This window comes from Macrobrachium nipponense, chromosome 8 (assembly GCF_015104395.2).
Source record: "Macrobrachium nipponense isolate FS-2020 chromosome 8, ASM1510439v2, whole genome shotgun sequence".
NCBI classification, from domain to species: Eukaryota; Metazoa; Arthropoda; class Malacostraca; order Decapoda; family Palaemonidae; genus Macrobrachium; species Macrobrachium nipponense.
The window spans coordinates 116,296,292-116,423,791 of record NC_087203.1 but is presented as its reverse complement, the minus strand read 5'-3'; the positions used below and the strand labels follow the sequence as shown (position 1 = coordinate 116,423,791).

Here is a 127,500-nt window from a genome sequence, read left to right as displayed (position 1 = left end):
GGTAGTACTCCGGTGTTCAGTTTGAAATTAGCAATTTTAGTCGCCCCGTCTGGGTAAAATCTGTCCTGTGATAGAGATTATGGAGCTTTTGTTGGTCACATTACTGCAAATGCTGACGCGGATTTCATTGATAATTATCCCGCTATATGACGGACAGATACGTAGAGCAAAGCTTTGCTCATTGTTTAATCAATTACTATCGCTTTGTTTCAAAGAGTCTTCTAGTGATATTTATCTATATCTCAGTGAAAGACGCAACAGGAAAAAATCTTCAGTGTGCTTTGTCAGATTCGAAAACAGTTTCGCTAATCAAGATAATCGTCACTTGAATGTCCATTATTGTTTATATGGGGGAGTTTCATTAGAAAAATTAAGAGGGCCAAACTCATACTTCCTGTATTAAGAAAAGTGGTATCAATATTTATCTCTCTTTTTATCTACCTATGGAAATACTTTCCCCGTTTGATTGTTTCCTGAACTGACCTTGATCTTTCAATAACTGGCAACGAATCTAGTCAGGGATAATTTACATGAAATAATTTTTGCTGTTCTATGAATACATATTAGCTCAGTTTTCTCTCGTGAGCCTTAAGTGCAGGTTTATCAAAATATTTGCAGTTACAAGTAAACCACTCCCCTAAAAAGAAAAAAAAACTGGGCAAATTATAATCAAATACATAAATATGAACTCATGATAAACATGACGAGCAGTCATTTTTGTACTTATATATCATATTCATCAACGCACACACACACACACACACACACACACAACACACACACAGTGCAGAAGAATCTGTAATGACATTTTAATCAACATAAATGTGACAGGGAATGGCTACGTTTTTTCTGAAAGTTGTTTTTTCTTGATTTTCCAGCTCGTACTCTCAGCTTTTCTGGCTGCCAGCCACGCAGCCCCCCAGTTTGTGTTCGTCCTGCCCCAGGGCTTCCAGCAGCTAGGGCAGGAGGGCGCAGCAGCGCCCGAAATCAAGCCTTTGAACTTTGACTTCTCGTCCGCTACCGCTGCCGCAGAGGCAGCGCCGGCCCAAGAGGCAGAAGTGGCTGCTGATGCTGCTGCTGCTGCTGAGCTGGACGCTGAAGCTGCTGGAGTCGTAGACCCCGCCGCGGCTGCAGAAGCTGAAGTCGCCCTCGAGATTCCCGTCGACCACGCCAGCCCAGTCGTAGAAGCTACCCCTGCCGAGGAAACCGCTCCTGCTGCTGAGGAGGTACCCGCTGAAGGCGCCCCCGCCGTGGAAGTAGCCATCGTCGAGGAGGTCATTCCATACGAGAACGAAATCATAGCCGAAGCAATCGTCGAGTTGGTCGAACCTGTCGTTGCAAAGGACGCCCCAGTCGAAGAACAACCTGCCGTGGCCGCCACGGGCAAATCGTTAGTAGCAGCTGAGGAGGTTCCCGTCCCTGTCAAAGTCAGTCCCTCTCCAGCTGTCAATCAGGTGGACCCACTGGCCATCGTGGATCCCAGGTACCGCCAGTTCATCTACCAGAACGACGCGCCCGACGTCGTCGCCGCCAAAATCGAGCTGTTCCGCATCCACGCTGACAGGATTCCAGTCAGCCCAGCAGCAGCCGTTACTGCGTAAACCACCTTTTTCGTTTGTTTTTCCCTTGCAGTCAATCGATCTTGGCAGTCATCAGATAGGCTAATTATATTCTGTACATAACGATTCATATTGCGAGGATTATAGAATTATTTTCATTAATATATTTGGACCTTCAGGCGTTGATCTTAATCGGTTAATCTCGTTTCTCATATTAGCAACAATATCAGTTCTCAGTCACAGGAACGTTAAGTTACTCTAGTCCCGGAGAATGGAATGGCGACGGCTTTAGATATGGTCTAGGATGAAGCTGCAGTACAAAGTGGAAGTCGTAATGTTTATTAATAATACGAGTGTGTGTGTGCTGTTTTCTCTTAAGATGTCCATTTACTGCACATCTTTTCCCTACGTCTCTCATCTTCCTCTGTCATCTCCACCGAACTCTCCTCTTCTGCCGAAGTGAGGGAGCCGTTTCAACGCTCAATCCCCTCCTACTACTGCAATCTAGTCTCCTCTTCTTCTGCTGTTTCCGTCAAAGTGAGGGAGCAGTTTCAGAAGCCAATCCAGTCTATTACTACTACTAGCCTTCTAGTCTTTTTCTCACTCTGCCCTCTTCTCAGTAGATACTACTGCCATAAAAACGAAAAAACCTTCTAGAGCTTCTCCTTTTTCAGAAAGGGGATGGCTGGAAATAACTATTAAATGTAATAACAGGTCATGAAAAACCCACGAGAATTAATGACGTCGCGCTGTCATCTATAGGTGCTCTTGCTCAATTTTTTTTCCTTCTAAATTTGTACTCTTCATTATCATTATTATTATATTATTACTATTATTAATATACTGCCTTTATATTTTCAGCTAAAAATCAAAACAGTCTGTAAAGCGATAAAATACATTTTTTCTTCATTCTTTTATTTCTTCGTAATTTTTTTTTTTGCTTTCAAAGTTACTATTTCACTATGTCCTTAATTCGACGGCTTATGAAATAAAGTTTTAAAAGATATTTGGTTGAATGTGTCCTCCCTAAATGCTACACTAAATAGATCATTTATCATGGGCATTGGAAAAAGATCCTATGAGTAAAAAATATAATTAACATTACAATAATTAATATTATTATTATAAAGTTGTCGTTGCCTTCAGGAACAAAAACAATCAGGCAGACAAATAATACACGTTGCATGAACTTTTCCCTTTTGTAGGTTGTGACGACAAGGACAGTATTTTGTTGGATGCCATTTCAAAATGTCAGCATTTTCTTCCTTTTACCCTCAGCTTTTTCTTTGGAACTAGTAGACGAATATATAATAATATATAATATAAAATATAATATAAATAATATATATAATATATATAGAATATAAAACAATATATATATAATATTATATATATATATATATATATATATATATATATATATATATGCATATATATATATATATAATATATATATATATATATATGTATATATCCTATAACATATGTATATAATACTATATATATAAATATATATATATATATTAGATATTATATATATAATAATCCTATTATATAAGTATATACATACTAAATACGATGTCATGTATAATTAAATATACATATATATAATATATATATATAATATATATATATATATATATATAATATATATGTGTGTGTGTGTGTGTGTGTGTGTCAAAGTCCTTGGTATCTACAGCATTTCAACTTTCCTCCGTGGTTGTAAGTTTTGTATATACTACACATACACACACACATTATGTATGTATGTATATATATATATATTTGTACACAATTTGTTCACATACACAAGCATGACTTCTTATACTCACAATACTAAGCCACAAATCATACTATAATGGGCGTAATGTCTGTCTGTCTGTCATTCAATCACGGCCAAACGGCTGGTCAGATGGGCATGAAACTTGGCAGGGTTATGGTGGGGACCCCTAAGTTGGTTTGTAATGGGGTTTCATCTCACCTACCACCCACCTTTGTATGGGGTGGGGGTTGAGAAGGGATTCCCTGAAACGGAGCTGTTTCTGGCCGTAAAACGAGGCTTGTTATTCCCGTAGACTTGGTTACTTTACAAATTTTCATACATAATTTCTGTACAACTTCCCCAGAGAAAGTCGCGAATATTTCAGCTCGGACACAATAGAAGATGAAAATTATCATCAATATCCGCAAGATTTTTTGAATAACTTAAATCCATCGGGACTGCCAGTGCACAAAATAATGTTGAAGAAGTACTGCCCGGTAATGTTGCTTCGGAATTTCGATCCTGCCAATGGACATTGCAACGGAACGAGATACACTGTTATGGAGCTAAACTCCCACGTCATCAAAGCAAACGTCTGTTCATCCCCCGGATTCCTCTGATGCCTTCGGACAATCAGTTTCCGCTCCATTTACGGCTCAGGCAGTTTCCCATCAACCTGGCCTTCTCATTCACTGCAAACAAGTGGCAGGGCCAGACTTTGGATCGTGTTGGTGTGTTTCTGCCGTCACCCATGTTCATGCATGGCCAACTGTATGTAGCGATGAGCAGAGCAACTGACTGCCAACCTGAAATTAAGTTGTGGACAAACTGATAATATTGTGTACAAAGAGGTTCTGTAGTAGGTATGTATAAAAATCGCCCTTATTTTATTATTGCTGAACAAATAGTACATATACATTTTTCACTTTTGCACCCGTATTTTATCACCCCTACGATGGGTAAGTTTGCTAGTATCACTAATACGGAATTCACTATACCTTCGTAATAACTTACATCCACGGGGAATATAGTGTGTGTGTGTGTGTGTATAATATATAATATAATATATATATATATATATATATATATATTATATATATATATATATATATAGATATATATATATATATATGATATATATATATATATATATATATAGATAACTTGATAACGAAGTATATAAAACGTGATGCTATGTATAAATAAAGGTTTTTGCCACAAAGGAAAAAATGAAAAAGCGTTTTCACTTTTTTTCCTTGTGGCAAAAACCTTTATTATATAATAATTATAAATATATATTTATCTATATATATATATAATTATATATAACTACCTAAATATAATATATGCTATGGATATGATATAATATAATATAATATAATATAATATATATATAATATAATATATATATATAATATAATATATATAATGTAATATTGTTTCTGAGATCTAGCTCCTATAAGAAAACCTTGGAGCACCACGCGCGGTCCGGAAGTGAAACAAGCTGCAAGGCATATAATTTCTGCACTATCAAAATCATGGGTTCTGATTAAAGCTATACCGTTACGCAAACAGACAGAGACGAACCTTAGAGACATGAATACTTATCACTTTGTTCACATATTAATCACCACACGTGAATAGAAAACATAGAAACGGACATAAGCAATAATCACAAAGGAACACACATTCACGCTGGTCACCTCCTCATGATTCCTTAGCAGAGACTGGAAAAAACAAAAAATCGCTCTATAAGACCAAAACCTGAGACAAATTGTTTTAAGGAAACATCAAGATTGAAACTTTCCTCTTAAAGATATTAAAACAAGAGTATAAAGATCCCCGTGTTACAGTCAACAAAGTACTCTACAAAAGGGAACACCTAGAGATCGTATCAGAGCAACGAGCTTGGTAAACTAAAGAAAAATGTACTCATTTCTTTTATTCCAGTGCTATGCTGAGACAAGGGAAAATGGGTACAACTTTGATTTAAAAGTGACAACTACAGCCCTAACTTATCAGAATGACCTAATAGGTCCCAGCACTTGGCCTTTGGCTTAAAATTTAAAATTTACATTCCACACTCAAGTTTCCACTATCCTATACAATCAGTTAAGCAATGGCTGCTACATTTATGTAATTTACAGTCAGTGGCTAAATAATGCTATTTTCTTGATTAAAATCGTAGAGCGAAGCAACTATCGGGCAGCAATGGCTCCGCCACACATTGCCTTACTCCCCAAAAACTCTCTTTTATTACAAGGCTGGCACAAGAGGTACAGTCTCATGCATTAATGTATCCTGATCACCACAAAAGCAGACTACTATACCTCCACCCATACAGCCTCTTCCAAGCATCGGTCTCATAAACCCTCTTTCCACATGTGAACATAGCTATACTTCTTGCCCTAGTACTTCTCAAACTTAAGTTTATGGTTCAGTGACGAAAAGATAAAAATCTGCAGTATGTTTCACTCTCTGATTTATTATGTTGTAAGTTAGGTTATGATACTGGGGTTGGGGGGAGGATATAAAGCAGAGCTAATACCCCCTGTCAGGTAGGACTCAGTGGCCTATGTCAGGTTAGGTTAATATGCTAGTCTAACCAGGTCTTCCACTTGTAAGTTAGCCAAAGGTTAGTTTGTGTAAACTAACTTTTACCCTTGACTTGCACAACCATTAAAAATTTTATAGTATTAGACCTATATACGTCTAGTATATAGTCAGACCTATATACATCTATAGGCCTATGAATTTTATAGATATCATAGCTCACGAGGCTACGCAGGAGTGTGTTATGCTAACCTTCATTCAGTTATGCCTACTAGCCCATAGGTAGACCTAACAAGAGCTTCCACGATTTAGCTAGACAAAATTAGCTATACGATAGGATTCGAAGTATCAAGTCATGGCAATTATATATATCAGACTTACCTGGATACATTCAAGTTGACAACTGGTGATTGGTCACTGACTCACTGGAAGAAAGGCAAAATGCAAACAAATTGTCGAAATTTAAATCACAACACTTTCGAACAACCCACAATGGGAGAATAAAAAACACGCAACCTGTTGCCATGGTAACAGGTTATGGCCCACAGCTATCGTGATTCTTACTATTTTGTGATGTCTTATATCGCTTCGTTGCGTCTTCGTAAAAACTCGTTTGCCGTTCTTTTCACCTTCAAATCTAATTCTATAAATGCATGATAATTTCGTATTTTACACATAACGCGCACACAATTGAAAAGTAGCTCGCATTCAGCTCGACAGTTCTTTTTCCCGTATGACTAACTTCAATCCGTTGTTTTTTTCTTTTTTTGCCTTTCTCCATATGAATCTTTACCCATTTTGATTAGTACATATAAATAATACTTTAAAACCCAATGAGTTTATTTGTATTTACATTCATCTTTTAATCAAATCATTAGTGCCTTTGCATATGCACAGGAAAGGTAGGTACGTACATCATCATGGGTACACTTGTATTTTTCAGCACGTAATCATATGTTCTGTAAAACTTTCAAAGTCACCATTAAATTGCAGGACACCTTCCTTTGGTAACATAACCTGTCTTAAGAGATTCAGTTGATAATGACTTCAAAGCCTTTTCAACTTTATCAGTGCCAGTTATTGATCACATCATAGCAGGTATCTCATAAGATGGTTTATCTTTCATGCAGGTACTTGCTGGATAATATACTGGAATTGATGACTTAATAGAAAAACAGGTTACGGTTTATTTCTCTTTAAAATGTGGCTGCTTCTCCTGTTGGTATATCGATATATTCTGGTACAGGTGTCCTTTTCTTTTCTGTGTACAGGCGGTCCCCAGGTTACGACGGGTCCGGCTTACAATGTTCCGAGGTTACGACGCTTTTTCTTAAATATTCATTGAAAAATCTGCCCTGGGTTATGACGCTTGTTCCGAGGTTACGACGTTGACGCTCCGAGTTAACGACGCTTTTAAAAAACGCATACTATGATAAGAATCCTTTATAGTTTAGCACAGTATATTAATAAAAATAGGTTTTTGGTTAGATTATAAAAAAAAATTTTGAGGTTATGATGATTTTCGACACTTTTTTGTCGTATTTTTAAAATTTTTTTTGTGACGCCTCATATTGCGGGAACTAGTTTCAAGCGAATGAATACACTAGCTTGGGATGCGCAGTTTATAACAGTCCAAAAGCGCAAATAATGAAAAAATCATTGCTTGTTTCCAGTATACATAATTACAAAACTAAGTTTCTGGTTAAATTACAACGCAAATTCCAAGGTTACGACGGTATTTTATGCCTTTTAACGCTACGCAGAACTAGTTTCTGAGCGGAGGGCGCATAAATTAATTTATGCTATTAAACTGTATGGTGACCATAGTCAAGGATAAGGAACGCATTCTCAAACAGTATACATATCCTTTAATACAAAACAGCAAAACATCATTGAAACATTATTTCACTTAAAGAATCCATTTATACTCGACTTAGACTTGGATATAAAAACCATAGTTTCTCTCTCTCTCTCTTGTATTTTCCGACGAAAATAATCACTAATTAGTGTATTTTGATGTTTTAATTTTTCATGACTAAATACATTTTTATAATACAAAATGATTACTAATTTTCAAATATTAATTTTTGATTAATACTGTAATTAGTAAGTTTAATAAGTTGACATGATATCTCATAATAAAAATGATAATTCTCTCTCTCTCTCTCTCTCTCTACTACAAAGATTATTTTTTTTGTTTTTTTGTATGATAAATAAATATTTACTATTTTCATAATTAATATTAATTTATACAGCAATAATATCAATTCATTAAAGAAAATACCATAGTGAATTAGTAAGATTTTAGCTTATATTTAAAAAAAAAAAAATTATGGAAGAATGGAAGGAATCCCAATCTTCTTCCAGTAACCTTTTCCTCGAGATCCAGGTACTAAAACTGTCAGATATATCTAGTTCTGTGACAGCCAGGAGGGGGAAGAGATGCAGTGTTTGCAATAACGTGTTCATGAAATTTCCCCCCCCTCCCCCCCCCTCTCTCATTTACTGAGACCTCGAGATTTTTTTATGTACTTGTACTATTTGTTTTAATACTTTCAAATAATAATAATAATAATAGTAACTGTAATTACAAAATTCATATGTGATAGTATTTTAAAGAAATATACATACGTACTAATCTATCCATGTCACTTTTAATTAAGGTTAACTCTCTCTCTCTTTTTTTGCCACAACAAGATAATAATGTGTCATAGTGGTAACTCCCTCCTCTCTTTCGCTGGAAGCATTATAAGTATTTTTTGAGAGAACAGAGAGAGAAACACACACTCTCTCTCTCTCTCTCTTTTTTTACAGAGATGAAAGAATTTTTATGGTACTAGTATGTAAAATGTTTTTATTCGATAATTTCAGTTTATTTAATATAATAATAATAATAATAATAATAATAATAATAATAATAATAATAATAATAATAATAATAATAATAATAATAATATCAAAATTCATAATGGTCGTATTTTTAAAGAGATGAAAATGACCTTTCCATTTCACTTGTAAGGATAATTCCTCTTTCTTACCGAGATGAGAGAATTTTTATGGTAGATGCACGTGTTTATTATATTTTCAAATAATAATAATAATAATAATAGAAGTAGTAATAATACGATAACTAATTTCAAAAGAAAATTCTTCCCTTCATCTTCTCTGTATCAATTTCCCATACCTCATAACTCCAGTGACACTCGGAGCTTAACAATGCCATACAATGGTCAACGAATTTAATGGTTTTATGTACTCTCTCTCTCTCTCTCTCACCTCTCTTTGTATTTTAATGAAAAATATACAATAAATTTTGTGAATACACAGTGTTGCACATGAAAAAAGTAAATTTAGTGATAATTTTAGAGATACGGCCCTAAGAAAAAGTGCAAATTAGTGAAATTTCCCTGTGGACATGTTTTCAAGAACGTCGTTCCGGTTTACAACGATTTTTCGGGTTACGACGCGTCTTAAGAACGGAACCCCAGTCCGTAACCCGGGGACTGCCTGTATAGTTACAGTAATGGTTTAATGTTCATTCTTTATCTTTCGGAGTTCCATTTTCCAATACTGTATTTTCAATTTCTGTACTTTTTCCTTTTTCATCATCTGTGGTCAGAAGTTCCTAAAATAGGTTGGGTTTATAACATTCAGTTTCCTGACACCTACATGCGCTGTTTTATTATTTGCATTGTTTGGTTTTCATGTGTGATCTGAGATTTGTTTAGTATGGCATGACCTTTTGCCTAGTTTTTACGTTGCATGGAACCAGTGGTTATTCCGCAACAAACCGGGACCGGACGGCTTTACGTGACTTCCGAACCACGTCGAGAGTGAACTTCTATCACCAGAAATACACATCACATTCCTCAATGGAATGGCCGAGAATCGAACGTTCTGTATAACAGAACCTTAATCAAGTGGTATAAACAGAACCTTAATCAAATAGTATATATTAGTTAAAAGCAGTATTCTTCCACAACTGAAAGAGCCTGTATAAATTATCTGATGCCAGGGACATTAAGGCACTAAGGGACTTGAAGATACTGATAAACTAAGTAGCCACAGCTGCAACAATCATGACCAATCAGGAATAAATACAGTAATCCTGTCAAGAGATTTTTTACCATCACTAAAACTAGTTATCTTTAATAAACTGCAGGCTTTGTTGAATAGTGAATCTGATAAATCAACTTAACTTATTACACCCACCGTTCAATTGTAGTATTCTTCATTTCAGAGTGCCTCATTGAATTTTACTGTCTTCAATTTAGTCACACTCATTTAATCCATTAGGAAATGACGAATAAACCACAACATCCAATCTCACAAAGAATGACAACATTTCAGTTAACATATTTTTGTTTGATGTGATTGTACATTTTCATTATGTAATGAATATTAAGACTTTGATACTAATCTATTAGGGAAATTGTCAGAATGAACATTTTCAGTTTACTTGCCAGAATCTTGAACATAGTTTATCCATCATAAAATGATATTGTCATGTTACAATAAAGTTTTATACTTACTTACCTGACAGATATATACTTAGCTATAGACTCCGTCGTCTCCGACAGAATTTCAAATTTCGCGGCACACGCTACAGGTAGTCAGGTGATCTACCGCCCTGCCCTGGGTGGCAGGACTAGGAACCATCCCGTTTTCTAATCAGAATTCTTCTCTTCCACCTGTCTCCTGCGGGGAGGCTGGGTGGGCCATTAATCGTATATATCTGTCAGGTAAGTATGTATAAAACTTTATTGTAACATGACAATATCATTTTTATACATTCAACTTCCCTGCCAGATATATACTTAGCTGATTAGCACCCATTGGTGGTGGGTAAGAGACAGCTAACTACTGAAATAGACAGGTAAACAACATATGTTGTAGGTATTTATAAACCTTGGTTCCTACCTTATTAGGCTGAAGACTTCGCGGCTACTGCCTTGGAGTCTGCTTAGCCTCAAGAGCCTCAGCGAGATAAAGAAATCTATGGCTAAGAAGTTCTTGTGGGTCTGCCAATGGGGTCTTATCCACTTACTCGGCAGAGCCTAAAGGCCTTTGTCATTGGGTGCTATTCCACTAACATGACAATACACCTTGTTCAAGGAGCACAAAACCGGTCCCGATCACCTGATCCTAACATCCATGTTAGTTCTAAGATTGTAAGGAGTTATCCCCGAACTCCTCACAACAACCAAAAACTCGAAACATAATTACACTTTCATTACAAAATATACAAAAAAAAAAATTTGTACTCCCCTACTAGTCATACATACCCTTGATCCCCTACCAGCAATGACACTCTGCTCCCGTGCGACAGTAGGTGAGCTTGCTACTAGAAAACCAAGCACATATCTGACAAGAGGGTTTATGTACGATAAAAAACACAAAATTAAGGATCAGTCTTTGCTCCCAAGACCCAGTACTGTATCTGCTGATACAAAAGGACCTAGCGAGAAGCACTTCTCATAGGTCACTCTTACATCCTTCAGATAATGAGATGCAAACACTGAATTGCACCTCCAACATATGTATCTCAATGATATTCTTTAGAGACATATTCTTTTGGAACGCCAAAGACCGTTGCTGCTACTGCTCTTACTTCATGCGTCTTGACCTTTAGAAGACCGAAGGATTCATCCGAGCAGTTCTTGTGAGCGTCCGTAATAACGCTTCTCACAAAGAAAGCCAAGGCGTTCTTGGACATGAGTCTTTTGGGGTTCTTCACTGCACACCAAAGACCTTGTTGACAAGCTCCCATCTGTCCTCTTCCTCTTCTAAATAGTATTTAAGAGCTCTCACTGGACAGAGAGATCTCTCTATCTCTCTGCCTACCAGGTTAGATAGGCCTTTTACCTCAAAACTTCTGGCCAAGGTTTTTGATGGGTTTCGTTCTTTGCCAGAAACATTGTCTGGAAAGAACAGATGCAGCATCTCCTTTGAACCCCACCGTGGATCCAGAGCGTGTAATTCGCTCGTCCTCTTGGCTGTAGCGAGAGCCACCAGGAACAAGCATTTCCTAGTGACGTCGCGGAAGGACGCCCAGATGTAAAGGTTCGAATTTATCCGATGAAAGGAATTTCAGGACCACGTCTAGATTCCAACTAGGTGTTCTAGGAGTAGCTCTGCTTTCGAAGTCTCAAAGATCTAATTAGATCGTGTAGATCTTTGTCGTTAGCAATGTCCAGGCCTCGATTTCTGAATACTGAAGACAGCATGCTTCGGTATCCTTTTATTGTCGAGACAGATAGGTGTGATTCCTCTCTCAGAAAGAGGAGGAAATCGGCAATATTCACTATAGGGTACTGGAGGAGGACAGCTTCTGACCTTACACCACCTCCTGAAAGACTTCCCACTTCGACTGGTATACTCTTCTCGTCGAAGCTCTGCGGGCTCTAGCGATAGAGTCCGCAGCCTTGCGAGAAAAGCCCTCTCGCTCTGACAAGTCTTTCGATAGTCGAAAGGCAGTCAGAGCGAGACCTGGGAGGTGGTGATGACCTCTCGAAGTGGGGTTGTCTGAGTAGATCGTGTCTGTTTGGAAGCGATCTGGGGAAGTCCACTATCCACTCCAGTACCTCCGTGAACCATTCCTGGGCTGGCCAAAATGGGGCTATGAGTGTCAACTTCGTGCTCTTCGAAGCTACGAAACTTCCTGAGCACTTCCCCCAGGATTTTGAACGGGGGAAAGGCGTATGCGTCCACACCCGACCGACCAATCCATGAGAAACGCGTCTATTGCGAAGGCTCTCGGATCTTCTACTAGAGAGCAAAAGATCTCTATTCTCTTGGAGAGGAACGTCGCAAACAGGTCTATGTGAGGTCTCCCCCACAGGGACCAAAGACTTCGACACACTTCTTCGTGAAGAGTCCATTCTGTGGGAAGGACCTGATTTCTCCTGCTCAGTCTGTCCGCTCTCACATTCTTGATCCCTTGAACAAACCTTGTGAGGAGAGTTATGCCTCTTTCTTTCCGTCCAGGTTAACAGGTGTCTTGTCAACTGATAGAGGGAGAAAGAGTGCGTGCCTCCTTGCTGCGTATGTAAGCCAGGAGCCGTGGTGTTGTCTGAGTTTATCTGTATCACCCCGTCTCTGACTATCTCTTCGAAGAACTTTAAGGCTAGGTGTATGGCCACAAGTTCCTTGCAATTGATGTGCCAGGACACCTGTTCCTTTGTCCAGGTGCCTGACACCTCCCTTGCTCCTAGCGTCGCTCCCCATCCCGACTCCGAAGCGTCGGTAAACAACACTTGGTCTGGGTTCTGCAGAGCAAGCGATACGCCTTCGTTCTTTTGAAGCTGAGGGATCCACCACTTCAGATGATCTTTTACTTCTTGTGGAAGTTGGAAGATGTCCGAGAGTTGACCCGTCTTCCAACTCCACACCTCTTTGAGGAAATACTGAAGAGGGCGAAGGTGAAGTCTCCCTAGCGAGAAGAACTTTTCCAATGAGGACAGGGTCCCTAAAAGGCTCAGGTAATCCCTCGCCTGAGCTGTTTCTTTCTCTCTAAGAAGCTCGAGATTCTCGACAAACCTCGAGCGATTCTGTCTCAGCGAAGGATATACCCGAAAACCCCGAGAATCCATCTGAATCCTCCAGATAGACCAAGTTCTGGCTGGGGATCAGTTGTGACTTCTCGAGTTACGAGCAACCCTAGCGAATCTATCATGCTCCTTGTTACTTCTAAGTCCTCCAACCGCACTGACTCTTCGACTTGGCCCTGATCAGCCAGTCGTCCAAGTATAGGGAGATGTTTATCCCCTCTAGGTGAAGCCATCTTGCTACATTCGCCATCAGGTTGGTGAATACTTGTGGGGCTGTAGACAGACCGAAGCACAGAGCCCTGAACTGAAAGATCTTGTCTCCTATCACAAAGCGAAGATATTTCTTTGACAAATGGTGAATGGGAACGTGGAAATATGCGTCTTGCAGGTCCAGAGAGACCATCCAATCTCCTGGACGAAGCGCCGACATTACAGAGGCGGACGTTTCCATACGAAACTTCTTTTTCTGTACGAAGCGATTCAGAGCGCTTACGTCCAGAACTGGCCTCCACCACCCCCCCGATGCCTTTGGTACTAGAAAAAAGGCGATTGTAAAATCCCGGGGAGTGTGGATCCTGCACAAGTTCGATGGCCTCTTTTTCCCACATTTGCTCCACCATTTGAAGGAGTCTTTTTCTCAGTAACGGGTCTCTGTACCTCGCTGACAGTTCCCGAGGCGTAGATGTTAGGGCGGCGGGCTGTTGTCGAAGGGGATTACATATCCCTTCTTCAGGACCGACACTGACCAAAGGTCGGCTCCCCTTTTTGCCCATACTCCTGCAAAGTTCAGGAGTCTGGCGCCCACTGGTGCTTGGAGGAGCAACAAGTCACTTTGATTTCTTGAAGGGCCTAAATGAAGACCTTCCTCTCTTTTTCAGAGCTTTCTTCTTCTGGCAGGGGGACGAGCCGCTGCACCTCCACGAAAGGGCTGCTGAGTAGGACGAGATTCCTTCTTCACCGTCGACACTACCGGTCGTCCTTTTCTTGGACGTTTGTGTTAGTAGGTCTTGTGTCGCCGTTCTCAGTTAGCGAGCGAGATATATCCTTCACTAACTGAGAAGGAAACAGATGATCTGATAGAGGGCGAACAGTAAGGCAGTCCTCTGGCTCGGAGAAACCCCTTTCGATATAGGGATCCATACACTGATCTCTTTTTCAGGAGACCAGCACCAAAAAAGGGAAGCCACTTTCACCCGAACCATCCTGTACTGCCTTGTCCATGCAGGACAGGACGCTATGGAGAATTTCTGGGTTCTTCAGAAACTCCGGATCCTTAGATTTGTTGGCCAGAACTCCGAGTGACCAATCCAGAAAATTGAACACCTCTAAAGTGACAAAAAGTCCCTTTAGAAAGTGGTTCAACTCTGAAGTGCTCCACGTCGCTCTGACCGATCCTGAAGGAGTGACGTCTAGAGGCCTCCAACTAAATTGGAAAAGTTCGGTCATCTGCAGAGGCAGGTGAAAGAAAGACCCATAGTCTCTCCTGTCCCATACAAATACCTCTCTTCCCGTGCAATCTGGAAGGAGGCATGCAGAATACCGTCTTTCTAACTCCTTCTTCTTGTCCATCCAAGAATCTAAAGAATGGAGTGCCTTCTTCATTGATATCGCAGGCTTCATTTTTAAAAAGGCCGACGATTTAGCCGTAGCTGAGCTCGAAAAGAGCGAACGAGGAGAAGGAGGAGCCGCAGGACTAAGAGAATCTCCAAACTCTTGAAGTAGTAATGAGGCCAAGACTTTATAAACTAGAAAGTCCCTTATTAGCAGGAGGTTCGTCGTCAGACAACTCGTCTAACCCTCGATCAGACGAAGGAGAAAGTTCACGTTTGGAGGGAGAGTCTTTCCAAGACCTCCTATGTTCTGAAGGAGAGGAGCTCCTATTTGGCGAAGAGTCATAACCTCCAGGAACGAGTCCCCGACTCTTGCCTCCTGGCTCTTGACTCTTGCCTCCTGACTCCTGCCTCCTGGCTCCTGACTCCTGCCTCCTGACTCCTGACTCCTGCCTCCTGACTCCGGACTCCTGCCTCCGGACTCCTGGCTCCTGCCTCCTGACTCCTGACTCCTGACTCCTGACTCCTGACTCCTGACTCCTGACTCCTGACTCCGACTCTGACTCCTGCCTCTTGGCTCCTGGCTCCTGCCTCTTGGCTCCTGCCTCCTGGCTCTTGCCTCTTGCCTGGATGCCTCTACACTCTTGGCTCTGGGCTCTGCCTCCTGGTTGACTCCTCACTCCTGGCTGGCTCCTGCCTCCTGGTGACTCCTCACTCCTGGCCGGTGCCAGACGTCTGATTGTTTCATCCAGGTTCGGACCGGAAACCTCACCTCGAGTAGGAGTATCGATACCTGGAGGTAATACCTCCATACGTTTGGAGGAATCTTTTAATAGGAAGGGAAGTGTCTTTCCTTCTAGGAGGCTCCTTTGACAGGACTCCTACAAACGACGAAATCTGTTCCTGCATCGCCATCATGACCTCTTAGTAGCCTCCTCTTTATCCTCTTCGGGAGGAGGGGAAGGAGGAGGGGAGGAGTCCAGAGCCTCCACCTCCTGCCTCCTCTCACTCTGGTTGAAAGAATGGCTCTTCTTGCCTTCTTCACTCCCGATGGAGACTCCTCAGGGAAGTTTTCAGGGCTCGAGTCGATAGTCGGAGCCCTCCAACTCCTCTTGAGAGGCCGAGATCGATCTGATCTCTCCAATCACGTCTCGGTGATGAAGATCCCGACGACGAGAAACACTCACGTAGGACGCTTTTACAATAGCGGTCCTTGGCAGTCTGGGGTGTCACAGAAACCGCCGAAGGGACACCTGATCGGTGGGGATTCCTCCAACAACCTCCTTTCGGCTTTCGACATTCCTTCTCCTCTGGGCATGTGAGCTTGGAAGAGGTCTAGACCTAGGAGCGTTGCTGAGCCGACCAGATGCCCCCTCCACTACACTGGGGACACTCATATCACTGTCCACTGACAAATCACTAGCCTTACCTTGTATGGCAGCCATTTTGTTTTCCATCAACTTGAAGGCTGCTTTAGATCTGCAAGTTCTTTTGCTGGATCTACAGGTTCTGCAATAGGAGAAGGGGCTGCAATGGAAGGAGAAGTAGCAATACTTACCCTTGGGGAAGATCCCAAGCTTGGAATTAGTTCAGATCTCGAACTACTTAAACTTCTATGAGAAGCCTTCCTCACTCTTTCTCTTTCTAACTTTTTTAAATAATTAGTTAGATTCTTCCATTCGTTCTCACTCAAGTTCTCACATCCTTACAAGTATTAGTAAAAGAACATTCATACTCCCTGCACCTCTTGCATACCGTGTGAGGGTCTACCGAAGCTTTCGGCAACCTCACCTTACAGCCTACATTCACACAACGTCTCACAACCATACCAGAGTCAGACATATTTTAAAGAAAATCCAAAATCAGTCCACAAAACAGTCCACAAAAGCGTATGCCAATCCAACAATCCATATACGTCACCAAAGTCGGTCAAGAAGATCAATTGCCGGTGAAAAAGAAAAACCAATCGAGAGGAACCAACAACAATGTTGATGGTCCGGGCGACAGAAGAATTCTGATTAGAAAACGGGGATGGTTTCCTAGTCCTGCCACCCAGGGCAGGGCGGTAGATCACCTGACCTACCTGTAGCGTGTGCCGCGAAATTTGAAATTCTGTCGGAGACGACGGAGTCTATAGCTAAGTATATATCTGGCAGGGAAGTTGAATGTATAAAACAAAACTTTTAATTATAATTCATTTAAAATAGTTTATCCAATAAAAAAAAAAGTTCAATTACAATGAATATTTATAAGATCTAATCCTTCTATTAGGAACAAAATCTTTAAGCAACCTCTATGAGAGTTAAGAATGTTAACTCAGTAGTGCACTCAAACTTTGTAATGATAAGAAAAACAAAACAAACACCTCTAATATACTCTGCTTTATTATAACACCCCCTTAACTTATATATTACATATAATAGAACTACTAAACCTGAAGGAATCTCTCATGATTCATATAATGATTTCTAAAAATAAAGACTTTATGAGGGCAATAGGTATAAATTCATATTAGAGTATCAGTAAAATAACAAAAATCTCAAAGAGTAGGCATTGTATACTTATCTGTAAAATAACAAATCTCAAAATACAAGTGCATTACTTATAAGTAAAATAACAAATCTCAAAGTACAGCCACTACTTATCAGTTCAATAACACTTATAAATTAAAATAACAAATCTCAAAGTACAGCCACTACTTATCAGTTCAATAACAAACTTCAAAGTACAATTCCTGTACTTATCAGTAAAATAACAAATCTCACAGTACAGGCACTGTACTATGCTGTTAACGTTAAGATAAAAGACTAAAAAACACCAAGTGAACGAAGTGGTGCACCTCAGCTGTCTACTTAGGTGAAAAATGTTACGCGCAATGCAATATCACTTGGTGACAGGGAAGGAATGAATAATAAGTTTTAACCCACAGGGCAAAAATATACGTACTATTTAGGCAGGCAAGCAGGAAGCACTCCGTTATACATACTAGAATACAGCTTAAACTTACGAGTATTCACATGAGCAACACAAGTAACTGCTTTGTACAGAAATACTACAGACATCTACTATTTCATGGAAAGGTAAATGTTCCACAGTTTTACTTCTGGGTAACAATCCTACGTCACCAAAAATATACATGGATAAAATCTACTTAGGTGAATTTTAGATTTTGAAGTGCAAATCCTCTTCTACAGTGGAATGATTAGGAGTCCTAGAAATTTCTTCCATAACCTAATAATTTTAACATTAAGACTATATCCTGCAATTGTTAACTATGTAAGTATGGTAACTGAGCAAATGAATAATTACCTTGTACCCGTTACTCTAAAACGGGCATATAACTGACTTGTTACTTTGACCAGAACTGTGGTTTAAATCATATAGTGTTTGATGCTAATTTGTAACTGTAAACCATAAAGTCTGTAACTATTGCATGCTTCAAAACCTTCACACTAAACATTAAATGAGCATCTTGGGCACCTGTACAACTTAAATGCTCCTTAACACTACTTAGTATTCCTAAGATTTGGCAACTACTATATATCTGTACCAGCTGAAACAAAATCCACAAGATTTCCTAAAGCAAAAACAGCAGGTTTTATGAAATACTTTCATTAACAGAAGTTTGACAGAACTTTTATGGTAAAGAAAGTGCTTAAAATTTATGTAGGCACAAACAAAAATTATAATTGGGAAGGAGGCTAATGTGGACAAGTATTAAGTAGAGGAGACCAATTCTGTACCATGTATTGTAAGTATGATGTCAAAGATGCTCCAAATGAGTACGTAAGTTTAAAAGGGTAAGGAATTTCTGATATGGTGTCACAGATGCTCCAAATAATTAAATTTGGAAAGGAGTAAGGAATTCTGATGTTTGATATGTATAAAAACTAAGAAGAGATGGATTATTATTAAGGAGACAGGCAGGCCTTGAAGAAGAATGAAAGTCTGTTCAACTGGCAACATACTGGATTAACAGGGGAGTAAGAAAGAATACAAAGGGGTAACAAAAACCTGGATGAAGTATGAAAAGCGAGAAATTTGTTCCTGGTGAATATAGGAGTACCCTGAGTTAAATAGAGGCATAAAATTATGTTGTGGAAATTACTTTTTTTATTATGTAGAGGCGAAATTTATATAGAAAACAGAGGAAACTACAGAAATGTCTCCACAACATTCAAAAACTTATGGATCGAGTTCATTTAGAAAATCACACTACAAATAAGGAAGTACAGTACATATACCTGAAAGATGTGTTTAGAGGTTGGATAATAGATTACAATCTTGATAAAGATTGCAATGGTCTGAGGAGGGGAAAGGACCAGTGAATTTAAGAAAAGGTGGACGAGAAATGACAGGATGCCATCAGTGGGAAGGGCCAGATATTGGAGAGCCAAAGATAAGGACTTTTGCTGGATAGGAATTCAGGTAGAAATTGCAGAAGATACAAGAGGTGACAAAACTCACCAGAACACTAACACCATCAGACAACCAAACTCATCCTTTTTAATTATTTAATTACTTGGCTGGTTACTTTTTGGTGGCATTCACGGTATGTTTCCCAAAGTTTGTACATTTACATCCAGCTAGAAATAAACTTATTTTATCTGGTCAATACTCATCTTGAGGTTGCCTGCATTAGTATATATTTGTGCATCAGAGCAAGAAACCCTCAGTTAATTTTACGTAAAGCATCAAATTTTTCATCTGCTCTTGCTGGATTATGAGAAACTTTTGCTTTCTTGCTGCTCAATATTTATCATATTAAAAACATACTTTACTCTTTTCTTATTTGGTCACTAGTGTTCACTTTCACAGTCAAGTTATAAAAAATATATAAAATTCAACTATTGTCAATCCCTGACCCAAGTCACTCAGTAATATCTGAGTACATACTGAAATTTCTTATTTGCTCACCAACTATGCTCTTAAGTATAATTTAATTTAAAAAATTCAAGTCACAAATGTTTCTGAAAATCAAAACAACGAGAAGTTCACCGATTACAAATCCCTCTTAATTAATTCCTCCCATACAAAGATACTTTATATGAGTGTAGTCATCCACTCCATGTCTAGACCCCTCCCTTCCTATTCCTGATTCTTTGATTCCACCAAAAGCAGCCTCTGCTGCCGATATCAAACCTTCGTTAATCCCAATCATTCCAGTCTCCAATCTGCGAGCAACTCGCCAAACCTGAAACACCGTAAAAATAGTGTTAATAACGATTCAGTCTAATGTCAGTCAGTTTTGTAGGATAAAAGAACTTATCTAAATTGAGGTTTACAGATTAATTTACTTCAAAGTAATAAACATCTAAAAGCGATTAGCCTAGTGCTATACTATATGCTTGTTGAGAATGGGTGACTGGGTGTCACTCTTAGTGTTCTGAACTACAACAGGCTGGTCCACAAAAGATTTTCTCTAATTTTGGTAGTGACTGTTGTACAGACAATGATGCCTGACTCTTCTGTACAAAAATTAGAACAGCATTGTGTTTTGGGAGTGAACGCAGACTCCCTTTCTGTATGTTCCTACTGCAGGGAATAGGAGTGTACAGTCCCTAAATTGCAGTGTTTTGAAAAAAAAAAACCAAGATGATGAAGACCCTGTCAGGGATACTCTGGAGTCCTCACCTAGTAACCTAATTCACTGAAGAATACTAAACAAATGTATGTACAATTCAAGAGAAGCACGTGACAAAAGAAGTGGAGGTTACGTTAAAAGACGTCACTCAACATCTCGGAGCATATTTGTCTATGATATTACAGAATGTTAAGAAATATTTCTGTAAAGGGGAGGAGGAACTGATACCAAGATTATGAAATAAACTCATGAAAAGGCAGTCTTAGCTAACTATGACTGAAATCATGTTTATATAAACATCTCACTTATAAGTGAAAAGAGGTGTGAAAGGATCTTAAAAATTCCTGTTCAACAATACTGACAGCAACTTCAAGTCTAGATTTTACCATGCTGTCCAGTGCCAACAGTTTCTGTATCCATTTCCCCCTTCTGAACCTTAATAAATTTTGAGTGGGCAAGTTTGACATGTTAGGCAAATAAGATCAGTAGTACAATAATAGTTTATATTTGGGTAGGAAAATTAAAGTTGTGACGTATTTTAACAGATGAATAGATGAAGTACAAACCTGTGAAATATCTTGAGAGAAAAAGTACCCAGCTAATCCATGTTGACATGCATTGGCCTTTGCAAGAACTTCCTCCTCAGTTTCAAATCTGGAAATAATAACGGATGTATTAGGATGTGGGTCATCCGACTAATTAATTTTTGAGATATTCTAATAAACATACTATTTGGGAGTCAGGACTAACAATGATATTGTTTAATTTTTGTTTGATTATCATTAAGTAATCCAATCGGTGCCTGATATAGTTCTTAACTATGGTGATAGAAATTCTGAATGCTATTTTGAATGTTTATATGAAACAGAATCTACAGAGATAAATACAGGTCCTAAAAGATTATTTTCTCTATGAGTTGTAAAATAACTGTGTAAATATGGTAACAATGGAGAATTAGGGGGGAACTTTGGAACGTTGTTATTCCTTTTCAATATTCTTCTTACATTACTACTGAAGGACTTATACATCACTAAGAGGATCCTTGATAAGTTTCTTTTATTACCATCACTTTCACTGTCAAATAAAATGGAACTAATTTTGTATCTGTGGCTGTAAATTCATTTTCAATGGAAAATTCTAGTAACAAGCGGTTGATAGGGCAATGGGTAGTCCACTATCACCAGTTCACTCAAGTCTGTAATTTTTTAAAAACAATTTTATTTCCAAGATTCTTCAAATACTTATGCCATGATTTCAATAAGTGAATGATATTTTGGGTACTATACCTACGTAACATATGCAAATAGTCTCTTGGAAAAAATGAATGCACAAGCCCTTTTCTATCAGTCACATTGGATATAGAAAAAGGGTTGCTTGCCTTTTGTGGACATTGATAACAGATGGGATATATTTAAAACAAAGAAAAATGGAGGTGTCAACATCATCTAACTACTACTTTTTACCATAATCATTGTGGCAGCTGGTTTGTCTTTCAAAAAGAATTACTAAAATTAATAATCTTATAATTTACACACTTTTATTATCTTACTCGACAAAAGACAAACGTTCCTTTTCTTGTGACACCACATATTCTTCTTTGAAGAAAAGTAAACAATACTTTACTTTTGAATAGCAGCAACTGGTCCAAATATTTCCTCCCTGATACATGGCATTTCTGCTGAAACTTGAGTCAAAATGGTTGGCTCAAAAAACAGGCCACCCAGGTCATGACGCTTTCCACCCATTACTACTTCTGCACCCATTTTAACCGAATCATTTACCAAACCTTCAACCTGTCAATTGGAAGAATATGACGTTATTATGATATAACAAAGTTTCATGTATACTTACCTGGCAGGTATATATATAGCTATATCCTCTGTCGCACTGGCAGAATTTTCAAAACTCGCGGCAACCGCTAGATCACTGGTAGTTCAGGTGATCGCCACCCCGTTCCCGTGGGGCTGGCGCTCGGAACCATTCCCATTTTCATAAGATTTTCTCTGAACCCTGTCTCCTGAGGGGAGGCGGGTGGGAATTTAATTATATATACCTGCCAGGTAAGTATACATGAAACTTTGTTATATCATAACGTCATTTTCATGTATGACACTTTCCTGGCAGGTATATATATAGCTGATTGACACATTTGGGGGTGGGTCAAAGACAGCAACATCGTCAGAGTTTAAAACTTAAAATAAATTTTAAAATACTCTTTGGTTCCTTACCTGCTAAGGTAGCTGACTTCATAGGACTCCTGCCTCTTAGCCTGCTAAACCTTAGTAGCTCTCAACTAGGATGTGACCTGAATGTTCAAGAAGCTATCAAAAGGGTCTGACAACTGGACAAGACCAATTTGTTGACAGGAAACCCTAGCCTCTCTCACCACGGGCATTCATGCTAGGAAATGTTAGTCCACCTGAACCACAAACACACATTATCCCTAACAAACTACACTTCATAGACTGAAGAGGGAATAAACCCTCTCAGACAACCATAAAAACACTACAAACTAATTAAAATATCCTAGCATGTTCGTAAGTTATGGGGTGGAAACTCCTTTGCCCAATACTGCACCTGAGGATACGTAAGGGCCCAACGTTTGACAGTTGTCAAAAATTGTTTTGACGTTTCTAAGATAATGAGAGGCAAAAACTGAATTAGTCCTCCAAAACGTTGTCTCAATAATATCCTTGAGGGCCATATTTCTCTTGAATGCCAAGGACGTAGCTACCGCTCTCACTTCGTGCGCCTTAACCTTAAGCAGACCGAAGTTCTCTTCTTGGCATAGCATATGTGATTCCTTAATTAGCTCCCTTAGGAAGAAGGCGATAGCATTTTTAGTCATGGCTCTGCTGGGGTCCTTCACAGAGCACCAAAGTGATTCTGAAGTCCCTCTAATACTCCTAGTTCTCTCTAGATAATGGCGCAAAGCCCTTACTGGACAAAGAACTCTTTCTTGTTCTTGTCCCACAAGATCTGACAGACCCATAATCTCAAAAGACCTTGGCCAAGGATGAGATGGATTTTTGTTCTTGGCCAAGAAGTCTTCCTGAAAAGAGCATACTGCCTTGTCATGTTTCCAGCCAACATGTTTACTAATGGCTTGCAGCTCACTAACTCTTTTCGCTGCGGCCAAGGCCACCAAAAAGATAGTCTTTTTCGAGACATCTCTTAAAGAAGCTTGACCCATCGGTTCAAACTTATTAGTTCCTAGAAATTTCAGCACTATATCTAGATTCCAAGGAGGAGTCCTGTAACGATGTTCCTTCCTTGTTTCAAAGGACCTTATGAGGTCTCTCAGATCCAAATTGTTGGTAATGTCTAAGCCTCTGTGTCTAAAAACCGAGGCTAACATACTTCTGTATCCTTTGACTGTCTGAGTAGATAACCCTGCTTCCTCCTTCAAATACAGAAGGAAGTCCGCAATTGGGTCACAGAGGTACTGGATGAAGAAACCTTCCGACTCTTGCACCACTTACAAAAGGTCTCCCACTTCGCCTGGTACACCTTGATTGTTGAGGTTCTTCTTGCTCTGGCCACAGCTTTGGCCGCTTCTTTAGAAAACTCCCTCGCTCTGACAAGTCTTTCGATAGTCTGAACACAGTCAGACCCAGAGCGAGGGTGTTCTTGTGATACCTGTTGAAGTGAGGCTGTTTGAGTAGATCTACTCTTGCTGGAAGTGTTCTTGGTGTGTCGACTGTCCATTCCAGTATATCTCTGTGAACCAATCTTGGGCCGGCCAGTAGGGGGCTATGAGAGTCAGTTTTGTCCCTTGACTCTCCCTGAACTTCTTCATAACCTTTCCTAAAATTTTGAATGGGGGAAAGGCGTAAGCATCGAGGCCCGTCCAATCTAGAAGGAAGGCATCTAATGCGACTGCTTGACAGTCTGGGACTGGAGAGCAGTATGTCGGTAACCTCTACGTAGTTGCGGTCGCAAATAGGTCCACCACTGGACAACCCCATAAATTCCACAGGCTCTGGCATACTTCTAGATGTAGGGTCCACTCTGTAGACAGCAGTTGACCTTCCCTGCTCAACAGGTCCACTCTCACATTCTTCTCCCCTTGAATGAACCTGGTGAGCAGGGTGACGTTCTCCTTCTCTGCCCACAGAAGGACTTCTTCTGCAAACTTGCACAGCGATACTGAAGGAGTTCCTCCTTGCTTGCGAATGTATGCCAGAGCTGGGGTATTGTCTGCGTTGACCTGCACAACCTTGTTGCGGATCAACACCTTGAACGCTTTCAAAGCCAAGAAAATCGCCATCAGTTCCTTCCTGTTTATATGCCAAGACACTTCCTCCTTGCTCCAACGACCTGACACTTCTTGAGGGCCTAGAGTCGCTCCCCAGCCTGCGTCCGATGCGTCTGAAAATAATACAAGGTCTGGGTTCTTCTGCTGGAGTGACGCACCCTCTGCTAACTTTCCTGGAGTTAGCCATCATTGCAATTCCTCCTTGATCTTGTAAGGAATCCGAAACAGGAAGGAATCCGGTTGCGATTTTCTTGGCCAGACTTCGTTCAGGAAGATTTGTAAGGGTCTCATGCGAAGCCTTCCTAGAGAAACGAACCGCTCCAGCGACGAGAGAGTCCCCAGTAAGCTAATCCACTCTCGCGCCAAGCATTGGTCTTTCTCTAGTAAGGCTTGCACTTTCAGAAGGCACTGAACTTGCCTGTCGGGGGATGGAAAAGCCCGAAAAGTCACTGAGGAAATCAGAATCCCCAAAATAGACTAGCTCCTGTTTGGGGATCAGATTCGACTTTTCTAAGTTCACCATCAGACCCAATTCGTTTGTCAATTCCAACGTTACTTCTAAGTCCTCCAGACATTGCTGTCTTGATTGGGATCTTATAAGCCAGTCGTCTAGATAGAGAGAGACCCTGATCCCTAGTAGATGCAGCCACTTCGCCACGTTCGACATTACTCTCGTGAACACCTGCGGAGCCGTGCAAAGTCCGAAGCAAAGGGCTTTAAACTGAAAGACCCTGTTCTGGATCACAAACCTTAAGTACTTCCTGGATCCCGGATGAATGGGGATGTGGAAGTACACGTCTTGAAGGTCCAGGGTAACCATCCAGTCCCCTGGACGCAAAGCTGCCAGTACTGATTCGTTCGTTTCCATGGTGAATTTTGTCTTTTCCACAAACAAGTTGAGATAACTTACATCCAGCACTGGCCTCCATCCGCCTGAGGCTTTCGCTACCAAGAAAAGCCTGTTGTAGAATCCTGGGGATGAGTGGTCCAGAACAGGTCTATTGCTCCTTTCCTGATCATGGAGAGGACTTGCTCCTGCAGGGCCTCTTCTTTCTCTGGATCGTTGTAATGAGCCCCAAGATCCCTCGGGGATGTAGAAAGAGGAGGCTTCTTCAGGAAGGGGATCTTGTAACCTTCCCTGGCTATCGTGACGACCCAAGGGTCCGCTCCCTTGTTGTGCCAAACTTCCCAAAACTCCTGGAGTTTGGCCCCAACTGATGACTGGAGGACTTGTGCTTCATTGTTTGTTAGCGGGCTTCGACCCTCTCTTGGGAAGAGCCCTTTTACCTCTAAAGGAGGGGCGAGAAAATATTTTGCCTCGAAAGGGCTGTTGAGACTGTCTTGACTCCTTACGTGTCTTCTTAACCACTTTGGGGGGCAAATATTTCCTTACAGACGAAGTCAAAAGGTCCTGAGTCGCCTTCTGAGTCAAAGATAGCGAGATGTCCTTAATCAATTCTGAAGGAAAAGGCTGTTCTGAGAGTGGGGAGAAAACCAACTCCGATTTCTGCGCATTAGAAACGCCCTTTGCTGCAAAAGAGCACAGGAGGGACCTCTTCTTCAACACTCCTGCCGTAAAGAGGGACGCCAATTCGTTCGCCTCATCTCTCAGGGCTTTGTCCATGCAGGACATAATACTGCTTGGCAGTTGAGAAGCAGACGATTCCTTGTCTTCTAATGTGCGAGCCAGAGCCCCCAAGGACCAGTCAAGGAAGTTAAACACTTCAAAAGTCCAGAAAATGCCCTTCAGAAGATGATCCAACTCTGAAGACGTCCACCAAATCTTGGCCGCGTGCAGAGCATGCCTGCGGGAGCTGTCTACAATGTTGGAAAAGTCCCCCTGGGAGGAGGCAGGTACTCCCAGGCCGAGACTTTCCCCTGTTGCATACCAGACCCCAGACTTCGAGGCCAACTTGGCTGGAGGGAAGGAGAAAGAAGTCTTCCCTGCTTCCCTCTTTTCCTTCAACCAGGAGTTAATCCTTTGAAGGGCTTTCTTGGCAGAAATAGAAAGAGTCATCTTCAAAAAATGTTACTTGTTATAATACAATTAAGTTTGTTCATAATTACCTGGCAGATATATATATAGCTGTATTTTCTGACGTCCGACAGAATTTCAAAACTTGCGGCACACGTAGTGGGCGGCCAGGTGGTAGTACCCATTCCCGCCGCTGGGAGGCGGATATCAGGAACCATTCCCATTTATATTCATATTTTATCCATGCCACAGTCTCCTGAGGGGAGGAGGGTGGGCACTCTAATTATATATATCTGCCCGGTAAGTATGAACAAACTTAATTGTATTATAACAATAACATTTTGTTCATGAAACTTACCTGACAGATATATATATAGCTGAATCCCACCTTCGGATGGTGGGAAGAGACAGAATAGGATTTTAGGAAACTTAAATTAAGTAGATGATGTACATCTTGGTTCCTCACCTGTTAGCAAAGTAGACTCTGTGATTACTGTCACTTAAGCCTGCTTCTGCTTTAATCAGAGTTGCCAGCCAGGTGGAGACCTGTAGTGCTGGTGCGCTCTGGATGCTCTGTCAACGGGGACGTAACCACAATGTGACAAGATCATCGGACCATCCATATGAGGGCTACGGAGCAACTGACCACCACCTGACCAACTAACCAAAAAAACCCCTGACAGTTAAACTAAAGAATGGGAGATTTTCACAGAAGATCTCACCATCAACCAGAAACACAACAATAAAACTAACCTATTCTAAGCTAAGGGATAGGGAGAGAGCTACCTTCAGCCCCCAAAACTGTGTCCGCAGAAATGTATGGCCCCAAAGAACTACAGTTCTCGTAAATCGTTCTCACATCCCGTAGGTAATGTGAGGCGAATACGGAATTGCTCCTCCAAAAGGTGCTATCAAGGATATCCTTGATAGACATATTCCTTTGGAAGGCAAGAGAGGTAGCTACGGCTCTGACTTTGTGAGCTTTCACTCGTAAGAGGCTCAAATCAGTCTTCTGGCAAGATGAATGAGCCTCTTTAATGACGTCCCTCAGAAAGAAAGCCACAGCATTCTTCGACAAAGGCAATTCTGGTCTTTTCACTGAGCACCAGAGATTACCCGAGGGACCTCTCACCTCTTTAGTTCTGTGAATATAGAACTTGAGAGCCCTAGGGCTCTCTCTGGTTCTTGACCCACGAGACTCGACATACCTTTGATCTCAAAGCTCTTGGGCCAAGGGTTAGACGGGTTCTCATTCTTAGCCAAGAAAGTTGGACTCAACGAGCAAACAGTGTTGTCCCCCTTGAAGCCCACTTGGCTACTGAACGCTTGGATTTCACTAACTCTCTTCGCCGTCGCCAGAGAAGTTAGAAAAAGCGCTTTCTTCGTCAAGTTCCGTAGAGACGCTTCGTGGAGAGGTTCAAACGGACTTGACATTAAATGTTTAAGAACCACGTCGAGGTTCCATGAAGGCGGTCTCGCTTGTGGAATCTTGGTGGTTTCAAATTATCTCAAGAGGTCATGGAGATCCTTGTTGTCAGAGAGGTCCAGTCCTCTGTGTCGAAAAACGGCTGACAACATACTCTTATATCCCTTGATGGTCGGGACTGCCAATTTTTGCACATTTCTTAGGAAAAGCAGAAAATCGGCTATCTGGTTCACAGAGGTCGTGGAAGAGGAAACTCCCTCCTTTCTGCACCATGCCCTGAAGGAGGCCCACTTCGATTGGTAAACAGCTCTTGAAGAGGCTCTTCTAGCATTAGCGATTGCTCTCGCAGCTGCTTTCGAAAACCTCTTGCTCTGGCCAACTTTTCGATAGTCTGAACGCAGTCAGATCCAGAGCGGAGAGGTTTTGGTGATACCTTTCGAAGTGAGGCTGTTTGAGTAGATCTTTCCTCCAGGGCAACGTCCTTGGGAAGTCCACAAGGAATGTCATGACCTCTGTGAACCATTCTCTCGCTGGCCACATCGGGGCGATCAGGGTCAACCTTGTCCCCTCTGAAGCTGCAAACTTCCTCATGACTTCCCCCATGATCTTGAATGGAGGGAAGGCATAAAGGTCTAGGCCTGTCCAACTCCAGAGCAATGTATCCACCGCAATTGCTCCTGGATCTAGGACCGGGGAGCAATACAGAGGAAGCCTCTTCGTCCTCGACGTCGCGAACAGGTCGACTAGAGGACGTCCCCACAACTTCCACAGTTGTTGACACACTTCTTGGTGTAAGGTCCACTCTGTTGGCAGAATTTGATCTTGTCGACTGAGAAGGTCCGCCCTGACGTTCTGTACCCCTGCGACGAATCTTGTCAGGATCTTGATCTGCCTCACATCTGCCCATAGCAGAACTTCCCTTGCCAGGTGAAAAAGGGATCGGGAGTGTGTTCCTCCCTGATTCTTCAGATATGCAAGGGCTGTGGTGTTGTCCGAGTTGACTTGGATGACCTTGCCTGTCACTTTGTCTTCAAAGAACTGCAGCGACAGGAAGATCGCTGCTAGTTCTTTCACATTGATGTGCCAGGCTACCTGTTCCCCTCTCCAGGAGCCTGACACTTCTTCCCCTCCTAGTGTTGCTCCCCAACCGGAAATGGAAGCGTCTGAAAACAACACTAGGTCGGGGCTCAGAAGATTTAGGGATAAGCCCTCTCGCAACTTCTGAGGGTCGAGCCACCATCTTAAGTGGCTTTTCACTGGATTTGAGATCTTCAAGATCGCATTCAGATCCTCCTTGGCTTTCCATTCTTCCGCTAGGAAAAATTGGAGAGGCCTGAGGTGCAGTCTTCCCAAGGAGACAAACTTTTCCAGCGAGGAAATGGTGCCCAGCAGACTCATCCATTCCCTCGCCGAGCAAGTCTCTCTCCCTAGGAAGGCTGAGACTTTCTCTAAGCCTAGACGCTGACGTTCTTGGGACGGAAACGCCCCAAAAAGCCACTGAATCCATCTGAATCCCCAGATACACGATGGACTGTGTCGGGGTCAGATGTGACTTTTCGGAGTTGACTAAGAGTCCCAGGGACTTCGCTAAGGCTAAAGTTGACTGAAGGTCCTTCAGACATTTCCCTTTCGACGACGCTCTGATCAACCAATCGTCGAGGTATAGGGATATTCTGATCCCTGAAGAATGTAACCACCTCGCTACATTCTTCATTATGACGGTAAAGACCATCGGAGCCGAGCTGAGACCGAAACAAAGGGCTCTGAATTGCCATACTCTGTTTCCTAAGACGAATCTCAGGTACTTCCTTGAAAGAGGGTGGACGGGGACGTGAAAGTACGCGTCCTGCAGGTCTAGGGACACCATCCAGTCGCCAGGTCTCAAGGCTCCTAGCACTGACTGAGGCGTCTCCATCTTGAACTTGCTCTTTTCTACAAAAAGATTGAGCCTGCTTACATCTAGGACTGGGCGCCAACCCGACGACTGCTTCGGTACCAGGAAAATCCTGTTGTAGAAGCCTGGTGACCCCAGGTCCACGACTTGCTCCACCGCTCTTTTTTCGATCATCTGATCTAAAAGATCGAAAAGGATGTGTTTCTTCTCTCCCTGATAAGACGGAGAAAGGTCCCTGGGAGTTGATGTTAGAGGAGGAGGATGCAAAAAGGGGATCTTGTACCCTTGCTCTACGATCTTGAGAGTCCAAGGGTCCGCCCCTCTCTGTCTCCATGCACCCGCAAAAAACTTCAGTCTGGCTCCGACTGGCGTCTGAAGGACATGTTCTTCATTTGGCTGTCTTAGGTTTAAAGGAAGCTCTTCCTCTTGAAAGCCCTCTCCCTCGAGAGCTCCGCGAAAGGGTTTAACTTCTTCGGAGGTCTCACAAACGTGATGTAAGAAGAACTGCTGGACGCCTCGAGGACTGTGCTAATAGGTCCTGGGTCGCCTTCTCCTGCAAACTAATCGCTAGATCTTTTACCATCGTCTGGGGGAAGAGATGGTCCGAAAGAGGAGAAAAGAGCAATTCCGCTTTCTGAGCGGGTGTAACCGACTTTGCGGTGAAATTACAAAGAAGAGCTCTTTTCTAAGGAAAGCTGTTCCAAAAGTGAGAAATTAGCTCTTCCGAACCATCCCTGAAGGCCTTGTCCATACATGATAACACACTGGACAGCTCCCCCCAGACTGAGAGAGTCAGGGCTTCTAGATTGTAGGTCTAGAACTCCCAAGCACCAGTCCAAGAAGTTGAAGACTCCTAACGTGCGCAGCAGTCCTTTCAAGTGGTGGTCCGTCTCCGAAGGAGTCCAGGACACCTTGGCAGCTGATAAGAGGGACCTCCTCTGGGCGTCCACTAAGCTGGAGAAGTCCCCAAGTGCAGACGAAGGAACCTTCACACCCACGTCTTCCTTGGTCTCATACCACACGCCTCCTTTCCCAGAGAGTCTAGAGGGAGGAAGGGCGAAAGTCGTCTTGCCCTGATCCTTCCTTCGAGTCATAAAGTCCTGGAGCTTCTTGAAAGCCCTCTTGGTTGAAAGAGAAGTCTTCATCTCAACAAACTCCGGTGTCTTGAATGACTTTGAAGACGAAAGTTTCGAGGGAGGAGACCTAGGAGCTGCCGGCTGAAACTTGTCCCTGAAGGACGAACGTAACAGCCGCACAAGAACCTTATAGTCAGAGACAGAAGAAACCAAAGGGGGTTCCTCTTCCACTGAGCTCGCAGGACTACTAAGTTCCCCTTCTTCTTTAAGAGGAACCGGTGATCGTCCATCCGGAGAGGGCGTACGTCCAGCGGGTCTAGGCTTAAACAAAGACTTCCGCTGCTTAGAAGTTGACGCTTCGGGCACGGAATCGTCCTTACGACGATCCTTAACACTTGAAGAAGGCAGAACGTCTTGGGTGTATCAAGCGCCCTGTGAGACAACGGAGACTGCCTTACTTCTAACTGAAGAGATCTTATGCTTCTTGATAGCACTACTAAGACCAGAAGGTAAAGAGTCTCTATGCGCTCTAACAAACTCCTTATGAGGAGACACGTCCCTCCGAGCGTCCACACGAGCGTCCTGACGAGAGGCCTCAAAAGCGTCCCGCTTCTCGTGAAAAGCGTCCTGCTTAGCATGGAAAGCGTCCTGCTGAGCGTCCTGTCTTGTTTGTAAAGCGTCCTGCTTAGAACGGAAAGCGTCCTGCCGAGCGTCCTCAAAAGCGTCCTGCTTCGCGTAGAAAGCGTCCTGATGATAGCGAAAAGCGTCCTGCTGAGCGCAAGCTTTATCAGGAGAACGAGATCGGCGATGATCCGAAGGAGACGCAATCGGGGAAAGAGACGAACGAGGAGAGAGAGAAGGAGACGACTGCGTCCTCTTGACGGGCAGCCTGACGTCCTTTCTCCGCTTAGGCTCGACTGCTGCTGGGCGAGTCCTCTGAGCCATAAGAGCAGAAAGCTGGTCCTGAAGGGACAAAAGAATATTCTTCGTAGGTGACGAACTAGAAGGGGCAGGACTGAACCTGCGAGAAGGCGAGGGGCGAGGGGACGCCTCCTTCCTTCTCACAGGTACAGCTACCTGCTTCTCCGAAGAGCAATCGTAGCGCGACTGGACGTCCTCACCGGAAGACAACCTGCCTCTTTTCTGAGGAGGAAAGGCGTCATAAGCATCCGGAGAAGAACGCAAAGAAACTGGTGAAAAAGGACGTGAAGCGTCCTCACAACGAAAAGTCCTTTTCAGAGGACGCGAGTCACTCCGAGCGCTCCACCCCTTGCGCGGGGAGGACGCTTCGGAGGACGAGAAACAGTCCTTCAGGATACGCGCTCGAGCGCGCTCCTTGGCAGCCTGGGACTTTGCAACAAGGCCTGCCGAAGGTACGCCAGATCGGTGGGGAGCCCCCGTAACCCTCTTGCAGCTTTCGACATACCCTTTCCCTCCCTGAGTCCTGGGAGTCCGATAGAGGTCTCAGCCTAGAGGCATTATGGGGCCGATCTGACGCCCCCTCCACAACACTAGGGGCTACGACACTCACAAACTTTCACAGGGCCAGTTTCCAAGGCCAACACTTTAGATTCAAGAGTGCGCAGAGACTCGAGAATCAGAGAAAGGGCATTACCTTCTCCAGACACATCTCCAGGGCCCGAAGGCAACATCACAGGTTTAGGTGAAACAAAATCTACCGGTGTTAGAGGGGGAGAAATGTTACATTCCTTACCTTTCGTAGAACTGCTCCTGGAGGAAGCCCTCCTGACTCTATCACGCTCCAATTTACGCCGATAGGTCTCGTACATTTTCCATCCATCATCGGTCAAATCCTTGCATTCATTACACCGATCATCAACCAAACAAACATGCCCCCTGCATTCCATACATACTGTGCGAGGATCAACTGAAGGTTTAAGAAGCCTCACCTTACATTCACTCCTCACACACTCTGAAACTCCCTGTACTTAATCCTGACATCATGTACACAGAAAAGCCAATCCAAATTAAAAAAACAGTCCACTATCACGCGTGCCAATCCAACAATCCAGAGTCGATAACCAAAAGTCAATCCAGATACTTAGAAACGAGATAATCCAAAAATCCTAGACGGAGGTACTGCAAACAGTTGTTTACAGCACCGGCGACAGAAAAAATATGAATAGAAAATGGGAATGGTTCCTGATATCCGCCTCCCAGCGGCGGGAATGGGTACTACCACCTGGCCGCCCACTACGTGTGCCGCGAGTTTTGAAATTCTGTCGGACGTCAGAAAATACAGGTATATATATATCTGTCAGGCAAGTTTCATGAACAAACGATGATTTCTTGGGGGTTTTGTTCCTTGAGAACTGCAAAAGGGGGGACAACGGCGCTGAGGGTTGAAACTCCCCTTCGAAGATTGACAGGAGACAATCAGTCAACCTTTTATAATCAGAAGACGGAGCTTCAACATCTCTCTCCTCTTCAGAAGCTAAGTCCTCAACGTCTTCTTCCACAAAAGAAACCTCCTGTAAGCCAACGTCTTGTCGAAGAATATCCCCAGCGTACGGATCCAAAACTTGTTTAGCAAGCGAATGTTTCATCGCGTCATGACGAAAGTCTTCTCGGAATTGTCGGGAGGAAGACGGGTTAATGTCCTGCTGCCTGCGTTCTGCGTCCATCGCTTGAGCTGCGTCCTGCGTCCATTGCTTGAGCTGCGTCCAAGTACGTCTATCGGGCTGTTCTGCATAACTGAGCGATCGTCCGTCTTAGCCGGTACCGTGCGTCCTGTCCGAGAAACCGAAGGACAAGGAGGAGGAGGCAAACTCTGATCATGTGTCCTCTTGGAGGACTTAACGGGGAGAAACGCGTCCTTACGTCTCGAGGAAGGCTGATCCATTGCTTCCCAAGACTTAACCAGGTCGGCTAATTTCACTTGCATCTCTCTGAGAAAGTCACTAGTGTCCGTTTCCTGATGGATCGCACGCGAAGGCGGAGAGCGAAGTCGTGAAGCACTGGTACGATGAGGAGAATGGACTTGAGGTCTGCGAGACGGAGAAGATACAGGAGAGTGCACCCAGGACGCAGAACGATAGTCTCTCTCAGGAGAACCGCCTGCCATAGAAAGTCTTGCGTCCTCCCTTGAACAAAATGTTCTCCTCCTTTTAACAGGAATATCGTCCTCATCCGCACTAGATGAGAAAATCTCGGGGCTACTCCATCTCTATTGCGCGTAGCCGAGTTCGTCCTGAGATGAGGCTGGTCTGTGTGTCCTCTTGAGGGGACGCGATTCCTCCGCATAGCGCCGATACTTGCCTGACGCAGAGCTATCGGAAGACGAAAAACACTTCCCAGTGACGCCTTTTCTACAGTGACTGCTGCAGCCTGGGACGCAACAGGACTGCCTGAAGGGACGACTAATCGTATGGGGACCCCTCTCGCCTCCCTTCGATTGTCAACATACCTTCTCCCTTGGGTCTGGGAGCTTGGAAGCGGTCTAGGTCTAGGAGCACGAGAGAGACGATCAGCCGCCCCCTCCACTACACTGTCACACACATCAAAAACACCCACTTTGTCAGTAAGACGCTGAATCTGATCGCCCATTGATGCTAGGGCAGCAAACACTTGAACATAATGTGAGTCCTTCGCATCCTCAGAAACAGCAGCAGGCGCAGGAGAAACCTGAGGGGAAGGTGCTACAACTTATACTTGGGAAGGAGGTGGAGAAATAGTCACCGAATCATTCAAGGCCTTACTAGAAGAGCCTGACCTCTCACTCCGAGACACAGATCTCCTAACTCGATCTTTCTCCAATCTCTCCACGTATTTCGTGAGAGTCTTCCACTCCTTTTCATTCAAACTCTCACACTCATTACACCTATTGTCCCAAGTACACACACACTCTCTACATTTCTTACACACAGTGTGAGGATCTACCAAAGCTTTCGGTAGTCTCACCTTACACCCTTCTTTCACACACACTCTAAAGATAACACCAGAATCAGACATTTTAAGAAAAATCCAAAGCGATTGCCAATCTAACTTTCCAATACGATACCAAAAAATCCGTTCAAAATAGTGAAAAGTCAGCAACGAGCTCGAAATCCTAGCAGGGAACCCTCAACGATGTTGACGGTTCGGCTGGCAGAGAACATCTTATGAAAATGGGAATGGTTCCGAGCGCCAGCGCCATGGGAACAGGGTGGCGATCACCTGAACTACCAGTGATCTAGCGGTTGCCGCGAGTTTTGAAAATTCTGCCAGTGCAACAGAGGATATAGCTATATATATACCTGCCAGGTAAGTGTCATACATGATAATAGCAAATTTATTAATACTACCATTATGTATCTAAATTTTTAATTTGCTTTGAATCAAAACACCATCTCTACAAAACATGAACATTCTGTAGTCAATTTGCATACTAGATACACAAACAATAATGAAAGCAAAATTTTAACAAACACCAGAAAAAATCATACTACCTTACTATACTAACCTTATTTATCTGACTCTGATTGATAAGAGGTCCCACATTCACCTCCTTGCTGAAGCCATCACCTATCACTAATCGTTTGCTAATTGCCTCCTTGCATGCTGCTAAAAACTGGTCATATATTCCACTCTGGACATAAATTCTATTGGCACTGATGCACGTCTGTAATACAGTTATAATTAAAATCAATAACTCTTCCATATTCTAAGTGCTTTGAAAGCTATGTATGCATAAAACATATACATCAGTATGTACATATAAAACAAACCAAGATTTCAGTTGCTACTTGATTTTAGTGTAAAATCATCCCCAGCACAATTAGTTGTTTTAACTTTCATAACCAAGAAGCCAACTGATAAAGGAACACAAACAGTACTTTCAACAACAATTCTCCTGTAGGTCAATTCAAACCTGTAAAGGCTACTACTGTACCAAAAAACCTGCACCACCTAAGTTAAAAAGTTTACGAGATAGAATACCTTTAGGTAAACTCTGTTTAGGAGGCAGTTAAATCCTTTAAACAAGCCTGGACAAAAATTCTCGGTCCAGGGTATCTTGCAAAAATGTGTAGGATCTAATGAGCACTGAAAATACCAATTGTTTCCTGCAAATATATGTACATACTATGTAACTAGGTACAAACTGAAATTAATTTCAGGCAAGCTTAGAGAGCATTGGGAGGATGTTAGTTTGACCATAACTACTGCATACTGCACTTATAATACCTCTTGGAAAGGCAATACTGTACCTATCAAATAGTGAAGCAGGAAATTACTCTTGGATGTGAGGACTACTAAAAACCAAAGGAAAAAGAAGCCAACTATGCTTGAGTGTACTGTAATTAAAACCTTCTACCCCGCCTCTTTTAAGGTTGTTAAGACACTTAATCCACGGTGACATTCTGGGCTGATGTACAGAACTCCTCTTTCATCACTTTTATCTAAAGTACTGTCTGCTACTAGTATCAGGTCTTAAGCAGAGAGCAGGATATATAGCTGCTTTCCTTCCAGAACCTAAGTACATATGGTAATTAAGGGGGCCGGCCGGCTAATGCAGTTTTTTAACGACAGGACTTTGACATTCATACCACTTAATAAGGTGACTTGGGACATCTCCAAACTGCATATGATTTTGCCTCTGACCTTTGGTTTGTGACGCCAGGGCAATTTATACCCGAAAATAACCATTTTTCAAATTCTATCTCCTCCCTTGATATTTATTATTAAGACCTAGGATTACTACCATATATAGACCTGATGTCGACCTCCAATCAAATGGAGTTTTTTTTTTCTAAAAGTCATTTTTTTGCTAGATATGAATTTTTCAATATGGTAAAAAAATAAACCCTATAAATCACGAGAAAAAAATTTATAAAAAAAAATAAAAAAAAAGACGAAACAAAAATTGGAAAAAAAGGGCTCTATTTGATTGTTCTATAATGTCTTTCCGATTTATATACCAAATTCCAATGTTATAGCTTCAAAACTAAGTGAGGAGATAGATTTTGAAGGTCAATAAGTATAGTTTTGAGATACGGGCGTTCAAAGTTTTCCTTCGTATTTCTAAAAAGACAATGTTAATAAATAATGATTATTATGAATGTATATTTCTTTTTTGTGTATTAATAAACCAAAACTATTTTATTTATCATAATTTAATCATAAATGATGATCCTTTTGCTCATATATCGTAGCCTGGGGCACTGCTTGAGGCAAGATGGGGCACTCCTTCCTACGTAACCCCCTCTCCCCCCTTCACTAACTTGGCTTATTACAGCGAATTTTCTTCTGTATGTTAGCGAGATGTTTTCCTTGTATTTTCCTCTTTGGCATGATGACATTCTTGCCGAAACAAAGATAAACAAACATAAATGCAAGAGAATGTCAAAGGTGAAACTCGAAGGTGTACTCTCTTTTTACAAAGACCAATTTAATAAATCATCATTATTATGAATTTCATATTCCATTTTGGGTATTAAAAAACCAAAAAAAACCAAAAAAACCAAAAACTATGTTATTTATCATAAATGAAGATCTCTTTGCTCAAAGATCGTAGCCTTGGGCACAGTGTGACGTGTGCTGTCAGGCAAGAAGGGGGCGGTTACTAGGCAACCCTCCCCTCTCTCTTCACTAACTACGCGTATATTATGATATTCTGTAATAATACTTGAGCGATTTTTCTTCGTCTGTATGTTAGCGAGATGTTTTCCTTGTCTTTTCCTCATTGGCATGATGAACTGCTTGCCGAAACATACAAACATACGTAAAAGCAAGCGAATGTCACGAGGTGAAACTCGAACGTGTAATCTACTTGACGTCTATGGTCCAACTGATTCATGATTGAACCAGATACTCGCTTCAGACGCTTCTGCGAGCCACGGAATCTCTACAGATGCCATTTCTCACAATTTCTTTGCCAATAATTATCAAAATTTACGATAACAGGAGAAATATTGCATTTTCTTGTACGGATGAATGTTTTAGGCCTATTGAGTTATGTTTACTAATTACCCTGTAACTACGAAAGCAAGAGGAAGTTTTGACGAAATATTTCGTAATACGTATTCTCAATTGCCATATGAAGCTCCATGAATTTTTTCATGACTTTGCATTTTTCGCCCTATACCACCATATATAGGGGTTCCGGCCGGCCCCCTTAAATATCAAACTTTGACAATATCATTATAAAAAAGCCATAGTAAGGGGAATGTGAACAACAAAAACCAACTTCAACTCTAAATTGTTCTGAATCTGGCAAATGCTCAGTTTACTTTATGTATGGGAGGTTTCTTTGAAGCAAACCAAACAAAAACATGAACTTTAGTTCTTCAATAAAATCAAATAACTGAATTTCCAATTGTTCTCAACTGATAAACTACAGGCATGAATCCAATTTGGGGTGAAAATAACAGTAAAACTGCAACTGAACTGCTACTCAAAATAAAAATGACTAAAAAGTCGCCAAAGAAGCTACAATAGAAAACAAAACCTGATGTAAATTCATATTACTCATGATTTGCAACCTCTTGATAGGATAAAAACTGGGAAAACTATGTACAAACCTGGCCTGCATTTCTGAATTTAGCTACTAAGAATCCCTCAATAGCTTTGTTAAGGTCAGCAGAATTAAATACGATGAAAGGTGCATTTCCTCCAAGTTCCAGACCGATTTTCTTTATGCCAGTCGAACATAATCTATACAAGAGTTTACCTACTGCAGACGAGCCTACCAAAAGATAAAAGAAGCTGGTATAGTATATACAAAAAACTTTAAATATTTACATTTGAATAATTATTACAATATCAAAGCTAAACTAAAACTGCAGAGTAAAATCAATATTTGCACATATAAAATCCCTTAAACTAAAATGTTCTATACACACATTTATCAATGACAAAATAGGTACTGTACGTATATGATTTGCACTGACTTGAATTTATGCTGAAATGATTAGCACAGGTTTAAAGCTGTATTTTAAATCTTAATATAAAATGTTTGTATAAGACACTGGCTACTAATGCCATTACTTTTGGTTCATGACAGTAGACAAGATAAAAGACTGCACTTATAAAGTAATTACTATTAAAAGTTGGATAAAGAGTAATTTTCCAGTAAAAGTAGTAGAACAGAATAGAATACAATTTAGAATTTATGCAAAAGGCCCAAGCACTGGGATCTACGAGGTCATTCAGCACTGAGATGAAAGCCGATAGTAAAAAAGTTTTTTAAAAGGTGCAACAGGAAGAAAACCTCACAGTTGCACTATCAATTGTTAGAAGAGGGTGGAAAGTAAGATAGAAGAAAGACAATATGAATGGCAGTGGAGTAAAAGGAATGAAAAGGGTTGCAGCTAAGGGCTGAAGGAAAACTGCACAGAACCTTAAGTAATGCCTACACCGAACCACATAAGGTGCACTGATGACACTAGCCCCCGCTGGGCAGCAAAGGTTGTACTATCTCTTGAAATAATGTCCCATTGGCAATCTTAATACAGACTCATTCCCCAAATTAACTGGCCCTATAATTCATGCTAAACAAACAACTTGTAAATGCCATTTTACTCTTTAAAGAGTAAACACTTATACAGTTTAATTACATTGCTTAATGCCGCTCTAAATAAAACTTAGGGTAACTTACATTTTAAATCCAGTAATCCCTGATTAATACTACACTACCCTTGCATTAAAACCTTGTTACCTAAGGCAACTAGACATCTGTTGGAAGGATGGGCAGAATTTCAGACGGATGATGATCAAGTGAGCCAATTATTCAAGGCAGATAATGAAATATGTAATGGTAAAATTCACAGAAAGCAACTGGCAGCCTACAGAACAAAACATTTTCTACAGCAAACTCCATGAAGTACCTAAAGCAAGAGTTTTCACGAATTACAACAAGATTTAAAGGCTGCAAACACAGTCTAGAGAGCACAGACTCATAAATGATAAAATACTTAATATGACTTCCTACCGGTAAAAGAGACACCTGCAACCTTTGGACTCGTGCATAACAAATTTCCAACAGCTGGTGTATTTGGCCGAGATGCTGTCACAACATTGACTACACCTGGAAAAATTACCATATTGGAGACAATAAGATAATGATGTAGAATATTCATCATATATTGTGTAATACTACCCACAATTATCACTAAATTCTATTATTTGTAAAAGTTAAAACAGACTTTCAAACACCTGTATGGCATTACGTATATCAAATTTCATAAATCTTTGTTTTTAACTTTTACATGTTATAATTTAGTTATATAATTGTGGATTTTTAATCTACAACAGTTTAATCTCAACACTCTGAATTTTTTGCAAACATATTAATCATCTTGTATATGTTATATCTTCTTGAAATGCTCTCTACAATTACACAAGACTCGGATGTCCTAAAAGGAAAGTTTTACAGTACAGTAATTGCAAAAAAACTGCTTTGCATAATTCAACCCTACCTGGTGGTATACCAGCTTTTTCTGCTAGGTCAGCAATAGCTAGAGCCGATAAGGGTGTGTCCTCAGCCGGCTTAATGACGCAAGTGCACCCAGCTGCTAAGGCAGCCCCAGCTTTCCTTGTAATCATAGCATTGGGAAAATTCCACTGTAAGCAAAAAAGAAAAGTCAGTGTCCTCCACACTGTACAGTACTGTAAATATTTTATCAGTAGATTATAGGGCCAGAAGTGCAGTCTTGTACACCTCTTAGATATATAACATTCACATACTTTGTATCGGAAACCATTAGTTGGGCATTTAGCAAGAGATTAAGCCAATTAAATATTTTTAACAAAGGAATACTTGAGTCTCTCCAAAGGCTTCAGCAAAATGCTGGAAATTCCCAAACTTCTCATTAATAATTTCCAAATAACAAATAAGCTTCTTCCAGTAGTCAAGAATTATTCATCTAGTTAACTAACAGACAATTTCTGCCTTCCCACATACATATCATCTGACATTAAATACTACACCTTAATGAATATGGAAGAACACAATAATATGCTGTAAATATATTTACTGTCATCAAATGACATTTTTAAGTTTCTCTGAGTGTAATTCACAACATAAAATAATCAAAACATGTTTCAAGCTTTCCCCATTATGGAATATACTGATCATTTCTTAGATAAACCTACCACCAGCCCATTATGGCACCATAAATGCCAATTTTATGGCACTAGACAAGCAAAATGAAACCAGATCGCCATTAACAGAGTTGCAATACATAACTTCAATATATGCACATGAAAATACGTTATATAAACTTCTTTCGTTTATTGTAATGTTAGAAGAACATAAAAGCCAAAAGCAATGAAGCACATTATATGTGGTATGTGTCAGGGATGGGGATTTTGGAAGCAGAGCCAGCTGGTAATTTATATAAACCAGAATGAATTACAGTACATAATCATGAACAAGAGTGAGGCTGTGAGCATCTAGACCCTTAAAGACTTACATGTTACCAAAACTTGACATGATGTTAACCATTCCATGCCAGGTAGGTCAGAGAACAGTCTACTTGCCATTTAAGTAACTTTCAGACCGACCAGCATGTCGAGAGCCATCTTAATTATAAATATTACATCTTATGAATATTAAAAGATATAACATAAGAATGAAGTTATCAAATTAACCTTTAAATACCTTATAGTAAACTTATGTTTGCTCTGTGCTTTTTCCTCCCTTTGTGATAATCTAATTGTTCATAATGAACCCATTAATCATGAACAACCTTATTCCATGTGAACAGCCCTCCAATTGCAACAAACTTGAACAATCTTGAAAGACACATGACCTCACTACACATGCCCAGACTATGTGCCCTTTTCCCAAATCAAGTCATTCTCCTGGCCAACTTCACTGAGTGCGGATGTATTACAAGTTGGTCTCTCAGGATTAGCTTCTCTCATATACTTCTATATAGTGTGATGGGCTATTCATTTTCTTACTACTTCTACATCATTCCCTCCATCTCCATCCTCTCTCTCTCTCTCTCTCTCTCTCTCTCTCTCTCTCTCTCTCTCTCTCTCTCTCTCTCTCCTCATCTCATCTCTCTTCCCGTCTCTCTCTCCTCTCTCTCATACATAAAAATAATGTCAACATTTACCAAATTGCAAATTGAACATCTCAAGTGTGCTTGCTTGAGGGTAGTCTCCCGTGTGGCTAGTGGCACTAAGGAAGCATGGCACCTTAGTGTCTGTAAGTCACACTACGTCAGCACTCACCTAATGGTCTTCTCTCCTCTTCAAACTCCTGTCATTACCATCATTGACCCTCTTAAGTTATGATTCAGGCTATTTACAATGAATGGGTTCATAAACAATGTTTTTCAACAATACCTGTTTATCATACATACCCAAGGATCACAGCTCTCAATACTTTCCTCCCTTCTCCACTCTCTCCATGGGTGAGGTTGGTAAGGAAGACTCCTTGTGGGACAATGGAGTAAGGTTTACATATGTACAGTGAGGTAGTCTGTCTTTCAAGCTCTTATGTTGGCAAAACTGGAAAGTCATTTGTATGGAATACATAATGTTATTCATGATTAATGAGTTTGTAAGAACAAATTTCACTTTTTCATTTTTTTCTTACACTAAAAATATCCCAAACATAAAAAATATATCAGCCTTTTTCCTTGCAATTTCAAAATTTTTTTTAGATGAGAGTCTGACACCAAAAAGTGACTGAACAAGTAAAAAATTATAAGGACTGTCATAAATAACCCCAAAATACTGTAGCTAAAGCAACTTGGAAACCAACAAGTATCCAGTTCTGCCATCCAGCTCCAGATCCCATGGATGGAGGCTACTCAGCATTAAATGGTTAAAAGGCATGCTCTAAAATTAAACATAGTCCATAGTAAAAGACAACCCTTTTTTGCCATTTCCCTGGATATATGGTATTCCCACTGCCCCTGGAAACATTCACAACCATACTGATGTTTGTGACAATGTGTTGGTGCTCATACAACAAAGAATTATATCCAACAACTGCAATACACACGGCAAGATCATATTGTGCTATTGTGCTTGTCAAAAGTGTACTGAGCAACAGTGTCAACCTTACACTTGATAACATGCCCCCTTACGTTGCAGTTTTCCAGTGACGAACTTTACTGCAGAATGGTATCTAAGCACTCAAAACTGCCTACATCCCTCACTCTTGGAGGACTGCACAAACATCTCAACAGTAAAACAACCTAAATGCTGATGATGAGTAATGGAAAAGTATACAGTGTAGCATTTATATTCTAGATGAACAGTAGCACTCTGTGCAACAGAATTTTTCGAAAAATATATTCTAAGTTTTATGAACAGGATGAATAGATCGAAATGCTTCTGGTTATTAACAAGTCTTAAAAATTTTTTCCAGTGCTTCTTAATACTATTAGGTCTTGCAATTGTGCATTTTAATACTCTACTTTACTTGCTATTGGTCTATGATAAGTTACTGATCACTTTAAAATATAAAAAAAAGAAATGTATAATGTTTACCTGGCTAAAACCTGGAGTGACTAGTTATTGAATTATTGAATTTGTGACTAATTTAGTCAAAACAATTAACATTCATACATAATCTTGCTTGACTGTCACTTACATGTATGAAAATAGATGTACAATTAATATTAATCACTCATCCACACAGTTTTCCACTTATCTCCAGGTGTTTTCTATGAATGTAACTTAATGCAACTATTACCTCAATGTAGAATCTCACACTACTGAAATATAATAATAAAAGGTACAATACAAGATGCAAGAATTTCATATACCAAAGTCCATCACAGATAATATATATCATATGAATGGCTATTCTATAAAACAAAAAATCAGAGCTGCAAAAGGCTTATAAGTGTTTATAGTATGTATCTTTTCAAAACCACTGATGGTTGGATGTACACATGTCTACAGTATAACATAAATTACACATTAGAAGTATCTATTTATGTTATTTCTCCTTTGTAATCTGCAACTGTTTCCCAGTGTTAACAAATTTCATTTTCTAATTTAATGGTATGGTATGTTCTAACATCACTTAATATACTGAAATTACCGGCCATGTTTTTTTTCATACTAAAATTGAACAAAGAATAATGACATTTAAATATAAAAATATTAGCACTTTAGCAAAATAAAAAGGGAATTTCTTGTACCCAATCATTAGACTTGAAATCCCATTGAAATTATTTTGTAAATCCCTTTAACAATTAAATCTCCTGGTAAGTGTACTTATTACTTTATAAATAAATTCTTCTCAGTTTAGCATGATATCTACATTAATTTATATCAAACTGGTATCACAAGAGTAAAGGCCCTTGGCACTAAATATATTTTCTATAAGTGTGTGTTCCAGGACACTCACCTCACCCATAAAAAGTTCTGCGTTCAATTTCCGAGTGATGTAGAATGCTTCAGGCAACATTTTTTATGTTAATATCTTTGCAACACACCCAGTCAAAAGATGGGATGGTTGGAATGGTTATCAAATGGATCATATAGCATGCCAATGACAATAAAATATATTGTACTACTTCACAAAACAAAATGTAACTGATATTTGGTAAAACTAACATGCAGGACAAAGCCAAGTGTCAGTGTATCACTAGCAACAATGGTACAGTACTGAGGTAGGAGGTTATGGGGGGTTTCATGGCAGCAAAATAGTTTTGGACCTTACAAACTTTGGTATGAGGGATAAAACATAATCCCATGGCAGAAAGATAGTTTTGGTCACTAAGTATTTTCGAGTGATACATAAACACTTGCATTAATACTGAAGTCCATCTTTTTGTTCCACTGGATGATAATTAAATACTCAATACTTTTTGTAGATAACTTTCAAAACTCTTTCCTTGGTTTTAATACAAGAACAATGTGCTCTCTCTTTAATATTCAATGCTCAATTAACTGTGACTGTAAGAATGAGGGTGGTACTCTGGCTGCTCTTTAGGTTGGACAAGCAATAACAGTAAATTCAGTTACTGAAAAAGTAGCTCTCTACTTTACATTTTCAAACCTAACCTGTTCCTAAGAAAAATCATGCTGTCCACCAATGCACCGGTATCTCCCCATGTACACAGCTCATTAACATTTTATCCTCGCCTCTCTCACATTCACTATCTTGGTATGGACGTAAGATAAACAACTGCAGTTATACAAACGGCCATGGTGCTGCAAAAAATATTTTAAAAGTAAACAAGCCTTGTTTTGGTACAGTAATTATGTTTACTTCAGTTACCTGTGATAGTTCCAATCTTGCAAATATTGAGAAAAATTTCTATGCCATGCTTCAGCATCATCATTTCATGAAAATGCTTACCTGTTCTGACATAATCTGTCCTGGGATTTTTAAATATACAAATGCACATTTCATTTCTTTACAGAGAACTTTCTCTTAGGATTAAGCTTCTGGTGAGAGTTATCATCTTCCTTCTGTCTTCTAAATGGAAAATGACTTCGGAGTCTTGTAACGACATGCCACGAGTCCTAAACATTGTCCTATATTTGACGTAGTATATTCCTACTCATAGAATACCATTAACGGCAAGCCATTTCTTAACCACTTCATGGTCATGAGAAATTTTTAAGAGTATACACTTACCGGCGTAATGAGGGACACCACACCTATGGGTTCTCGAATGAAGATCATCTCCTTGCTTGAGGATGGACTTGGAACTACTTCTCCCTAAAAAGAAAAATCTCTGAAGAGAAAAAGCTAATGAACAAATAAGCTGGATAGAGGAGATTATGTGATAAAATTCAAGTATCAATATGCTCCGAAACACAGAGAACTTAAATGATCATCTGATACTGTAATCAATATTGGCTAATTAGAAACATTCATGCTAATTTAAGATACTATAACAACTCCTTAAATAAAATTGGGTTGTGGAGGAATACGATATAATCATAAACTTCCATTAACAGTATCTACTAGGTCGCAAACTCACTAAACATATGGTCTCTTCCATTACTAAATAAAGCTACTAGACTGTCTGAATTACATTCATTATCAAAATGATCAGTTTAATGTACAAAAGATTGTATTACTGGAGGTTGTAACAATCACGGTACTATGTAATTTCAAATGGGTTTCACTCACAAATTAAAAAAGCTACATAAAGAGAACAGAAGAATTGTAAATATCAAAACTTACATATATCCTTTTGGCTTCCTCTGCAAACCACTCCAAGAAAGAGCTTCCATAACCAATTTCACCACGAGCTTCAGCTAGAGGTTTTCCAGCCTCAGCTGTAAGGATTAATGCCAAATCATCTTTGTGGGCTTCCATTAAATCATACCACTTCCTAAGCAGGATTGACCTTTCCTGGACAGAAAAAGAAAAATGATTCACTTTGATAATATAAAAATATGCTTAAACCACAGCAAATAAATCTGTGTGTAATTCTTACAAAAATGATATTGTTATTTTACAATAAAGTTTTGTACATACTTACCTGGCAGATATATACTTAGCTTACATCTCTGATGTCACGACAGAATTCAAAACTCGCGGCAAATGCGACAGGTAGGTCAGGTGATCTACCCCACCCGCCGCTGGGTGGCAGGTGTATGAACCAATCCCCCTTTCCAGTCATAATTTTTCTTCCACCTGTCTCCTGAGGGGAGGCTGGGAGGGCCATCAATCGTATATATCTGCCAGGTAAGTATGCACAAAACTTTATTGTAAAATAACAATATCATTTTTGTACATGAACTTTCCTGCCAGATATATACTTAGCTGATTGACACCCTTGGTGGAGGGAAAGAGACAGAGCTAACAAGGAAAAAGGGGAAACAACATCTGTTGTAGGATACTAACAAACCTTGGTTCTTACCTGATAAGGCTGAAGACTTCATAGTTACTGTCTATTAGTCTGCAAAGCCTGAAGAGCTACAGCGAGGGCGTGACCTACAGCTGAAAAGACTCTTTGGGTCTACCGAAGGGATTTGATATCCACTTACTCAGTAGAATTCAAGTCGGATCATGTCAATGGGGATTCGCCCTCTTAAATGACAGAGCCTGACCACTACCAATGCAGGGAGCTCTAGCACAAACAGATCACCTAACCATTCTAATGTTAGCAATACGAATAGAAAGAGATGCCTACCCGCATCCTCTTTCAAACAACCATAAAAACAATACAAACAATAGGGGAAAAATTTACAAAGGATATGCTTCAGCTCCCTGCCCCAGCACTGAATCCGCCGATACATACGGGCCGAACGCGAAGCACTTATCGTAAGTAATCTTGACGTCTCTAAGGTAGTGGTTCGCGAATACTGAATTGCATCTCCAGAATGTTGCTTTCATCAGATTCTGGAGTGACATATTCTTGTTGAAAGCCAAGGACGTAGCAATGGCTCTTACCTCGTGAGCCTTGACTTTCAAAAGCTTGAACTGATCCTCACCGCAAGCCAAATGTGCTTCCTTCACGAGGCTTCTAATAAAGAAGGACAAAGCATTTTTAGACAATGGTCTACTGGGATCCTTTACAGAGCACCAAAGTCTGTCCTTAATGCCCTTAAGAGACTTCTTCCGCTGGAGGTAGTATCTTAAAGTCCTCACAGGGCAAAGAGTTCTTTCCGGCTCTTCCCCTACCAGGGGAGCTAAGCCTGGAACCTCAAAACTCCTTGGCCAAGGATTTGAGGGGTTCTCGTTCTTAGCTAGAAAAGAAGGAAGGAAGGAACAAATCACGGAATCTCCTTTGAAACCTACCCTTCCTTCTAGAGCATGAAGCTCGCTAACTCTCTTGGCAGATGCTAAAGCCAAAAGAAACAGAGCCTTCTTCGTAAGATCCTTGAAAGAAGATGACTGGGGAGGTTCGAACTTCGAGGACCTCAGGAAACGAAGAACCACATCCAGGTTCCAGCTCGGAATTTGAGACGAGGGTTTCTTGCAAGTTTCGAAAGATGCTCCGATATCCTTTGATGGTCGAAACTGCAAGACCGCATTTTTCCCTGAGAAAAACCAGGAAATCTGCGATTTGGGTCACAGAGGTACTGGAAGAGGAAAGCTTCTGGTTTCTGCACCAACGGCGAAAGACGTCCCACTTCGACTGGTAGACACTAAGGGTAGAGGGCATTCTAGCTGAGGCGATAGCCTTCGCTGCCTTAGCTGAAAACCCCTTTGCTCTGACAAGACTTTTGACAGTCAAAAGCCAGTCAGATTGAGAGCGGGGAGGTTTTTGTGATACCTGTCGAAGTGGGGTTGTCTGAGCAGATCTACTCTTTGTGGAAGAGCTCTTGGAAAGTCCACCAGCCATTCCAGTACCTCTGTGAACCAATCTTGGGCCGGCCAGAATGGAGCTACCAGCGTCATCCTTGTCGCTTCCGAGGCCGCAAACTTTCTGAGTGTTTGACTCAGAATCTTGAATGGAGGAAAAGCATAGACGTCCAGACCTCTCCAGTCTAGAAGGAAAGCATCGACTGACACTGCTCCTGGGTCCGAGATCGGGGAGCAGTAGAGGTCTATTCTCTTGTTCTTTGCTGTCGCAAAAAGGTCGATATGAGGTCTGCTCCAAAACCTCCACAGGTCCTGGCAAACTTCTGAGTGCAGAGTCCACTCCGAGGGGAGCACTTGATTTCTCCTGCTCAGGAGATCGGCTCTGACATTCCTTTCTCCCTGTACGAACCTGGTGAGGAGAACGATCTTCCTTGCCTGAGACCACAACAGCAAGTCCTTCGCTGTTTCGTACAGGGAGAAAGAGTGTCCCCCCCCTGCTTTCTTATGTAAGCCAAGGCTGTGGTGTTGTCCGAGTTGACCTGAATTATAGCATTTCGGACGTGGGGCTCGAAGGCTTTTAACGCCAACCACACTGCCATCAACTCTTTGTTGTTGATGTGCCAGGACACCTGTTCCCCCTCCCAGGTGCCTGACACTTCTCTTGACCCTAGGGTCGCACCCCAACCCGTCTCCGACGCGTCGGAAAACAATACTTGGTTCGGGTTTGGCATGTACAGAGACAGACCTTCTGCAAATCGGAGAGGATCTGCCCACCACAGAAGGTCCTTCTTGATTCCTTTTGATATCATGAAGGAGAATTCCAGGTCTAGAGAGAGACACCTCCAGTTCCGGTAAAGGAAGAATTGGAGAGGTCTGAGATGCAACCTTCCTAGAGAAACGAATTGCTCCAGCGAGGAAAGTGTCCCCAACAGACTCATCCACTCCCTCGCTGTGCATGCATCTTTCTCTAGGAAGGTCGTTAGTTTCTCTCGGCAACGAGCAATCCTCTCTGGTGACGGATATGCCCGAAAATCCGGAGAAACATTCCGAATCCCCAGATATATCAGCTCTTGACTGGGGATTAATTGTGACTTCTGGAAGTTCACCAGAAGCCCCAATGAACTTGCTAAAGTCAGTGTCTTTTTAGAGAGACAGCCTCACTCCCTCCAAATGTAGCCACTGCGCTACATTCTTCATTAAACCCGTGAAAACTTGAGGGGCTGTCGAAAGGCCGAAGCAAAAGGCCCTGAATTGGAAGATCTTCCCTCCCATCATGAATCTCAGAAACTTCCGTGAAGAAGGATGGATAGGCACATGGAAGTAAGCGTCCTGAAGATCTAGGGACACCATCCAGTCCCCTGGACGAAGAGCCGCCAACACTGAAGAAGTTGTCTCCATGGCGAACTTCCTTTTTTCTACGAAGACATTCAGGGCGCTTACATCCAGAACCGGTCTCCATCCTCCTGAGCTCTTGGGAACTAGGAACAGTCTGTTGTAAAAACCCGCAGAATGAGGATCTTTCACTAGTTCTATCGCCTCCTTCTCCAGCATAAGATCTACTGCTAGAGAGAGGGCTTGATTCATGATGGGGTCCTTGTACTTGGCTACCAACTCCCTCGGAGTCGTCGTCAACGGAGGTCTTGATAAGAAGGGAATGAGGTAGCCTTTGCGGACAATCGAGAGTGACCAGTTGTCCGCCCCTTTCTGGGCCAAGACGTCGGCAAACTTCAGAAGTCTGGCACCCACTGATGTCTGGAGAACTTGAATCCTACTTCTTCCCTCTGATGGATCTAGAGAAGGTCTTCCCTCGTTTAGTGGGTCTAGATCCTCTAGAGGAAGAAGCTCTGGCAGGAGGGACTCCTCGAAAGGGCTCCTGCCTAACTGGAGTCTCTCTCTTGGTTTTAGCTTGGAAAGAAGAGTGAGGCTTCCTGGTAGACTGGGCTAGCATGTCCTGTGTAGCCTTAGCTGAAAGGGCACAAGAAACATTTGAATGATCTTCTTAGGGAAGAGTTGAGGAGAGAGCTGAGAATACAGGAGAGAGGCTCTCTGAGCATGCGATACTGATTTCGTCAGGAACGAACAGTAAACAGATCTTTTCTTGATCACTCCCGCTCCGAAAAGGGAAGCTACTTCACTCGATCCATCCCTCACTGCCTTATCCATACACGTGAGAACACTGATAAGATCCTCAGGTGAAATGGAATCCGGGGTCTGCGTCTTCTTGGCCAAAACGCCCAAAAACCAGTCTAGGAAGTTAAACACCTCCAGGACTCGGAACATTCCCTTCAACAGGTGGTCAAGCTCATTCATCCCCCATGTCGTCTTAGCAGACATGAGGGCAGAGCGTCGAGAGGAATCCACCAGTGAAGAGAAGTCCGAGTCTGCCGAGGATGGAAGAACGAGGCCCAAGGGTTCTCCCGATTCATACCAGAATCCTAGTTTTCCAGTTAGCTTAGAAGGAGGGAAAGAGAACACCGTCTTCCCTTTCTCTTCCTTCGAAAGAAGCCACTCACCAAAACCTCTAAGCGCCTTCTTCATAGAGATTGCAGGCTTCATCCTGACACAGGATGAAACCTTCGAAGTTTTCGAGGTCGAAAATAACGATAGAGGCGAGGGCGGGGCGACAGGAGAAAGGGCGTCTCCGAATTCCTGAAGCAACAGGTCCGTCAAACGCTTGTATGAAGAAACGGAGGAATCTTTAGGAATTTCTTCTTCCGAGGGATCCTGTTCTTCTTCCGCCGAAGATCCTTCACGATCCTTATGATGATAGGCTGTCTTGTCCTCAGCCGAGAGTCCATCCTTGGAAGAACGTCTGGAAGAACTCTGACATCTAACCGGGGAAGTCATAACTTCCGTTGAGATTCTGCCTGAAAACTCCTTCTTGTCAGGATGAGGGCGTATTCTAGGCTCTTGGCGCCTAACGAACGCAGGGCGAAAATCTGGCGAAGAGCGCCTATTAGGCGAAGAGCGCCTATTAGGCGAAAAGCGTCTATCAGGCTCCTGGCGCCTGTCTAAAGGAGAGCGGCTGCCTGGCGAAGAGCGCCTGTCATGCGGGAAGCGATTATCAGGCTCTTGGCGCCTGCTGCGAGGAGAGCGAATCTCTGGCGACGAGCGCCTACCAGGAGAGAAGCGTCTGACAGATTCCCCGCGCCTAACTCGAGGAGAGCGAAAATCGGGAGAAGAGCGCCTGGAAGGAGAAGAGCGCCTACCAGGCTCTTGGTGCCTGCTAAGCGAAGGGCGGCTGACAGGAGAAGAGCGCCTGTCTACCAAAGGGCGTCTGGTCACAGGAGAGCGGAAGCCTGAAGGAGAGCGGCTACCATGAGAAAAACGCCTACCAGGCTCCTGGCATCTGCCAGCGGGAGAGATCCTGTCTCGAGACGAGCGCCTGTCAGGAGAGGCTCGTCTACGGGAAGCATGCCCCTTGTCCGACGGAGAAACGATGTCCGCAGGAGAGCGCCTGTCCGTTGAAGAGCGCCTCGTACTACGATCCACTCCTGGAGAGAGGGCGGTTACTGACGAATAGCGTAAACCTGGAGAAGAGCGCCTGGACTTCTTTACCGGGAGCGAGACGTCCTTCCTACGACAAGAAGTCACAATCAAAGAGTCAGCCAGAGCCGTAATCTGCGCCTGCAGACTAGCCAAAACATGTGTAGGAGACTTAACAAAGTCCTTCACGGGAGACGCAGCTCGATCCTTACTAGGAGAGCGAAACTCCAAAGAAATCCTCGGTTTCTTCACATCCAATCCAGGATCTTCCGAAAAAACTTCAGGGCTGGAGGGGAGAGCGGAAGAAGCCTGCCAGGCTCTCTTCGACGGCCGAGAAGCTTCCGAGGAGCTCCAACCACGCTTGGGAAGGAGAAGGCGAAGAGAGGGAAGCATTGCCGTAAGACTTCTCTCTTGGCGCGATCCAAAGTAGCCTGGGAGCGAACATCAGGCGCTACCGAGGGGACGCTTGACCGGTGGGGGTTCTCCCTAACCTTCCTGCGGCTTTCGACTTTCCTCCTCCACTGGGTCTGGGAGTCTGGAAGAGGTCTAGGCCTAGAAGCATTAGGGAGCCGATCAGACGCACCCTCCACTGCACTGGGATCACTGCACAAATTGCTATCACTCTTACCTTCTAGCACTTTAATTTTCAGCTCCATGCTGCGAATAGTGGCTCTCATAGTGTTCACCTCCGAAGGCGCATCTTCGGGTTCGATGCAGGAAGCAGGGGCTGAAACTGGTAAAGGCGCTACGTCTACAACAGGGTTATCAACTTCAAACTCGCTAGCGCGAGACCTACTAGAACTCCTAGATGAAGCTTTCCTAACCTTGTCCTTCTCAAGCTTTCTTACATAAGAAGAAAGCGCCTTCCATTCTTCTTCATTCAAATTACCACATTCATTACAAGGGTTAATAAATGAGCAGTCATTCCCCCTACACCTCATGCATACTGTGTGAGGGTCTACCGCAGCTTTCGGTAGCCTCACCTTACAATCGCTAACAGAACAAACTCTGAACATAGTTGATTTCTTAATTTCTAAATCAGATATAATGAAATTCCAAGAATAATAAAAAACCAGTCCACAAATCGCAAATGCCAAGCCAAGGAGCAGGTACTTCACCAAAAGTCCGATGAAACAATCCAGGGCGAAAACGAGTAATAATCCAAAATCGAGAGGTATCGACAACAGATGTAGTCGACACCGGCGACAGAAAAATTATGACTGGAAAGGGGGATTGGTTCATACACCTGCCACCCAGCGGCGGGTGGGGTAGATCACCTGACCTACCTGTCGCATTTGCCGCGAGTTTTGAATTCTGTCGTGACGTCAGAGACGTAAGCTAAGTATATATCTGGCAGGAAAGTTCATGTACAAAAATTTTTTTTACATGCATTACAAATTTATACGTAACTACATGTCAGCCTAATCAGTGATAGCTGCAATCTCAAGACAAATCTTAGTAGATTTCCCCTTTCCATCACCTTGAGTATGCCTGAACCAACTTCCGAGGGGTTAGGAGGAGAGCATACTTTTCGTAAAGTAATTAATGGCTTTGTATGAGAAAAAATCTTATTTTTAAAATTACAATGAATTAAAGACAAATCCCATTACTTTATACTACTATCATAAGTATCCACTTATTTGAGATGGGTTCACACCCTGAAAACCACTAGACATCATGGTATCTATGGAGGTGGCAACGGACCAACTGACTGATAAATAAAGTTTACGTATTAGGTTCAACAGAATCATTGTAGCCAATAAGAGGTCAGGATGCCAAAAAGGTCTTGACAATGAAGTGATGGGTTACATTCAAACTAGCATGTGATAATGCAGTAAAAGGTGAAAATACTTTTCACTGTCATAAATTCCTGTGATCCATAAACCCAGACATTATACCCAATAGTCAAGGGATGCTTGAAGATGAAGGGGATGATGAATTCAACACCTACTTTTCTCAAGTCGAAACACGACTTTGACTTGCTGTCACTGCAGGATCAGCTGAATTTAAAACCATATTCCTACGAGCTGTCCTTTATAAGGAAAGATTTAAACTAATGCTTACTATAACTAACTTGAAAAACAGGTATGTATCAGAAAATGTAAAGCTTCAGTAAAAATAAGATGTCAGGAAGTTTTACTGTATAGAGATACATGTAGAGTACAGTACAGTGCAGTAATTACTTTGGCAGTAGTTCTCTTCCACGACTGAAAGGCTTCATACGCTGAATCAATAGCTGCCTGGGTATCTTCTTCTGCCATGTCTGGAACATGACCAATCACCTGCAAATTGAAATACGGTATGATAAGCACCAAATTATTTATAAACCTGAATGTACAGACATTTTTAGAACTTCTTAGTTATCAAGAAATTAGGTAATGTATATAAATCTGCAGTTTCACAACAAAAGCTCTGTATATTCCAATACACAAAGAAATCATACTACTGTACAGTACAAAACTGAAGGGCTATTTCACCTTTGCAAATTTAAGATAATCAGCTTTCTCCATAAATATACAGCCTTGAAATACTTGTACTTTATAAAGCAGCAGTACCATCGATCAAATTATTTTTCAGATACTTGTCTGGGGTTCTAGTTTCCTCCTCTCCAGTAGGCCAACTGACCTAATGCCAAAAAATCTGCTAAAATAATTAATTACTCAAAGGCCTAAATTCTCAAGTACTAAACATACATTACCTTCCCGTTGGCTGGATTATCTACAGTAAATGTTTTCCCACTGGAAGCAGATACCCACTTGCCTCCAATGTATGCCTCTTGATGTAAAAATGAGGCATAACGCAAGCCATGTCCTTTCAGGAAGTCGAATTTCAGCTGCAGAGAAGAAATACATAATAATGTAAAGCCAATACATTAACTCTTACAATAATAGACTACAAGCAGATTTAGTGAATTATTTGTTAAAGGAAAATTTCCTTCGTAATTCAATATTTTAGATTTGCAAATGCATTTAATTATGCTTAGCTTAAAGTAAGCAAGAATCTAAATACATATCATATCATACTACTAAAGGCTGTGATAGATAAAAATTATCAATGTCCAGTATAAAAAAAAATGATGCACAAGATAAAAACTAATCACAAGGATCTGAGACTTGAGATGAACCAGAAAGGACTTAGTCTTTGTGAATGAATGAAAGACTGTGCATGACATCATTAAGTTGGACGAGGCTCAGCATAAGAGTAAAAACTTATCAACATACTTATCAGCTGACTGGGGGCACTATGTACTACGATCACAAATTTGTTTTCTTAAGTGGTGATATCCATTGGTAGCAGAGGTAAGCATAATTCAAGTGATTGTAATATACTTCATTTTTGTATGTAACCTCTTGCTCTCTATCACTGAAAAATGTTCAATTACATAAAATCTGATAAGCTGTTATCATGTTCTACTTCTTATCAGTTGTTACTGTATTATGCATTACCCTTTTAGCATACCTTTATTGTATCTTTCTCTTCTTGGTTCCTTTTTTTGTTGTTGTTGGATATTTCTTGTATTTACTGTTTGCCCTTTCTTGTTTGTTTTTTCTTCACCCTTCTCTTTGAGTTTTTCAAGGTACTATTTTTGGGGCACAGTTACACTATATAAGTATTTTTCCTAGCTTATAGAGTGGCAGTAAAATATTGTCTAAAGTGTTTCAAAGATGTTTCAATTGCTTTAGTTGATGAAACAACACTATGGTGCATTACCTCTTAAGCCTTGATTTCAATTTTATTTACTACTAATTTAAAGCTTACCATCGTATATTCCTTCTATTGTAAGAATATATATGATTGTTCAATAGATTTTCAACTTTTACAAGTGGCTCTCAACTTACATGGTGGAGTGGGTCTAAGAACTGTGTGTATGATAAAATTTGCATTAGCCAGCACATTCTCCTGTGAGATTATGGTATGTACATGTAAGGTTCTGGCTTGTTTACTTATGAAAAATAGAATTTGATTCTAAAATCTGACATTTATTCTATGAGAAATTAAACCATCACCTTGAATGTAAGCAATGTACTCCTTAGGTGGGAGGATAGTTTCTCAATTTGCTTAAGTGATAGATAGATAGTATAGATAGATAGGATAGATCGATAGATAGAATGATAGATAGATAAGCTAGATAGATAGATAGATAGTTAGATAGATAGATAGATAATAGATAGATAGATAGATAGAATATATATAGAATCTCTGTCCAGATATGTATGTCATGTTTCTGGCCATGATATAATGTAATGAGATCTACAACTCCTTTAGCACTCTACGCAATCTGGCATGCAGATACAAGACTGATAAGAAAACTTCAGAGTAAATTCTGTCTGAATAGAAAGGGTGAATGCACTTTGGAAGGTGAACTTTGGGTCAACTCTAAATTGATGGGTTCAGATGATAATTTCACCAATACCTCACCCCACAGGGGGTTAGTACTATATCTTATAAGCCAACACTCTTAAGATAGTATGCTTGATTGTACAGTTTACCTGCATCTTGGCCCATCCAGCACATACTAGTATTCAGCCTGACTGCTACCTTGCAAAGGCAACAAAAAAGGAAGAGAGGATTACGACAATCTAGTCACTCTTCTATTCAACCTAGAGAGAGAGAGAGAGAGAGAGAGAGAGAGAGAGAGAGAGAGAGAGAGACTTCTAACAACAATGGTACCAGAACACTACCCTGAGGAATGCCAAAGGTCACCTATGGGATATAAACATCCCTCGAGTCTTTAAGACTAGCCTAGGCGCATTCTTCTGGCTGCAAAATACAATAGATATAGGCTACAAAGCCTAGGTTAGGTTTATGTGTAGTAGTACAGCTTGGCATTTGTCAAAGATAATCATATTATTAAGCCACAGGCTCGCTTGTAGTGCTTTTCAATCACATTTCGGCTAGGATGACCTGGTGATCTTAGCCTAGCCTGTGGTGTGGTTAAATTTGTCCTGCTCAACGGTACAAAAAATGTAGCAACATCTGTATAGCTAGCACTGCCTACTACTATAACGGAGTAGTGGGCGACTAAAGGTCCGATGGGGCAACTGCTAATAAGACTAAATTGGGGCAATAAGTCTATCCTGTTCACTTGCATCTAGGTCTACTATATGTAATAAATACGCCTCTGTTGTTGCTGTCAAGTAAATAAATCATAATTACCAAATGCTGCTGAAGTTGGAGTACCCTTCGGGATTGCTTAAATAGCCGCATTGCAGTGAAATGAAGGTAAATGTGCCCAAAGTGCTGGAAGAATCAATACAAGCAGAGTGCAGTTACCTCAGCCAGCCAGCTAGTACTGCACCTATTCAAGAATGAACATTGTTTATATCAAGGTTGGACTCGTTCACTAACTGCTCAGGTTACCTGCGGCGAGCGCAGAAAACTGTTGATCTTGCATGATAACATGGAACAACTTCGAATAAAACACAGAATACATATTAAATTTATAGTATATTAAAGATATCAAAACTTTATTATTTAATTTTCTTAAAGCATTAAGAATTATATGTAATCTTGAGGGCATAAAGTGGCATAAACGACTGAACCATACACTTGTTATTGCTCAGCACTTGTTAAGGAAAGTAACCAACGCATGTTTTAATCTATCTGATAAATACAATATCTCTGGGAGTCAGCGTTTATCAAGTTGTTGAAAATAAAATTAGACATTATTTCGTAATTCATCAGCTGACCTTGTTCCCATGACTTGCCTCCAAACTCATTTCTTAGCCTGTCATTGACAGCTTATGTTGACAACTCTTAATCAGCTGTTCACTCATTCGAACGTTTCTCGAGATGACTTAAGCTTAAAGACTATTAACGTTTGTTGCAAAACATTAATGGATAGCCTTTAGGAATTGTATTGTGATTTATTATAAATTGAATGAAAGATAAAACTTAAGGATGTTTGTAGTGAAAGGTAGCATTGATGTTTTATTTTCGATGGTCATTTATTTTCGTGAAATCAAAACGGACTCGTTCGGCATAGGTGGTCGCAAGTGTACACAAAAACAACATAGCCTCGCATGCGTAAATCTGTGCAGGGTAGTCTCTGTAGATGGGTTGGGACGCTTCCCCCATTGGAATACCAAACGTTGAGGTCATATATAGATAACCTATGTATGTTCTCGTGATTTGCCTAACCAGTCCAATCTTTATTAGGCTGCCTTGCGACAGACAGAGCAGGCTAAACCTGGTGTAGGATAACGTTCTCCTTGTGCTTCATGGCATTGGTCAAAGGTAGGAGTCAACCTTATTAGCAGTACATAGGAGATAGCTAGCTACTAGTACCTAGTTATACGCTTGAAGATAAAAATGTAATTGTAGAATAGTTTAGATGAACATTGCCATTAGGTCTGTGAGCATTTGAATACATTTTTAGTACATTTTCTGCATAGCTAGTCAATGCTACACCTAGGCAATTTAGCTAGGTAGCCTAGCTTAATTGTTCTTACGAGAACACATAAATAAAAACTTAGTTTTTTTTATGGTGACTGAAGATTGGTTTCAATGTAACTTGACTGGTGGCAGGATAGAGAAGTTTAGGAGGGCCCACACTCTTACTTGAATAATGGCATCACCCTTTTTTTCAGCTGTGAGATAAAAAAAATATTCTTGAGGCTTTTAGCTATATTTTGGGGAGTGTAGAACGACAGGACAAGTTCCACAGACGTATGCAAACCTAACCTTTCTTAGAATGCCAGCAGGTCATGATCTAACCAGAACTAACCTACCTAACCTCACTTCGCCCTCTGGACCCCCCAGCCCCTCAGTGGTGTGGTCAGTATGGTCTTGGCCTGCCACCTTGGTGGCTGAGAGTTCAATTCTTGGCCATTCTAATGAGGTGTTAGAGATGTGTATTTCTAGTGATAGAAGTTCTCTCTCGACATGGTTCGGAAGTCACATAAAACCATTGGTCCCGTTGCTGAATAACCCCTGGTTCCATGCAGTGTAAAAACACCATACAAATAAACAAACAAACCCTGGACCCCCCCAAGTAACACTAAACATTGGTGACAATGGACTTTGGTAGTAGCTTCCGTTTGGAGGTTGTCTCGTCGTTCTGCAAACTACCCTAAGCTTTTAGATGTTCATCGCCCACAATTACGAAGACTGAGGAAATTGTGGTCCAAGGACTTTTGTGGATACACTGTGTATAGGCAGTTTTCTCTTTTAACGATTTATGCACACCACTTAATTCTGGTGATGTTCGTATCAATCTTGGCACAATACCATTTGCATTGTATGCGCAACTCTTACTTTGTTCATCGCGTCCTGGGTTATGAACCTCATTAGGGTATAGGATTGATAATGGTAAAACTAAAGACCACTACAGCACTCTTCTGGTTTGGTAACTACTAGTTTTATGTGCAAAGTGAGTGCCGTATTTAGTACCACCCCTTTACGGATGAATGTAAAAGCATAAACCAAAGATGGTAAATATAAACTTAAACAAAAGGCAACTAGTGTGAACCAGGTCACGGTGATAGTCTTTGGTTTTATCCAGATCAGTTTCCTGATGCTCCTTTTCCACATATGATGTAGGTACCTGGTATGCCAGTACGTATCTGTTACAGACTGACTGTGTGATGTGTTACACTCGGCTTACCAGTGTACTGCCGGTGCCTAGTGGCTGACAGTCATGTCCGATTCCCCAGTGCTATTTTTAGGGCAGTACTTGCTAGAGCTGGGGCATGGTTTTGTAGCAGCCCATTACTTTGTCTCGTTTTTTATAGAAAAGTGTCAGGTTACTGATAATTGAGTTGGTGGCGTCCCACTACTCACTTTTCTGCCACTATTAACTACCTTGTATATTAAATTTCAATGACTATTTCCAGGCTCTTGTTTTTTTATCTAGGAAAAATACAAATTAGCTTTAAAACTGGATATATCTTCACTTATAAAACAAATATTTAACTTTTTTTTTTAATAAGCATTTTTCATGCATGGACTACCATTATGTATGTCAAGAAATATTTTTTGGAGGTATAACCAAAAAGATTTTATAAACAATTGTTTTTCTTTATAGTACTGTATGTTATTTAAGCGTAACCTACTTAACTGTGTTCTGTTTTCAGGAAAACAGATACTGAAGTGAGAAAATTCCACCTGTTTTGCTCATTCAGAACCTGCAAAACATGTGTGGCATCTGTTTTATATGCTGTTTTTCTGAGGATGAAATTGATGGATTGGTAAGTGTAATTGCAATTGTCATTTATTTTTGCCATTAGGTTAGTTTAGTGCACACCTTAGCTTCCTACCTGTGGCTTATCAGATTCTTGTTCAGAATGAGGAGTGTTTGAACGAATTGAGAGTTAAAGTTACCCATATTACACTGAGTTGCTGTCCACCTTCATTATATTTGATTGAAGTTGAGGAAGCAGATCTGAAAAATGTTCATTGTTGTGGATGGGCTTAAAGGCTGGGTTTCATGTGCCCTTCTGGTTCTGTAATGATCCCTGGACAGAAGTATAGTAAAAAAAAAAAAAAAAGCCCCTTGAACCAACTGGAATCTTAAAAATGATGATGATGACCCTCAGTTAAAGGTCTTCACTAACATATTTTCTGCCCAAAAAAGTAATACTGGCATTTTGTTTATCAACACATAACTTATACTCACTACAGATATAACTGAGACTTTGTCTCATGTTTTCACATAGCCAGCTCTATATAATGCAGAAAGTTATATGAATTATCTCTCATCTTAATTGGCACTAAATGTAATATACAATTAGTATTAGATTAGTTGTTGAAACAGGGCTAAAATCTGTAAAACCATTTGTTTCTCAATAAGTAATTTTTTATTTAACATGGATTGGATTCATATGATAACAGGGAGGTTTGAGTGAGGCAGAAACCTGCTGCACACCTTGTGATATATCAGATATGTAGTATTTGCTAATACAGCTGTAGTATGATATTTTGTACATAAGTTTGTTAGGGTTTCATTTCTGTACAATTAGCAAATATGAATGTGTAAATTTATGTATTGGTATACTAAAATAAAACTTTAATGTTGTTTCAGAGTTGTTTGGGTTGGTATATAATCTACATTATTCATTCCAGGTATCATCCAACCAAACTTTGTTGTCACGTCGGGGACCTGATTGCATTGATAAGAGAGACATTAAAATTGATGAGGTAAGATTTGCTACATAGCTAAACTGAGCATCTGATATGTAATTGTTTTTGTTAAGCCTTTACAGTGGTACCTCGAGATACGAAAGGCTCAACTTACGAAAAACTCGAGATACGAAAGCAAATACGAACATTTTTACAGCTCTACATACGAAAATTGCTCAAGATACGAAAGGTTGTTGCTGTAAAGTCCGAGATTCGCCCGGACCACCGATAACAATTTTGAAACTCGCGCGCGCTGCCAACTGAGTAGACTTGCCACCATCCTCCCGCTCTCCCTTTGGTTCCTGATGCTAGCCACCGCCATGAGATCCTTCTCTCCTATTGGTCAGCATCCCATGATGCATCTACGTAAGCACGCAGTATTCGTTCATTCTAACGATTTCGTTTATTAACGGAAATTCGTTAGTGATTTTGTTGTAGTATACTTTTATCATGTTGTGTGAGAACTTTACTACATACGTATACATACTATACATAACATAGTTACGTACAGTGTATACGTAGTCATGGGTCCCAAGAAACTTGAAATTCACGGAAAGAAGAGGATGCTCTCTTTGGAGACGAAGATGGAGATTATCAAGAAGTATGAAGCTGGTATGCGATTGAGTGTGATCGCCAAGGAATATGGCCGAAATCCGTCGACAATAGGCACCATCCTTAAGCAGAAGGCTGTCATCAAAGCAGCTACACCTTCCAAGGGCGTGACTATTTTGTCCAGCAAGAGGACCCACATGCACGATGAAATGGAAAGGCTTCTTCTTGTCTGGATAAAAGACAAAGAAATCGCTGGCGATATGATAACCGAGACGGCAATCTGCCACAAGGCCAGCGCTATTTATGGCGATTTGATTGCCCAGGCTGAAGACGACGGAGGATGAGGGACATCAACGCCAACCCCAGACTTCAAGGCTTTGCATGGGTGGTTCGAGAAATTCTGTAAACGGACTGGCATCCATTTGGTGGTGCGGCATGTGGAGGCGGCCACCTCGGACACGAAAGCGGCCGAAGCCTTTAAAAAGACGTTCGACGAGATGATGATCAAGGAAGGCTACAGTTCTCAGCAAGTTTTCAACTGTGACGAGACTGGCCTTTTTTGGAAAAAGATGCGTCATCGGATGTACATCACGCAGGAAGAGAAGAAGTTACCTGGGCATAAGCCTATGAAAGACAGACTTACGCTCGCATTTGTTCCAACGCCAGTGGGGATTGCAAGGTGAAGCCCCTACTTGTCTATCATTCCGAGACTCCTCAAACCTTCAAGGCCCACAAAATGCTTAAGGAGAAGCTTCCAGTGATGTGGAGGGCTAATGTGAAAGCCTGGGTAACGAGGTTTTTGTTCACCAAGTGGGTAAATCTGTGTTTCGGCCAGACAGTGAAGAAATTCTTGGAAGAGAAGCGCCTCCCTCTGAAATGTCTGCTGGAGTTGGACAGTGCCCCTGCCCACCCTCCTGCCCTCGAGGAAGATATCCTAGCAGAGTATTCCTTCATCAAGGTTTTTTATCCTCCGCCCAACACCACCCCTCTCCTCCAGCTCATGGACCAGCAAGTGATATCGAACTTCAAGAAGCTGTATAAGAAACATCTTTTCAAGAGATGTTTCGACATCACCGAAACCACAAACCTCACCTTGTGTGAATTTTGGAAGGAGCATTTCGACATCGTCATATGCATCCGACTCATCGACCAAGATTGGCAGGAGGTTTCGAGGCAAACCTTGAATTCCTCGTGGAGGAAACTCTGGCCTGATGCCGTATCCGCCTGAGACTTCGAGGGATTCGACGTGGGCGAAGCTGGTGCTGCAGATTCAGGAACAGTTGACGATCCCGAAACTGTTTCTCAACCAGATCTTGAGGAGATCGTTGCACTCAGCAAGTCTATGGGGCTGGTCGTCGACGAGGACGACATCAATGACCTTCTCGAGGAGCACCGAGAGGAGCTTACGACAGATGATCTGAAGGAGTTGGAGGCCATGCAACATAACATCGTTCAAGAGGAGTTCTCTAGCAGCGGCAAGGAGGACAATGACGACTATGACAAAGGCAGAAATTAAGGATGCTCTAGCTGCTTTTCATAAGGTTAATCATTCGTAGAAAAGAGACACCCCGAAAAGGCTTACACAGGTCGTATGCTTGCACAGTTCGATGACGTTTGCCTGAGTCGTTTCAGGAACATTGTCAAAAGTAGGCAGAAGCAATCTTCCTTGGATAGTTATTTTTTAAAGAGGCCTTTAGTAGGAGTAATAAGCAAAAAGGAAGAACCAAGTGATACAAAAAAACAAAGTTGAAAGTGGTGAATAAGTTGAAATTTTGTAAAAAAAAAAAAAAAAAAATAAAATAAAAAAAAATAAAAAATATAAACAAGTAAAAAAAAAATAATAAATAAAAAGACAAAAAATTTTATTTTTAATTTTAAGTTTTTCGTAAAGTCAAGTGTTACAATTTTGTTAATGTCTTTCGTAAAGATTAGTTTATGTTTTCCTGACATTTTTTTGTGTTTCGTAAAGTTAAGTGTACGTACCTATCTGCCTTTTGTCCTCCTCCTCTGTCGCCACTTTCGGAGATAGCCTCACTCGAAAGGTAAGCTTCCACATTTTACTACATACGTACGTATGTACGTACAGTATTTCTTGTATACCATGTACACTAATACACTTTATTTACAGGTATATTAGCAGTACGTATTAAGTTAGGTATTGAATGGTCCAAATTGTTGTAGTATTTCATTGTTTATAGGTCAATTTAGCTTTATTATGAAATTTTCTGGGGTGTTTTTGGAGGGCTTGGAACGGATTAGCCATTTTACATGTAAAATGCGGTCCAAGATACGAAAAGCTCATGATACCACTGTAATGTTTTTAAATTTGTAGAGCTACATTATTGTATGAACAAAGATTATTGTACTCTGGTGCTTTGGTTTAATGAATGCTCAGTATATTCGGGATACTGGCAGTCCCCGGTTAACGGTGGGGGTTCCTTTTCGGCTGAGGGGCACTAACTGAAAATCGGAGATAATAGTGCTAATAACCCTCTTAATGATGGTTTAAACTGGGTAATTGGAATCGCTAACCGGAGATTGACATTGCTAAGTGGAGATTGGCTCCGAAAATCCAGTTAACGGTGACGCTAGATAAGCGCCTTAAAACCAGATCGCTGGTAAGCGATGCCGATAGTAAGCAGAGACTGCCTGTATTTAATACAAATTCTCATATGTATTTTTTGGTGGGTAGGCTTGTGAACTAGTTGGCTGTGAACTTTGTAACACAAAATTAAGCCACTATTACAGCATAATTTTTATTTTCATTTAATTCTTAATGGACGGATATACTCACATAGGTAGTAATAACAGGTTTGGGGTAGTGGACAGATTCACTCATGGTGAGTAACAATATTATGCACCATCGATTTGGGGGAATCAGGTGGGAAAGAGGTGCAATTACTTCTATAGCCATTAAATTCACTGACAACTTTTAGACTGGCTAAAATCGAGTGAGGGGCCTCATGAGAGAGTTACCCTAGTTGTGATCTTGATTTCAAGGGACTATATACTGCCTCTGTATCACATGATGTCTTTTTATGAATTTGCTCATAAATGTTGTTGGTTTTAGTTCTTATCTTTTATGATAGTATGTCAGTTATAAATGTAATTTTTCAAAGATAAGTATAAAGAAACATTAGAAAAAACATGTATAAATAAAAAAAGTTACTGCATCTTCATTGCCGGTAAATTTACATAAATATGCTTTGAATTTGTTATTGATTTTATTTTTTGTGTGTTTTGAGATTGTGTGAGCTGTAATTATAATTTTACAGAAAAATATAAATTATTTTTTAGACAAAGTTATAACTTGGTAAAATTTAGGATTGTCTTGTAGAATAGGCCCCACAAGGGTTTGTAAATAGTCATTTCATACATTCAAGTTCCCTGTCAGATATATACTTAGCTATAGACTCCGTCGTCCCTGACAGAAATTCGAATTTCGCGGCACACGCTACAGGTAGGTCAGGTGATCTACAGCCCTGCCGCTGGGTGGCATGAATAGGAACCATTACCGTTCTAGAACCAGATTTTCTCTGTCGCCGGGTTCTGGTAACATCGTTGCTAGTTCCTCCTGACTTTGACTTTCGTGTTTCATCGCCGTTGATCTTCTAGACTGATATTTTTGGTGACGTATTGGATCTCTGGCTTGGCATATGCTTTTGTGGACTGTTTTTTGGATTTGGTTTTGGATTTTTCTAGAATGTCTGACATTAGTTTTTCGTTCAGAGTGTGTGTGAATGAGAGTTGTAGTGTGAGACTGCCGAAAGCTTTGGTGGACCCTCACACTACTTGTAAAAGGTGTAGAGGGAATGAATGTTCACAATCTAATACATGTGCTGAATGTGAGATTTTAAATGAGGATGAATGGAAGGTTCTTAACTCATATTTGAGAAAATTGGAAAGGGATAGGGCTAGAAAAGCCTCTTCCAAAAGTCTGAGTAGGTCGGTCTCTAACGAGCCAGTTAGTAGTCTAGTACCTATCTCTAATGTAATTGTTGCTTCCTCCCATACAGCATTACCTTCTCAATTATCAGATTCTGCAAGTTCGGCATCGGAAATTGCAAATTTGAAGGCTTCCCTTTTGAAGATGGAACGCAAATTGAAGGATTTAGAAGGTAAGCAAAGTGAAAGTGTTCCCATTGAAGTGGAGGGTGCGTCTGATCGGCTCTGTCTCGCTCCCAGGCCTAGACCTCTTCCAAGCTCCAAGCCCAGAGGAGAAGGAATGTCGAAAGCCGTACAGAGGTTTCAGAGAATCCCCACCGGTCAGACGTCCCCTCGGCAGGATCTGTAGTAGCGTCCCAGACTGCCAAGGATAGCCGTTGGAAAGGCATCCTGAAACAGTATTTTTCGTCATCTGATTCTTCTTCAAAGAAAGGATGGAGTTCTGACAAGCTGTCGAGACCTCCTAAAAGATCATGGAATTCGCCAGCTTTGGATTCTAGCCCGGAAAGTTTTCCGGAAGAATATCCACCGAAAAAGAAGAGGAAAGAGATCTATTTATCAAATCCTCCTTCCCCTAGATCGGATACGGAGAAAGAAGATGCTGCTACGAAGATCCTAAAAGAAATGCAACAGCAAATATCTTCGTTGGTTGGAGTATTGAAGAAGGATCCTCCTCGGAGAAAGGACCGCTTCCTTCCTATTAAAAAATCCCGTCCAGTAGAAGTCTCTGACAGCTCGGACGAGGCGCCAGCCAGGCGCCTGCCAGGCGAGAGGATCCAACCAATATCCATAAGTACAGGAAGGCGCCTGAGGCTCCTACCAGAGGCGCCTGCCAGAATCCAGGCGCCTGAGGCTCCTGCCAGGCTCCTGGTGCCTGAGGCGCCTACCAGCCGCGAGAAACCATCCAGGAATGATACATCATCCAAGCGCCAGGCGCCAGCCAGGCGCCATGAACCAGGATCTCCAGCTTCATTTGACATGGAGTTAGAAGTTGACCAGGAGGCTCCTCTTTGGGACTTTTCGCAGGATCAGTTTTCGCCTGACAGGGACTCGAGATGTCGCACAGGCGGCCGTAGCCCTTGTCAGGATGTGGCTGATTCTGTGAGAGGTTTTGCGCATTCAAGACCTCCGCCTGATAGGGACGCTAGTTGTCGCACAGGCGGCCGTCTTCCTTATCAGGACAGTCTTAATGTGAATAAGGGCAAATTGCAGGATCGGCCTTCTCCTGGCAGGGACTCAAGATGTCGCACAGGCTGCCGTAGCCCTTGTCAGGTTAGAGTCGGTACTGCTAAGAGCCCCTCACCTTGCTTAGAGAGGAGTCCTCCTCCGGTTGCTCATTCTTCTCCTAATGTGAATGGACAGGATATGGAAGATGTGTCAGACTCGGAAGCAAATAAGGGGGCAGGTCTTTCAGACTATAAGACCTTAGCAGCCCTCTTATTGAAAGAGTTTGGAGAGTCTCTGAGTCCTGCTGCCCCTCCTTCTCCTCGGTCTTTATTCTCAAGTACGAGGACTTCAAAGTCATCCTCTTTTTTGAAGATGCAACCTACCATCTCAATGAAGAGGGCTTTGCATGCCTTCGGGATTTGGTTAAAATCCAAAGAGGAGGCGGGGAAGACTGTGTTTACCTGCCCCCCTTCCAGACTATCGGGAAGGAGAGGGACTTGGTATAACACAGGAGAAGCAATGGGACTCGCCCTCCCTGCTTCTGCAGACGCAGACTTCTCTACATTAGTGGACTCATCAAGAAGATATGTGCTTCCATCTGCGAAAACAAATTGGACTATGTCAGAAATGAACCATCTCCTCAAGGGAGTATTCCATGTTGTTCCGACACGGCATACAAACCTTCGGTCCTTTTACAATAGGAAGGTACTAGCGGCAGCTGGATAGGTCGTAAGCTTTCGAACAAGGGGTTCGGTAGTTAACTGCTTGTCCGACAGGCGCGCGCGCGACTGGGAGGTAAACAAACCACTTTTGCTTTCGGCCTCACAGCGAGTAGACGTGTGTGTTCGACGCTCTCTGCCCGCTTCTCGTCGTTTGCTTTCCCTTGAGTATATGGTTGTGTTTGTGTTGAGTAATCATTGTAAGTACAATCATTTCCTCTTTATTTCATCATTTGTGAGTTATTTGATCAATTATGGAGTCTCCACGCCCCGCTACCCTCCGGAGATTGTGCCCGGGTACCGAAGGGCGTAAATGCGGTAAGTTCCGCTCGTTTCCTGAAATTGATCCACATATTTTGTGCGCTCGGTGTCGGGGCCGCGAATGTACCCGAGCCGAGCCCTGTGAAGTGTGTATGTCTTGGTCGGAGGCGCAGTGGGGCTTGTAAGAAGGTAGGAAGAAGCGAAGGCCTGCAAAGGAGTCGTCGGAAAGCTCTCCCGCGACTCCTTTGGTTACGGACACTTCGTCTTCTTTCCTGCCGCCCGCTCAGCTCCCACGTTTGGCGCCTTCCCCTTCGGGGGGGTGGGGGTTTCTAGGTCCTTCTCCTCACCCGATCTGTCGAGTGTGGAGGAGGGCGCGAGATACCCCGATGTTGAGTTGTACTCTGGGTCCTCTATCCGTTCGTCTACATCGCACGGACGGGTAGAGGATCCTGCTAATCACCCGACCTTTGCTTCCTCAGGTGCTGTTGCCGCGAAGGACGACCTCGGACAGGTGTGGGCATCGTTGGGTCTGCAGGGCGTGCCGAGTGTCCAGGGGCTGCTCTACCATCTCGCTGGCTCTGTGGCGGTCACGCATGCTACGGTGACGACCACTACCACGACCCTTTCAACTCCTGGCTATGCTTCACCTCCTCACCTGGTGTATACCCCGCACGCGGTCTCTGTTACACCAACTACATCGGTGCAGGGGCCAGTCGCCGTACCACGGGGGAGTGTGATGCCGCCGCCTGGGTTTGCCGTGCTGCCTCGACCGGACTTTGTGTGCCCGAAGAGCTCGCCCCTGGACCTCCCACCAGTACCTAGGATGTCTGTGCCGCTGGTCCGTCCACCTGGTCTGCCTGTACAGCCTGCCGTACCTGCCGTACCTGCCCAGCCGCTGTTTACGGACGTGATGTTGCCGACCACTGCTGCCGTTCCTGTATCTGTTCCTGCCGTCTCCACTGCTGTTCCTGTGATGCCTGCACCTGCTGACGTTGTTCCTGTTCGTGGTGCCGCTGCTCCCGATGCCGATCTGTTCGGACAGGTGCGTCCGGGCCCTGTTGCTTCGGCAACAGCAGCCCCGGCTCCGCCCTGGATGACAGATCTGACATCGGTCCTGAGGAAGCTGACGAAGAAGAAGAAGAAGAGGAGGAAGGTGTCGTCGTCGTCTTCATCGTCTTCTTCGTCGTCGTCTTCGTCTGCTGCCTCTTCCCCTTCTTCTTCTAAGGCTCCCCCACCTAAGAAGAAGAAGGTCGCCTCCTCCCCCCCTAAGAAGTCTCCTTCGGGAGCTTCTAAGGGCCCGTCTCGCTCCGGTGAGACGGGGGGTTCTTCCGCTGGTCACCCTGCTCCTTCGGGGGCAGGACCCGTCTCTTCTTCCGCAAGGAAGAAGACTACGGGGACCAGAGGAGTGCCGGCTAACACCGGCACTTCCTCGCCTGCTGTTAGTGGTTCGACCACGGCAGCAGGATCCGTCTCGGCCTCTCGTTCGCGAGAGGTACCGAGTGTACGGTCGCCTACCAGCGACCGTGCAGCTAGGAACCAGACCTCTGAGCCAGCTCAGCGTCAGGTTCACGGCACGGAGCGGAAGACTGGTGACAGCCGCTCACGCGACTCTCACCAGACCAGCTCTCGCTCTCGCGGCGATCAGCTGGCTACCCAGGCGGACGGAGACGGTCCACGACCGGCCACGGGCTGAGGCTGGGAAGAGGTCCCCCCGTTCGCCGGCACCAGCCACGGCTGGTACCAGCGACGTGACGCGCCGTGAGGATACGCACCGGTCTCACCGTGACAGTGGAGCTCGCCGGTCGCCTGACCGTCACTCTCACAGAGAGCGATCGGGTACGGCGACCAGCACCAGCTCTTCTGACACACGAGACCGGGGCCGCTGTTCTCAGTCCAGCCGTTCTCCACAGCGAGACGGCTCGACCAGGCCTGCAGCTCGATCGCCACCGCGGGTTGACGATCGCCTGCAGTCTTCCAAGCCCACTGGTTCTGCCAGCGAGCGAGGAGGGAGCGTCAGGTCTGCCTCTCCCATACCTTCAACCTCCTCGGGTTACACCGGGAGGGGCGAGGTATTGAGGAGTGATCGTGAGGGGTGCGCCCCTCAGGATCCCACCACGACGTCCTACGTACCAGGCACGGTTCTCGGACCGGCCAGGTCGTATGCACAAGTGGCTGGAGGAGACCGAGAGGGGTCTGTCGCTGTTCCCCCCCCTCGAGGGGGGAGGGTCTCGGGAGCTGCTCCTGTTCGAGGGACTGGACGGTCCTACTCCGCAGGATGCAGTCACTCCTGAGATTCAGAGGAACTTTGCCGAGGTAATTGCGCTGATTCGTCAGCACAACGACCTCGGGGAAGGATCGCCGCTCCCACCATCCGAGCCCACGTCCCGGCTCGAGTCGTTCTGGGGCCCGAAGAGGGAACCCAGACCGACGGTGGGTTTGCCGTGTTCTGAGCTTGCCGACTCAGTGCTGGACCAGGTAGAATCTCTTGTCTCCTGGCAAGACGGTTCTCTCAAGTCTGGCAGGTCGAGCAAGCTGCTTCCACCTCCTCTGCTGCGACAGTGGCGTTTTTACGTGCCATCCGAGGACCCGATGCCGCCCAAACAGGTGAACCCGGAGTTAGCCAGGCTAACGCCGGGTGTGTCTCTGCAGCAGCTCCTGTCCGAGAACCTATGGTTCTCGCAGCAAGAGGCACTCGGCCTGGAATCCACTGCCATGGCAGCTTTCCAGGCCGTCTCCTGGATAGATCTGTGGTCCCTCACAGTATCTAAGGTCGCAGCCAACTCCGGGGGAATTTCTCCCGAAGATGACTCGGCCTTTAGGAGACTTTGCCAGTCTGGGGGAAGAGCCATCTCCTTCCTTGCCCACCAGACGGTGAACCTGTGGGCCAACCTGGTTCTCCGACGTAGGGACGCTGTCCTTACTCGAGTTTCCAGGGCGGCTGGGCGTGAAGCGGCATTGGGACTCCGCAACGGACCTTTATGGAGTTCCACGTCTCTCTTCCCAGGAGAGATGGTGGACGCTGCGGTGGACAGACGGCGCACTGACGACAGTGACCGACTGGTTCACCAGGCAGTTTCGAAGGCTTCTGGGCAGCCTCGAACTGCGGCCAAGCCAAAGAGCTCGGCTAGCGCTTCCACGGTGGCTAAGACGGTAGTCGCGTCGAAGCCCGGGGAAAGACTCTGTCTTCTTCGACTTCTGCAAAGGGGAGCCGTAACCAGCCCTCCTCCCAGCCCTCCTTCTCCCGAGGAGGCTCTGGGAAGAAGTCGAAGAAAGGGGGGAAACGCTAGGGACGGCGTTCCCCCTCACCTGCTGCCGGAAGTGGGGGGGTGCCTGGCCAGCCATTGGGCAACTTGGCAGCGCCTACGGCGGCCGAAGACCATGGATTGTAGATGTCCTTCGGGAGGATATCTATTACCCTTCTTTTTTCGAATCTCGGCCACCCCTCACCTCCAACCCGGTCCAACAGCAGTCGTACGTTCCAGGGTCATCGAAGGACGTAGCATTGAGACAGGAGATCAAGACCATGCTGAGCAAGAGAGCTGTAGAAATCGTCACGGATCAGTCACCAGGCTTTTACAGTCGACTCTTCCTGGTGGAAAAGTCTACGGGAGGCTGGCGCCCGGTGATAGATCTCTCTCCCCTGAATCGGTTCGTTCGCCAGACCTGGTTCACGATGGAGACGGCACGTTCCGTGCTTGACTCCATCAGGGAGAACGATTTCATGCTTTCAGTGGACTTGAAGGATGCGTATTTCCAAATACCCATTCATCAGTCCTCCAGAAAGTACCTCCGCTTCATCCTCGACGGGACGGTGTACCAGTTCAGGGCACTTTGTTTCGGTCTCTCAACCGCCCCACAGGTGTTCACGCGAGTGTTCACTCTGGTGTCTGCTTGGGCCCATTCGCACGGGATACGTCTGATGAGGTATCTCGACGATTGGCTAGTCCTGGCGAGCTCCCGCTCGCAGTTGCTACAGGACAGGGATCGACTACTCAAGTTCTGTCGCGATCTGGGGATCGTTGTGAACTTCGAGAAGTCCGATCTCGAGCCCAAGCAGAGGATGAAGTACCTGGGTATGCTGATCGACACGGTAGCAGGGCGAGTCTTCCCCGCAGACTCGCGGATCAGCAGATTCAGGGAGGCAGCCAACCGGTAGCTCAGCGATGGCAAGTCGTGATCGGACACCTGTCGTCACTCGAGAAGTTAGTCCCTCACGGGCGTCTTCACCTGCGGTCTCTTCAGTGGAGACTAAAGGAGAGTGGTCACAGGCGACGGATCCCCCAAGCTTTCCAGTGTCACTGACACGGAGGTGAGCAGGACCTAGCCTAGTGGCTGGATGACAGGAACCTCTTAAGAGGAGTGCCTCTGCGCACTCCCCCCCGGACATGCAGCTGTTCTCAGACGCATCGACCGAGGGATGGGGCGCACACCTGGAGGAGTTGCTGACTTCAGGAGTGTGGGACGAGAACGACAAGCACCTTCACATCAATGTACTGGAACTCAAGGCAGCGTTTCTCGCTCTCCAAGAGTTCCAGGACCGCTTGATGGGACACTCAGTGGTTTTGATGTGCGACAACACCACGGTAGTGGCCTACGTTAACAAACAGGGGGGCCTAGTGTCTCTCCCGTTGTACCAGTTGACTCGGCAGGTGCACGAGTGGGCCGAGGCACACTCAATAGAGCTGTCGGCACGCTAAATTCCAGGGAAGAGGAATGTAGTAGCAGACACGCTCAGCCGTCGGGATCAGGTGATAGGGACCGAGTGGTCTCTACACCAGGACGTGGCGGAAAGGCTCTTCGACCTGTGGGGGCGACCAGTCGTGGATCTGTTCGCCACCCGGCACAACAGAAAGCTTCAGGTTTTCTTCTCAGCCGTGCCGGACCCATGGGCAGCTGCAGAGGACGCTCTTCAACACCCGTGGGACAACCTCTTCGTCTATGCCTTTCCCCGTTCAGCCTGATTCGCAAGGTGATCAGTCGAGCACTGGTCACCCCGAATCTCAGGATGATCCTGGTGGCTCCCAAATGGCCACAGGCCATTTGGTATCCGGACCTGCTGGCTCTTCTCGCAGGAGAACCGAGAGAGATTCCCCCTTGGCACAACCTTCTCGCCCAGCCACACGTCGAGCGGTACCACCGAGCAGTCCAGTCCCTACGACTTCACGGCTGGCTGTTATCCACCATCTCTTGCGAACGAGAGGCTTTTCTCGTAGCGCAGCAACAGAGATGGCTGGAAACGTCCGTCAGTCTTCTGCAGCTGTGTACCAGGGGAAGTGGGCCGTCTTCTGTGGTTGGTGTCGTAGACGGGGTCTATCTCCTCTCAGAGCCACTCTTCAGCAGGTAGCGGATTTCCTCGTGTTTCTTCGCCGAGAGAAGCTCCTCTCAGTCCCCACAGTCAAAGGATACAGAGCCGCCCTGGCTCTCGTCCTGAAACTGAGGGGATTGGACATCTCGAACTCGTTCGAGATCTCCTTGCTTATGAGGAGCTTCGAAAGGTCTTGCCCACCCAGGGAACTCAGGCCCCTGCGTGGGATGTGACTCTCGTCCTTAGGAGTTTGACTCGAACACCATTCGAGCCACTCCGAGAGTCATCAGACAGGGATCTGACCCTCAAGACCCTCTTCTTGCTAGCCCTGGCATCGGCGAAGAGAGTAGGGGAACTTCATGGTCTTTCCTATGATGTACGACACTCCAGGGGATGGGGATCTGTGACGCTCGATTTCGTCCCGAACTTCGTTGCGAAGACTCAGAAACCGTCGGTCCCTGACGACAGGTTCGAGTCTTTCACGATTCCCTCCCTAATGGACTTCACCGATAATGATGCGGATGAGATGCTGCTTTGTCCTGTGAGGGCGCTACGGCGCTATCTGAAGAAAACTCGACACCTCAGGTCTGAGTGTCGACACCTCTTCATTAGCACCGGGGTAACCAAGAAAGAAGTATCCAAGAACACTCTTTCATTTTGGCTGCGTGAGGTCATCAGGAGGGCGTATGAGGCTGATGGTAGTGACGACATCCGTACGTCCCGTCCGAGAGCTCACGAAGTCAGAAGTATTGGCCCCTCGTTGGCGTTTCGTAAGAACTTCTCCGTGGCGCAGGTCCTGAAGGCAGGTGTCTGGTCTAACCAGACTACCTTCACCTCCTTCTACCTTCGGGATATTGCCCACAGGTCCTTGGATACCTTTCCTTGGGTTGACCCGTGGTGGCTGCTCAACAAGTTGTGTAGCTAACCCAGACCCTCGCAGGCTGAAACAGCATCGAGTCCTGGTGTGACTGTGTGGATGGATGTGTGAGTGAGTGAGTGACTGGCTCCCTCTTCCCATCTTTTCCTCCTCCTCTACCTGTGGGCAGAGGGCCACGGTCGTCACTACGCTGGATGAGGACGAGATGCAGGTGAGCTATATGACAGAGCCCCATCCTATCCCTTTCACTAGGAGGGATAGGAGCAGAATATCCACCACTTCCTCCTACAAGGGGGGGGAAGTGGATGCCTACAAGAGACAAACCCATGACTTTATATTTGCTCCTGTACAGGAACAAGTTCTTACATTGCTGGTACGAAGAGATACGCTTGCCTCTCTCTTAGTACTCGGTCCAGAGGTCTGACCATTGATCCTGCGGTGCACACCCCGATCAATCGGACAGAGGCTTGGATCCCTCCCTCGCTCTTACGACCAGGGAGGCTTCCAAGGTTGGGCGAACACCAGTCTGTTCACAAAAGACTCAGATTCCACCCACCAAGAAGTGAGTCTTCCTATTGTAAAAGGACCGAAGGTTTGTATGCCGTGTCGGAACAAATGACAATTTGTCCAAAATTGCATTTTTCCTAACTATACAAACCTGAGGTCCTTTTACACATAGTCCCACCTCATGCCACTCCTCACTCTGCAGTTTTTGCTTGGGCCAAAAGCAAAAGTGATTTGTTTACCTCCCAGTCGCGCGCGCCTGTCGGACAAGCCCCCCAGATGCTGAAGCCTTGCCGAGGATGGGGGGCTTAGGGTTCAGCAGCTGGGCCCTGATGCCTGGTGGGAACTACTTTCTCGCTGGGCCTTGGTGCCCAGCTGTTGATCCAACTAAATAAGTCAGCTCTTTTTCTTTTACTAAAACTTTTCATCCTTCTGCTTCCTCCCCCTATAAGATACAGATTTTATGTTGATGACTTTTGGATTGGTTTTGGACATGATTTGGACTTACTCATTGGATTTGGTGGAGGGTGAGGATGGTTGGCATGCCACCTCACCCGTAGAACTCGAGTACCTAACGTGGTCGAGCGAGGGGAAAGTTTATATGTCAAACCCTGCTCTTAGTGCTGGGTCTGATCTCGACGGACATCATGACGCCTTAAGCACTGAGGGTGGGGTGTATATTTGGGTGGTACCCCCTAGGCAGCCCTGTATGGGATAACACTGTCCTCTAAATGTGGCTCCATGGTGGGTGGGGGGCTACCTGGACGAATCATAAATCCTTCGTCTTATGGCGACATTACTTAGATCTTTGGTTGACGACTTAGGCAAGAATAAGGACAAGGAAAAACCTGGTAATTCCTCCATTGTAACTTTGGAGCCTTTTTCAAATGAGCTCCTTGTTACAAACATTCTGCATGTGAAACCAGTCCCTTTAGACTGGAATTATGACACGATATATAATGAATTTTGTAAATTTGGGAACATCAAAGAATTAAGAAATAAACTTGGCAATAATTATGGTTTTTTTGAATTCTGGATAGTTTTCAACTCTGAATCGGAAGCTCACAGAGCCTTTAGAGAATTTAGGTCGGATTCTATGAGTGTTGGACTTGTAGAGGCAGAAGAGGTCCCTAGAAATCTTGACATTTATAAACCACCAAATGAAATAAAAGATCCTAATAGAATAAGTAAAATCTCCAGATCTCCAGACCCAGCTAAGTGGTTAATTATCTCAACGCATGGTGAGAGAGGCAACCTCTTCAAGGTGAAAAGGTTGGTAAGCCAGAAGATCGGCAATGTTGGGAGCCCAGAAGTATCTTGCTTTGGGCGTAATAGTTTTTTAGTTCATACCAAGACCAATGTTCAGTCGGTAATGCTACTAAATTTGAAGCTTGATCCTGAGGGTATGGTAAAAGAGGTAAAACCTCACTATAATTTTAGTTACGCGAAGGGTGTTATCTTTAATGAAGATTTACATGAAATGGATGAGGAGGAAATTTTGGATATGTGTCCAGACGTGGTTTGGAAGGTTTTTAAAGTGCCCCGCTCATCGATGCTTATTTTAACATTTATAAATTCTTTCCTGCCATCTGAAATTATTCTTGACAGTGAAATCTTGAAAAGTTCGTCCTTATAGACCGAGAGTGCTCCAGTGCTTTAAATGTTTTGGTTTTGGACACTCCTCTAATGTTTTGTACCAGAAATAAACTCTGTGCAATCGTGTGGCCAGCCTGAGCACGAGGAATGTTCTGGACCGGTAATGTGCATAAACTGTAAGGGTGAACATCGAGCCCGTGATAAGAAATGTAGTGAATTCAAAAAAGAACAAGAGGCATTACTAAAATCTATTGCTGGACATATCAGTGTGGGACAGGCCAAAAAGCTGTTGGGCAGGAAATCCTATTCGGGCATAGCCCACTTGAAAGGCACAACAATTGAGTACTGCTTCTTCTAGTGCCCCTTCTGGTGGGGCTCCCCGGTGCCCCGCTGGTGGGGTTTTCCACACCCCCTCTAGTGGGACACCCCGTGCCCCTCTGTTGGGGCTTCCCGTGCCCCACCTGGTGGGACCTCCCATGCCCCCCCTGGTGGGGCCTCGCGTCAGGCCCCCCAGGTGGGGCTTCCCGGTGGCCCCTCCTGGTGGGGTTTCCCATGTTGCAGAGAGACTGGTTAAGCCAGGGGACCCTGTTGATTCTAGGGTTCAAACCAGATCTCAGGATGACGACGACTCTCTGTGTCAGGGACATTGCCTGACATTGAGCCCTTACCTGATCCTGACGTTACAGTGCACCGTGGAGATGACGGTGAGGAGATTGAGGCCCTCCTTATTCGTCAGAAGAGGTCCCTTTCTCCCTCTTCGCCTCCTTCACGGTCATTCAGATATCAAAGGAAAAACAAAAGCAAAACTGAAAGGGCAAGTGAAGGCCCTTCATCAAAAAGATCTGTAACACCTAGATCTAGATCTAGTAGTTACTGGTAAAGCTGATAAGATATCTCTCACCAGGACACAGATCCTAAATTAGTAGAGAATTTTAAGAGATCCCTTCCTCTAAATAATGGCTCTCATGCAGTGGAAACATCCGTGGCTTTATATCAAATAGAGAGCAAGTTCGGGTTCTGTTTAAGGAACATGATTTATCTGCGATGTGCTACAAGAGACAAAGTTGGGAGAGCACACACCCAATGTGGGTTTTAATTATTCCTTTCACAGGTCTTCACCCCTGATAGGTTGTACGTGCTCAGGGAGGCACAGGCATCATAGTCCGCAAGTCTGTTAATCACAGGGTTGTTCAATTGAACACTGTGTTGCAGGCTTGTGCAGTCCAAATTTTTAATTATAAATGGATCACAATTTGCTCTCTCTACCTTGATCCATCATTAGAAAATAGATTACAGGATGCTCAGGGTAATCTCCGCCAGCTAGAATTAAACGACCTACAGACACTGATAGACCAGCTTCCTAAACCCTTCATTCTGATGGGGGATTTTAATGCCAAGCACACCCTCTGGGGAGAGCCAAACTGCGACCGCTGGGGTTTAATAATAGAACAGCTGCTTGACTTGAATGACATCACTTTAATGAATGATGGTTCCTCCCTACAAGACATGATGTTTTTCATAATACTGATTCAGCCATTGACCTCACTATCTGCTCTTCGTCTTTGAGGTTAGATTACCAGTGGGTAGTAGACCAGAAATGATCATGGCAGTGATCATTGGCCCATTCACTTAAAGTATATGAAAAATATTCCATCTCCATGTTTACCAAAATGGAAGGTAGGGGAGGCTGACTGGGGATTATTCAAAAAATCTACTGAAATTGATCAAGAGATAAATGATTTTCAGAGCCCAACATCTGCTTATGAGTATTTAATCAGTATATTGTTGTGTGGTGCCATGCTGTCTATTCCTCGAACTTCTGGTAAACCCTCGGCGTCCTTTAGTACCTTGGTGCAGTGATGCATGCGCATTGAGCCGAAAGATAACTAGAACTTGCTACAAGAGATATCGTAGATACCCTTGCTGGTAAATAAAATTATCTATAAAAGAGCTCTTGCTAAGCAAAAGAAAACATTTAAGCAAGCAAAGAGGGAATCGTTTATCAGATATATAAGTGAATTAAAATATGATTCGCCGATGTCATTAGTCTGGACAGAATCCGAAAGCTGCAAGGGAAATTTTCTCCACCTCCCTTGCCTATATTGAAAATTGATGGCTTCCTCATATCTGATTCTGGAGAAGTTGCAGAAACCTTTGGTAGGCATTTCTCCAGTATATCTAGTGCCCTACATTACTCTCCTGCATTCAGGAATAATAGGGACGGTACCACGGTTGTTCCTGCTGTTAGTTTAAATTCAGAGTCGTATAATCTTCCTTTCACCATGAAGAGTTAGATCATGCAATCTCGTTATCTTCCCCAACCATCTCCTTTGGTGAATGCTGATACTCTACTCAATGATTTTTAATTTGCCTAGAAGTACAAAACAATTTCTTTTAGACATTTTAAACAGTTTTTGGCTTTCAGGAACTTCACCAGAGTCATGGAAGATATCGATTATTGTACCGGTTTTAAAACCTTTTAAAGATTCCTTCCTTCCTAAGAACTATAGGCCAATTGCTCTAACCAGTTGTGTTAGCAAGATTTATGAGAGGATGGTCAATGCTCAACTTGTGTGGTATTTGGATTCAAAGAATCTTTTATCTAATCGGCAGTTTGGCTTTAGGAAAAATAGAAGTACTTCTGACCCTTTGATGTTCCTTACTCGGGAGATACAGAATGCTTTTGCTGTGCAAAACCAGACTGTTGCAGTGTTCTTTGACCTAGAAAAAGCCTACGACACTACCTGGCGAAGGCGGGGGGTATCCTTATGCAACTTGTTGAGTGGGGTGTTGTGGGTAATTTGTTCTATTTGTCTTAAAGATTTTTTTGACAGAACGTTACCTGAAAGTAAGAGTGGGCTCTTACATTTCTTCTGCCTACCCTCAAGAAGAAGGGTTACCTCAGGGAAGCGTCCTTAGTCCAACACTCTTTAATGTAGCTGTCAACGCCTACTAGAACAAGTTCCTGTTGGGGGTGGCAATGGTCTGGCCTTTTGTGATGATTATGCAAAATAATCTGTAGTAAGTCTACAGCTGTCGAAGCTTGTCAAATGAGTTCAAGACTGCTATTAATGCTTCAACATCATGGGCCAGTACTAAAGGGTTTTCAAATTTTCAGCAGAAAAAACCAAAGCTATAAGATTTTTGTCGATTAAGTTAAGAATGGAAGAGATCCCTACGCTGTTTTTAAATGATTCGATTTTACCTTATGAAGATAGCATTAAGTATCTAGGTGTTACATTTGATATAAAAAAATTAACTTTACTCAACATGTTAATGAAGTTGTATTGTAACATGAAGCTTCGTCTTAATATTCTTAAAGTCGTGTCTAATTTTAATTGGGGGCAGATCGAATCACCCTCTTGAGGATGTATCAGGTTTTATGCCTAAGCAAAATTGATTATGGTTGCCAAGTTTATGGTTGTGCGTGCAAGACAACACTGCAGAAATTAGATGTTGTCCATAATATGGCTTTACGTATTTTGTACGGGAGCCTATAGAACTTCACCAGTAGAAAGCCTATATGTTGAGTCAGGTTTCCCCCATTATGTATCCGTAGGGAGGAATTGGGCTTGAGAGTCATATCAAGAGTACTTATGTCAAAGCTGAACCCCAACTATAAGTACGTTAGAGAACCATCTGATAGAGCCCCAAATAGACCTAGACTGCCAAAGCCGCTTGAAGTTCGACTAGCCAGCTCTGCCAGGGAGGTGGGATTACTACCCCCTGCAGTAGCTGAAATTTCGCCCTCAAGTTTTCCTCCGAATAGGCCACTCATAGAAATCTGCCCAATTAGGGAAAGCAGGAGCAACAGTTCTGGTGATCAGTTGAGGGCAAGTTTCTTGGATCATGCTTCTGAACATGGTGATTCTCATCATATATACTGATGGCTCGAAAGGTTCTGATGGTGTTGGTTGCTCTGTAGTGACTAGTGATAATATAATTAAAAAGAAACTTCCATCTAATTCCTCGGTTTTTACAGCTGAACTACTGGCAGTTTTGACTGCTCTTAAATATGTTTTTTTTATAGTTCTTGTACTAACAAGGTTTTTACCATTTTTACTGACTCTTTGAGTGTTTTATCTTCTCTCAAAAGCCTAGTCTCTTGCCACCTTTAGTGCAAGAAGTACAAGATTGGTTTTATCTTTTAATTAATAGAAGAGGATTTTCTGTTAGGTTTTGTTGCTCCGTCCCATGTTGGAATTGTTGGGAATGATCGAGCCGACGCTGCTGCTAAGGCTGCAACTAGGCTTAGGCACATTTCCAACATGGGCGTCCCTGTTTCAGATTTTAAAGTACCATTCGATTTTATTGTAGAGACCAGTGGCAGGCCCACTGGTCTACTTTAGATAATATCTTAAAGTCGATTAGGCCTTCTGTTCATTCCTTGGCCTCATAGCCGGATGGATAGAAGGTCTGAGATAGTTTTAACTAGATTACGTATTGGCCACACTAAATATACTCACGGGTATCTAATGATGAGTGGAGCGGATAGGCAGGTTCCTCGCTGTTCCACCTGTCATGTGGATTTGACTGTGATGCATATTTTGGTGGAGTGCCCTCATTTTGTAACCAAACGTAGAGCTTGTTTGCTGGCAAATAAGTCTCTTGGCGATATTTTAGGTGAAGGTGCTCAGGCAGAGCAAATTATGACATTTTTAAAAAATACTATTGGTCTTTTTTATGAATTTTAATTTTTCTCTTAATTGTTTTAGGCTTCTTGTTTGGTTTTTATGAATGAATGATTTGTATGTTAATCGGTTGTGTGTATGTTTGTTTGTACAACGGTGACTTTTATTCTTAAAGATATATGCGCTGAATGGCCCCTCGGCTCCGGCGCTTGGCTATGTGCCAAAAATTTTATAATCTAATCTAATCTGTCGGACAAGCAGTTAACTACCGAACCCCTTGTTCGAAAGCTTACGACCTATCCAGCTGCCGCTAGTACCTTCCTATTGTAAAAGGACCTCAGGTTTGTATAGTTAGGAAAAATGCAATTTTGGACAAATTGTCATTTTTGGAAGTTTTTAACTTCCTAGACTGGTCCCTTGGGGCTTTGGCCAAGAAGACGCAAAACCCCGATTTCTTGGAACCCGAAGTCCTACATAGCGTACTGGCCTGTATGGACAAGGCGGTTCAAGGAGGATCAGCGGGAAGTGGCATCCTTTTCCGGGGCAGGAATTCTCTAAAAGAGAGCTGTCTTCAGCTCATTTTTGACAAAAGCGGTCTCTCCCCTTCAGAAGGCGTCTCTCCTATACGCCCCTCTTTCGAAGCAGCTTTTCCCTTCTCAGTTAGTGAGGGATATTTTTATACATTCAACTTCCCTGCCAGATATATACTTAGCTATAGACTTCGTCGTCCCCAACAGAAATTCAAATTTCACGGCACACGCTACAGGTAGGTCAGGTGATCTACCGCCCTGCTCTGGGTGGCAGGACTAGGAACCATTCCCGTTTTCTAATCAGATTTCCTCTGTCGCCCGGACCATCAACATTGTTTTTGGTTCCTCTTGACTGGATTTTCTTTTTTCATCGACAATTGATCTTCTTGACCGACTTTTGGTGACGTATCTGGATTGTTGGATTGTCATACGCTTTTGTGGACTGTTTTTGTGGACTTGCTTTGGAATTTTCTTAGAATGTCTGACGCCGGAATGGTGACGAGATATTGTGTGAATGTAGGCTGTAAGGTGAGGTTGCCGAAAGCTTCAGTAGATCCTCACACCGTAAGTAAAGGTTGCAGAGAGTATGAATGTTCTTTTACTAACACTTGTAAGGAATGTGAGAATTTGAGTGAGAGAGAGTGGAAGAATCTAACTACTTATTTGAAGAAGTTAGAAAGAGAGAGAGTGAGGAAAGCTTCCTCTAGAAGTATGAGTGGTTCTAGATCTAATGAGCTAGTTCCTAGTTTGGGAACTTCTTCCCCTCTTGTAAGAATTGCCACTTCTCCTTCCTTTTCAGCCTCTTCACCTATTGCAGATCCTGCAGATTCGGCAAAAGAACTTGCGGATCTAAAAGCAGCTTTCAAAATCATGGAAAACAAAATGGCTGCTTTGCAAGGTAAGGCTAGTGATTATACAGTGGACAGTGATATGAGTGTCCCCAGTCTGGTCGGCTCCACAACGCTCCCAGGTCTAGACCTCTTCCAAGCTCCCATGCCCAGAGGAGAAGGAATGTCAAAAACCGTAAGGAGGTTGTGGAGATTCCCCACCGATCAGGTGTCCCTTCGGCAGGCTCTGTGACACCCCAGACTGCCAGGGATCGCTATTGTAAAAGCATCCTGCGTGAGTGTTTCTTGTCGTCTGGATCTTCGTCTCCTAGACGCGGTTGGAGGGATTCTGATCGCTCGCGACCATTGAAGAGGAGTTGGAAAGCACCGACTCTTGACTCGAGCCTGGAACGCTTCCCAGAGGAGTCTCCTTCGGATGTTAAGAGGCCAAAGAGAGCCCTATTGTCACCCGTAGTTGGCGTGGAGCCCATAGACACCTCTCCTCCTCCTTCGCCTCCTCCCGAAGAGGAGAAAGAGGAGGCTACTAAGAGAATCCTCCTCTCTATGCAAGAGCAGATATCTTCGTTGGTGGGAGTGCTTTCAAAGGAACCTCCTCGAAGGAAAGATACTTCCCTTCCCATCAAGAGGTCCTCTCGACGTATGGAGGTCCCTGCCGCCAGGAGCGAAGTTCCTACCAGGAGTGAGGCTCCTAACAAGAGCGAGGAGCCAACCAAACGCAAGGCTCCTGCTAGGAGTGAAGAGTCGTTCAGGCGTGTGGCACCTACCAGGAGTGAAGAGTCAATCAGACGGGAGTCAACTAAACGCGTGACTCCTAACAGAAGTGAGGAGTCAACCAGGCGCACGACTCCAACCAGGTGTGAGGAGCCTAACAGGTTCGACTAGACTCGTGTCCGAATTTGGTGGCTCTTCCCCAGACAGAAGCACCTCCCCTTCGGATCGAAGGAGGTCTTGGAAAGACTCATCCTCCAAACGGGAACGTTCTCCCTCTTCCGATCGTGTATTAGAAGAGGTGTCAGAAGACGAGCTCCCTACAAATGAGGGACTGTCTAACTACAAGACGTTAGCCTCCTTATTACTTCAAGAGTATGGACTCTCTTAGCCCAGCCGCTCCTCCTTCGCCTCGTTCGCTCTTCTCGAGTATTACGTCCGTAAAGTCCTCTGCTTTCCTTAAAATGAAACCAGCGATTTCTATGAAGAAGGCCCTCCAGTCTCTAGATTCATGGATGGGCACGAAGAAAGAGTTGGGCAAAACAGTGTTCTGCATGCCTCCTTCCAAACTCCTTGGAAGAGAGGCATTGGTACGGGACAGGAGAAGCTATGGGTCTTCTCTCCCTGCATCAGCAGACGCAGACTTCTCGAATCTGGTTGATGCCTCCAGACGACACTCTTTAGTCGGACAGATCGACATGGAGCATTTTGAGTTGAACCACTTCTAAAGGACTATTCATCATCTTAGAAGTGTTCAATTTCCTAGACTGGTCTCTCGGGTACTTGCTAAAAAGTCTCAGGACACGGAATTTCTCAATAACCCAGAAGTTCTTCATAGCGTCCTGGCATGTATGGACAAGGCAGTCCAAGACGGTTCGGGGGAGGTTTCTTCCCTATTTGGAGCAGGTTTGCTAAAGAAGAGATCAGTGTATGGATCCCTTTTGTCTAAGGCTGTTTCTCCGAGTCGGAGAACCGCATTACAGTGGGGCCTCGCTTAGTCACGGATCAGCAATCACGGATTCAGTTAATCATGGGTTTTTCCTTGGACCACTTCTCAGTCTATATATCGCTGGTATGAATCACAGCATCCGGGCTTGTCGGTGGTAGGCTAAGCCTCGTCCGGTTCGATAACCAACAAATGCATGAACAGATTCACCCCTGTTCTTATTCACATATGATATTAACTGACAATAAAGGTAATAAAAACCATTCTTACCTTATATTATTGGCATATCTTCATAATATAGTAGCCTATTCATGGAATAATTCCACGTCATTGACATCAACTTGTAGTTGAGCGGCCAGCAGAAATGTAAACATTGAGTTACACTTCACAGCACCTTTGTCATTCTTAACCTTTTAGAAATGTTAATAGTAGTCGTGTAATTAAAGTAGTAATGACTTTTAGGAAAACATAACTTTTCAATTCGAACTTCATTATTGTTTTGGTATAACGTAATCAACTTCTCTGAACACTGCAGTCATACAAACGATAATTGTCATAGATCATTGTATGTTGTTTGCAATCGGCGACGAAGCGTAAACGTAATAAAACCATTTTTACCTTATATATTATTGTCATATATTCATAATAAAATGCAAATCTTATATATTATTGGCATATCTTCATAATAAAAAGCCTCTTCAAGGAATAATTCCTTGGGGAATCCATTTTTCAAAAGACAAAAATACACTTTACATGTTTACAGTATACAATGAACAATGATTACTTTATTTTGATGTGATTACATTAATATTACAGTATGTACTCTAAGCAGTACAGTAACTATTTTTTATCATAAATGTATATTCATTCACGAAAAAAATACATATGACCACCGTGATGTCACCGTTCTACAAAGCACTGATGTATTTTTACTTAAGTATCCTCTAAACTCTGTCATAAATCACTTTACTTACTTTTTTTGTGAAGCCCAAATGCTACGTATATTCCAGAAAATTAACGAAATCACGAATTTTATCATAGAGCAAGATTCACTAATTACTGTTTTCTTCTTCTTTTCATGACTAAATGCATTTTTAGGATAAACTCATTTACAAATTTTCAAATACTATGATGTAAATAGCAAAATCTCTCTCTCTCTCTCTCTCTCTCTCTCTCTCTCTCTCTCTCTCTCTCTCTCTCTCTCTCTCTCTCTCTCTCTCTCTCATATCACTTACAGAAAAAAACTATAATACTGATCTATTATTATCGTAATAAAAGAACAGATGTCCCCGAAAGAATAAAAAATATGTTGCCATATTTTTATTCTTTCTGTGATTTACGAAACTGTGCTTCAATACAACTTTTATAGTTGACTCAATGATTATCACATATTATAACAGTATTACAAGAGCAATATCTTTATCACTATCCATGTTTTATTTCTTATCATGAAATATTTAAAATAACAAATTTCATTGTTATTCTGCGAGCTAAGATAGTCAACAGTACTCTCGTCCCAAGCTGTTCCTCTCAAGCTATTCAAGTTACTCTAGTCCTAAGCTGCTCTCAAGCTATTCAAGTTACTCTCGTCACAAGTGTCTCTCTCTCTCTCTCTCTCTCTCTCTCTCTCTCTCTCTCTCTCTCTCTCTCTCTCTCTCTCTCTCTCTATGAAATATGAATTACTGTATCATAATATCATAAACTATTATGTACAAAGTTAATAATAATAATTCCATTAATAAATTAGTTTCTTTTAGGAACTACAGTGGACCCCCCCGTATTTGCGTTCTCCAGATTCGCGGACTCACACATTCGCGGATTTCTCTCGGGAACGTTTCCCTGCATTATTCGCGGAAAATTTGCGCATTCGCGGTATTTTTCTATGGTAAATATCCACAAATTCCTGGTTTTTTGATGAATTTCATCATAAAATGCACTTTTTGTGATAAAACTATAAAAAAAACCATGTATGAAAATTTTTAGTGGGTTTTTCTTGAGTTTTAACTAACAAAATAGGCTGTTTTTAGCATTTTTATATGGGTTCCAAACATTCGCAGGTTCTAACTATTCACGGGGGGTCTGGTACGCATCCCCCGCGAATACGGGGGGACCACTGTAAATTGTTTTCCAAAATGATTCTTTCGGTAATAAACGTCCATCAGCTGATTCTAAACGTAAACAAAAGACAAAACTAGATTTTTATTGCTGTATTTTGCTGTTTACACATTAATATTATAGTTGGGTGCTGTAATCATTACAGTAAATCATGTTTTTTTATCATAAATATGTTCATTCACGAAATAGATATAGCTACTATGTACTTTTAGTTTGGTGCAGCAGCCAAATCATGAAAATAACAAGGAATTCTTAGGTAATTATACTTTTGTTTGCTGATCTGATGAAGGGGAAATTGAAGATAGGAAAGAATAACTTTGAAATTGTCTTGACTTTAGTTTAAGGTGATAGTTGAAGAAATATTTGGTGCTTGAACTAAAGTAGGCAGTTATAAACACTGAAATAGTGGTCTTGGGTGGGTTAATTATTAAAGTAGGCGGTTTAAAGCAATTTTCAGGGGAGGTACCAGGATAACACGGGTATTTACTTATCACGGGGGGTTCTGGGCCTATCCCCCGTGATTAATGAGGCCCTACTGTATTGTTCGCCCCTTTGTCCGATCATCTGTTCCCTTCTCAGTTGGTGAAAGATATATCACGCTCACTAACTGAGAAGGCAACACAAGACCTCCTTGTGCAGACAACGAAGAAGAGTCGCCCTATAGTTTCAACTATTAAGAAGGACTCTCGTCCTCCTCAGCAGCCCTTTCGTGGAGGTGCAACGGCTCGTCCCCCCTCCAGAAAGAAGAGCTCAGATAGAAGAGGAAGGTCTTCCTTCAGGCCCTTCAAGAAGGGAAAATGACTCTCAGATCCTCCGAACACCAGTAGGCGCCAGACTCCTGAACTACGCAGGAGCCTGGGCGCTGAGAGGAGCCGACTCATGGTCGGTTTTGGTTCTAAAGAAGGGATACATCATCCCCTTCGAAGACAGTCCTCCCCTAACCTCTACTCCTCTGGAACTGTCCGCAAGATACAGAGACCCTATAATGAAAGATACGCTCCTTTGAATGGTGGATCAAATGTGGGAAAAGGAGGCCATCGAACTAGTGCAGGATCCACTCTCCCCGGGATTTTACAATCGCCTTTTCCTAGTGCCAAAGGCTTTGGGGGGGTGGAGACCGGTACTGGACGTAAGCGCATTGAACCGATTTGTACAAAAGAATTAGTTCCGAATGGAAACGTCCTCCTCGGTGATGTCAGCCCTACGTCCAGGAGATTGGATGGTCTCGCTGGACTTACAAGACGCGTATTTCCACGTCCCCATTCACCACTCGTCGAAGATATATCTTCGGTTCATGATAGGGGGCAAGATTTTTCAATTCAGGGCTCTGTGTTTCAGCCTGTCTACAGCTCCTCAGGTCTTCACCAACTGATGGCAATGTAGCGAAATGGTTTCACTAGAGGGAATCAACATCTCCCTCTACTTAGACGACTGGCTAATCAGGGCCAAGTCAGAGAGCCAGTGTTTGGAGGACCTGATGATAACACAAAATCTGATACAGTCTCTGGGATTACTCGTAAACCTCGAGAAGTCGCAACTGATCCCCAGCCAGAACCTGGTTTATCTGGGGATTCAGATGGATTCTCGGGGTTTTCGGGTGTTTCCTTCGCAAGAGAGTCACTCGAGGCTTGTCAAAGATCTCGAACTTCTTAGAGAGAGAACACAGTTCAGCGAGGGAATATTTGAGCCTGTTAGGGACTCTGTCCTCGCTAGAGAAGTTCTTCACTCTAGGGAGGCTTCACATTCGCCCTCTACAGTTTTTCCTGAAAAAGGTATGGAGTTGGAAGACGGGGCAACTCTGACTCTTTTCCGATTCCCCAGGAGGTGAAGAATCACTTAAAGTGGTGGATCATCCCTCTCAAAAAGAACGAAGGCTTGTCCCTTGCCCAGCGGAACCCCAACCAAGTGTTATTTTCCGACTCTTCGGAGTCGGGATGGGGAGCAACGCTAGGAGCAAGGGAGGTGTCGGGCACCTGGACAAAGGAACAGGTGTCTTGGCATATCAATTGCAAGGAACTAGTGGCCATACACCTGGCCTTAAGATTCTTCGAGGAGGTAGTCAGAGGCGGGGTGGTTCAGATAAACTCGGACAACACCACGGCTCTGGCTTACATCCGCAAACAAGGAGGGACTCATTCATTCTCCCTCTATCAGCTAACAAGAGATCTGTTAATCTGAACAGAGGAAAGAGGTATAACTCTCCTCACAAGATTTGTGCAAGGGAAACGAAACGTGAGAGCAGACAGGCTAAGCAGGAGGAATCAGGTCCTTCCCACAGAGTGGACTCTACACGCAGAAGTGTGTCAAAGTCTGTGGTCCCTGTGGGGGAGGCCTCACATAGACCTATTTGCTACGTTCCTCTCCAAAAGGATAGAGATATTTTGCTTGTTAATAGAAGATCCAAGAGCCTTTGCAATCGACGCGTTTCTCCTAGATTTGTCGGGCCTAGACGCCTACGCCTTTCCCCCATTCAAGATTCTGGGGGAAGTGCTCAGGAAATTCGTGGCTTCAAAGGGGACGAGGTTGACCCTCATAGCCCCATTTTGGCCAGCCCAAGAATGGTTCACGGAGGTACTGGAGTGGATGGTGGACTTCCCCAGATCTCTGCCAAGCAGAACAGATCTACTCAGACAACCCCACTTCGAGAGGTTTCATCACAACCTCCCCGGTCTCACTCTGACTGCCTTTCGACTATCGAAAGACTCGTCAGAGCGAGGGGGTTTTCTCGCAAAGCTGCAAGCGCTATCGCTAGAGCCCGCAGATCTTCAACTAGACGAGTATACCAATCGAAGTGGGAAGTCTTTAGGAGATGGTGTAGGACGAAGAAGCTGTCCTCCTCCAGTACCTCTGTAACCAACATTGCCGATTTCCTCCTTTTTCTTAGAGAGGAATCGCAAATTTCTGTGTCAACCATTAAGGGATACAGGAGTATGCTGTCAGCAGTATTCAGGAATTGAGGGCTGGAGATTGCAGAGAATAAGGATCTCCACGATTTGATTCGGTCTTTCGAGACTTCGAAATCAATGACTCCAAGAACACCTAGCTGGAATCTGGACGTGGTCCTGAAATTCCTTGCCTCGGACAAATTCGAACCTCTACATCTTGCCTCCTTTCGGGACATTACTAGGAAATGTTTATTCCTATTGTCCCTCGCGACGGCCAAAAGGACGAGCGAATTGCACGCTCTGGACTCTAAAGTGGGTTTTAAAGGAGATGCGGCTATCTTTTCGTTCCAGACATTATTTCTGGCGAAAAATGAGAACCCATCAAAGCCTTGGCCCAGGAGCTTTGAAGTAAAAGGCCTATCTAACCTGGTAGGTAGAAAGATAGAAAGGTCTCTTTGCCCTGTTAGGGCTCTTAACTTTTATATTGATAAAAAGAAGCAGATGGGAGGTTGTCAACAGGGTCTTTGGTGTGCTGTGAAGAACCCCAAAAGACTCATGTCTAAAAACGCCTTAGCCTTCTTTGTGAGAAGTGTAATTACTGAGGCGCACAAGAATTGCCCGGATGAATCCTTCGGACTTCTAAGAGTTAAAACTCATGAAGTAAGGGCGGTAGCAACGTCGCTAGCGTTCCAAAAGAATATGTCTCTAAGGAATATCATAGAAACTACATATTGGAGATGCAATTCAGTTTTTGCATCTTATTACCTGAAAGATGTAAGGGTGACCTATGAGAAATGCTTCTCTCTCGGTCCGTTTGTGTCAGCAGATACAGTACTGGGACTTGGAGCAAAGACTGATCCTTAAAAATTTTTTTATCTTAAATGTACATAAACCCTCTTGTCAGATATGTGCTTGGTTTCCTACTAGCAAGTGTGCTGGTGTCGCACGGGCGGCTGGTGTCTTTGCTGGTAGGGGACCAGGTGTATATATGGCTAGTAGGGGGGGTACAAAATTTTTTATTTTTATCTTATAAAGTGTACATGATTTTATGTTTCGAGTTATTGGTTGTTTGTAAGGAGTTTGGGGATAACTCCTTGCAATCTTTAGAACTAACATGGATGTTAGGATCAGGTGATCGGGATCGGTGTTGTGCTCCTTGAACAAGGTGTATTGTCATTTAGTGGAATAGCACCCAATGACAAAGGCCTTTAGGCTCTGCCGAGTAAGTGGATAAGACCCCCATTTGGCAGACCCACAACAAGTTCTTAGCCATAGATCAATATCTCGCTGAGGCTCTTGAGGCGAAGCAGACTCCTGGGCAGTAGCCACGAAGTCTTCCGCCTAATCAGGTAGGAACCAAGGTTTTATTAATACCTACAACATATGTTGTTTACCTGTCTATTTCAGTAGTTAGCTGTCTCTTACCCACCACCAATGGGTGCTAATCAGCTAAGTATATATCTGGCAGGGAAGTTGAATGTATAAAAATGATATTGTCATGATACAATAAAGTTTTATACATACTTACCTGACAGATATATACGATTAATGGCCCACCCAGCCTCCCCGCAGGAGACAGGTGGAAGAGAGGAAATCTGATTAGAAAATGGGAATGGTTCCTAGTCCTGCCACCCAGGGCAGGGCGGTAGATCACCTGACCTACCTGTAGCGTATGCCGCGAATTTTGAATTTCTGTCGGGGACGACGGAGTCTATAGCTAAGTATATATCTGTCAGGTAAGTATGTATAAAACTTTATTGTATCATGACAATATCATTTCTCACTCGCTGACTGAGAAGGCAACGCAGGACTTGCTAGTGCAATCAGCGAAGAAGTCGAGACCAGCTATTCCTGCCATGAAGAGGGAGTCAAGAAGTGCTCAGCCGCCCTTTCGAGGGAGCTCATCAGGCCGAGCCCCTAGGAAAAGAGGATCAGAAAGAAGAGGAAGGTCTTCTTCCAACAGAGCAACAAAGAAGACCAAATGAGATACCAGTCCTCCAAGCACTAGTGGGGGCCAGGCTGCTGAAGTTTTCAGAAGCGTGGGCTTCGAGACAAGTAGATTCTTGGTCTCTGGAAATACTCAAGAAAGGATATCTCATCCCCTTCAGAGACAGACCTCCATTGACGACGACACCGAGGGAGCTGTCAGCGAGGTACAAAGATCCTGCAAAAAGGGAATCCCTGTTACGTCTGGTACAGCAGCAAATGTTGGAGAAGGAGGCCATCGAGACAGTGCAGGATCCTCACTCCCGGGGCTTTTACAATCGCCTTTTCTTAGTGCCGAAAGCTTCGGGAGGGTGGAGGCCTGTGCTGAACGTGGGCGCATTGAACCGCTTCGTGGAGAAGACAAAGTTCTCCATGGAGACTTCCAACTCGGTCCTTGCGGCTCTGCGTCCAGGAGATTGGATGGTCTCCCTCGACCTGCAGGACACTTACTTTCACGTCCCCCTGCATCCTTCATCGAGAAAATATCTTCGATTCATGGTGCAGGGCAGGATTTACCAATTCAGGCCTTTTTGCTTCGGCCTCTCGACGGCTCCTCAGGTGTTTACGGCATTGATGAGGAACGTAGCAAGATGGCTACATCTGAAGGGGGTGAGAATATCACTCTACTTGGACGACTGGCTCATAAGAGCGAGATTGACACAGAAGTGTTTGGAGGACTTGGAAACAACTCTAGATCTGGTGAAATCACTCGGATTGCTCGTGAACCTCGAGAAATCTCAGACGATCCCCAGCCAGGACATTGTGTATCTGGGGATTCGGATGGATTCTCGGGGTTTTCGAGCATTTCCATCCCAAGAAAGGATTGCTCGAGGATTGGAGAAGGTCTCGGCCTTCCTAGAGAAAGAGCGAAGCTCAGCGAGGGAATGGCTCAGTCTTCTGGGCACCCTTTCGTCGCTAGAGCAGTTCGTTTCTCTGGGGAGGCTGCACATGAGACCTCTGCAGTTCTACCTGAGGAAAATGTGGAATAGGAAGACAGGAGAATTGGCAGATTCTTTTCCTCTACAACAATATATCAAGAGCCACTTGCGATGGTGGTTAAACCCTCTGATAAAGAACGAGGGAGTGTCCTTGTCTCTGCGGAACCCTCGCCTAGTGTTGTTCTCCGACGCCTCGGAAACAGGATGGGGAGCAACACTAGGGACGAAGGAAGTGTCAGGCATCTGGACGAGAGAACAGATGTCCTGGCACATAAATGCAAAAGAGCTTCTAGCCATTCATTTGGCTCTGAGGCATTTCGAAGAGGATGTCAAGAGGCGTGGTGGTCCAGGTCAACTCGGACAACACCACGGCTCTGGCATACATCAGAAAGCAGGGGGGGACGCACTCTTTCTCCCTATACGAGTTAGCAAGAGCTCTATTAATCTGGGCGGAAGAACGGAAAATAGTACTCCTAACAAGATTTGTTCAAGGAGGGAGGAATATAAGAGCAGACAGACTGAGCAGGAAGAACCAGGTCCTTCGTACAGAATGGACCCTTCATTCAGAAGTCTGCCAGAAACTGTGGTCTCTATGGGGGAAACCTCAAATAGACCTGTTTGTGACGTTCCTCTCCAGAAGGATGGAGAACTTCTGCTCGTTAGGGGAGGATCCCAGAGCCATAGCAATCGATGCCCTTCTCATGGATTGGTCGGGCATAGATCCGTACGCTTTTCCCCCGTTCAAGCTACGGGGGAAGTGATAAGGAAGTTTGTGTCCTCGGAAGGAACGAGGATGACACTGATCGCTCCCTTTTGGCCCACTCGAGAATGGTTCACAGAGGTACTGGAATGGACGGTGGACTTCCCCAGATCTCTTCCCGAAAGGACAGATCTGCTCAGACAACCCCACTTCAAGAGGTTTCACAAAAACATCCACGCTCTCGCCCTGACTGTCTTTCGACTATCGAAAGATTGGTCAGAGCGAGAGGCTTTTCTCGCAAGGCTGCGAGAGCAATTGCAAGAGCATGAAGATCCTCTACCATGCGGATATACCAATCGAAGTGGGAAGTCTTCCGTAGATGGTGTAAGGTGAAGAAGCTGTCCTCCTCCGATACCTCTGTGACCGATATTGCCGATTTTCTTCTATATCTGAGAGAAGAATCTCAATTGGCAGTGTCTACGATAAAGGGGTATACAGTGGGGCATTGCTTATTCACGGATCAGTATTCACGGATCCAGTTAATCACGGGTTTTTTCTTGGACCACTTCTCATGCTACATCGCTGGTATGAATCGCTGCATCACGGGTTTGTCGTGTTGCGTATGCGATGTTTTTCGGTAGGCTAACCCTCGGCCGTGGTCCAGTAACTACCAACATACATTTAAAGACTCATATTATGATATTAACTGACAATAAAGGTAATAAAACCATTCTCACCTAATATATTATTGTCCTATCTTCAAAATAAATAGCCTATTCAAGGTTTATGTACGACGTTCATTGGTAGGCTAAGCGTAGTTGCAGTGCGATAACCACCAACGTACACGAACAGATTCACATTATGATATTAACTGACAATAAAGGTAATAAAACCATTCTTACCTTCTATATTATAGTCACATCTTCATAATAAATAGCCTATTCAAAGAATAATTCCACATCACCGCACTCAACTTATCGTCGGAGTGGCCAGCCACAAAATGTAAGCATATAACTTTACAAAAATGGTTTATATATACGGTTGCGTTCAAAGCGACATTTTTTGTTTGATAAACTTTTAGAAATTTTAATAGTAGTAGTAGTGTAATTACGGTAGTAATAACATTAAGGCTAAAATTAATTCGAACTTCATTATTATTTTGGCAGTATTCGTATATAACTTCTCTGTACAATGAAGTCATACAAACGCTATTTGTCATAGATTATCGTAAGTTTATTGCTGTTGTTATTGGCGACGAAGCGTAAACGAAATACGCAAGAGCATTTTTTACCTTAATTATTATTAATCGTCATATCTTCATAATAAAAAGGCTATTCGTGGAGTAATTCCATTTCAGTGAAATCAACTTTTATCTATGCGAGGCCAGCCAGCTGACAAAATGTACGTACGTATATGAAAATCAAATTATGGTAGCGTTCACAGCAAGATTATCTTTCGAAATTTTTATAGTACTATTCATGCTACGTAGTAATATACGTAACATTCATTTTCATTACAAAATATCATCGTTATTTTGGTAGTGAATAATAGTTTAGTATTATCATACATACACTGCATTGTTATGGGTTTGTGGCAGTGATAAAACAACCAAAATAACGTTTTCCTTTAAGTCAACACGTTTACTTTAATAAATTTTCACTTACCTGTGTATCCTAAAAAAAAAAAAATAATAGTTCAAGTAACAAATGTTCTTTTTACCGAGTAAAACAAAAAGTAAAAAATCCTTCGGTATTGTGCCTTAATCAACTGATTTGGAAATTATAGATGGTTAGTCTAGAACAGTTAAACATGTTGTATAAACCAAAATAATGCAAATGGCGGGGAACAAATCTTAACATTCCTCGAGAGATTAGAGAGATGAACCAAGGCCATCTAGGATGAACTCTCTCTCTCTCTCTCTCAACTATACTGTAAGTGTTAACTTGAGTCTCTGAAACCAAATAGGTATTAGCACACGCGCAACTGTAATGTGTGTATGGGCATACTGTTAAAAAAAATGTTGCTTTACCTACAGTAAATACCTACATCTTGGAAGATAAAACAAACAAAAATTTTGTTGTTGTTAGTCGCTGGGTATATAAAGGGTGTGACCAGCAGACAGAAAGATTAACATTTTTCCAGAGATTAAAGAGCTGAATTTTGTTTTGAAGGTATGTCAACCGCCTTAGTAAAAAATAGGTATCATCTTCTAAAGAATTTTTTTTTCTCTTCTTTTTGCGGAAGAATCTTCAAGCCATTTTGCATTCAAAGTAATGAGAAGGAATCATTCTATTCTTCATGAAATCAGTAAAATACTTACACTAAAAAAAATAAAAAACACTAAAACTACGTAAATGTATGCAAAACACACACATCACGTTAGCTTAGTGTGCGTAAACGTTCATTCTAAGAAATTACAGAGTTAGTATAACTAACACCTGATTGGTTGGTTGGTAGCCATGGAGATCTGTTATCCAATGACTGCCCTCTGTTTCTGTTCTATTTATAGACATATGCCAATAATTTTCTTTATATAATCATTCCTTCGTGAAAACAATAATATAATATGATCATTTTAACTTTAACGTATAGTGGTATGAAAAATACCAGTGTGTCGTAGCGATGCGTCATCAATATAGTGGTATGAAAATACCACATGGTGTTGTAGCGATACGTAATCACAAAGTACAAATCCTTTTCCCGACCATCCTCAGAATTTTACGACTCTTCAACTTCAAGATCGATATGGTGAAATATATTATATAGTCATACTTATTGTTAAAATTCACAAGTTGAACTGCAAAACATTATTATATTTTGATTGTTATGTACATATATTTTTTGTGTTTTACGGAATGTTTGTTTTGAAAATAATACCTATTAGTGAACATATGGTATTAATTGTCCCACTATTTTATTATAAGTGATCTTAATTATCTCACATTCATTTAACAGTATTATATTAATATTTATTAAATAAACTGTAATTAATAAATAACAATAATGAAAGCATAAAGGGAAAAAATGTTTTTGCTGCAGTAGTGGTGTTTGTTTGATTATGCATCTGACCTCACATTTCCGAAATCTGAAAAATTCCAAAAACCGAAACATCGGAATGTGTGTGTACTGCACATTTTTTTAAACACACACACAATGTCTACACATTTACTGATTTACTGATACCCGTTGGTGAAAGACTCAAATTACAGTACGTATTTATTCCTGAGAGAGAGAGAGAGAAGATGAGAGAGAGAGAGAGAGAGAAGAGAGGAGAGAGAGAGGAGCGAGAGAGAGAGAGAGAGAGAGGAGTCCAAGGCGTGTTATTTTTACAATTATTTTATTATCTTGGGGATTCTTTTTTAATCTTGAGATTTTCTATTCAATTCTCGAGATTAATAAGAAAATTACCATAACTTGACTAGCAGCAGCACACATCTGAATGACTCTGCCATTAGCAGGCTAAACCACCAACCTTATGAACTGACGCTCTCGGAAAAGGAACTCGAATGATACATGAGATACATTACAAAACCACTGTTTATTGGTGAAAATTTGGGGGTCGCATGATATGGTAGATTGCACGTTACTCGAGTATATACGGTATGTGATTTTTTTTAGCCTTTTATGGAGCAAAATCTAGCAAGAATTTGCCATTAAGTGTGGTGTGCGGCGCGTTCTTTAAATTGTACCCATATAAACATATAAAAGAGTTAATTATGTGGCATCCAAAAGCCCTGATTCTTTTACTCTTATGGGAAAGACGCCTAAAGGTCAGATGAAGGTTTTTACGTGGAATATATTAACATGTGTTGTGACGAAGGGAAGAGATGTTTCGCTGCATACTGCTGGTAGCATTATCGTTATTATATTTACTGACGATTGCACTGCAAAATCGTCGCCATCTTTTATCAACATAGATTGTTGGTGAGTACCCATATGATTTACATAATTTTGATAGTTCTCTTACCACTCATCCTCTCTTTCCTTGTAAAAAAAAAAAAAAGGGAGAGCCACCATGCGTATGTAGGCTTCTAGCTGTAATCCATAGGCTAGTAGGCTAATTATTGTACAGTAGTACATATACTACATTTATTTTTTAAGGCTAATTTTGTAAAATAACTTTAAAACTGTCTTGAATTTAGTTTTAGGTGATAGTTGAAAACATATTTGGTGTTTGAACTGAAGTAGGCAGTTATAAACATTGGAATAGTGGTCTTGGGTGGGTTAACTATTAAAGTAGGCAGTTCTAAGCAATTTTTGAGGGGGGTATCAGGATAACACGGGTATTTACTTATCACGGGGGGTTCTGGGCCCTATCCCCCGCAGATAACGAGGCCCCGCTGTAGAAGCATGCTATCTGCTGTGTTCAGGAACAGGGGCCTGAACATAGAAGAAAACAAAGACCTTCATGACCTGATACGGTCTTTTGAAACATCAAAATCGAAAGCTTCGCTTCCCCCTAGCTGGAACCTAGACGTGGTTCTGAAGTACCTCACATCAGAGAAGTTCGAGCCTCCTCATCAAGCATCCTTCAGAGACATTACAAGGAAATGCGTTTTTCTAATTGCTCTCGCTACTGCCAAGAGAGTTAGCGAGTTGCAGGCTCTAGACTCGAGAGTGGGATTTAAAGGAGACTCTGCTGTGGTATCTTTCCGGCCTTTATTTTTAGCAAAAATGAGAATCCTTCGAGACCTTGGCCCAGGAGTTTTGAAGTTAAAGGACTTTCTCAACTTGTGGGAAGGGAACTTGAGAGGTCATTATGTCCGGTTAGAGCCTTAAAATTTTACCTTCAGAGGAAGAAGCAGCTGCAAGATTGCAATCAAAGTCTCTGGTGTGCGGTTAAGGACCCTAAGAGACCGATGTCAAAAAACGCCTTAGCCTTTTTCGTTAGGAACGTGATTACTGAGGCACACATGAAATGCAAAAGTGAATCATTTGCAACTTTGAGAGTGAAAGCGCACAAGGTACGTGCAGTTGCGACATCGATATCTTTCAACAAGAACATGTCGATGAAAAATATCTTAGCAGCCACGTACTGGAGGTGCAACTCTGTGTTTGCCTCCCATTATTTAAAGGATGTAAGGGTAACATACGAGAGATGCTTCTCTCTGGGTCCGTATGTATCAGCGGATACAGTGCTGGGTAAAGGAGATAAGACTGATCCTTAATTTGTTTAGTTTTGATTTTAAAATAATTTGGTGTTGAATTTTAAGGTTGTTTGAAAGGTGGTTGGGGATAACTCCTTTCAATCTTAGTACTAATCCACGGTTAGGATCGGGTGATCGGGATCGGTGTTGTACTCCTTTATTATGCCATTAGGCATAGGTGTATTGTCATGTAAGTGGATAAGACCCCATTGACAAAGGCCATCAGGTTCTGTCGAGTAAGTGGATAAGACCCCATCGACAGTCCCCGCAAGAGCTCTTAGCCATAGGTCACATCCTCGCTGAGGCTCTTGAGGTGAAGCAGACTTCTAAGCAGTAGCTATGAAATCTTCCGCCAAAACAAATCAGTAATTAGCTGTCTCTTACCCTCCATCAAAGATGCCAATCAGCTAAGAATATATCTGACAGGGAAGTTGAATGTATGAAAATGATATTGTTATTGCTGCAATAAAGTTTCATACATACTTACCTGGCAGATATATACGATTAAATGGCCCACCCAGCCTCCCCTCAGGAGACAGGTGGAAGAGAAAATCTGGTTCTAGAACGGTAATGGTTCCTATTCCTGCCACCCAGCGGCAGGGCGGTAGATCACCTGACCTACCTGTAGCATGTGCCACGAAATTCGAATTTCTGTCGGGGACGACGGAGTCTATAGCTATGTATATATCTGCCAGGTAAGTATGTATGAAACTTTATTGTACAATAACAATATCATTTTTCAACTTTTCGTGGAAGGTAGGGAAAATTTTTTAGAATTTTTTCTTACACCATGTGCATTAGCATATCTCCTCTTTCCATTGATGTATTTATTTCTTAAATTGGCTGACTTTAAAGTTACCCCTGCCTATGGTGCTGCATATTCATTTTTTACCCCGGTTCTTAACGGTTAAGTAAAATATTTTTTGTGAATGAGGTTAAATTCAAGTTTACTTTAACTTGTGGAACTCCTCTTTCCAAATTTAATCAAGTGTACCACTATGTGTTGTTCTTAGCCCATTCTGTGCTGAATAAGAGCTCCAACCAGCATATTTCCATAACAAAAATAAAAATCTTATTTTACTTTTATAAGTAATACTTGATAGTTAGTTAACCCAAGTGTTGATTTTGTATACTACTTGAATGAATGAAGCTGTTGCTAATATTTGGTTAGACTTACCTGACTGGTCACTCCAGTTTCAGTTCATAGCTTCAACATTATCATCTAAATACCTCTCTTTCTCCATATTACATGTGGGAAGAGTATGCATGTGTTGGAAGTATCTTGAGCATGTCAGTCAACAACGCCTTCATATTGCCTTTCCCTTGGAAGTGTGTTTATTTATTCATTGTCTGAGCATAATCATAAGAGCAGTAACAGTATGTTGTAACTCCACACTGAGGATTGTGTTGTGTTAAATAATTCTGTTGCCAGTTTTGCGTTGTCAAGACATACGCTTGTAAAAGTAAAGAGCTACAAGTAATTTTAATTTCTTAAAGCGATGATAATGAAGAGAAGGTTTTAATTACTTAAGTTATATTATCCTTGGAAATGGTAAATTTTGATTATTGTCTTTGTTTTCCAGCTAAGGTTAACATTTCAAGGATCAGTGTTGTGGCTTCAAGGAGATGAGCCATCACCGCAACCGTTTGAAGACTCACATGGAAATCTTCTGCTTTGGAATGGAGATATTCTTGCCGGATATGAGGTAATTATTTCCATGGAAAAGGACAAATATATTATGTGATTAATCTGTAAATGTTCCATGTTTTTCTTTGTCAACTTTGATAGATAGGTGGGAGAGAATCAAAGAAGATAATCTTATAAAAATTTTACACAAGGAAAGCTAGGAAGAGGGAGGTGACATATTAAACATCTTAAGTACAGAACCTTAAATTAACTGCTTCTACATTATTTGAGATGAATCTTACCTACTGTTAAACTTAGCCATATCTCTCCGCCAATTAGGCAAGTCGAAATTAAAAAAAAAAAAATTGAATGGCGGCCCAGATGACTGTCTGGTTTACCTGTTCTCCACCAGGTGTGTTTCGAATGCTTTAGCTCATGTCAGACTTCTCCTTGCTGCCATTGCGGCTAGGCGATTGTTGGTATTCTATGAAGTTTGGCTGTTTTACACCTGTTTATGGTATTGTAATTTCATTTTCCTAGGATATCTTCCACAGGAAGCAAACAAAACCAATACCATCTTGCTATGTAGGAATGTTTTTGGTGTAACCAGGATGGTGAAATTGGAAGTTGATCAACATTCCTTTCTACTGGCATGGGTACAGAGTGTGATCTTGGAACTACTAGATGTGAAGAATGTAGGGAATTGTTCTGAGAAATTTATGCCTGAATATGTCAGATATAGGAAAGACTGGAAACTAATAGATTGCAAAAGCAATTAGTAGTTAGGTCAGGACTTAAATCTGTCAGGCTATCCCTACTCAGACTAGGTACTTTAGTAGGCTAGTATTGACTTCCTTTGTAGCTCCGCCTTCTGCTCCTTTTTCAGTTCAGGAAAAGCGTAACGAGAAGTTAGAACATTAACCTATTTATAGTTCTAATACAAGTTGAACTGAGTTCGTGACGGGAACGTTCCGAATCCCTCCATAGTGTGCGGTTATTTTCACGTTCCCTGTTAGGAGTAAAGTGTTGGTGCCCTTGTCTGTACGTAGCCCGAGCCTAGGACTGCCCTGCGACAGTTGGTAGTGTCTGCTGCCAAGGAACCGGGTCGGTCCTCGGGATGATGGGATACTGTGCCCTCCAATACCTACTTCGCCCTTTTCATGGTCTGAATCTTGTTAAAGTGTTCACCAAAGGACCGTTAAAGCGATCGCCTAGGACCGTTAAAGCGTTCACATAAGGACCATTTCGGTGCTTAATGATATATAATATAGGTATAGACATTTTATTGAGATGATAATGTATCTGTAGCGAGTTTTACACATTTAGATATGTCAGCTCAGTCAACTGTTTATCATTCTCATGTTTTGGTTATTCTAAATTTTCGTCTGCCAGCATATTCCTTTTCCTACGTAATGCTTGTGTTCATTCTTTGCTTGCTTCCTCTTCAGCTATCGGCAAATCTCTTACTACTGCCTTGATTAATGTTTCTCTTTCAAGTCTACACTGTCTGTAGTATCTAAAATTGTTGCCGAGGTAGATATTCTAGCTTCAAAGATTTCTAACTTAATTTCATACAGGAATGCTTTCAAGTATGTACGATCGCTTTCGGACGAGGTGGGAGCGTCGTTGTAACTCCTCTCCCACTGCCTCCCACTTCTGGTACCTTGCTCTCTCCTTCCCTGAGTCGACTTGTGCGGACTCTAGACATTGTTGACTCGTGTGAACGCAGTTGACGCGTGTGGACTTGGCCGAGTCCTGAGTCGTTCAAACTGTCTTCCCCTAATTGAGTTGTGGTGGATTTGATACAGCACTCAGTTGCTGTCAACTCTTATCGACAAGTGTTGCTCTTTGTTGCCAAGGGTTGCAGAGAAAGAGCAATCATTTAAGCTCATCTGTTTACCTCCTGTCAGCAGCTGTCTCTTCCTGTCGCCCGCTGATAAAGAAGAGTTTGAATGGAGTTGGAGAAACTCGTTTGGGCTGGTCCGCATTTGTTGTGACACTACGCCTTGCTGTATCCTCATTTTGTTGAGGAAAGAGGCCACATAGAGAATATGTCTTAATTGTCTTTGCGTATTTTGGCGCCCTCTAATATTGGAGAAGAGAACCAACGCTTTCTCCAATTAGAGAGCATTTCGTAACTTTTCTCGTCCTCTGATGCACAATCTCCCTTTGGGTCTGCCTTGGCTTGTTGTCTTGTTTTTTAAAGTTGCAGAGAGCTGAAGGCTGTCTCTTGCTGTACAATGCTTATTGGTCCTTTTACCGTCTTTAGGAGGAGGTTCGCTTTCTTTCTCTTTCCTGTGGGGAAATGAACTCGAGACTGACAGACACGCTGATGGATTTTCAGTCTAGCTTGAATTATTACCTTTTATCTACGTTGTCTCGTCTCTGCGACTTCTTAGAGGTGGAGATGCCAACCCAGCGGGAGTTTTTAGTGAGGAAAACAAGTAACTAAAACAAGTATAACTCGTTTCTGATGCTGCAGGGTAATGTCCTCATGCTTATACTTGCTCGGTTTGGAAGAAGTGAGAACACTTTTGCTTCCTGTCTGATTATGCAGCTCGGTTTAAGGCGAAAGGGATTTTCTATTGGTAGTCTTGTTTTATACCTTTCGGGGATAAGTGTAGACCCAGGTTCTGGGATATGGACAGTTGCAACCTCCTAACATGCATGGAGAGACTTGGGACCAGTACGTTACATGGTGGAGACGGTGAAGGGCAGTTGTGATTCTTTTTGGTTGTCCTCCACTGGTTTAATCTCCCTCTTATAGCTTCCTTTGTCTTCAGCAGAAATCTCTCATTAGTCTCTTTTAGTAGGAAATTGTATATACGTAGAGGGAATGATGGTCCAAGGGTAATTCTTTAGGACGAGCTCCATAAGTAATTGGAGATATTCTTGGATGTTTGGAGACTGAATAACAGTAAGTGTGTGCCCATATACTTGTTGGTTTTCTAGCATGGTTTTAGCGCCTTTCCAAGGGACGGTCAGACTTGTGGTACACATGCAGAATGTATTCCACTTACCATACATCCACAGTCATGCAAGTTCCTTCAAGATGATCTGGCCCAATTTCTATGCATTATATTGTTAATTCTCTCTATCCCCATTCTTATCTAGTGATGTGGGGATGATACTTAATTATGCATGCTTGTTGGTCAAGATGAATAGTCATGTGCTGCTTGAAGAATTTTAGGCCTGAAGGAAACTTCCTATATGATAAGGGCTTTTCCTCAATTGGAAACATGGCCTCACAGGATATTTTCAGATAATCATGCTCAATTAATGTACAGTTTCAGCATAAGAATTAAGACTTACAAATAAAGTTAATTAAATTTGTAAGTAATCCAGAACCAACTTTGGCTCCAGGACTGTAGGAGGGACTCTGTAACCAAGAATTGTCCATTTTGTTCTTAAAACTAAGTCCAAGTTTTGGTCTTTTCCCTCTGTCATGCAACACAGAGTTTAACTAGTGTCATTACACTTTCATGCAACATAGAATGGTCACCACTACACCTGATAGAACTTTTTAGATGTCAGGGCAATGGAAAGACTTCAGGATGCTTAGCAGGTTTATTCCAGGTCAGAAACAAAGTCTTTGTGGGAAGTTTGCAGCTTTGAGTGAAATGAAACAACATATTGGTTTGATCATTCATTCTGTGGAAGGACAGTGTTTTAGCAATTGCGGATTCAGGAAGAACAACTGCCTACAAGGGCCTTTACATCCGTAAGTTTGGCACTTGGTGTGGATTTAAGGAGTACTCATTTAGCTTCTTAGCATGTAGATGAACAGGGACATCAGAATGATCACTACTACTTTGTTGGCTTTCAGGCTTGAGCAGTGAAAGTTTCCCTAAAATTTTGCCTAATTCAGACTTACAGGCCTGCCCCTCGTATCTACTCTGAATTCTATTGAGCAATTTCAAGTTCAAGAATGGCTTAGTGTCTCCTGTAGAGCCCTTGTAGCCTCAGGGCAAAACTTTTCAGAATTTCCAATGCTCTCAGTAGATGTCTCATTCTTCCGTTGAGAAGAAATCAACTCTACTTCACAATTCCATACAGTTCCATTAACATAGGCATCTCCTTAACTGCTTGGAGATGTTAGAATGTCCCCTCCCAATAATAAGATTTTCAAGTTATCATAGGATATGTCCTTAATTTAAAACTGCCATGGCCTGGGGTCAGAAGCAGTGGCCTGTGTTTTGCTGAGGGTGCCATTCTGGAGGAATTTTCAGCACCTGGAACCTTGTAGACATCAATGTTTTCTGTTTAGAGGAGATAAGACTTTTCACTGTGTACTTCCAAAGTTATCGTTCCATACGTACTTTCCTCGGTATTGCATCAAGTACTTTTAGATCTTGCTGAGGACCAGCACTGTAAGGTGTTGAGATTGAAGCCCCTTCATCTTTATATCAGTCTCTCTCTGGAGTTTAGATGTGGGACTAAACTTTATCTGAATTTACTGTAAACTTTTATTTAGCAGTGGTTAATAAGTAAATTCATTGTCAGCACCCATCTTTAAGCTGGTGTAAAGGGAATGCTATTTTGTAACCCCTTAGTGGGGAAAAAGAGGAAACTTCTCTATCCTGTTAGGGCATTTGAATTCAAAGGTTAAACCTAGAACATTTTTATCCATTTAGAAACCTTGAACATGTTTGTCAAGGTAAATGCTGGAAGAGGCAAAGTTAACCTTTGACTTTGTGGTTTTAAGAAACATAGATGTTGTCAAAGGTTAAGCCTGGAAGAGGCAAAAATCTACCTTTTGTTTTGTGGTTTTAGAAAACCCAGCTGTCTTTGCCAATGGTTAAGCTTGAAGGCAAAGTTAACTTTTTGTTTTGTGGTTTTAGAAAACCCAGCTGTCTTTGCCAATGGTTAAGCATGAAGGCAAAGTTAACTTTTTGCTTTGTGGTTTTAGAAAACCCAGCTGTCTTTGCCAATGGTTAAACTTGAAGGCAAAGTTAACTTACTTTTTTGTGGTTTTAGAAAACCTAGAATGTATATGTGAAGGTGTTGCCTGGAAGAGGCAAAGTTAACCTTTTGTGTTGTGATTTTAGAAACTTTGTCAAGGAACGCAAGGTCCTCTGTGACGTGTTGGATAGGCTAGTGCATGAGAACTAGCTCCATATCTTCTACTTTTATTGAAGGTAAACATTCATAATGTGAGCAGCAGTTGCAACTTCATTTAGTGATAAGTCAATTTGTCGCTCCAGAATAGGATTGATGTGTCACAGTAGAAGTACAACTCAGTTTTTGCCCGATCACTACCTTAAGTATACAGAATTGTGTTTGAAAACAGTAAAGGCTCTTTTGTTTAAATCCCGGGTTTTAATATTTTTGGTAGTGTGAAGGTAGAAATTTTGTTTAGGAGCGTACCTTTATATCGTAAAGGTATTTATTTTAAGTGATGGTCGTTTTATAGGGCTTTTGGACCCAGGCACAGGGGTCCCTCATACTGCTTGCGTTTCATGCTGACTGAATCGAAGCAATTATCTCCGCAAGGCTCCTCTTCGCTGCATATGTATGAGAGCCTTGCTCCCTGAATGGCATTCAACTTCTGGTGGTAGTAAAATCCACCAAGGATTCCAGATCAGGTGAGAATGTTTTGGCTTTCATACAAGAAACCTTTAACTCAAATGGCTGAGCGGAATTTTGTCTAGCTGCACTACTCACCATCCTCCTCTTAATGTAGGAATCAGCTAAATTTAACTGTAGGCAAGATTCATCTCAAATAATATAAATTTTCATAATGAAATTTATTATTTGGATACTTACCTACTGTTAAAGTAGACCCACCCAACCTCCCCACAACTTAGTGGGCTGTCAAGGAGAATTCTGATGAGCTAAAACATTCGAAGCGCACCTGGTGGAGAACAGGTAAACTAGACAGTCATCTGGGGTGACATTCGATTTTTTTTTTTTATTTTTTTTATGTCAACTCACCTAATCGGCGGGGAGATATAGCTAAATTTAACAGTAGGTAAGTATCCAAATAATAAATTTTATTATGAAAATTTTTATTTTTATGTGCCTTTGTTGAGTATGTGAGGATTTCATTATCATTGTCACCACCAAGGATGTTATGGTTTTTGTTAGTCTGCGTGTTAGCAGGATTATCCATAGCATCACTGCTCCACAGTGTGTCAAGAAATGCAAGGTTGTGTGTTAGCAGGATTATCCAAAGCATCACTGCTCCACAGTGTGTCAAGAAATGCAAGGTTGTGTGTTAGCAGGATTATCCAAAGCATCACTGCTCCAGTGTGTCAAGAAATGCAAGGTTGTGTGTTAGCAGGATTATCCAAAGCATCACTGCTCCACAGTGTGTCAAGAAATGCAAGGTTGTGTGTTAGCAGGATTATCCAAAGCATCACTGATCCACAGTGTGTCAAGAAATGCAAGGTTGTGTGTTAGCAGGATTATCCAAAGCATCACTGATCCACAGTGTGTCAAGAAATGTAAGGTTGTGTGTTAGCAGGATTATCCAAAGCATCACTGAATCAACAGTGTGTCCAGTGGTTTATCTTGATTACCAAACTCACTGATCCACAGTGTGTCAAGAATGCAAGGTTGTGTGTTAGCAGGATTAAAATCCAAAAGCCACCACTGAATTTCCACAAAGTGGTGTCACGAAATTGCAGGGTTGTGTGTTAAGCAAGGATTACCAAAGCATCACTGCTCCACAGTGTGTCAAGAAATGTAAGTTTTTTTGGGATGTAAGGCAAGGAATACTGTAAGTGGGATCCCCCATATGAAAGTGGAGCCTTCGTAAAAGTATGGTTGTGTATTTATGAAATATTAGGCTTTTTGACATCCAATAAAACAGTACGTATAATTTTATGAGATGTTGTGAGATATGAAATTATATATATACTTTTTTTTCAGATAAGTAAAGAGATAAGTGACACAAAGTACATATCAGAAGCTTTAGCTTCAAAGGATGAGGATGAGATGATCTTGTTCTTCAGCAAAATTAAGGGACCATGGTCATTTGTGTACTTTAGAAAAGAAGAAAAGCGATTATACTTTGGCAGGGATATGTTCGGTAGGCACAGCTTGCTCTGGCAGAAGCCACAGGAAGACTGTCCTGTATTTATGGTTAGTTCAGTTTCTCACCGAAAGGAAAGTGTTCAAGAAGTACCAGCATTGGGCATTTACTTTTTAGATCTTGATTCCAAAAGAGTGTTATCTGATTTTTGTGTAAGTCTTATTCCTTGGAGTCACAAAGTTTTAAAAGGTTTAGGTGATCTAGAATCCTTCATTCGTGTGGAGCAACGCACAATTGTGTCGCCTGTGGTGAACCCCCTGAACACTACTGTTGCCGATGATACGACCACAGATTTTTTACGATCTCTACCGTGTTCCTTAGGGAAGGCCGATACAGAACATTTGTATTCATCAATGAAGATTGAAATAGATAATTTGTTGAATGTGCTGTGCTATTCTGTACAAAGGAGAGTTGACAAATGCCCTCAAAGATGTAAGAATTGTACAAGATCAATGGAATGCAACCATTCAAAAATTGCTGTGTTGTTCTCCGGTGGTGTAGATTCTGCTATGATAGCGCTAATTTTAGATACATGTGTTGATGTTGGGGAGAGCATAGATCTGCTTAATGTTGCGTTTGCACAGAAACATTCAGCAAATGGTAATGAAAAGAACACCAAAGCAAATACAAAAATCAAGGATTCGAAGTTGGAAACTCGGCATGATACGCCCTTGGATTATGATGTACCTGACAGAATAACAGGAAGAGAATGTTGGAGACAGCTACAAGGAATCAGACCTAACAGGAAATGGAACTTTGTAGAGGTAAGTGTCATTTGATAGTTTTCTTTTTTTCAATATGCAAAGCCATTGCAGCTGTATTAAGTTAAGTATATCTTATTTTTACCAGACCACTGAGCTGATTAACAGCTCTCCAAGGGCTGGCCCGAAGGATTAGATATTTTTACGCGGCTAGGAACCAATTTTTCACATAGCAATGGGACCTATGGCTTATTGTGGGATGTGAACCACATTATATCAAGAAATTAATTTCTATCACCAGAAATAAATTCCTCTGATTCCGCGTTGGCCGAGCCAAGAATTGAACTTTGGCCCACTGGATTGGTAGCCGAGCGCAAAAACCACTCATCCAAGGAACTTGCAGCTGTATTGAATGTCATACTTATTACTTCCAGTGAAGAATTGCAACTTTCTAAGACTGCAACTGTTGGAGGAAAAAAGTTATTCTAATTTCTGTTTATACAGAGAACTTTTTATGTGAAACGATAGTTAAAACTGCCAAAGAGAACACCATTTTTCCTTTTAGTGTAGATACTGATCAGATTGGCAGCTAAATTCTCATATTAAGCCAAAGATTTTCAGTTGGAAGTTATAAGAATGAGGTATGATTTTAAAGGAAACTGCATTCCATGTCTCTTGAAAGATCAAAGGGCATAGGAATTGAAACAAAGATACTAAAAAAAGCAGGTACTACAGTATAGAATTTCATAGTTTAATAATGGAAGGAAAGAGTTGCTGACCTTATGAAGTAAATGTCAATTTCCTAGTGTTACTGTATTTGGTTTGCTGAGAGAAGGAAGAACTTTGTATTTCATTCAAGCAAAACAAAAACAAAAATGCTAGTATGTACTGATATACCGAGAGCATGGTCATAATCAATCAAGCAATCACATAAATGAATTAATATTTCCTGTAGCCCATCTATGAATTAATGATTTTTCAGAAGGACCTTACACTGTTAAGGATTACTATGAGAGTTCAGTAGCTTCATTGCAGTTGTACTGTTTGCAAATTTTGCAAGGAGATTGGTAGCCATAAGGCATGCTTTCCATATAAGATTGTGATATGTTCCAGTAAACTTATTTTAATAGGACAAAATTCACAAAGGATGCTTGGTATTGTTTAAAAGAAGTTGTGTTGTACCCCTGGGAGGTTAGTGTCATCATGTGCACTGTAGGTATTACTTAAGGTTCTTTGCAGCACCCCATCGTCCCCTAGCTGCAGCCCCTTTTTTTCCTGTTACTGACCTCCATTCATATTCTCGTTCTTCCATCTTACACTCCACCCTCTCCTAACAATTGTTTCATAATGCAATTGCAAGGTTTTCCTCCTGTTACACCTTTAAAACCTTTTTTACTGTTTAACTTTCAGCGCTGAATGACTGCACTGATCCCAGTGCTTGACCTAAATTTCATATTCCATTCCATTCATATTGTAGAATGCATTGTGCTGATGATAATGCAGTTCATATTCTCATTTGTTTTAACATTTTCATATCTTATGGTGCAGTCCCATTTTGCTTCTAATAAATAGACTTCCTCACAGATAAATGTAACCAGCGAAGAGCTGGCAGAAGAAAGAGCAAGTCACATTTCCCACTTGGTGGCTCCGTTGATGTCCGTTTTAGACGACAGCATTGGTTGCGCTCTGTGGTTTGGTGGACGAGGTCAGGGATTTATTGCGGGGAATCCTTACACTTCTCCTGCACGTGTAAGTAAAATTTTCAGAAAGAGTACTGTGATATAAATATACAGTGGACCCCCCGTATTCCTGTTCTCCAGATTCGCAGATTTCTCTCGGGAACCTTCCCCTGCATTATTCGCAGAAAATTTGCACATTCGCGGTATTTTTCTATGAGATATCCACAAATTCCTGGTTTTTTTTTTATCAATTTCACCATAAAATGCACTTTTTGTGATAAAACTTAAAAAAAACAAGTATAAAAATTTTTAGTGGGGTTTTCTTGAGTTTAAACTAACAAAATAGGTTGTTTTTAGCGTTTTTATATGGGGTCCAACTATTCGCGGGTTCTAACTATTCATGGGGAATCTGGTACGCATCCCCTGCGAATATGGGGGACCACTGTATATATTCATATAGATATATGTAGTAAGTTTTAGCTCTTCACTACGAGTATACGTAAATTGTACTGTAATATTTTTGTTTTTTAGAAGACTAGTTATTTTTTACCAATGAAGTCTGTGGTAATTAAATAATTGAATTGTCATTCAGACTCAACATAATAACTGTATGACAGTTTTCTGAGTTAAAGAATAAATTTGTCAAAGCTTGTCTATATTAGGCCCTGTATGTGGTAAGTATTCATCAGTGCACCTTACACAGTGCACTGTAGGCATCACTTAAGGTTCTCTGCTGCTTCGTTTCAGCCTCTAGCTGTAACCCATTTCATTCATTTTAATATATGGACCTCTCTTCCATCTTACTTTCCACGCCTTTGGCCTAAATGTTATAGTATTCCATTACATTAGTTTATAACAAAACCAATAACTTGTGTCTTTGATGGTACAGTACTGTACTTACTTATGTTGCTATGGTAAATGATACCAAATTTTCAAGATTGATTCTTTGTCTATGTATTTCAGTACCCATTATTGTGAAAAATGAGTGCAACGTTATGAAAGCCAATTGGAAAGCATATCGGTGGCAACTGTGCAGTGCTGCATTGTAGAAAAATCAGTAAGATTTCAGTGAAATTTGTAAAACATTTAATCCATACATTTGGCAAATGCAGACTAACAGTATTCTCTTGACTCTATCTGCAAATGTTAGCTTATTCTGAAACAATAATAATAACAACATACTGGTTTGGTTTCCAACTTCTTGCACATATGGCTGCAGCCTGTCCTTCGAGTTCAAGATGTCCCATAAGGCCATCTTTGGGGCATCATACTCTGCAGTTACCCTTGACAGAGTCCACCCTCAAGGTGGTCAAGAATCTCCTACTTCATGGCTAAGGCCAAAAAGATGACCCTTAGGAGATCATAAGAAACCCCAAAACAAAAGCAGCACTTCCATAGCACAGAAATGGTAACGCTTCATGGATTCAAATTCAGTGGCCACAGTTGAGCAAGCTGTTGGACCGAGACTGATTTACTTTGTGAACTTCCATCTGTCTGCACCTGATATGATTACTTACTACTTTCTTTCAAAGAACACATCTCACTTTAAGTATAAAAACAAAAATTGTTCTAAAAAATTTACCTTCTATGCTGTATGGCTTCACCACTTATCATCATATGTCCTTGAGTTCTGTTTAGCTTTTTCCCTTATACATTTACACCACATACAACTTTGTCTTCATTGTTCTCAGACTTCTTAACCTGTTAAGCGTCACTCACGTAATAATAAGTTTACCGTGATCTACTCGGTAGCGCCTTCAACGGGATATTACGTTCAAGACTTTAACTGTCCTTGTCAAGCCGTCAGTCCCATAATAATACGTTTACTCGTATAGAAAGTGTAGGAACATCATTTGGTAACACTTTCAGCACATGGGAAACTTATTTCCAGCCTGGCAACTCTTTCCTGGTGGTCGCTTATGCTAGAAAACTGCCTGGCCCTGTTGGTTTTCTTTCAGCACGCTTCGGGCGTTTATCGAGACAAATAGATTTTCGTGTCTTTCACAATGAATGTTCCAAAGAGGAGTCATATTTCTTCAGGTGAGATCAATCAAATACTAGATGAGGAGTCTGATATTGATGACCTATTTGATGATGAGATCTCTAGTTCTGAATCTTCCAGTGATAAGGATATTGAGGATACAAACTTTTCTTCCAATAGCGGGAGTGAAGATGACTTTTCTTTGCCGAGTGACTGGACTCAGAGAGAGAGAGAGAGAGAGAGAGAGAGAGAGAGAGAGATAGAGAGAGAGACGATGAGAAGAGCGAGAGAGAGAGAGAGAGAGAGAGAGAGGATCCCTTCACTTTTGTTGCTGATCCCAGCGTAAAATTTACAGTTGAGGATAAAGTGAACCCATTAGAATATTTTGAGAAATATTTTGATGATGAATCATTTGTTACTCGTGAAAGAAACAACAGATTTGCAAATCAGTTTCTAGATGAGAATGTAGAACATTTTTCTCCACAATCACGAGTACATACAGTAGTACCTCGAGATACGAAAGGCTCTACTTACGAAAAACTCGAGCTACGAAAGCCAATGCGAAAATTTTTACTGCTCTACATACGAAAAGTTTTCAAGATACGAAAGGTTGTTGCTGTAAAGTCCTGAGATTCGCCTGGACCACCGAGAACAATTTTAAAACTCCCGCGCCACCAACTGAGTAAACTCGCCACCATCCTCCCGCTCTCCCATTGGTTCCTGATGCTAGTCACCCCATAAGGTCCTGCTCTCCTATTGGTCAGCATCTACCCCTTGTGCTTTAAGTATTCTATTGGTAAAAGGTTGCTGTAAATTGAAAAACTTATTCATGCAATACATTTAATAAAAAAAAAACATTAGGTAAAGATAGAATAAAGAATAGAAATGAATGGTTATCATACTGTTTGGTAGTTTCAGTAGTTGAAGAGAGATAATGAAAATTTATGGCTTACTGTGTAAAAGTGATTGCTTGTCGATCGTTCGATACTAGTAAGTGCTGGATGTAAACAGACGTTTGGAAGCTTTTTTTTTTTGTTTTTGTTTGTTTTAGTTAATGGTTACTTAATAATTATTTGAAATGAGTACATGCAATACATTTAATAAAAAAAATTGTGAATTAGATATCAGAAAATATAAAATAAATCAGTCTGCCAACAAATAGGTATTTTTTAGAATTCTTCTTCTGTTTTATTATTACGTTACGTATTACGTATGATTCATTACAGCTGTCAGTAACTCGGTTTCTCCATTAGGTACAGATAGAATAAAGAATAGAAATGAATAGTTATTATACTGTTTGGTGGTTTCATTAGTTGAAGAGAGATATTAATGACAATTTATGGCTTACTGTGTGCTAGGAAAAATGATTGCTTGGCGCTCGTTCGATACTCGTAAGAATGTAAACAATCGATTGGAAGGTGTTTTTTCTTTGTTTGTGTATTATAGTTAATGATTAATTAATAATTATTTGAAATGAGCACATACTGATTATTTATACATTTTATTGGCATATTCTAAGCTTTTAGCTCTTAGGTTTAGATGTCAGAATCATAGACTAGGCTACAGTAGCAACCGCTAACATAGGCTAGGCTTATTGCTAAGGGACATATGCTAAAGTCCTAATATATGCAGTAAAAATAAATGGGTTGAACATTACATGCAGTTGAATATTACTCAAGTATGTACAGTATTTTGCCTTTTTGGAGACATATTTCTTCCGTCGTAACCATAGAACATGTGGTTTAGGCCTGGAAATATAATTTACTGGGGTGTTTTTGGAGGGCTTGGAACGGATTAGCCATTTTACATGTAAAATGTGTTCCAAGATACGAAAAACTCATAATACGAAGGCCGTCTCGGAACGGATTAATTTCGTATCTCGAGGTACCACTGTAGATGGTTTGACACTGAAGTAGGATTGTGTGTAGCCCCTTGCTTTAGAGAATGGTATACGAAAGAATAATAGTGCATGTATGTATAATATTTTTCATTTAGTATTATGAAGTCTTTTGAAAAAAAATAATAGTAATATTAACTGTTTTTTTTTATTCCAACGTTTAGTAAATTCCTCCACTTAACTACAGTATGAAATATAAGCACAAAAATCAATATTAACTTTCAAAAACTATCATCAGTGCTATGATCGCTAATCACAAAAAAAGCGTGACAGTACGTTAGCAGCGAGCTCATCTGGGGGGGACGCTTAACAGGTTAATGAAATGTTTCATAAATGCTTGATCTATGTATTCTCATTCTTGTCTAAACTTGCACTAATCTTCTTGTGTAAAAGTCTGCCATTATGCCATACATAGTATCCTACTTTGTCACCATGTTAAGTCTTCTTTTTCTAAAAAGCTTTATTCTTTATTGTATGGTAAAATTGTACTTTATTTTTTATCTAGCTTTAAAACTACTGCATAGGAATTAGTGTAATACTTTTTTGTTTCTTTTATTCTACCTTGGTTCCTTTTCGAATACTAAATAAAACTATCCTTCCTTCAATCAAAGGTCCTATTATGTGGGATGGGGGCTGATGAACAATTAGGTGGATATGCTCGTCATCGTGTTCGGTTTAATGACGGAGGATGGGCTGCTCTTTTGGAGGAAATTGATCTAGAAATTTCCAGGATCCCCACCAGAAATTTGGGTCGTGATAACAGAATATTAGCTGACCATGGGCGTGCACCAAGGTAAATGTATATAGAGTTGCTGTTTGTTTATTTTATAACAGCTTTCTAGAAGGAGAAATGCTGTATTTCTCATGTCTTTAGTTAGTGTGCATAATGATAAGGAGCTAGTTCCACTTATATTTGTGATATACAATAACCCTTTCTTATTGATTTTCTGGTAACAGCAAATCCACATACTAGTTCCTAACCTAAACTAACCTTTACTTAATGCTTAACGTTCATTTTAAGAGGTTTATTTAAAAATGTATGAAAAATGAAATGACAGCACAGAAAAAAAACAATCATAATATCGCAGCTGCAAAGTTGAGGCTCATTAAGCCGAGGTGTTATTTTATCAGAGTTTATCGTTAATATGATTAAACATGAATGATTTTGGTTTGCATGTGTCATCTATAAAACAACATGACAAACTTTTGTGTCCTTTTTTCTGGAAGTGAGGTATGTTAGAATGCTGCTCTTATTACATTGGGAAAATGGCTTGTCATGGAAATTTGAGTTGGAAATTTGTCTCCTTTATCAGCCGTTAAGTGAGATTTGATTATGGTAACATGGTAGACAGATTTTCCTTATGTCAGAAATGAATTTCATAGTTAAGAATGTAGTGTTAATGAGGTATATTTCAGAACTGTAGAGTCTTGTAATGACACTGTCTTGAAGAGCATCAGAAATACTCAACCTGAGAAGATCCTCTTATCTCCTGTACATACATTGCAAAGTACCATAGATTTTTAGCTTGCTCCCACTCTAGGCAGTCTCATTCAGATCAGTTTGAGGAATTATGCATGATGCTGTATGAGACATTATTTGTTAGACCTGTAAGGTATAGCAAGTTCTGGTAATGGGAGATCTGTTGTTTGAGAAATTCCACTTGTGACTGAAGTTACAAGGCCACCTTATAGACTTTTGGCTTACTAATACCCAGACAACCATTGATAGAATTCAAAAACATTTTTGTATCCGTATCGCCAGGCCTGTATCACATTAATTTATTTGAAATATTTTTCTTTTAAGATTTCCCTATCTGGATGAGGACGTCGTATCATTTTTAAACACCCTCCCGATCTGGATGAAAGCAAACCTTGATATGCCAAGAGGACTGGGAGAGAAACTCATACTGCGAGTTGCTGCATCTCGCTTAGGACTAACAATTGCAGCTGGACTACCAAAGAGAGCCATCCAGTTTGGCTCTAGAATTGCAAAATTAGAAAATTCTAAGGAAAAGGGATCTGATTCCTGTACCAGACTACTCTCAAATTCATGACAATAATAGCTTTACTTCTTAAACAGATCCTGATACTTTTGATAAAATATTTTCTGTAAAATAACAGCAACATTTAATTCATGGCTCCCCTTCTGGTGTAGCTATTTAGTTAACTATGGTAATTAGTTAACTAGGTAGGATAAAGTAACCTGACAATTAACTGTGCATTCTACAGAATACGTTGCATGTACTGTTTGCAGATGGGATGAGTTATTGTGAAGTTTTATGTTGCAGTTCTTCAAGTAAAGATGGTTGTCACAGTTCTGTGAATAGTTTATGGAATTCTGTCTATAGAGAAAGGAATTTTTTTTATTGTATTTTCATTGATATAGGAGGTTTTATTGTGACCACAGGGTCAAAATAAAGAATTCTAGAGTACAGTTATGCACTTTATTTTGGTTAGGTCTGAACTTCAAAAATTAGTGTTAAACTGGTTGTATGTAAAAGATGTTTAGTCTTATTGTCATACAGTCATTGTCAGATTGCTTATGGCGTTTTAATAGACATTGATATTTATGTATTTGTGTCTTCTTCAAAGAAAGAATTTCTGTCTTTTCTTTAGAGTGTCTTCTGTATCAGCTGTCGCACATAGTTCTTTTATTTTTTTACATTATTGCAAGTGAATGTCGTTGCAGTGTATGTTACTAAACAATTTCTTTTTGATAATGATCATGATGTCATAGACACTTTTGTACTCGTGTGTATGTGATGAAAGAGAATCTGTACAGCTATTAATGATTCATTAAATCTGCTTCAGGAGTTAATTGTCAAAAGTTGTCCAGCCAACAAGAGCTCAGTTCTGCTACAGGGCATTGAATGATGGTTGTACATGATGAGCTCTTGTGGGAAGACAGCACGGGGTTGTGAGGAGCCCCAATGTTCGTCCTTACAAGCTTGAGGAGGATTCACATGAACCATGTAGGAGCATAATTATTTTTGAGGAAGCTTTGATGTCACGTACTGTACTGGCCAAATGTGAGGAACAATAAATGTTGTTTTTAAATAAAAATTCATGACTTCATTGCCTTGATATTGCTTTATGGCCGCCTCATTGTTAGTGCTGGGCCACACATAAATATAGATTAGAGCTAGTGAGTACTACAGATTTGTTCCAAGTACAATACTGTTCAGTATTTAGTTATTTCTGGGTCATCCTTTGAAGATTTTTGAGAGTTGTCCTGTTAAGAGAAGCATCATCTGTAGTAGTAGTCGAAGTACCCAAGGAAATTAATTTGTGTCAGACATGGGATTCCATCAAATAAAGAGCTTGAATCTGCAGGTGACATGTTTACAGAATTCAGGTATGACTTGGGTCTGATGTTTGTACATCCTCTCATTATGCCAGAACCAGTGGTATTGGAGAAGTTGCAGTCTCAATCTTTCTAAAAATATCATAAAGACTGTCAGAGATAATAAAAGACCCAGGAGGGCAAGTATAAGAGTGTAGAAACTTGGCAGTGGAAGGTACGTCCAAATAGTGTTCAAAAGCCAAGGTGCAATCGTACTTGATTATTGATTATGATGTTGTAAGACTTGGATGTACAAAGTGGTGCCAGCTTAAGCGGTTTTAAGCACTGTTTTGAAAATAAGGACAGACTTCTGTTACTGAATTGTGTAGGTTTGCCTCAACTATTCATTGGTCAGCTGGTACATATAGAGGATATTACAGACTTTGACCTTGTAGTCTACTAAAGATATGCAAAATTAGCTGTCACCAGTCTTAATACACCGTGGATGGTAAAGAAGATAAATTCTTGTAGCCGTAGCAAGTTCATATTCCAAAAAATCTTTAAAAAAGGGTAATGACGACTCGTGGAGCGGGAAGACAACTTGCCAGTAATGTTCTGTTATGGCCAATGTAAGATGGTGCTGTCACCTGGATGCACATGCAACTATTAAGATGTTTCCAGATGATGCAACTTTTTCCTGCACTAAGACATGCTTCTTAGAATAAAATTCTGTGTCTTACGTTGAAAGACATGAGTGGAATGTGATCCATACCACATGGAGTTTTAGTACCATATTTGTCTATTGGTCACAGAAGAGAGAAAAAGCAAGGTTTCAAGCACCATCCAAGAACTGTGATGAAAATGTCTTTTTAAAGAATTACTCAAGGAAGTCTGTAGTACACCTGCATATGCAAGCAATGAGAATTGAAGCCACATATTTCCAAAGAAGATAAGGTGATGCAAGAAGCCATCCTTACTTAATAAGGATCGTTTGTTGTTAGTCATCTGGGAACAGGTAGTATTGAATTATTTGTTCAGTAGTATCTCACAATAGTATTTCAGACAGTCTTGGAGAGGCATAGTATACTATAAGAACAAAGAATTATACTAAAGAGAGGCAGAGGGTTCCATAAAGACTTGCTAAGCTAGTGATGTTGTTTTACTTTAATATTAGATGTAGAGTGAAAACTGTGTTTGGTGTAGGCTAACAAGAGGAGTGATAGGTCAGTGTAGGAGTCCACCAAGGATCAGTACTTAACCCCTTTGCTTTCTATCATAGTAATGGAAGAATTTATATAGAACTGCAGAGAAGGGGTCACTGTGAGCTGCTACATGTAGATGAGGTAGTGCTGACAGAAGAATCTGGAGACGATGAGGTGGTAATGTGTATAAGATAAAAAAGGAGAAGACTGGACATTGAACGCAAAGCAAAACAAACCTTCTGGTGGCTGGAAAAGATAAGAAAAAAAAATATGATCAGAAAAGTGACCATGTGGAAAATGTTTTGGGACTGAACTCTTCAAAATATAGTAAATGGGGCAAGAGATTTTTGGTGGCATTGTTAAAAGCAAATGGGAAGAGACGGGAGTTAAAAACCCATTTGCGATAACTGGGCAAGTCTTACTATGGTAGATTATATCTGTTACCTTGGGAACACTGAACTGCGAGGTAAGAGTCGAGAGAACGTTCAGTAAACATGAGATTAGCCGCGTCATGAAGGAAATGGAGAGAGATGGCTAGATGACTGGTAAATAAGAATAGCTCGTTAGATGAGAGCAAAGAGTTACGATTGGTATAAAAGACCTGTAGGTATACTACTCTGAGGAGCAGAAACACGGTCATTGATAAGAGAAATGGAAGTGATTTTGATACGGTTTGACCATAGAATGTTAAGATTCACGGCAAGCCAGAATATGCAGTGAAATTATTTGACTAAGGAATAAGGAAGGGGTGTTGTATCAAGAGGCAGTGTACCCCACATGGTTCACTTAAGGCATTATTCAATGTTCTTTGCAGTGTCTCTTCGGCCCTTACCTGCAACCCTTTTCATTTCCTTTTACTGTACCTATATTAACATTCTCTCCCATCTTACTCTCCACCCTCTCCTAACAATTGTTTCATAGTGTAACTTCGATGTTTTCCTTCTGTTACACCTTTCAAACCTTTATATTCTCAATTTCCCTTTCAGTACTGAATGAATTGAGATGTCCCATCGCTTTGCGTTTTTCCTAAATTTCGTACGCGCTCCTCTCCTATTAATCATATAGGGCTAAGTCAATTTAGCAAGTGAAGAAGCGTATCAGTAGTTAGACGTATTTGCCAGTGGCCATAGAGCAATAAAGGAGCCACTTATCTCTCTGATAATTTATGCATCGGCTGCAAACCATATCAGCATTACGTACTGTTTGGGAATAACAGTCATGTATTGTCTGGATTATTATTAATTTTATTTTCCCCCCATAAATGAAAACCACTTCGTTTTAATTTTTTTTCTCAAATGTAACACACAAACACATACACCCACGATAAATTTATACCATCTTTATATTCTATTCATTTTCTCTCCATCATTTGCTTCCGAGCTTAACTAATAAAGTATGAGTTTTTTTATTATCGAAAGGCCAAGTAAAAGTCAAGAGGTATTGTTATAATAAGAATTATAAGAAGCTAGATAATTTAGAGTATCGAAAAAATAGATATGAACTCTAACACGGCGATAAATAATAAAAAGTAAATAAAAAATATAAATATATAATACTTGACACAGCTGCTCGAGTGCAAATTTGAGTCGGTACTCGGTAGCTTCATAAACTCGTAGTAGTGTTGTTTCTTGAGAAAAGTGTCTGTTTTCGTAAAATTTTCCAGAGAATTTTGTAGTTATTTCAGTTATTACTTGGTAAGTTAACATTTTTAGTTATTTATAATTACGAGATCTTTGTATAAATGTGAAGGATTGGTGTTTCAAAAGTTTATACTATTGAAGTTTAGGCTAGTGTAAGGACAACGCTTTTTCCCTATTTTCATTGTAACCAATCATCAAGTCGCGTTGTTCTTACTTCCATCCGATAGAGCGTTCCGCGGCCTTTCCGCCGATGTATAACACTTGCAAGTCCATTATTTGTACGCCTAATTATATCTAAATGTATGTCTGTAAGAAAACACAAATTTACCGTCTCGGAGTCATTTCTGTTTGCGGTGCGAGACTGCACTACATATCCGTCCGCACCTGTCTATGTCAACCCAGTTTGTCTGTAAATAAATTATTACGGGCTGCTCTGTGAGCAAGAGCCCGTGCTGACACAAGGTCAGCTAAATCAAAAACAACAACTAAATAAATTATCAGTACCCAGCTACCTGTCTTAATCTCTGGTCCTCACACTAGAATGAATAGGCCTAGGCAGCTTGACAGATAATTGACTAGATGGCTGGGTTAGACTTAGGCTGTTTCATGGTTTTATCAAGTCTCGTAATATCTTCAATCTAACATATAATTATTATTTATAATAGGTATATATTAAATTCTTATTAGGAAGCTTCTTGGAGAAATTTAACCTAGCTTAACCTATGAGGTATGAGGAGGTGGGTTAAGGATTAGGTAGGCTTAGCCTATGTAAGCTGTGTAATGGGTGAGACCTGATTTGGACTAAAGTTTAGGTAATACCTTGATAGCAAAAGGTAGTTTCTTGTCCAACATTTGAATCATATATTCCTATTTGTTTCTGCGGAAATACATTCATACATACCTATAACCTACCTACTCCCTTTTGGAGGAGTAGGCCTATGCAGTAGTGCGAGTTTGAAATGGTACCTAGTACTACCTAGTTGAAAGTTGGTTACATTTGAACGAATTTGAGTGAGGCAAGGCGACTCCCCCATTCACTCATTCTTGCTTGATCTATCACTTTTTGTAAGACTTGGTCAGGTGAAGACATCTTCCAGAACTGGGTTGTAACCAACAAGGCCTCTTTCATTTTTAAGCGAACACAGGAAGGTATGAAGGCTTTAAGGGTGAATTTAAGTCTTTTTATGCCCTTAATTTAGTGCTGCCAGATTTTTTATTTATTTTATTTGCAGTGGTAGGTCCAGTATGGAGTTTTTTGGCTGTCTCCTTCACAGTAGGGAGTTTAGGCAGCAGTGGAGGTAGGCTGAAAGATGTTCTCCAGTTTCTTCATAGGAGATTACTCTGCCTTTGATACAGCCAAATCTCCTACCCCCTGAACTGCCCTCTATCAGCTCTAGACATACTTCCTGCTGACCCAGGTGTGTATGCTGAGCTATCCCTAGGTGAAACTGCAGTTTGTGTTTGTGGTTGTCTACCCTCTGCTCATGTTTTATTTCTGTTCCTACTGCTATACTCATTAAGGAATTCAATGCTGTTGAGCATTCTGTAGCAGTTGTCTTGCCTGTGGAGATACCTTTTTGGTATGGAGCACAGGCCATACTCCTCCTTTGCTACTGCCTGTCTTGACATGTTTTTCATTGTAGCTGAGGACTGAGTAAGTTGAAGAAACACAAGCTCATACTTCCTTCTCATCATCTTTTAGGTCTTCCACCTCTGCCTTCTCCTTTTCTTCTGCCCCTCCTTTTTACTATAGGATGAAGAAATAGAGGTCTTAGAAGCCCTCTTTCCATTGGACTTTAAGTGAGCACCTATAGCCGAGTAGACAGAAGGTTCACATTGATGGGTCACCACTGGGTAATGCGATGATCTGAATGCGCATGATTGTGCTGACTTTCAGGATGTCTTTGCTTGTCTAGAATTCCCAATGTAGGATACACTTGCATAATACCTGGGTCCTTAGCATGTAATTGGAGGATGGGCTTGCAAAATGTCTGCGTTACGATATCACTGGGTATCGTGACATTCTGTAAACAAGTGATCTTGCAGACACTTGGGCGATGCCTGGTTCTGCAAGAACTCATGCAGTTTATGTGCATAATTCCTGAATCGTGCACATTTAGACAGAGGATTCAAATGCCAACAGTTGCAGAATTTTGACTCCGCTGGATATTGTGGTGAGTTCTCTGCACATGCTCGTGCAAACACACGGGGTGTTCTTGGTTCATCCAAAACGTCTGACGTGCCTGTGCACCATAGCACCCTTCAGCATTTGTCTATAGGCTCTAGCAGTTTTTGTTTAGGCCAGTCATAGAAAAGTCTATGAGAATGTGGACCACGATTTTGGGCAGATACATATTAACCTTAGCTTGTGATTGAGTAATTGGTACTGCTAGATCTGATGCATTCTACACTTGGTCCTAAGACTGCTCACCAGGGCAGACAGGTGTGTCAACCTCTCTTTGGGAAGAAACTCCAACACTTTCTTTAGAGAATATGTAAGGATCTCAGGGTCTCTGTCCCTTAGAACACCATCTGGAAGCATTGAAGTAAAATTTTCAGGAGGGTATTGATAGAGTGTACTCTGTGCTTTACTCTTGAGACTAGGCAGTTGTTCCAACTGCTGTGGTTATGGCTGGTGAGGTTAGGTGAACACTGCTCTCTTCGACCCATCTTTCACTTCTGTTTCTGCTGTTGAGTCTCCTGTTGTAATTTTTTGCATGTGTGCATATTCTTGCAGTGTCACGTATAGAGGCCTAACTCCTATACGCTGCTTCCTGCCTCAACATAAAAATAGTTCATTTTATCACATACACAAAAAGATAGGCCATAGTAACTTCATGACATTTCTATTTATAACTAGTTTTAAAGACTATGCAAGTCTTTTGTTTCATGAGTAAAAGTTGTTTTCAGTAATCAGTGATGTTAAATACTAGACTCTATAATACCACTGCAGACAATTAAAAAAAATAACTGCAGATTGTAGTTGTGCATGATGGAGGCTGGTAGGTACAGTGGTTAGTGTGGTGAAATACCACTCGGATGTTGTGGGTTTGCGTCCCCACCAGGGCAATGGAAAATCACTGGCTCTGTATCATGATCAGTTACTGTTGCAGTGTGGGGTCTGTGTGAGAGGTTGAAACCAACATTCTTTGGAAGCTTGAATTTCAAGTCAATGGCTCCTGTGTACTTGTTCCATGTGAATAGGTTTCATCTACTGAAATGATAATAATAATGGTAACAAAATGTGAGATATTTTTACAGGGAGCTCCTACAGTTTTTGGTCTCTTATGCACCAAGTTTCAGACATTTTCAGTCCAATCCCACTTTGTAGAGGTAGAGTATCACTTGAGTTAAAAAATTTTCGTGTGAATGTCCAAAATATGATTGACCATGATTGTCAATTTTATGGAAACAAAGCTGTTAAGAACATTTTTATAATAACCTTCACTTTTAATTAACCCAATAGTAAAATTTGTAAGATGTAAATTAATAGACGGAACCCAAAATTTATGATTATTGAAAAAAATAAATCCTTCCAGACATCCCTGTGTGAGCTAAGTAACTTGGGTCAGTGGTGTGATCAAACCACATAATAATAATAATAATAATAATAATAATAATAAGAATAATAATAATAATAATAATAATAATAATAATAATAATAATAATAATAAAATCTAAGAGGATCTCGTTTGTCTTCCCCTGGGTGACAGTAGGGGAGACATGGCACAGCCACCCACCCCTGAAAACCTGTTTGTCCGCCCCAGGAAGGGGTGGGATATGTTGGGGATCAGGAAGGTATGGGGAGGCAGCAGTGCCAGGTTCCAGCGCACATAGTTCGTAACAATAATAAACTTGTAGTGTATTTCACGTGCGTAGTATATTTAAGAAGTATTGAGAATGTGAATTTTGAAGTTAACTTTGTGAATGTGCTGTATCTTCCTTGAAACATTAGTATTTTTTTACATATATTATATTTTACCTGGACAGGTAAGGAATCCAAGAGTTAAGCTTTGAAGGGTTTCAGCTATTGCAGGATTCCTATAGTTGACTCACATCAACTGTGTATTTAATGTCTAAGCCAGTCCCTTATGATGCTCCTGATTGGCTGTTGATAAGGCAAGTACCGGGCTGGAAACTCTTAGTCTATCTCGAGAGTTCACATGAGTAGGATCTATGTTCCAGCTCTCCTTAGGGCTACGTCTTTCAATAGTATCCCACAGGAAAAGTGGAACATATATATACATCCTGCCTATGTGAACTCTCGAGAGAGACTGAGAGTTTCCAGTCCTGTGATTGGCTTATCAACAGCCAATCAGGAGCGTCGTAAGGGACTGACCTAGACATCAAATGCCTAGTTGATGTGAATCTATAATAAAAATCAGTCTCCTTAGAATGGGAAAGGGTATAGCTTACATCATTTACTGATTGTAACAATTCTGTGCTGACCCACTATTTAAGAATGACCTTGCATTATATCTAATGATTTTTTTTTTTTTTTTTTTTTTTTTTAATTTTTTTTTTTTTTTTTTTTTTTAACTTTCAGAGGTAAGGCAAAAACTGTTCTGCTGTTGTTAGAAGGACCCAAGGCTTCTTTGATAAGGTGAATACAATCAAGTGTTTATTTGTATTTAGATTTAGGAAAGTTTAGGTTGGTGTGAGTGAGAGAAGTATTCTGAGTCTCCCACTATATATATTGTTTTAACAAATTAGCCAGTAGGGGGATAGTGCGTGCAGTGCGCATCACGCACATTGCACTGTAGACATTACTTCAGGTTCTTTGTGGCCCTTTCATTCCTTATACTGTGTTTCCGTCCATATTCTTCCATCTTACTTTCCTTCTGTTACGCCTCTGTAACCTTTTACTCTCAATTTTCCTTTCGCGCTGAGTGACCTCATAGGTCCCAGTGCTTGGCCCTTGGCCTGAATTGAAGATTCTCTTTCTCTGTTTTATAAAAAAAAATATTATGCTGTACAGTTCAACAGGAATACCTTAAAGGAATGTTAGCAGAATATTTTTCAGTTAAGTAATACAGGGTTCTCATTGAAATATTTTGGTTTAAGTCTTGTATAGTTTCTTAATTTTTTAACTGGTAACGCACGCACGCACGCACGCACGCGCACGCACACACACACACACACACACACACACCTGTATGTGTCATATTTTGGGCATAATAGTTCATATATGCGTGCACATATAAAAATTACCGGTGCACGAGACCTGCTGATCACAAAACAGCTTACAGTAGACAAACTGGCGTACTTAAAAGTTGCTGCAGTACGAAACTGTCATTAAAGTTGTTTTCATGATTTAAGATGCTTTTGTCTGGGAAACTGATGTTTTTGTTAATGAGACCCAATATAACTCAGTCATTAAAACGCGGGCGTCATCGGCGTCATGTTTTTGCTGGACTTATACGATATTTATTGAGAAAAATTATTGCTTCGCAGTTTCAAGTTATTGGACACCATTTCCTTAGAATTTTCTGTAATTCGTATTTATCGAATATGAATGCGCTTTTGTTTTTCCAATTATTTTTGTGAGTATTTTACTGTACTTGTCTTTGGTATGCCTTTTCTTTTCCATGTTAAATATTTCCGTTAATTTGCATAGCAAGTTAATGGCTTTTAGGCCTTTTTTTCTTTGAATTTGGGTCCATATTGAATGATCCTGCGGTTTTAAGAAAATTTCTTTTGAAATCTAGCATCCAGTTTTCTGAAACTACTGATAATTGGCTGACAGCATTTTCACATGTTGACGGATATTTAATTTATTTTTTTTTATTTCCGTAAGATTTTAATTCAGAATTAGGTTGAAAGGCAAACACGGAGGTCCGTAACCGCTTGCATGTCGTAACGTGACGTTACCCTGAGTGTGTCTAGATGCAAACAATTAGCGTTAACTTTACTTAAGTATTTATTTATGTATTTATTTATTTATTTATTTACTTATTTACTTACAATTTTTCCATCTTTACCTTATGATTAAACTGCAAAATCCTCTTATGCATTCGGCGTGCCCTTTTAGAAAATTCATGTTAAGTGTTCTCATTATTTTTTCGTATTAACTTTATTTATTTATTTATTTATTCATTTATTTACTTATAATTTTTCCATCTTTACCTTATTATTGAAATGCAAAATTCTTTTATGCATTCGGCGTGCCCTTTTATCAATTTATGTTAACTGTACTTATTATTTTTTTTTGTCATTTTTACCGTTTGAACAAATTTGAAAATAATGTTGCACTTTTGGGGTTCCATCTTTTTTGGTTTAACTTTTTAACTTAACCTGACTTACTCGTTTATTGTTTTTTTTTTTGGGGGGGAGGGCATTTTTACTTTGTGATTAAAATGCGAAATCCTTTTATGGATTTGACCTTCCGTTTTGTCAACTGATGTTAACTTTAAGTTTTTTTTGTCATAATTACCTTATGAACGAATTGAAAAATCCTTTTACGCATTTGGCCCTCCATTCTGTCAGCTTATATTAACTTACGTTATTTATTTTTTTCATCTTTACCTTATGAACAAATTGCAACATCATTTTACCATTTCGAGGATCCATTTAATCAGCTTTTGAACTTATGTCAAGTCGACTTACTTATTTATTTTTGTCATCTTATTTATTTTTGTCAATTAATTTTTGTCATCTTTACGTGATGGATATTTTGCAAAATCCTTTAACTGTTTTTGTCGTTCTAGTTCACCTTCGTCAAAGGGGAATTAATTTTACTGAACGTCTTACAGATATATAATCTTGCATAAGCTTCTCATTGAATTAGTCTTTGGCCAACTTACAGGGTAACGTATATAGGCAGTTCATTACACATAGAAGGTTTGTGTTTTTCATCGCAATTTCATAGTTATCTTTCCTTACTTCCAGTTTGGTAATTCTTATTTACACCTGTCATGTGTATTCTCTCTCTCTCTCTCTCTCTCTCTGTTTTTCATCGCAATTTCAGTTATTTTTCCTTACTTCCAATTTGGTATATAATTCTTATAGACACCTGTTAAGTCTATTCTCTCTCTCTCTCTCTCTCATGTAGAATATAATTCTTGTGCATTTGTATATTCATTTAGGCGTTAATACAGTGTACCTACACCACGCATGCGTGGATACCACGCGTTCATTTGCCAATTTTCGAGACAGCTGTTGGTTAATATTCCTGTTTACTCAAAATTAGTACTGGAAATTATCTGTAATTGCATCGTGTAATTCAGTTTACATGGGATACTATATGGACTCAAAAAAAAGTCGTAGTAATTTGAATAAAAATGTTTGATATTTTTGCAGATGCCCAAGTATAGCGTTTGAAAGATGTTGCTTGCTTGGCATCTTCCGTGTACCCTAAACCAATTCGCCTTTTATTTTAGTAATGTATTTAAGTTTTTATTTATTTATTTATTTATTTTTACATTTGCTGATAACTGATCCATTCTCTCTGGATTTCCCATTACCTTCTGTTTACTTCTTCCTAATGAACACCATAATATTCTTTGGAAGCTTGAATTATTTCAAATCAGTGGCCCCTTTTTGGTGGTCTTGTTACATATGAATAGGATTCAGCTTTTGTACAATAATAATAATAATAATAATAATAATAATTAATAATAATAATAATGAAGACACAGGTAAAATCACCCAGCTTAAAGTTATATTGTCATGAATTTAATGGTTTTTATATTAAAATTATTTTATTTTTCAGTGTGTTCTTATATAATCTGAAAGGCATTATTATTATTATTATTATTATTATTATTATTATTATTATTATTATTATTATTATTCACAAGACGAACCCTGTTCATATGGAACAAGCCAAGCCCAGGGGGAGCCACTGGCTTGAAATTCAAGCTTCCAAAGAACATGGTATACTCTTAAGAAAGAAAAGGTATTGGATCGCAAAGTAAATAGATTAATTAACTTTTCTCGCCTTTTATATATTGAAAGTTGCAACATATTGAATTTGTAGCTCGGCAGCTTGGCTAATTGGGTGCTTATGGTCCAAATTTAAGCTGTTTAATGAACGTAAATTTAGTATCAGTGTTAAAGAGGTATTTTATAGGAATATAACGCGTTTATGTATTTATTCTCTGAATATTGTCCTCAAGGACTGATATATTTTTGTAAATAACTCGTTGTGCATTTTACAAGAAAAAATGATTTTACATGAACTGGTTGGTTATTTGTATATTGTCCATTGATAAAATCGTAGCCACTTATAAGAAATATCGATATCTAATGTCGTAAGTGTTACAGGCACTTATTAGATACTTTAAAAAAAATTAAAGGAACTAAGGTAATTTTCATGTTTATTTTTTATTTTGTATGTTACCTGTCATGAGAATATTAGGCCTGTGTGAATTTTCTGTCATTTGGAGGATGATATAATCACACTTAGCTTATTGTATCTAAATGATTAATAATTCTTAGATTGCCCCTAAGTCCTCGTTATCGGTGAGAACTCCATCCCTATTTTCATTCTCACGGATAAGCTCAGGTGACCCGTTCTGTCAAGTCCACCATCTTGTTTAATTTGTGAAGGTTTGATCTCCCCGGCGCCCAATCGCACAGCTGCATCCTACTTGCGACTGGCCAATGAAACGCCCGAATTTCCCCAAGCCCCGCCGCCCGCCGGGAACGCCCGTCGCCGCTGGCCAATCGGGAAGGGCCCGGCCGTCTGTGTGCGCCGAGTCAATATGACAAAGGTTCCGATTAAACACAATCAAGCTTCATTACTCGTTTTGACCTGACATTTTGTGCCTTTGGAGGCGAGGTGTCTCTTTGCGTATGTTCGCCGCGCCGGAATGCGTCCAAGGGTGCGGGGCGCTGTCCCTAGGAGGCGGGTAAAAAATCAATAGACGAAAAGGATCGTTGGGAACTTGGGAGGCAGGCTCTGCTCTGGTCGCGCGGTCTCCATGCGTGCGTATCTCTCGCGGGCCGCCAGACGCGGAGAGAGAGAAAGAGAGAGAGAGAGAGAGACCAAGTCAGCTGTCATGTCGCGCGAGTTAGCGAGCGAGAGAACGGTGCCTACGTCTTCGATGAGCGCTCCATCACAGCAGTCCTGATTATACGAAGAAGAAGAAGAAGAACCCGGCAAGCGAATAGAACGC

At 41.5% G+C, this 127,500-nt stretch overlaps 3 protein-coding genes across 3 annotated transcripts in view; 2 read left to right on the top strand and 1 right to left on the bottom strand.

Moving 5' to 3' along the window:
- LOC135222971 (fibrous sheath CABYR-binding protein-like) overlaps positions 1 to 2,565 on the top strand; it is a 2,679-nt gene extending 114 nt beyond the window's left edge. Inside the window, exon 2 of the mRNA XM_064261452.1 lies at positions 879 to 2,565. Within this exon, the coding sequence (XP_064117522.1) occupies positions 879 to 1,601 (723 nt within the window). The 3' untranslated portion in view covers positions 1,602 to 2,565. The remainder of the gene's footprint in view (positions 1 to 878) is intronic.
- Positions 2,566 to 17,340: 14,775 nt separating this feature from the next.
- Positions 17,341 to 57,185, bottom strand: LOC135222970 (succinate-semialdehyde dehydrogenase [NADP(+)] GabD-like). The gene is made up of 12 exons (XM_064261451.1): positions 57,013 to 57,185; positions 54,554 to 54,688; positions 54,039 to 54,137; positions 46,300 to 46,470; positions 45,745 to 45,828; positions 40,604 to 40,748; positions 40,117 to 40,212; positions 38,708 to 38,871; positions 35,650 to 35,808; positions 22,182 to 22,351; positions 21,125 to 21,212; positions 17,341 to 20,168 (listed from the first exon to the last, which is right to left on the bottom strand). The coding sequence occupies exons 1-12, from the start codon at positions 57,061 to 57,063 to the stop codon at positions 19,989 to 19,991; spliced, it is 1,542 nt and encodes a 513-aa protein (XP_064117521.1). The 5' UTR covers positions 57,064 to 57,185; the 3' UTR covers positions 17,341 to 19,988.
- A 663-nt stretch (positions 57,186 to 57,848) lies between these two features.
- On the top strand, positions 57,849 to 115,319 carry LOC135222969 (asparagine synthetase domain-containing protein 1-like). The gene is made up of 8 exons (XM_064261450.1): positions 57,849 to 58,092; positions 59,931 to 60,044; positions 60,919 to 60,993; positions 98,919 to 99,041; positions 105,836 to 106,762; positions 108,284 to 108,448; positions 112,868 to 113,049; positions 114,061 to 115,319. Exons 2-8 carry the CDS (start codon positions 59,991 to 59,993, stop codon positions 114,308 to 114,310), a joined length of 1,776 nt encoding a protein of 591 aa, XP_064117520.1. The 5' UTR covers positions 57,849 to 58,092; positions 59,931 to 59,990; the 3' UTR covers positions 114,311 to 115,319.
- The last annotated feature ends 12,181 nt before the right edge of the window (positions 115,320 to 127,500 follow it).

Excerpts from the sequence above, each read along its gene's own strand:
- LOC135222970 (XM_064261451.1), bottom strand. The coding sequence starts at position 57,063 with ATGCGGCTATTTAAGCAATCCCGAAGGGTACTCCAACTTCAGCAGCAT. Across the intron at positions 46,471-54,038 it reads GGAAGAGAACTACTGCCAAA|GAAAGGTCAATCCTGCTTAG; the intron begins GTAATTACTGCA and ends TTTTCTGTCCAG. Across the intron at positions 35,809-38,707 it reads AATTCAGAAATGCAGGCCAG|ACGTGCATCAGTGCCAATAG; the intron begins GTTTGTACATAG and ends ACTGTATTACAG.
- LOC135222969 (XM_064261450.1), top strand. The coding sequence starts at position 59,991 with ATGTGTGGCATCTGTTTTATATGCTGTTTTTCTGAGGATGAAATTGAT. Across the intron at positions 99,042-105,835 it reads ATATTCTTGCCGGATATGAG|ATAAGTAAAGAGATAAGTGA; the intron begins GTAATTATTTCC and ends CTTTTTTTTCAG. Across the intron at positions 108,449-112,867 it reads CTTACACTTCTCCTGCACGT|GTCCTATTATGTGGGATGGG; the intron begins GTAAGTAAAATT and ends CTTCAATCAAAG.